We start from the raw sequence: 144,179 nt of genomic DNA on the forward strand, positions 1-144,179 counted from the left end.
GACCTGAGCTTTAGGGTTCCTCCCTTACTTTTATCCAGGACAGAAACCTGGTTGATAAACTGCATGCTAATAAAAAGCATCCCTATCTCTATCCACAAGGGAAAATCTGGGTAGTCCTCCTAAGTAGAAAGCAAGGCTAGTCCCACTCACTCAGCACAATACACACACGCACACACATATGCACACATGCACATGCCTGTTAACCATCCTGCCCTGTTGCCCTAGCCAGCTGGCCTTTGCAACCTGGGAAACAGCCCTGGTTCTTGGCCTATGAAGATTTTATGGTGCTGTGTTCACAAAATATAAAAGGTAAGGATTAGTTCTTCTCCTGAACCACTGCTCAATCACATGCCCGCTTGTGACACCAGCCAATTGTGCAAACAGAGAATTTTTTGGCCACTCCTAGGTTTTGCCTGGGTCTGGCTGCAGCCTCTGACACCTTTTTCTGGTTCATGATGACTCTGCAGATTGTGATGCGTGAGGCTGGAGCCTACCAAGCCTTACAATAGATCCAATTTTTGCTTAATACATATAACTCCCCTGCAACACTTCAGCTGTAAGCACTATGTCTCTTGTTTAAGTGGCAGTTGGTTGAGGGGGGGGGCGGGTGGTGGTTATTGTTTTCCCTGGGGAACACCCTCTGGTTTCCCATGTGGAACTATATGATGTGGAAAGTAAAATCCGAGGAACTGGCCTTAACTTCTAAGCAGGTGGTAGGACTTGGGAAAGTGAGCATATCTGGGGGCTTCAAATGAACTCCCCCAAACCTTTCCACCTCCATCAGTTTACTCAGCAGAGATATGGAAACTCATATTAGAGCAGGCATTGGGCACAGCAAGCCCATGTCCTGCTGAGCTCCTCATTCAGCTTTGTCTCCGAACCGTGGGATTGATCAGGTGTAGATTTTGTGGTGGAGAACACTGAACTGGGAGACAGAAGTCTGAGAATCCACTGGGTGACATTTGGGAATTCCTTGTGGAAAAGCAGGAGGTGGCTGTGGGGGAGGGGCTCTCTCATGCACCCTTCACCGTGGCTCCACACTCTATGAATCCAGGATTCTATGACATTCTCCACTGCAGCCTGGGCATATGCAGTGTTTCTGGAAACTCACTTATTCTCACACGAATATCATGGGTTTTTGCCTCATCTGCATATCATCTGTACTTCCACGAGCAGTTTTCTTTAAATGAAGCACTCTTTTTACTTTAACACGCTCACTCAAAAAAGAGACTTTATACCATTTCCATAAGTGCAAGACCTGTATAACCTGCCATAAATTAGAGGTATGCATGGAAAATGTGTGACTGCATTTTTTAAATTAAAACGATGGTAAAAATAAAAACATACATAAAGAAAAGCCAGTAAAAACACTTCTAGTTTACAAAAGTATATAACTGAAAGAAGTCACTCAATGGGAAAAGTGAATCACTGAAGACCAGTTAGTTACCTGAAAGCAGGTCCAGCCTTGATCGCCATCATAACCACCATGTAGGTGACAAGGCAAGGGTTACCTACCTTTGGCAAGGGTCATCGTCATCAAGGTCATTTCTTTCTGCTTCAGGGAACATCTTCCTGTTAACATTCGGTTCAATGGGCAGAAATTGTATTATGTTACACCTTCCCAGGACCACGATGCTGTGTTATACTTAGGGGGTCATACTCCCTGGGGTCAATCAGGTCCTAGGACTGACTGGTCAGAGCATCGGGGGAAATTTGGGCCTGGTCATGGGTCATAGAGGAAAGAGCTGTACTCCCACGGGCATAAGTAGTCACCCTCAACGGCTCAAACAACCGGAAATCGGGCCATGTACATTCATTAGGCAATCACCCTGTGAGTGCTGAGCAAGAATTATTAGTGAGAGTAGGGTAAACTATGGTAGAAAACAGGCCATAGTTTTCATAGGCCATAGAATTTCAACGGCTTATTTTTCACTTAGGTAAAGGACTAGAGCATTGTTCAGGTCCACAAGGTGGCTCCATATGGTCATTCAGAGATCGAAATTAGGGTATCGGCAAACTTTCTCTATAAAGGGCGAGATAGTAAGTACTTTGGGCTTTGCAGGCCATGGGCTATCTGTGGCAACTGCTGTGGTAGTAAGGCAGCCCATAAACAATACCTATGCAGATGGGCATGGCTGTGCTTCAATAAAACTTTATTTTTAAAAAGACAGTAGGCCAGATTTGGCCCTCAGGCTGTAGTTTACTCAGTCCTGATCTAGGCTATGGTGGCTTTGCCTTCCTTCACTCATGGTTTCTAAAGTTGCCATAGGTCAATTCCCTGTCACCTGGAAGAGGCAGGAGCAGAAGTGTGACCATGGAGCATTTGTATGGGCCAGGCCTGGCTGTGGCACTCTCCACTCCCACTCAGAGGACATTGGTGAGAACTTATTCACATGTTCAATCTAATTGCAACCAAGGCTAGAAAATGTAATCTGGCTGTGTACTAAGGAAGGTGGGACAGATTTTAACAGACTGCCAGCAATCTTTCTCACAGGTAATATCCATTAAACCATGGACTTGATAGTAAGGGTTTTTTTTCCCTAATACACAGCAAAATAAATAAACAGCCATTATATAAGTGGTTTCTAGTTTGTGCGCCAACTAAAATGATCTTGCATAACTCCAGGAATAAGTGCACCACACTCTGATAAACACTAAGTTTTTGCATTTCTTTGATTCAAATCACAAAAGCCTGATTATAAACCCAGATCCTATTCAATGGTGCTACTCTATTAAGCCTTCCTTTAGCCTGTTAAGAACAAAATGGGAAAAAAGATGATTGAGAAAGCAATGTAAATAAAAATTTAGATACAGAAAAGTGAAGATTGAATTATAATCTGGAAAGAACCCTGTAAACTCAAACTACAGATTACATTATAAGCATCCAGGTGAATAGAGTGGCCTCCATGGAGAGGCATGTTCTGTGTGTTTTCTTGCCCTGAGAACTATCAACATTCATATATGTTAGTGCCCAAAACTGTGATGACTCTTGATGATAGTGGGTATTGAGAGATGGGCAAAATTTGGAGAGGCAGAGAAGAAATTAGCATTGGAACAAGGCAGGTTCAGGGGCTTCTTGGGGAGGCCAGTTGGACTAGAAGGGTGAATGGAGGACGGAGAGCTTCAATGCCAAGCCAAGGAGAACAGACTTCATCGCTAGACAATGAAGAGACGCTGAAAGGCTTTAATTCTGAGAATTGCACAATGAAGGGCGTTTCTGAAAGTAGAGCCTGGCAGAAGCAGCCAAGCCAGTGTTTACTCTCAAGGGGAACCTCCTACACACTCTTCGGGAAGGTGGAAAATAAAATTGTCCTTTTCAAAGTTGCCTAAGTCCTAGCTTGTGAAAGCTTGGCTTTGGGGCTTACATAGGACTCAGCAAGCATAAATGACATAAGCTTCTCCAAAAAGCTGGACTGCACAAAGGTCTGCCCAAATCTCAGGATCTACTGGTGTTGGCCCTGTGTTCTCACTTTAGAAGGTCATGCAAGGGACAAAATCTCTAGAATCCTTCGTGAGCTGGGTCATAGCTGGGGTGGGGAAGTTCTAGCCCTTCTGAAACTTCCCACATAGCTGTCCTTCTATGGAGGACAGGAGCACATCAGGGTGGGTACAGTCCACAGTCCCCCTTCCATCCCACCAATCAGGCTCCAAGGGGTCTTCATATCCACAAAATACCATTTTCCCAGATCAATAGCACACACACCAAGACACGCAAATTCAAACCAGATACCCAGATGGCACTTATTGAATTTGCAAGGAGTTTTACCACTATTCTTTTGGTGGTAGTGCCTGGTGGCAACAATACAGAAAACCAGGAACTTTCACCACTGATGTGAGAGATCAATTAGTTCAAGCTTTCTTGGGGGCAATTTAGCAAAATCTATCCTAACATTTCAAAAAGGCATCCCTTTTGCCTCAGCTATTTTTTATTAACTGTGTTCCTTATTTTCTCCATTCTGACACTTTGACACGCAGGGCTTTGCTCCTAGAGGGACTGCGCCTTCCAGGGTTAGCCAATCGCTAGAGATATAAGCCACTTGGCTCTTAGTGTGCCTTTCATACATAAACTCACCGATCCAGAGCCCACATCCCCAACCACCTCCTTTGTGGGGCTCTCCCACTCTAGACTAATAGCCTCACACCCTAATCACCCCAGAGCTAGGTACCAGATGGAACAGCCCCGATGCTGCAGAGCCCCCTGAAATTGTTCAAACGAACCAATCCTAAACCTGCTCACCCTGCCTCACCTCTTCTTTCCCATGGAAACCACAGGAACACCTCTTGCCACACCCCCATCACCACCACCTTCTGATGGATTCCAGCGTTGTCTGTGTGGTGTCCTGCTCCCATGGCATGGAGTGCCCCATTGTCTTGTCTTGAGATCTGTGAGTAACAAGCTACTTATTCTTTCTTTCTTTCTTTTCTTTTCTTTTCTTTTCTTTCTTTCTTTCTTTCTTTTATTTTCTTTCTTTCTTTTTTTTTTTTTTTTTTTTTTTGAGACAGAGTCTCACTCTGTTGCACACCCTGCAGTGCAATGGCACAATCTCGGCTCACTGCAACCTCTGTCTCCCAGGTTCAAGTGATTCTCCTTCCTCAGCCTCCCGAGTAGCTGGGATTATAGGCACCCACCACCAGCTATTTGTTTTTTTTTTTTTTTGTATTTTCAGTAGAGACGGGGTTTCACCATGTTGGTCAGGCTGGTCTCGAACTCCTGACCTCAGGTAATCCATCCACCTTGGCCTCCCAAGGTGCTGGAATTACAGATGTGGGCCAGCACGCCCAGCCCAAATTGCTTTTTCAATGGCTGACATCTGATCGGTCAGCCTGCTGTACCTAAATAATGATAAAATCTTTATGTTAAAGCACTATTCTCTAGGAATAATTCTGAATGAGCCCAAAGATATATGTATCAGATGGTCACCTCAGTGAAGTTGACAATGGTACAAAATAGGAAATCATTCGAATGGCTAACAATAGCAGATAGTTAAATAATTTATTGAGTATTATATCATGGGATGCAATGTAGCTGTCAGACGGGTAGAAAAAATTGTTTTTAAATGCTCGTGTAAAGGAAAAACAGTTTACCACTTCCTGTGAAAGAAGAGGGATCCAAAATTTTTTATTTCCCCCCCAATTATCCTAAGAAAACAGTGAAATAAAGATTTTAAAGCTACAAACCCACATTGACAAACTGAAAGAAGAGATGACAGCATTTTGGGCACTGAAAGGCCAACAGAATGATGAGAACTAGTTTTAGAACAGAAAAAGGAGACGTTAACTCATGGAGAGAAAGACACCACCATGCACCTATGCAATCAGAATAGAGACAGAAAAGACTCTCTGGGTTTAGGGGTATTGGATACCTGTAAAAGTTGGGGCATAGGTATCCCCCACTTAAGCCCATGAGGAGTGCACCTCTCCCCTTCGAGCTCCACCCCAAGGCCAAAGTTTCCTGGAGGCTCTCTGCCTCTGCCACTCCTAGAACTGGGCTGACCCCAGGAACTCTGACCACCTAATTACAACAGAATATCGGAAGGTCCTTGCCAGATGTCAATATAAGGTGATTTCTGTGCAGAGATCTGAGTGTCAAAAGGAAGAAGTTTCCCAAAGCTCATGTAATGGTTGCAGTAACGATGACTCTTGACAAAGTCAATGCCTGGCCACAAAACAAGCTCTCATGATGGTGGACAAGTTTGTCCCTGCCTTCATATTACTAATTGACCATCGACAGTCCATTTTTCCCATTGAATAACTTATTTTCAGAAATGTGCTTCTATAACTCAGTTGTTGCATGCAGTGAAACTAATGGAGGAATTATATAGTAATGAATAAGAATCAAAGTGTACCAATCCTTCTAAAAATACCGAAGATATCAGCCAGAGTTCTGTTCTCTCACATGAAAAGTTCAGGAGGTAAATAGAGCTTGAAACACAATTACATAAATAAATGTAATAAATGAAATAAATAGATTAGATAGATAATAGATGATAGATAATTGATAGATAGGTAGGTAGGTACATAGGCAGATAGATTAGATAGATAGATAGATGATAGATAGATAGACAGACAGACAGACATTTTATGGCATTACCTTTCTATAAAGAGAGAAGTCTGTTTCCTAAAGGTCAAGGTAGAAAAGCTGTCCTCCAGGCACCCACGGTGTGCTCCAGCAACCTTGCCAACACCAGCCCTGCTGCCCGTGGACTGGTCCCCCTGCCATCACTGCTCAGGGTCACACTTCCGCCACGCTGTGGCTGGCCATCCCCCTTCCTACCCATCCTTTAATTTCAGACAAGCTCCACCCCATTCATGGAGCACAGCAAGCTCTTTGCAATGAATGTCCTTGTATTTTGAGACAATCAAGCGGCAAGGTAGGTTTTTTTCTCCCCAGCCCTTCACATCCTTGGGAATAATAAGGCACACTCTTGATACAAACTTTTAGCAGAGCATTTGGGGCAGGACTGAGTGGGATCTGTCCCTGCTAGAAGAAGGGAGGCTCATCTTGTAGATGCGTTGCCTGGGGCAGCTACCCAGGTGCAGGGCCTGAGCCTGCTTCCCACCCTCCCCTGCAGCTCTGCCCTGGGGGAATCTGGACTGAGTTGGTCCAAGGAGAGGAAATCCCTTTTGTCCCTCTGAGGTAGGCTCCTGGAGACTTAATGGGAAAGTCCAGGAAGTGGAAAAGGGAAAAACTGCTGGCTCCAACCTCTGTTCTGCTAGTGAGTTTAGTCTTTTAAGTCAGACTTTTCAGGGAGTGGATTCTACCTTTTCCTCTTTCCAAATGTTACAGATGGAATGGATAACACCATATTGTATTGGCTTGTATATAATTTAACTATTTTGCATGGTCTCATTGTCAGTCCAAGTTCTGCGATATCACACCACCAGCATCTCAGGAGCCTCAGGACAGGGGGAAGTATTCTTCCTTTGTGATAATGCTGCCCTCTACTGGACATCAGGAAATTCACAGGTGAAGACTGATGTAGTTTGTCCCTAAAGTTTTGCTTTGATTTAATTTAATGGATAGGGTTCAAGATTGTTTAAAAAAGGGGGGGGGAGGGGGAGGCAGTGGGTACTGGAAAAATAAATTGTTTATTTTACAATAAGAAAGTGATTAAATATTTTATTTTTTTACAATGGTGGAAAATTAGAAGTGATTGTGAAAATGATGTGTACCTGTCTTGCTGGTGAGTAGGATGTGATTTGGCGCTTTAGGAAAGTGAATTTGTAGAACTCAAAAATATTGACTTATAAAGGGCATGGCCATTGGCCCAGTCCATCTTATGCAAATCTGGATGCCATAAATAATATTTAAAAATGAAAGTATTGGGGTGGAGGTTGCAGTGAGCGGAGATCGCGCCACTACACTCCAGCCTGGTTGACAGAGTGAGACTCTGTCTCAAAACAAAAAAAAAAAAAAAAAAAGAAGAAGAAGAAGCCATTCCCAACGTTGCTCATCAAATTATGACCATAAATTTCTAGGATCAGACTAACGGCTAAAGAGACTGACTCATCAACACCAGGCAGAGAATAAAGCAGATTTTTTTTGTTTGTTTTAGAGAGCCTCTAGGAACTTGAGTAATGCATATGCCACACTCTTAAGACCCGGTGGGTCTTAATCAGGGATGTTCATTAAAATGCTGGAAAACTGTAAAGACTTCTAGGTCCCATCCAAGGAGATTTTGCCTCTGATTGACTGGATAGTGGCCTGGCCATTGGTATTTTGAAAAATCCCTCCAAGTGATTCTTTTGCATCCCAGATAGAAAACCCTAAATTAAAGGTGAAAAAACCAGACACCAAGAGGCATTTAAATAAATGTCAACTTTAACTCCACAAAGAATCTGGTTGCATGTGGACAGAAAGAGAAGGAAAGAGGGCCCTATATCTGGATAACTTAGAAATGTGCTCCCCCTAGCAAGATATCTACTAAAATTAAAACCATATTTGAGGATGCTGGCGCTGCGAGCAATATATAAATGATGCATGTAACGTCATTTAATATGATCGTATTTTTGAGAATGAGTTTGGTGTTTTCTAGCTGTTAGTTTTTCCAAATATCAATATAGAAATTAGTCTTCTGCAGCTGCAGAGGCAATTCAGTTTCCAGCTTGCTTTCATGGCCTAGAGCCATAAAGTGGCCCAGAGCATCTCTGATCCACCCCTCCCACAACCACCTAATCCAGAGACAGCCGAATGCTTTGGACCATCTGATGAGAGAGGTAGCTGCATGGCAGTAACAGTCCTGCTCTGAAGTGACAAGAGCCTTAAGGCCTAGTTTTGACTTACTGCTAACTTGCTGATACTGCATACTTGCTGAGTGATCTTGGGTGAATCTTTTCACCTCTCTGAGGTTCACTATGAAATGAGAGGTCAAGGATCCAAACTTAAACACCTTCAGAGGTTGAGTAATATCAGTGAGTAAAATAGACCAGGCACAGCACAAAGTGGAACGGTGTGGACTGTGGCACGTTGAGAACTTCTGCCTCTGTAAAGGGGGCAGCCACCACTCAGTTCCTGCAGATTACTCTATCTTTGCTGAGGATAGTTGCACAGGTAGTGCACTGCAGAAGGGTAACACTTTAGAGAAGGTGTCATTTGCATCATAGATGCAGATATTTATCCATGGCAGTTTCCTGGAAGATGTCTGTAGAAGGTTTTGAGGAAGGGGCACCTTGTAATTTGCATAAAAGGTGTTGTATGTGCCAGGTGCGGTGGCTCATGCTTGTAATCCCAGCACTTTGGGAGGCCGAGGCGGGCGGATCACGAGGTCAGGAGATCGAGACCACGGTGAAACCCCGTCTCTACTAAAAATACAAAAAATTAGCCAGGCGTGGTGGCGGGCGCCTGTAGTCCCAGCTACTTGGAGAGGCTGAGGCAGGAGAATGGCGTGAACCTGGGAGGCGGAGCTTGCAGTGAGCTGAGACTGCGCCACTGCACTCCAGCCTGGGTGATAGAGCGAGACTCCATCTCAAAAAAAAAAAAAAAAGGTGTTGTATGGACCGCCAGAAGTGCTGGTTATCACGTGGGAATGCAGCTCTGTAATGGTATCTTCTGGGTATTCTTCTTGTTGTTGTTTCCTGAGGAAGCTAGAAATATGGCATTTAATGTGAAATTTTCCTAATTTAAAATTTGCTGGCAACAAATTCCAAAACATGTTTAACGTTGTGTGGGCCAAACAAAATACTTCAGGGGGTCAGATTCAGGCTCTAAGTTGGAGATCTCTCACCCAGATGAGTCACTGGCATCTCAGAAACCCTCCTATTGTATGCATCTTATGTAATCTTGAAGCAATCATGAAGAAAAACTAATTACCCTGGTGAATTATACGGATATAATATGGATTATGTGGCTATATAAAATAAGAGTGAATCCTTTGAATGATGGTATTTAACATTCTCCCTACCCTGTGACTAACTTTGATTTGTCCTTTCTTAATGTAAATGCTACTTCTCCAGAGAGAGCCTCCTAAGGCTTTAATCTAACTTAGGTTCCCTCTGTTACACTTTCTTGAAAACACCTTATTCTCCTGAGTGACACCTATCGAAGTTACAGTGTGAGAGATCCACTGGCGTGAATGTTTGCTTAATGTCCGTTTGCTCACTCTTTGGTAGCAGCCATGTTTTGTTCACTGCTATATCCCTAGTGGGGATACGCCTGGAATATATCAGATGCTCAGTGTAGATTTATTTTTTATATTCTATTATTATTATCTTATCTTTTTTTTTTTTTCAAGAAGGATTCTTACTCTGTCACCCAGTCTGGAGTGCAATGGTGCAGCTTCTGCTCACTGCAACCTCCACCTCCCGGGTTCAAGTGATTCTCCCACCTCAGCCTCCCGAGTAGCTGGGACTACAGGCACACACCACTACGCCTGGCTAATTTTTGTATTTTTTTTAGTAGAGATGGGTTTTCACCATGTTGGCCAAGCTGGTCTTGAACTCCTGACCTTAAGTGATCCACCTGCCTCAGCCTCCCAAAGTGCTGGGATTACAGCCATGAGCCACCACACCCAGTCAGTGTAGATATATATTGAATGATAGATTCATCTCGACCCCATCAGGGAAGCTTCATTTCTTCTTGGCATTGCTGATCTGACCCTTGATGCCTAGAATTTGACTTCTAGGTTTTTTATTTTGGATGATGTCAGCTTTCCATGGCTGTGCATACCCCATCACCCACACATCTCTCTGAGCCAGAGAAGAGACCAAGCTCAAACTCGTGATGTCCAAGACATCCATACTTGGCTTGTGGCTGAAGCCCCTGTGGGTTGGGATTGGGGCACTTGCATTTTGGGTAACATACACAGACACCTTCTCTGACAGAAAGTGGGTGCTGGGGGCAGGGGGAGAATTATCAGCACAGAATTAAATTCTGCCCCCGTATACATATTTTACATTCTGATTTTATTTCATATGAGTTACAAAACCATTATTATGACAACTAATAGGCCAGCCCTCCTCCAAATTTATTGAAGAAATCTTGTTGCCTTCCAAGACAAATTGCACTTTTTGATGTTGAAAAGAATTCCGTAAGGATCATTCTTAAGTCTATAAAATATCAGCGAAAGCAGCTTGTTCTGCGAAGATCCCCATAGAAAGCAGCTGAGCTCAGAAAGAAGCTAATGATTGCGGGAGAAATTGTAGGAGGAAAAGGGAAAGCAAAATCACAGAACGATAACTTCTCAAGGAGCACAAGAGAAAAAGAAAGGCTGGAGGAGAGAGAGGAAAGTTAAGGAAGAAAGAGGACTCTGGAGCGTGTCGGAGGCAGACAGGATCAGGGGGATGGTGCTGGTCCAAAACTCCACCCGCGGTTCTTTGAGTCTCTGTCCAAAGCTCATGTTCAAGTCCAGCTGCAGGTACTGCTCGGTCAGATTATAGGCTGGCCACAGAAACAGGTCGTCCCCATTAGGATTCCTGGAAGGGAGAGCAGAAACAGGGGTGAGATTTTCCTCCTCACACCCCAGGCCTTGGCATGGGGGAGACCGGGAGGTTTACTTACCCGGTTCGAGCAAAGGTAGCCCAGTATTTCATCATCTTCCGGCTCAGTAACTTCTCCTCCTCCACGGCTCCTTCTGAAGGAGATAATCACAAAATGTTGCTGCTCTGGGTGAGGGTCGGGAAGCCCCGGGTGCCTTGTATTTGATGAATCCCTTTCACACCCCTCCTCCCACTGGAAATTTACAAGCCTACCGAGTCACTGTACCCATTTTATACATGCAGATACTGATGCTCAGAGCAACGGGGACCTGTCCAAGGAACTGTGGCTTCCGAATGGTGGAAGCTGAACACACATCTTCCCTGTCCACCCCCTGTTCCTGCAGCCAGTCCCATGAGGCTGCAGGTTCCCTGGGGACACAGACCAGCTTGCTCCCTCTCTCTGTCTCTTTCTGTTTTCTCCTCTGTCTCTCTTCCTTCTCTCCATCCTCTCTTCCTTCTCTCTCCCTATCTCTGTCTTCCATCTCTCTTCCCTCTTTTTCTTCTCCCTCTCCCCTCTGTCTTCCTTCCCTCTCTCTCTTCCTTCTCTCTCCCTCTCTCTCGCTTCTCTCTTTCTTCCCTCTCTCTGTTCCTTCTCTCCCTGTCTTCTCTCTCTCTTGCTTCTCTCTCTCTTTCCTCTCTCTTTTCCTACTCTCTCTCCCTCTGCCTCTCTCCTCCCACACACATTTTTACAATTAATTTTTGTATTTATTTATTTAAAAAATAGAAAATCCAAAATGCAGAAAGAGCATCTAATATCCAATGAAAATGTTTCCCTTTCATCTCTTCCCTGCAGACACCCAGTGACGAGCCTCAGAGGCACTTTCCCAAAGACAGGCTCTGCAGGTACCAGGGTGTAAGTGGACACCTTTCTACACATCTGGCAGGAGACTGGACACGTATTCTACATATTGCTGTTTTTATTAAAATTGATTTCATATATAGGACTTGTCACTTATCAGACTGCCATTTGTTGTTCTATGAGCATGTAATATATAAAAACATATTTATATGCAATTATATATAAATATATAAAGTATTGTCATATTTCCAATCTTTTCTGGTAAAAGCAATATTTTAGTGTGCATATATACTTTTGCACGTGGAAGTATAATTACACAAAAACTCTAGAAGTAGAATTGCCAGGCTAAAAACTACATGCATTTTAATCTATGTTATTTATTTTTATAAAGATGGGGTCTCACTGTCACCCAGGCTGGAGTGCAGTGGCACGATCATAGCTCACTGCATCTTCCAACTCCTGGGTTCAAGCAATTCTTCCTGCCTCAGCCTCCCAAAGTGATGGCATTATAGGCATGAGCCACCACACCTGGCTAAGACTACATGCATTTTTTTTTTATTTTATAAAAATAAAAACAATTTTTGAGACAGGAGTCTCACTCTGTTGCCCAGACTGGAGCTCAGGGCCATGATCACAGCTCACTGCAGCCTCGAACTCAGGCTCAAGTGATCCTCCCACCTTAGCCTCCTGAGTAGCTGGGACTACAGGTGTGTGCCACCATGCTTGGCTAATTTTGTTTATTATTATTATTATTATTATTATTATTATTTTGTAGAGAGGGGGTCTTACTGTGTTGCCCAAACTGGTCTGGAACTCCTGGACTCGAGCAATCTTCCCGCCTCAGACTCCCAAAGTGCAGGGATTACAGATGTGAGCCACCATGCCCAGCCTTACATGCATTTTAAATGTTGATAGACTTCTCTATTAATGTATAAAATTGTTTCTCGCACCTGCTTTAATACATTATTTTAAGTGTTTTGTTTTTTTCAACCTTGATTGATGAAAAATAATTCCTTGCTAAGGATGGTCTGCAGTTTTCTTGTTATGAGGGAGGTTGAGTGGATGTTCATATGTTTAGAAGCCACTTGTGTTTTCTTTTCCATGAACTGTTTGTATCTGTTACCCTGTTTTCAATTAGGTTATTCTTTTCTTATTAATTTTAGGAGCTCTTTAGACATCAAGGAATTTAACCTTTTGATACATATGTTGTTGACTTTTTGCAGTTTAGGGAGTCCATGTGCCGTTACATAGTATGGGCTCAGGAATGGTTGCTGAGAAATAACAGTGACATTTATTAGGTATTCACTCTTACTTTATGGGGCTTATTTTATTTAATCCTTGTGGCAACCTAGGAGGAAGTTCTTTATTATCTGTGTTGTGAGGATGAAAAACTGAAATAATGAATAAACCATAGTGCACAAATACACTCTATACGGAATGTTCTGTCCTCTTTGTCAAGAGGCCAGTGTGAGTAAGTTAAGAGCCTGCATTGTGTAATGTTTGTAACTAAATATTTTAGTGATAGCTCCTGTGTGTAATTTTCCCTGTAATTTTCTTCCATTGATAACCTCATCTGATTGGTTCATTTTAGGCACCAAATATGTCATAAATTTAAGAATAAATGAGCTAACATCACAAGTAACAGTTCACAAGTATTTACATAAGCTCGTCTGGGTGCAGAGCACTTTGAGCTGGAATTATGAAAAACATGGTCCTTGCCTCTTAAAGCTTTAGGTTGTGGCCTCATGGGATTTCTGGAAAGGGGAAGGAGGGTAAGACCAGTGGTCAAAGAAAAGGAAGAAAATGGTTCTAGTACATTTTTTTAAAACATTATTTAGATTGCTTGAGTGCCCTGAAGTGGCCACACCTGTAGGTTTCAGTACAAAGAGAAGCCCTAATCAAGCAACTGTCATGGCACTTTTTCATCTTGGCTTCCAAAAATGGAAGTGAGGGCATTTTCCAGAGAAAGGTTGTGTCCACCTGTAAACCACAGAGGTGATTAAATGCCAACCCCGAAGTCCTCCAGGCTCTTGCATAGTGGTGGGGTAAGCGGGGGCTTCATGTGAACTGCGGGGAGTGGCCAGTTCCTTACCGAACATAACAATGTCACCCTTCAGGAAGGCACCACCGAACACAAAGCGGACTTCATCACCGTGGTCGGCTTTGACAAAAGCTGGCTTCGTGTCTTCAAAGCACTGAGGCCGGTGCCGAAACTCATAAAAGTAGACAGGTGCACCAGCATCTGACAAAAGGTCAGGGAAGGTCAGGCATGCATGCAGCGTGGAGCAGGGGGCTGGCTCTGTGTCCCCACCTATCAAGTCTTGGATGTATAGACCCAGGGGTGGGATAGCTCAGAGACAAGAGGCTACGTAAGCCAGCCTCACTACCCCCTTCCTCATTTGAGGCTGGAATTTCCTGCTACAGCAGTGCTCATATCCCTAGTGATGAAGAGCTCATGTCTGAGAAGGCAGTAGTTCTACTTCTCAAGAAAAGTCCTCTATATTCAGCCAAGATCTACTTTGTTGGGACTTTCTCTCAAAGTTCAAGTCTTTTACCCATTATTGGAAAATACTTTCTTTTCATTACTGAACTGTAAGGGTTCTTCTATTCTGGATATGATTATCTTGTCAAATAATTGTACTATGAATATTTTCTTCCAGTCTGTGGTCTGCCTTCTCATTTTCTTAACAATATTTTTAAGGCAAAGTGGATATAAGTGAAATCTGCCACTTTAACCATTTTAAAGTGTGTAATTCAGCGGTTTTTAGTACATTTAGGATGTTGTGCAGCTATCACCACTATTTAGGTCCAGAACATTTTCATCACCCCAAACAGAAACCTCAGACCCATTTAGCAGCCACTCCCCCTTGGCCCCACTTCTCAGCCTCTGGAAAACTCAATTCTACTTTCTGTGTCTATGGCTTTGCCTAATCTGAACATTTCGTATAAATGGGATCATACAACATGTGGCCCTTTGTGCCTGACTTCTTTCACTTAGCAAAATGTTTACAAGGCTCATCTGTGTTGTAGCATCCATCCGTATTTCATTTCTTTTTATGGCAAAATGATAATCCATCATTAAGTATATACTGAATTTTGTTTATTGATTCATCAGTTTATGAACATTTGGGTTTTTACCATTTTGGCCTATAATGAACAAGGGTGCTATGAACATTCATATACAAGTTTTGTTTGAACATCAGTTTTCAATTATCTTGAGTATATCCCTAGGACTGGATTTGCTAGGTTATATGGAAACTCTATGTTTAACTTTTTGAGGAACAGCCACAACTGTTTTCCACAGTGGCTGCACAGTTTTATGTCTCCAACAGCAGTGTATGAAAGTTTTGGTTTCTCTATATCCTTCACACTTGTTCTTATTCCTTTTCTTTTTAAAAAAAATTATAGCCACCCTAGTATATGACACATGCAAAAGAATAAAGGTATATTCTTCCCTCATACTATATAGAAAAACTAACTCAAAATGGATCAAAGACCTAAATGTAAAACTAAAACTGTAAACCTCTTATAAGAAAATATAGTGGTAAATTTCCATACCCTTGAATTTGGCAGTGGATTCTTATATATGACACCAAAAGCACAATCAACAAAAAAGTGGATGAATTATATTTCATCAAAATTAAAAACTACAGTGCAACTTTTGTACATTATCAACAGAGTAAGAAGGCAACCCGGCAACCCACAGAATGGGAGAAAATATTTGCAAGTCATATATCTCATAAGGGATTAATTTCCACAATATATAAGGAACTCTTAAAACTCAGCAACAAAAAACAACTCAATTCAAAAATGGGCAAGGGTCTTAAATAGACATTTCTCCAAAAACATACATACAAATGTCCAATAAGCACATGAAAAGATGCTCAACATCTCTAATAATTAGGAAAATGGAAATGAAAACCATAATGAGATACTACTTCAAACCCATTAGAATAGTCATTATTTAAAAAACAACAACAGAAAATAACAAATGTTGGTCAAGATGTCGAGAAATTGCAACACTTGTGCACTGCTGGTAGGAATGTAAAATGGTGTAGACACAGTGGAGAACAACATGACAGTTCTTTGAAAAAATTAAACATAGAATTACATATGATCCAGCAATTCTGCCTCTGGCATATACCCCAAATAACTGAAAACAGGGACTTGAACAGCTATTTCTACAACTATGTTCGTTGCAGCATTATAGCCAATAGCCGATTGTAGCCAATAGCCAATTGTTCCTTGCACAATAGCCAGATGGTGGAAACAACACAAATGTCCATTAATGAATAAATGGATAAACAAAATGTGATATATACATACAATGGAACATTATTCCTTAATGTTCCATTAATGTTCCGCCTTAAAAAAGGAGGAAATTCTGATGTATAGTACAGCATATAGGAATCCTGAGATCTTATGCTACGTGAAATAAGCCAGACAAAAGGACAAATATTGAATGATTCAATTTACATTGAGTAACTAAAGTCACTAAAGTAACTAAAAAGTCAGTCATAGAGACAGAAAGTAGAATGGTGGTTATTGGGGTCTGGGGGAAGGAGGGATGGAGAGTTATTTTTAATAGGTACTGATTTTCAGTTTGGGATGATAAAAACGTTCTGAAGATGTATAGCAGTGATGGTTGTACAACAATATGAATGTACTTAATACCATTGAACTATACACTTAAAATGGTTAAAATGGTAAATTTTTTATTAAGCATATTTAACTACAATTTTCAAAATGTAAAAAAGAGTATGCCATTTCATTTATAAATATTTATGAATCTTCCAGATTTCCTTTTGTTACTGATTTCTAATTTCATTCCCTCTGCATGATTTCCATCCTTTTACATTTACTGGGATGTGTTTGGTGACCTAACATATGGTTTATTCTGGAGGATGTTGTATGTGCACTTGAGAAGAATGTGGAATCTAATGTTACGGAGTATTTGGCTGCATTTAAAATAGTTGATTTAAAGTCTATTACTTTAGGAGTTCCATTACTCCTTATAGCTATAATGTTTGTTCCATTACTACGTATGGCTAGGATGTTGGGGAAGACATTTCTAGAAAGAAAAAATCCTTGGGGACAGCGCCCAGAAAATTATAGGGAGATGAAAATTTTCTACATGGTCCTGAAGAAGGGGAAGAAACAGAAACAACTGATCAACATTCCCAAACTCTGAAAGGCAGGTGAATGACACAGGTCCCCATGGCATGTTTCCATCCAGACACACCTGGGAACGCCCTCTCCATGAGGGAACAGAGGCAGAGAAGGCAGCCGGTCAGTAGACAACGTGGATTTCCGTGGCCACCAGCATCACTGGGCTGTGGTCCTGGAGCGGGGTGCTCAGAGACTCACCTCTGTGATATCGAGCTGTGATCAGTGCAGGCACCACAAAGAGCACATCTCCAAGCAAGTCCAGAAGACTGTCTCGGATTTCAGTCAGGGAGTGCTTGTCATGGAAGTATTCATTAGCCACAAGTGCAAATACTGAGGCGGGATGTGCTGTAAAAAAATTGTAGTCCTAGGAGATCCAGGTCAACCACAATGGCCAACATGTTAAACACTCACCTGTGCAGGTATGATTCTGAATGCTTTACCCACATTGCTTCCTTTAACCCACACAGCAACCCTATGATGCAAGTATCAAAACTAGACCCGTTTCACAGATTAAGAAACTGAGGCTTAGAGAGGTGAAGTAGTTGGGTCCAACTGGAAGAACCATGATTCTTTCACAAGTCTATTTGCATCCAAATCCCATGCTCCTGACCACAGGCCTCTCTCTCGTGTCTCAGAATGAGTCACTCCTGGGCAGAACTGGCTGCATCATCTGTGGAGCTCAGTGCAAAGTAAAAACATAAACTCCTTGTTCAAAAAATCATTAAGAATTTCAAGATGGTAACAGCTGAGCATTAAACCAAATGTAGGACTCTTCTGAGCAACAAGGTCCTCTGTGACTACACAGGCAGAACATCCATGAAACCAGCCCTGCTCCTGGTACCAGTGCTGCCTCCAGCCCTTAGCTATTATCTTACCTAAGCTAGTTGGTCTCTTGGAGCCTCAGTTTCCTCCTCTGTAGGGATGTGGAGGATTATATGAGATGTGAAGAGAAAAGTATGCCGCTTGGCCCAGAGCAGTTCTTTGGTCCTGTTGGTTCCCCCGGGCCCCATTGCTGAGTGCCTTAATAAGACATTTGATGCTTCTCTGACCTGGCACCAGCCTGCCTCCCAGGCTTCTCCCTCTCAACTTTCCCTAGGCACTAATGGCAGAGAGTGCATGGTAAATTCCATGAAGATTCAGGGATCTGGTGCTCTAGGAAATGCTGGAAAGGTGTTGCAGCTCAAACCCCTACCACTAAGACAGCAGCCCTTGATGGGTTTCTTTGGAATTTGGAGGTGAGGAAGTGTACACCACATTGGGGAATACTGCTCAGACTCATTTATTGGGTCCTCAGGAGGCTGGTGGTTTTTAATCAGCCCAGAGCAATGGAGGCCTCTGCAGTATGTCCAGTCTATGGTGTAAGGGCCTGGCCTCTTTGGCCATATAACCAGCAGACTCCATGGTTCTGGAGGTGTCCAGGATGGGTATAGATGCTGTGTGGAGTCTCAGGTGAGTCCCCATAGGACAGTCAGCGTGCAAAATCCTAGGGTTCTGGGGTAAGGCTATGACTTCTGCATCAGAGAACTACTTACTGTTTAAAAAGCAGCCCCTAGCATGCTACCGTGCCTAGGAGAAACACATGCCCTTCCATTCCTCTTGCACTTTCCCGCACAACCTACTTCCCACTCTACTTGAAATGTCCTTCTGCTCAGTTGTTCCCCTCCCCTAAGGCTCAGATCAATGAGCATCTTCTCCATGAGGCCATCTCCAATCCACCTGAGAATTCTACTGTATAACTTATATCATCAATATCTCTCAAACCTTAGTCCCAATTCATCATCAGAGAGCTGCAACTCATCAAACATCCCTCCACCAAGCGGGCCTGAGGGATATCTGCCTGTAGTGTTTCTTTCTGTTTCCCTTCTTCTTTTTTTTTTTTTTTTTGAGACAGAGTCTCTCGCTCTGTTACCCAGGCTAGAGTGCAGTGGCGAGATCCCACAGCTTCAAATTCCCAGGCTCAACAATCCTGCTTGACCTCCCAAGTAGCCAGCACCACAAATGCACACCACCAGCCCTGGCTAATTTTTTTATTTTTTTGTAGAGACAAGGTCTCCCTGTGTTACCCAGGCTGTTCTTGAACTTCTAGGCTCAAGCAATCCTCCTGCCTTGGCCTCCCAAAGTGCTGGGATTGCAGATGTGAGCCACCATGCCCAGTTTCAGAGGGCTTCTTCCTTCTGTTCTCCGTCTTTAGGATGAAGTCTATGCTCATTACATAGCTTACAACAGCGGAAAGCATTCTCTCCTGCTGCAGCCAACCCTCAGCTGATCTCTTCACACCCCTCTGCTCCCAGTTGGTCCTCTTGGTTCTTCCCAGTTTCTCCACCCACCCCTTCCATCACCAGACAAGCTCCATTAATCCTCCAAACCCTTCCCCCCAAGAGAGCCACCTGTCCCCTTCTGTGGGCACCACAAGGCCTTGGACATTCCTGTGCTTTGTGTGTATTGTATTGAAGTGTCTTGTCATCTCTGTCCACCCCACATTGCACCCCAGTGCCCAGGGAAGTGCAGGGGCATGTGGACTCTCACTAAACATGTGTTCCATGGACAAGTGAACAAAATGAACATTGGCACTGAGTCCACACCGAATAAACGTTTATGGAAAAAGAGGAAGATGGAAAAAGGAGAAAAGAAAGGAAGGAAAACAATCCATCTCTATATCCTAGTGTCTAGAGTAAGACCAGATACTGCTAAGTTTGTGCAGTGAATGAATGAATTAGTGATGGAACAATAAATGAGTGAATGAATGAGTAAATGACCAGTCTTGCAGAACCCGGCCTGATGCCTGGCTCACGTGTAGTGAATACAGGTCCCCAGTCTCATGTTTGTTTCAGCATTCAGAGCTTTTCAGACTGTAGGTAGATAATGTAGCACCTATGCCACATGTTATGACACAGGCTCAGGGTGGGGGAAACACCCCAACACCCACATTAATGCATCCACAGAGAAACATCTGAATAGTGGAATAAATAAAATGAATAAATGTATGGGAACAAAAATGACTGATAGACACAAATCAGTCAAGGTCCGGTTCGGCTGCTGGGTGGGTTACAAAAAGCCTCTGGGTTTTTGGAGCTCTTCCAGGTTGGGGATTGTGGATTGGGTTTGTGTGCCTATTGATATAGTTTCTACCTGTGTCCCCCACCAAATCACATGTTGAACTGTAATCCCTAATGTTGGAAGCGGGGCCTGATGGGAGGTGATTGGATCGTAGGAGTGGTTTCTCATGAATGGTTAGCACCATCCCTTTGGTGCTGTTCTCATGATAGAGTTCTCATGAGATTTGGTTGTTTAAAAGTGTGTGGCACCTCCTCCCTCTCTCTCTTCCTCCTGCCCTGGCCCTGTAAGACATGCCTTCTTCCCCTTCACCTTCCACCATGATTGTAAGTTTCCTGAGGCCTCCTGAGAAGCTGAGCAGATGCCAGCATCATGCTTCCTGTACAGCCTGCAGCACTATGAGCCAATTAAGCCTCTTTTCTTTATAAATTACCCAGGCTCAGGTATTTCTTAATAGCAGTGCAAGAGTGGACTAATACACCTATGCTTAGTAAAGGTCTATTGAATGACTGAGTGAGTGAGGAGTGTCTGTGCCCTTGGCTTCTCCTGCTGAGTGTGACCCAGGGCTATCTGTTAAGTGCATGTGTCTCTGGAGTACTGCAGTCTCCCAAGCTACTCACCAGGATGTTTTGTATCAGATGGAGGGCAAGGGACTTGTTGGAGCCACTGAGGATCTCAGGAGCCTCCTTCTGTGGAGAGAAGCAGTGCCCTCTGTAAGCCATCTGGTCATCAGAAGGTAAACCCATCTCCCCAAGGGCCTGGGCAGCTGACATTCACAGGGGAAGCTGGATAAGGAGTCCTCAAGCCCAAGCAGCCATGTGTGGAAGTGGCCTCGGTGTGCTTGTCAGATAGTTAATTTCTTCTCACTTTTGATAAAAGGCAGCTGTTCCTTGTCATTCCACCCACAGCTTTGTGGGGCCCGAGTGGCCACCTTGTGGGAAGGCTCCCATTATGGGCTTAACTGTGGCCCCCTCAAAATTCACACATTGAAGCCTTAACCCCCTGCAATTCAGAATGCGAGTATTTGGAGATAGTACTTTTAAAGGGGTGATTATGTTAAAATGCAGCTGTTAGAGTGGGTCCTAATCCAATCTGGCTGATGTCCTTATGAGAAAAGAAAGTTTAGACACACAAAGCGGTATTAGCACCTTGATCTCGGACTTCCAGCCCCTAGAACTGTGAGAACATGAATGTCTGTGGTTTAAGCCTCCCAGTCTATGGTATTTTATTATGGCAGCCCTGACTGCCTAAGAGGCCCCAACTTGGCTTTGACACCAAGTTCAAAGAGAAGCCAGAAAATTTCCAAACTAGCGTTTGTTGTTCTCCTTCTAAAGACCTTTGTGAGTGGGGCCACAAAGAAGAGAAGCCACAGTGGGAGGTCAGGCAGTGGTGGTGAGGCTGGTGACTGAAAACACAGGCTTCCTGCACTGCCCTCACCAGCTGACAACTCGGCAAGGGACTCAACTCTTCCTGCCTCAGGCTCCTCATCTGTAAGATGGAGTTTGCAACAAGTACCTCCCATGAGGGTGGTGATAAGAACTTAGTGAGTTGATATTTGTAAAGCTCTTACAATGGTACTTGGTATATAGTAAGCGCTTCATGTGATTATTTGTTAAATTACCACTTCCTGGCAAAATTACAGCTTTAAAACGTGAGGAGGCAGAAACGCTATCCACTTGACAAAGGAATTTTCTTGGTATGTTTTCTGCTGAAAATCTTGGGGTAATGATTCACTAGGGCCAATACTTAAATTAATACTAGGGCCATACCTGTCTCCTGGAATCTCAGGGAATCCTCAGAGTCATTTAAATTACCCACAAGTATATTTTAACTACTAAAAACCTTCTCTATACATGAAGGAGCTGGGATTTGTTTCTTGGGGATTTCCTGTGGTCTCTAACAGCTAGCAATGGGTTTAACTGCAAATTCACATGGAATTTCAGCACCCACACAGGCTTTTGAGCTCTGCAAATTCTGTCACTTGAATAACTCCAATATCTAGCATTTACTGAGCACTGACTATATGCCAGGCTGTTTGATGTAGAACTGTGAAGCAGGTGCTAAGATTAGCCCTATTTCACAGATGAAGGAATGGAAGCTCAGAGAGGGTGGGCAACTCCCCTAATATCACACAGCAGGTAAGCAGAGAACTCGGTATTTAAAGGGAGAGCCTAGGCTGGGCACCAGCCCATGCCTGTATTCCCAGCACTTTGGGAGGCCAAAGCGGGTGGATCACCTGAGGTCAGGAGTTGGAAACCAGCCTGGCCAACATGGTGAAACCCCGTCTCTACTAAAAATACAAAAAAGAAATTAGCTTGGCATGGTGACGGGTGCCTGTAATCCCAGCTACTCAATAGGCTGAGCCAGGAGAATCACTTGAACCCAGGAGGTGGAGGTTGCAGTGAGCCAAGATCGCACCACTGCTCTCCAGCCTCGGCAACAGAGCGAGACTCCAACTCAAAAATTAAATTAAAAAGGCAGAGCCTAAATGCATAAAAATTATACACCCCTGTCTCCTTACTAGCTGGGAAATGTTAGAAATCCACTTTAGCTGCTCTGAGCCTCAGTTTCTTTAAAATAGGGAAAATCATGTCTGTTTTCACGTTGTTGCTTGGATGGCCTGTGCTTGTCACTGGAAGGCACTGGGGAACTGGTTACAGTAGTTACAGTGGTGATTGTCATCACTAGTACCTGCCTTCTTCTTTCTAACACACACCCAGAAACCACTGAAAGGCCTTACTTAAGCCATGAACTGTGATTCAGTGGCCTCATCTGCAACATGAGGACAAAAATCCCTAGTCCCACTTCAAAACATTGCCCTGGAGGTCAAATTAATAATGGCAGAACATGCTTTCACAACTCAATGAACTTGGGACTCTGGTTCTAGACAGCCAACAACTAGCTTTGTAATTTGACATACCTCTTTATTTCTTAACCCTATTTCCTCCAACTTAAAATAAGGAGGTCAATCTATATAAATGAGCTTCAACAGTATTAGGAATTTGAAGTCTCCACTCTTCTGAGGACAGATGAAAAGTTTATTTCCAAAGAAGAGAGTCTTCCTATGCCACAGAATCAAAAAATCATGGGTCTTTCCCAGCACCTGGGCCTCAGCTCAACAATCTCTCCCTAGAAGAGCCTTTCCTGACCACCTGTTATCCTCCCTAAAGATACCTTCTCTCCCCACTTGTGTTATTCATAGCGTCTATCACTCTCTGAAATCATCTTCTCAACTTTGTGTCTCATCTGTCTCTCCCCACCAGAGTGTAAGCTCCCAGAAAGCTTGTATGCTCAGTTTTTATAAGCCTCTAATAAATGGTCAGTACATACTTGTTGAATAAATAAAATGATTTAACAATTTTGCAACTTATACAACCTTAGTATTCTAGGATGTCAAAATGCCAGAACCAAGGCGGGACTTGAAAAATTTAAAGGACTGAAGTTTTTCAAACCTATCTGAATGTCAGCTCTTTAGTGGTAACTGCATTTTTTGGAAACGATCATTTATAATATTGTTTGAACAAAGACCAAATGGACCCATCCCCTCTTTCCTTTTTATATAGTTGTTTCTTCCACCCTAAATCTCATCACATGAGAAGCAAGGCAGACACTTGCTGTGACTGGCCTGGTCCTCACTTGCCCTCTTTCAGAGAGAGGAAAGGTGATCACTGTGTGCTTGGCTGGTGGGCTCCAGCACTTACAATACCTGATGTCTTCTGTGGAAATGCCCAGCTGTTAAAGCCAAGAGCTATGTCACGGTTTGAGGGAGTGGCAGTATGGACAGCCAGAATTCTTACCATAGGCAGCAGGAAGCCACACTCATGGTTATTGACTCCGATGATGGAAGGAATTGCTTTAAATGCTTTCTGAGACAATAGATCTAGAGGCTCATTAGGAAAGAAAGCACCATCAACCACTTGAGTGAAAGACTTTGTTTTCTGTAATAAGGAAGAAAAAAAAAATCATCAGCTATTTCTATTCATAAAATCTGCTGTCCCAAATCCTGGCCAAGCAAAGCCAACCTAGTCTAGCACTGGCTTAAATGCACTTAAAAAGTAAAAACAAACACTATGGGCCCAGCTCAATATATCAGTCCCTGGCAGCTCTGCCATGTACTTGAGCAAGGGGGCTAAACTTGTCTGTGCCTTATGTTCTCATCTGTTAAATGGGAATAATAATAATATCTACCAAGAAAAACAGTGGCCTGTGATATGGTTTGGCTGTGTCCCCACCCAAATCTCAAATTATAGCTCCCATAATTCCCACATGTTGTGGCAGGGACCTAGTGAGAGGTAGGGGGCAGATCTTTGCCATGTTATTTGCATGATAGTGAATAAATCTCATGAGATCTGATGGTTTTATAAAGGGGAGCTCCCCTGCACAAGCTTTTTTTTTGCCCACCGCCATGTAAGATGTGCCTTTGCTCTTCCTTCACCCTCTACCATGATTGTGAGGCCTCCCCAGCCATGTGGAACTCTGAGTTTATTAAACTTCTTTCCTTTATAAATTACCCAGCCTCAGGTATGTCTTTATTAGCAGCATGAGAAGCGACTAATACAGCCTAGCCCAGAGATTCTCAAAGTGTGGTTCCTATACCAGCAGCATCAGCATCATCTGGGAACTTGTTAGAAATGCACATTCTCAGTCCCACTTCAGCCTCCTCAATAAGAAACTCTGGGGTGGGGATGTAGCCCAGGAATCTTCTTGTAGCCGGTCCTCCAGGTGATCCTGATGCATGTTCAAGTTTGAGTTGCATGTTCAACTGGCCAAATGCAAAGGGAAAAATTGTGGGAGATGGAGTGGTCAGGACTGTAGGGGTTGTAGGATACTGTAGGTGTCTCCCTGAGACACAGTGCCTTGGACATGCCTGGATATTTTTTGGGTCTCAGAAAGCAACACTCAGCCCTAATCATGATTTCTTTAGGTTTCTGTTTTGAGATTTGGGTAGAAAAGAGCACATGAAAGAGTTCGACACAACATCAGGTCCAGGACTTATTATCCATTTCCCTGAGTCTAGCATGGCTCAGAGTGGACATTCAGTACACACCACATAACTAGCAAATGTTGAAATCTGAAAGATAATGATCTTGTCCGTTCAAAGACTGTCATCAAAGGCTCTCAAGATTGGAAGGGACATAAAAGATCACCCGGTCCAATTAACTGTCACTGACTGAAGGTTTGTCAGCGGTCAGCTAGATTTTCCTTGAATACCTGGAGAGGTGTGCATCTCACCACCTTCTAAAGGAGCCCAGTCCTTTTCCAGACAACTGAAAAGTTTTCAATTACACAAAACTAAAATGACTTTCTAATAGAAATTCCAGCCTTGATTTTGACTTCAGCTTCTGGAAGCATGCATAACAAGTGTGGTCCTTCTCTCCAGTGAGATGCTTTCAGGGACTTAGAGACAAGCCTTGTACTTTGCTGAATCTTCTCCAGGCTAAGTTGCACCCCTGCCTTAACAATTTTCTTAAATTACCTACAAGGGTTCTATAACCCTACTTATTTTTTTTACTGCTGTTACCAAGTACCCCAATCATCCTCTTTTCTAGGTTCCAAATTCAAATAAATAACAGAGGGGTAGGATTTGTTCATCTCTCCATTCGAAGGGCAAGCCTGCCCCCAAAACTGCCTCCTCTGTCCTCACCTGGCTGTGGGTCAGCAGCTCCTTGGAGGATTTTCTCCTCAGGCACCTCAGCAGGGCCTCAGAGTCTGACACATTGTCACCACAGAAATGTGCAACCACCTGCAGCTATTTTGTAGAGAAGGACCGAGTTAGAGCATGATATTGAAAGCATCTAGGAAAACAAAAGCTTGAAAATGCCCTCCAATCAGCCACAGGCTGGCCCTCCATATATGAGTCCATCCTGCTACCACTGCCTAGACCCATGCCCCTATAATGGAAGGTGCACATGTGGACAGTTTCCCACTGCATCACCCTCAGTCTCTTGCCTGGCTCTCCTTGTCATCTTTAGTAAACACCACAACTGGAGATGGGAGTTTGTCAGTCTGTGGCCGTGGAATGGAATCAAGATTCCTGGTCACAAAGAGATCAGTCCTGTGAGCTTGGATGCAGTGGTACTTTGCCCCTCTGGAATCTAGAAGCCCAACCTTGAGGTGCCGAGGAGCAGCTTTGGAAGCTCCTTCACTGTCAGTAGAGGCAGGACTCCAGATCAGATTCTCAGCTTGTCAGCCCTACCCAAGCCCCAGGCCCACTCACAGCCTGGAATGTCCTACCTGTCTTTTTCCCTGCCTCTATACAGACCCTTCTCATTCTTTAAGGCCCAGCTCCTTCCCTCACGATGTCCTTTCAGGGCATTTCAGCCCCCAGAAATCCCTTCCTCATCCAATCTCCTATAAGCTCAATGTTCCCCACCTTCCATGCCTGGCCCATTGCTGAACATCTGCTTTCCTTGTCACTGAACCTCCGTATTTGTAGAACTCACTCCCTGAAAGTGGTGGTTCTTAATCTTCTGTGAGTCATGGATACTCTGAGAATCCAATCAAAGTTACAGACCCTCTCCCTGGGAAAACGTGCAAGCGTGTGTAGTCTGGTACAATTGCGGGACCACTTCCCAAACCTAACCATGGATTCCAGGATTTAATGCTATCTATGGATAGGTGATAAAAAGATTATATTGCCCTCAAATTTAGGAAGTGCTTTCTCCACTGATAAATCCCAAAGTTCTAACAGAGCAGGGAAAATAGTGGGCACTCAGTGATGTGTGTCAAATGAATAAATGTATGCCCAAACTGAAAATAGCTTTATGGAGAATGTTACCAAAATCAATATTTCTGTGTATTGAGGGTATTTTTTTTTTTACAATTTTATGACTCTGTGTTTCTGCTCTTGGCATATACTGTTACTTTCTGTAAGATGTTTAAGAAAATTTACCACAAAAATGATTAATACTCAAGAGATGACTCCACAGCCCAGTGCTTAATTAATATGCATTGAATGAAACAGCTCATTCATTAACTCATTCATCCAGAACATTTATGGCTGCCTGATATATACCAGGTATTATGCTGGGGGCCTGAAGGACAGAGAGATCCTTGTCTCTAGGGCCTCACTATCTAGTAGATAATTAAGACAAGAGACAGATGACAAATATCGTGAGATAGGTGCCCCTTATAATCCCATGCCAGACAACATTAATCAGTCACAGCATTATTTCCCACTGAGCTGGAAACAGCCTCTGAATCTTTCTTAACAAAATGCCCTGGGTATTCATTCCCAGTAGAATAGCATAGGCACAGAAGAACTGTATAGGATACAGGGGACTAAGTTATCTATCACAAGCAAAGAATAAAGGGTAAGACTTAAGAACCATAATGCACATACACACACACTTGTGCACACCAGTGGTGTGGCATTGTGTAGTTAGACCCATTTCCTGTTGAAGCAGACCTTTTATGGAGGAAAAAGTTCACCTTTGGCCAGCATGAGGTTCCTTGGGCATGGTCACTAAGGAAAGCCAAACACATGGGGAGAAGGTGCCTGACCACATTCTCTGCTAACTGAGGAGAGGAAGCTGGCAAGGTGTTAACAGTATACGTACATCCTCACTCTTCTCATAATCATGAGCCTTCAGGTAAGGGATGATGGCCACCCCACTCTCCATGATGGCTTTGTGGAATAAGCCTTTGGCCATGGGAGACAGTATCTGGAGAGAGAACACAGAAGACCCAAGAAAGGTTACTCCCCACCGACACACATACCATTCATCCCTCTTCAAAGAAACCTTCCCAGGAAGCCTCCTTAAAAGCTCTAAGCTTAGAGGGGAAAAAAGCCCTGGTTTGTGGGTTAAAGGACTAGCTGTGAACGTTTGGGCAAGTTACTTAACCTCTCTGAGCGTCTGGTTCTTCATGGACTTTGATGTCAAATGTTCAGGCATGTGATTTCTAGCTCCTTCACTTCCTACCTAGGTAACCTCGGACAAGTTGCTTAATATTTCTTTATTTCTTTTGTTTGTTTGTTTCTTGAGATGGAGTCTCGCTCTGTGGCCAGGCTGGAGTGCAGTGGCGTGATCTCAGCTCACTGCAACCTCTGACTCCCAGGTTCAAATGATCCTCCTGCCTCAGCCTCCAGAGTAGCTGAGATTACAGGTGCGTGCCACCACGCCCAGCTAATTTTGGTATGTTTAGTAGAGACAGGGTTTCACCATGTTGGCCAGGATAGTCTCAATCTCCTGACCACTCACCTCGGCCTCACAAAGTGCTAGGATTACAGGTGGGAGCCACCGCACCCAGCCAAGTTGCTTAATATTTCTAAGTATCAGTTCATTCCCCTGTAAAACTGGAATAAAATTGAGCCCATATCACAAAACTGTTGTGAGGAGCAGGGGAAGTAATAAACATAGAACTTTTCAAAGAGAGTCTGGTCAAATTTTGCTCATGAAATAATCGTTGTTATAATATATGAAAAGTTAGGTTAATATAATCCACCTTAGAAGGTAATTTTGAAGATGTAAAAAGACCACATATATTGTCAAGTGCTATTCAGCAGAAGCTCTCTTAACTCACCACCATGTTACTGATTTCTGCAATTAACCTGCCAACTGATGCCAAGGAAATGCTGACCATTCTGAGCAAATGGACCATTTTCTAACACCTCTGTACATTTTTCTTCTCACCAGTTACTTGCCAAGAATCAAGTGTGTTTGCTTCCAAACCTGTTTTGTCAATTTCACTTGTTATTGTAATTACATAATCAATGAAATATCATGAGAACAAATGAACTGTATGTGTACAAAGAAAATCAAATTATGTCTGGAAAAAAAATTATTGATAAAGGATGGCTAAAAAATATTGCTGTCGGGCCAGGCATAGTGGCTCATGCCTGTAATCCCAGCATTTTGGGAAGCCAAAGCAAGAGGATCACTTGAGCCCAGAAGTTCAAGACCATCCTGGGCAATATAGCTAGACCCCATCTCAAAAAACAAAAATTAGCTGGGCGTGGTGGCGCATGCCTGTAGTCCTAACTCCTTGGGAGGCTGAGGCAGGATGATTGCTTGTGACCAGGAGTTTGGGCTGCAATGAACTATGATCGCCCCACTGCTTGCCATCCTGGGCAACAGAGTGAGACCTTGTCTCAAAAAAATATGTTGCTGTCACTGGGCACGGTGGCTCACGCCTGTAATCCCAGCACTTTGGGAAGCCAAGGCGGGTGGATCACCTGAAGTTGGGAGTTCAAGACCAGCCTGACCAACATGGAGAAAACCCATCTCTACTAAAAATACAAAATTAACTGGGCATGGTGGCACATGCCTGTAATCCCAGCTACTCAGGAGGCTGAGGCAGGAGAATCAGTTGAACCCGGGAGGTGGAGGTTGTGGTGAGCCGAGATTGCACCATTGCACTCCAGCCTGGGCAACAAGAGCAAAACTCCATCTCAAAACAAAACAAAAAACCATATATGTGTGTGAATGTGTATATATATATATGTGCTATACAGATATATAGATATAGATATAGATATATAGATATACATGTCTATATATATATTGCTGTCAAATTGTGTATGGACAAGAAAGAAGTAAAATATTTGCAGGAAAAGCATAAAAATCCCAAATGCGCTAAAGTCAGACTGCTTTGCAGGCATCTTTAAGTTTGTGCCACTGTAAAGAAACTGAAACTGCGATTTGAGGACAGCGAATTTTGCAGGTGGCTTATGCAAGATAATCCATGTTGGAACTCGAGTCAGCAGACCAACTCTGCAACCATAAGGCCCTGTATCCAACTGTTGGTGAGGAAATATAGATTTTATGGTTTAAATTAAAATAAAATATTTATATGCATCTTTTGGCATTTCATGCCTTAGCTGAGTTTCCTATTAAACAAGTAATTACCACTCTGGTAATTGAATACTAGGGTTTCTCCCCTACAAATATAAGGGATTTTTCCTCAAATTATTACTCACTATGTGACCTTAGGTGATTTATTTAAACTTTCCCAGTGATGGCTGTCTTGTCCATGAAATGAGACTGAGCCCCTAACTCATAATGTGTTGTCAGGCTTGAAAAAGACAATGTGTATTAAAGTGTTTGTTCAACATGAAGACACCAATCAAACGTTAGTGACTCATCGTCATTTTTGGAACCTCCCGCACTGAAATTCATTCAAATCACAAAGCAGAGAACTCACAAGACTAGAAACACTTATGGCTCCCGCAGACTCGCCAAAGATGGTCACAGAGCTGGGGTCTCCACCGAAGAACTCGATGTTCTTCTGGACCCAGGACAGAGCAGCCACCTGGTCCTTGAAGGCCCAGTTCCCTGGAGCATGCTGATCCCATGTGCTGAGGACAAGAGGCAGGGTGAGAATTCTCAGTCAGCCTAGTGTGTTTCCCACAGCCCTGGAAGTTCTCAGCAGAGGCTGTGGGCAGGTGTCAGTGGGGAGGGGACTGAGAGTTAGAGGCCTGGAGGAGCTGGGGAAACCGGGCTCAGTTCTCACACTTTGCTGAGATTTGGATTTCTTTGAGAATTTGATGAAAGCTATGCACCCAAGAAAAATGCACATACAATATTGTAGGTGCAATTTCAAGTATTCACAGGTTCCTCAGAATCCATGAATCGCAATCCATGAATCCTATGTTACCCAGGCTTGTCTGGAATCTATGAATCCATTCCTGAGAGTTGGTCTGTACTAGAAAGCAAGGGTTTCCTGAGCACAGAATTTTCCATGAAACTAAATTAACAGTAGTCATAATAACAATAACAGGCCAGGCACGGTGGCTCATGCCTGTAATCCCAGCACTTTGGGAGGCCGAGGTGGGCAGATCATGAGGTCAGGAGATTGAGACCATCCTGACTAATATGGTGAAACTCCGTCTCTACTAAAAAAACAAAATACAAAAAAATTAGCTGGACATGGTGGTGGGCGCCTGTAGTCCCAGTTATTCGGGAGGCTGAGGCAGGAGAATGGCATGACCCCAGGAGGCGGAGCTTGCAGTGAGCCGAGATCGTGCCACTGTACTCCAGCCTGGGCAGCATAGCGAGACTCTGTCTCAAAAAAAATAAAAAAAAAAAAATAAACAAACAAACAAAAAACAATAACAGCAGCTGCAGCATGTACCAGACACTGTTCTAAGGGCTTTAAGGTAATACTCCTACAACCCTCACACCTATGAGGTAGGTGGTGCTGGTTTTTCTCTCTTTGCTTCTTTGGGTCTTCTCCACCCTTCTCTGCCCTGCCCCTCAAAAGCTGACCTCTAGGAATGACATCACCCAGGCCTCAGCTGTGTGCCATGAGGGTGGGCTAGAGAGAGACTGCAATGTTTATCCCCCAACCCTGTGCTCCCTCTCTGCTGGGAAGTGTTTGGGCAGAGGCTGCTTTTCTCCACAGCAGCAGCTCATGCCAACCCCCTTCCACTAAACCTGTGAGCCTGCTGTCAGGAGACCAACAGATACATCAACTCTTTAATTCAGGTACAGAGAGATTAAACCCCCTTGCCCAAGAGCTAGAAAGCTGCAGTTTTGGGATCCCACGCCCCCATGCTGCTGCCCCTGCACAATTGCATGTTTCCCAGGATGGGATTAATGGAAGAACAAATGAAACAAGTGGAAATGCCATAGAACCAAAGAAATATCTAGACCGAAAGATGCATGCAGGACACTATATGTGCACGTCATCCTGGGGCACATTCTACTCCCTTCCATTTTCCAGTTCCCCAGACTGCTCCTTCCCCTGGGTCCCCTCCACTGTCTATGACCACTGAGCTGGCTCTGACTCCACCTTCTCTCTCCCAGGCCCCTGCTCAAGAGTGAAGCCCTGCCAATTTTACCTCCATTCTACTGTGGCTCCCACCCTGGTCCCCATTTCTCCATCTCTGTTTATCCTGAGAAGCATTATACCTTAGTGGTTACTATCTCATTCTTGAGCACAGGATTCACAGCCTGGCCACTTATTATCTGGGTGACCTTGGGCAAGTCACTTAACCTGCTTTGCCTCAATGGTTCTCATGTCTAAAATGGGGATAATGATAGTGCCCACTCCACCTGATTGTGAAGATTGACAGTGCCAGGCAGACAATAAACATGTCATATACACATGTTATATACATGTTAGCTATTGCTTTTGTGGTTGAATGACCCCATGGCCTTCATCAAGACAGTGCCTCCCAGTGGGGCTCCCTATCTGTAGCTGGGCACCCCTGGCTCAGCCTCCACTCTGCTCCAGAGTGAGGTTCCTGGTACACTGCTCTTAGAAAGGTACTCCTGTTCCCTCAGTCTGTATTGGACAAAGCCCAAACTCCATGTATGGCCTGGCAATCAAGGCCTTTCCCTATCAGGCCTGTCCTTGCCTTCCTGCATCCATCTCCTGCTGTAGCTTCATCTACCGATGATCAAAACCAGATACGACAAACAATTATTGAAAGCTCTTCTACCAAAGGAATCTTATGCAGAATCCTAATATATAGAGCAGCTAGAAGTTTAATTACTCTGGTCAGGGCACCCCGTCAGACTCTCCTGCCTGCAAAGCACTCCCAGAGCGACATTCCAGGGCTACAGGCCCAGTGCAGTTTGCAAAAGTATTGCTTCATCCCCATGTGTTGCTACCTCCCTCCCAACTTCCTAGCCTTTGCACAGGTAGCACCCTTTGCCAAGCACATGTTCTCTGAACCTGTTCTCCTCAAACCCAACCACATCCTTCTGGTGCAACTTCAATGCCACTACTCTCCTGAAGCCTCCCTGATCCCTTGCAACTCCTTCCTCTGTTTCCACAGCCCCATGGCCTCTCACTCTTGGAGAATTAACCATGTCCTTCTTGGTAATGTGGATATTTTTGCCCCTACATTATCTCCCCCATAGTCAGGAGCCTCTATAAGGCAGGATTCATATTTGAATCATTACTGCCTTTCCCATAGTATGTGACAGTGACCCACAAGCGTAATCCTGGCCCCACCTCTCACTTCTCCTCTTTGCTTACATTGGACCCTCATCAGGACTTCTCCTGTCATGTCTTAGGCAGGATAATAGAAGCGGTCAAGAGACCTAGCTCTGTTTTGTGACCCTGGGAAGTTGTTTGGCCTCTCTGGGCCTCCATTTTCCAGCCATGAAAAGAGAATAACAACAGAGAACCTTCCTTGGAAGATTATTTTGATGATGAGTTGAAATAATCCATGGCAAGTGCACAGCCCCATGGCTGGTTCAGTGAAAGCCCAGTACATGTTAGGCGTGATTGGAGGAGGAAAGCCACTGTGATTGAGTGATGATTCTCAGGTGAGCATTCGAGAAGCCTTGGGGTGAGGCTCAGGTAGACACTACTGACTGCTCACACAAACAGTGTCCTGGTCTTCCAGGGCACACAGTGGGGCTACATGGCCGCAGCTCACTTACAGCTGGATGTAGCCATGTGACTGAGTTCTGCCAATGGTGAGTGAACAGAAGTGACAAGTGCCACCTGCAGGCTGGGCCAGGAGACCCTCCATTGCATGATCCTCCATGCTGTCTCGGTCCACCTGCCAAATGCAGAAGATCGGGGCCCTAGAGAATCCACATCAGAGCTCAAGATGTAAGGAGCCAGATCCCTGGTTGACCATGGGGAAGAATGTCTGCCGATCAGGGATGCTCAATTAAACTTTACCCAAGTGAGAAAGAGATTTTTATTGTTTTAAGCCACCAAAATTTTGGGATTTATCTGCTACAGCTGCAAAAATTACCTAAGTAATTAGGGCCAGTTTTGTTCAATGTCCCGGAAGGCTCACTCCTTCTTAGATTGCTGGGCACTGTCTATGGTTACTGCACTGCTGCCCCTTGGGGACCTGGGATGTCCATCATTTGGAGAGACTCACGTGAAGAAGCCAAATATTCCCAGCCGGTACTGGATGACTACAACCAGCACGTCCTCATAGGCAGCCAGGGCGGACCCATCAAAGATGGAGGCTGAGCCAGTCTTGAAGGCACTCCCTGGGAACCACACCAAGACCTGAGGAGGGGAGAGGAGCATCCAGTCAGCCCACCAGGCACCACCTCCCCTCCTCATGCAGTTTGAGGCACACGTTCTTAAGGTAAAATATAAATGTCCCACTTGCTAAGCAGGGTGCCAGGTTTTGTCTTTTGAAGAGGGCCCAGGGTTAAGCATGTGGGCTCTGGCACCTGAGTGCCTCGGTTTGAGTCCCAGCTCTGCCACTCACTAGCTGTGTGACCTTGGGAAGATTATTTAGCCTAAGGCTCATTTTTCTCATCTGTAAAATGTAAAGAAGGAAAGTATCTCACTTATGAAGTTATCATGAGGTTTAAGCAAAATTCTGCATCTAAAGCTCATAGAACAATGAGTAATAGCACATTTCAAGTTTCAAGTGCTCAGAAATTGTTCACTAAATACCAGTGAGCCTGTGACCCACGGGAAGATGGAAACCTTTGTAAGCCATGTATAAGAGCAAAACCAGCCCAAGGTGTTTCAGAGAAAAGCTCTCTACCTTCAGAGAGAGGAGAGGAGGGGAGGGGAGGGGAGAAAATAGGAATGGAGGAGGTGAGAGGAGGAGAGGGGGAGAAAAAGAGGAGAAGGAGAAGAAGAAAGAGGAAGAGGAAGGGAGAAGGAGAAGGAGGAAGGAGGGAGAGAAGGAGGAGAAAGGATGAAAAATGAAGAAAGAAGGAAGAGAAAGAAGAAGGGTCAGGCACAGTGGCTCACGCCTGTAATCCCAACACTTTGGGAGGTTGACACAGGTGGATCGCCTGAGCTCAGGAGTTCAAGACCACCCTGGGCAATATGGTGAAACCCTGTCTCTACTAAACAAAAATTAGCCGGCCATGATGGCAGGCACCTGTAATCCCAGCTACTTGGGAGGCTGAGGCACAAGAATCCCTTGAGCCCGGGTGGCGAGGGTTGCAGTGAACCGAGTTTGTACAACTGCACTCCAGCCTGGGCAACAGAGCAAGACTCTGTTCCAAAAAAAAAAAAAGAGGGAAGAGTAGAATTTTTATTGATTAGAAAAATTAGGATCAGGGAACATAAAACATTATTCAAATAGCATTATCTCTATTTATATATTTAATAACAAATCCCTTCCATTCTCTTTCTTAAGGTCATATTAGAGATTACAGCCTTTGGGGCAGGTAAAGAGAAGAAAGCCACTGAGGAAAGGGGAGGTGGACAAACCTCTGGCTTTAGTGCCAGAATCTAGCACCTACTGTGTGTACAACATGGAGCAAGTCGTTTATGCCCTTCCTGTGCCTCATCTTCTCCATCTGTGGAATGGGTCGAAATCATCCTTACCCACCAGGTTAGCGTGGGAGTTAAATCAGATGATGTACTGTGCCTGGCACACAGCAAGCATTTAGAAGATGTTACTGTTACAATACAAGACAGCCAGTTTCCCCTGGCAGAGGCGTGGGGAAGAGAAGAGGATGCGAGGGTGTGGCTAAAAAATAGAGCATGCCTTTCCCCCACTCACTGACACAGGGATATTTTATATTCTTAAATGAAACACTTAACATGATTACCTGACTGTCTTCATTATCAACAGAAAAGTTGGAGGATAAAATTATTCTTTTTGAAAAAAGATACCTCAAATTTAAGAAAAAAGTCAGACTCCTTTTAAGCAGTGTCTTTTCTGAAAGCTTACAGGTCACTAAATACACAAAAGAGGGGAAAACCAAACAAAATAAAAATTAAAAGTTAAGGCACTGCCAATAAAGAATCAGAAAAACTGATCACGTGAATCTATCATTCAAATGATTTTAAAAAATTGTTGATGTGATTACATTTCCCTTTTACCCAACAGGGGGTAGTTCCAATTCCAGACATGTAGCTGCACTGCCTGGATCCCAGGCCAGAGTCCTGCTAGCTGGAGCCCGAAGCACACAGCAGGCAGCCTTACAGGGAGCTTGGAGCCTGCATCAGCGTGGGCAGGCGCGTAGATGTTCAGGTAGAGGCAGTCTTCTGACACTCCGAATTTGGGGTAATGCACCTTGAGCATATGTTGATCTAAGAGCAGCCACTCTGAGTTCTGGAGGCACCTTGGAGAAGGAGAGGAGAAAACCCTCAGAAAAAGTTATCAGCAAACTTGCCTGGGAAGGGCCAGTTCTTCTGACAGCAGGGAGGCCTGGCCGTCTCCTCTGCCTGAGCAGAAGAGGCAGCTACTGGTACAAAGTCCAATCATGCCCAAACTCCCATGGTTTCCAAAACAAACAAGCAAGCCAATTATAATTCTCATTGATCTGGTTCCCGGGTAGGAAAGCACATGGTGTAGAATAATTGCACCGTTACTCCCACCACTTTCCCATGCCTACACCACCCTCCTATGCCACCACCATAATATAGACACACATAACGACCCAAGCTGGCCCAACAACTCCCCAAACTGTAGAGGTCAGGACACAGTCAAATAACAAGGGCTTTGCCCCTGCGGCTCCCTATTCTGTCCCCAGATGAGCAAAGGAACATTTCCAGGCCTCTCTACCTGGAACCAACTGGGATAGAATTGCAGGGAGACTCCTGCACCCAGGCTTTGCTCAAGCCGGGCCCTTGCCTTGACTGCTCTCTCCCCATATCTGCGTGCTCACATTCTTCTCTTTGTTTCAGATTCACTCCAACTTGCCACCTCCTCCCAGAAGCCTTCTGAGATTTCTCCAGTTCTACCATACGTCTTCTTCGGAAACACTCACCTACTCTGTGTTCTTTTCCAGAACTTGCCCTAAGCTTGTGCGTGTGCATTATCATCATCCCCAGCTCAACTGTGAGCAGCTAAAAGCCTAAGACTCTGTTTTAGTCACCTCTGTACCTCAGAGCACCAGCACAGAGCATGATACACCGTAAGATTAAGCGAGGCTGTAAATGTGAATGCTTCTACCATACTGCGTATGCAATCAATTCTTAATAGAATAGTGTGCAATATCGCTGCACGTCTTCTCCTGCCAGGTGTTTATGCCTCCTTGCCCCTTTGTATGTTGTTGATCAGGCCTCAGCGCTTTCAGCAAAGCTGTCTCTGACCTCCCATCAAAGCTAGGCCAGGTGGGTCTTTGTTTCCCCTCAGCACCCTTCCCTGACACCCTAATGGTTGCCCTTGCCATCTTATATTTTAACTGTCAATTACTGTTTACATTCCTGCCACCATCACCCCTCTGCATGCATCCTGAGGACAGCTGCGACTCAACCCCTGTGGTGTCCCCAAGCCTAATGGAGAGCCAGTTATCAAGTTGGTTCTCAATGAATATTAGTTGGATGAATGAATGAATGCACAAACAAATGAGTTTCAGTTTGATGTCCTCAGTCCTTGGACCACATGGGGTCATCTTCTGTGGCTTAGGGAATATCCTGGCACCAGAATTTCTTCTGCCAGGAACCCATGTGACCCAACCTGAGAGCTTGACAGAATCTAAAGAGTTGGAAGATTCTAGGGGATTTTCAAGTCTCACTGCCCATCCAGTAAGTCTCACCTCACCCCTCCACAATTAACCTGGTAACTGGTTACCTACCCGAGCTTGGAAATCTGCAGTGACCAGGAGCTCCTTACCTCCCAGAGTCCCTGTGACACAGAGACACATCCACATGTTCATTCCACGGTATTTATGGAGTTCACCATGGGCCACGTATTGCATCAGGCACAGTTTTGACAGCTGGAGCTAACACCCTTCTAGTGTGGTTCTTCTCAATAAAACCCTCACCCAGTCTGACCGTAGAGGCCAGGCTTGGGTGAGTAGGTATCACCATAGAGGCCAGGCTTCTTGTCTAGGTATCACAAGAAGATACCTAGACAGTCCCTTCTGACCAAAGGACTCAGTACGCCCATTTTAGCACTTCTAAAAAACCTGACTGGTGATCAGAGTCTCTAAAGAGCATTCAGGTAATAGTTTCCTGGGCTCAGCTCGGGATATTCTGATTCAGAAAGTTCAGAAGGGAGCTTGGAGAATCTGCATATTTTTAAAGATGCTCCAGCGACCTGGCCATCAGCCAGTTTAGGAGTCAGGGGATTACCGAACCACTCGCCCGAGTCTCAAGCCCTCTCTCTCCCTCCTCCCCCATCCGTGCCAACCCCTCTTCTGTCCCACTGGGCTGCATGACCTGCATTCCTGCCACTCCCAGAGTCACAAACACCCATGGGCCCAAACCTGGTCTTACAAATTAGGGTAGGAGGTAGCTTCTCGCAAGTTATCCCAGGGCGATGCAGGCTGCGGGTTCGTAAATCGCAGGGATCCCAGTGGGGGAGCAGCAAAGGGGACTCCGAGGAACACGTTCACAGGCACAGGGCTTCCCAGCACGGTGACTTGCTTGCCCTGAATCCATCCCATCCTGGTGTTCCTCTGTGGCCCTTCAGCAGAAGGCCCTGCGGGAACACATGGGAGGAATCAGGAGCAGGCTGGGGACAGGCAGGGCAATGGCCCACCCAGTCTGGAGCTCCCCAGTGGGGACGTGCTTCCTTCACCCAGAGGCTGTGCAGCTGGTGGTATTCAGGTTCCCTCTCCATGAATCCAGGTCCAGGGCTTCTTCCAAGATTGCTGCAGAAGTCACCCCCATGAGACCATTGACTTAGTTTCTCCTAGGAGCCCAGTAGTACCTAGCCACAGAATTTCCCCCCATTCACTCAGGAACCCATCTCCCTTCTGCTGAGAGCTCTTTCTTTCTACAGGATTGGCACATACCGAACTCTGTAGATCCTGGGATGCCACAAACTCATCTTCCCAGGGGTTCCTACACTTCTGTCACTCCACACTCTCCAGCACCACTGCTGGCACATCTGTGCAGCACCTGCATGATTGCTGGCTTTTCTTTCTTTTTTTTTTCTTAAAATTTAATTCCGATAAACTCCTTTTAAAATTTTACCTAGAAGAATTCCAAGTAATAACATTTATGGAATTGTGGTTTTGGTGAGTTAGGTATATGCTTTTGAATACACATGAATATTCATGGGTGAAAATTTAAAATTTTCATGCAGATACTTCCTGAAATCAACCCATCTACTTCCAGGAGCATAAAGATGGCACTTTGGGAGACTGGGCATGGAGGGGTCTCAGTCACCACACAGAACGTGGAGTCTTGGGAAGGAAACTGCCCAGCTACTTACTTAGCAAGACCCGGGTGTCTTAGCACTATTTCTAATGTCATTTCATTACTGAAAGTCCTGTCGCTGCAGCCAGGAGTGCAGAAGCACAGGCTCTGCTCCTCACACTTCCCCAGGGCTCAGGATGGAGCCCCTCTAAACTCCTTGCAGGGTGTGAGCAACCCAAGGACAGAACCAGGGTATTCTGTGCGCTACCCACTCCCAGGAAGGAAGCTCTGGTCCTAGGTTCTTGGCAACAACAGAACATTGATGCCATCAAAGTACTACATAGCTCTCCATGGACCCTCAGAGACCTCTGAAGAATAACTTCATTTCTACCAGTGGAAAATCCTCACCCACCCCATCTTCTGAGAGCCCTCATCTCCGATTGGATATCTCACCCTTGGTGGAGGCTGCAAGGACCCAGATAGCCCAAATTAGGATCTGGCCTGGGTGCACCCAATTCCCGCTCATTTGGCTGCCTGCCTGCACTCTGTGAACATCGACGGCTGCTGCTGGCCTCAGAGAGCTTCGGTCGGGAGCCAGAAAGAGCTTCTTGTTAACAGGCAAATGCTGAATAGGCAGGCAGAGGCAGCAGAGTTACTGAAGAACAGCATCAGAACAATATTCTCAAACGAATTGACCAAGCAAGACTTTCCTGTTCTGATTTACATAAGAAGCTGATGATTAACTCTTGATCTGGGGAAAGATAATTTGATAGGCTTTGGACTTCCGGGATGGGGGAACAGAAAAGACATTCCAGACCAGGCAAGACATTTTAGGATTATGAGTTCCAGAGACCCAAGGATGAATGAGGTTTCCAGACCTGCCTGTGATGCCAAAGGACACAGTGCAGGCTGAGGAAGCTGAGAAGTTTCTGAGAAGAGGAAGAAGGTTGCTGCTGGGACAAGCAAGTGGCTCTGAAGACACAAACACTGCCAGCTCAGACTAGCAGCCCGGCTGGCCCTGCCAACAAGAGTCTTCGATGGCCATTTGGTCTACAGCCTCCTTGGCCACCTTGAGGCTTCTTAGATTATATTATTTCCCCTCTGGCTCTTCATAGTTGCCACCAAAAAGATTCTCCCTGGCCTTCAAATCTGTCCCTTCATCTGACCAGTAATATTATCAATTCTGTACACCACTGCTCACTCAACTGTTTTAAAGCACTTCACACAAACTATCTTGTTGCCAACACCACCACCTCCATTTTGGATGTCTTTCTTCTCCAGCTTATTCTTTAAAATCCAATTTAACTGCCACCTCTTCCAAGAACCTTCCCCTGATTCTCCTGAACTTTTTAGTGCTTTGCTTTTCCAACCTCTCTTATTTTCTAATAAATTGTAGCCATGACTGTCTTCCTCCTTGGAGTACACCTAGGACTTTTCCATGTGCATATTCATCATAGCTTCTTACATGTGCCCTGTGGCTTCCCAAAGCTCAGCCCTAGACCTTCTGTCTTCACAATTTGTACCATTCCCACTACCAAATTGACTATCAATTTACTAGATTTTTTTTTCTTTAAATTGACATTTTTTAAAAGCTGTTATTAAAATTGTATCCACCTAGTGCAATAAGGAAGAGCTTTTGGGAAGAGCAAGCCAATATATCTTGCATTTCTATACCACAAAATCATTCCCTTTACCTCTAGCAACCATTACAATGAAGGGGTGGTGTATGGTGGAGAAGATCCCCAAAATAGGACAAACAGGAAAATCCGGCCCTTCTGTACAGTGGATTTTGGAAAGGAGAAGGGAACAGAGGTAGGGAAAGCACGTGTGACACAAAGTGCCCTGACTCCCCCTTTTAGACATAGGTCCTAAAGGGGTACAGCGATGAGATAAAGTGATGGGGTGCAGTGATGGGCTGAAATGTGTGCTAAGGATGAAATCTGTGATAAGTAGTGAAGGGTTCTCCAGGAGGATACTGACAGAAGGGATCCACATCTCGACCAACCTGGGGCAGCCACAGCAGAGCAGAAGTGGTTGGGCCAAGAGAGATCTCAGGGGGTGCTCCTATTTCCCTTGGATCCCCAATTCCTTGAAATTGATCCAGACATCATCGTGTGGCTTTGAAGAAAACTTGGAGGTGACTACCAACCTGGCTGGGAGCTAGAGGAGGAGGAAGGCAGGGGGTTACAGAGGTGCTTCATGGACTCGAGAACAGCGTGAAACCACAGCCTGGCCTGTGCTGGATCACAGTGTTGAGCACTGGGCAGGGTGAGGTGGGGCACTGAGTCAGTCAGGGAGGATCAGTGGGCTTCAATCAAGTTGAGAGGACAGACCATGAGCTCACCACTTGAGAATTCATCCTCCTCCTAAGAGCCCCGGCAGTGGGACATCACTGTGGAGACCACAACAACGCAAGGACTTCTGCAAGTGGGTCCAAGCTCCCTCTGCCCTCCCACTCATGTGGTCTTATTAGCATCCCATAACTTACACAGCCAGACACCATCTTGGCAAAGGAGTACGGGTGGGGTGGGGAGCAAATCTGAGAGGCTATGGATTTATCTGAAGTGATTATGCTATCTAAAGAGACTGTTTAAATTACTGAATGGGATTTTACCAGATTGAGTTAGATGTAATTATCTATCATTAACCAGAGGGGTGAAGAATTCTCCTTGCTAAAAATGGAAATTAACAAGCATTATATGTATACATATATATATGTGTGTGCGTGTGTGTGTGTGTGTCTATATATATCTATATATCTATATATATAGATATATATATATGACATGCTATAATACCACCAAACCGAGTCTTTCTCTTCCACAAAATCAGAATGCAAAGAGAACTATAGAGGAAATGGTTTCCTAATGAAATGTCTTCTATTTGCTGTTCTCTCTAGGTACCACTTCTGTCGCAGGCATCCCCTAATGCACAGGACCTACTTTGTGAGGAACACTGATGATGTCAGGAATCAGTGCTACTAGCCTTCATTTATAGAATGCCTTACAGGTACCAGACCCTGGGCTAAATGCTTTCTTTGCATCTGTTACCTACTCATTTTGTAGATGAGGAAACTGAGATATTGCAAGGTGGGATTACTGGTCCAATATCACAAAGCTGAGAAGCAGCACAGCTGGGACTACAGCCCAGGTTTCCTGCCCTCGAGCTACAGACTTTGCAATTTGGGGAGGAGGGAGTAGGAAAGGAGCAGCAATAGAAAGATCTGGGAGGATGGGCCGGATTCTGCAGTTCTTGAGCCATGAAAAATTACTCAATCTTCTAGAAAGCTGAATAACCACTTGACATCACCTCCTTGGACCTTGATGTCCCCATCAGTAGCACAGGCCAGTGGCCTGGATGGCCCCTGGGAGACACAGACCTTTGACAGGCTCTCCCTGTTCTCCCAGATTGCTCTGCTGAAACCCTGAGGGAGAAAACCAAGATGAGGGCTAAGGGCTTGTTCTTTAAGCAGCTTGGCTTAAAACATAGGTTAATCTACCCCTGCTGATAGGTGGTAAAGATCAAAGCCCACGTTCGAATTCTCATAAAGGGAGGCTAAAGGAACCTTGAAGGTACAAGAGCAATGGCAGCCGCTTCAGGGTGGAAACCAGCCTGTAGGTGGACAAAACAAAGGAGTGGTGCTCTGGTGCTGGAGTCAGGTCACTGCACCCCCACACTGCATTCCACCACTACCCCCACCACTGCACCCCATCACTGCACCCCACCACTGTACCCCATTTCTACAGCCCATTGCTCACCTCATCACTGCATCCCACCACTGTGCCCCATCACTACACTCCATTGCAGCACCCCATCACTGCACCCCCACTACTGCACCCCACCACTGCATCCCACCGCTGCACCCCATCACTGCACCTCCACCATTATCCCATTGCTGTACCCTACCACTGCACCCCACCACTGCACTCCATCATTACACCCATCACTGTACCCCCACCACTACCTCCATCACTGCACCTCACCACTGCACCCCACTGCTGTACCTCACCACCACACCCCATTTCTACAGCCCATTGCTGCACCCCATCACTGCACCCCCATCACTGCACCCCACCACTACACCCCATTGCTGCACCCCACACTGCACCCCACCACTGCATCCCACCACTGCACCCATCACTGCACCTCCATTATCCCATCACTGTACCCTACCACTGCACCCTACCACTGTACCCCACCACTGCACCTCCACTGCTACCCCCATCACTGCACCCCACCACTGCACTCCAATGCTCCCAATTTCTATAGTCCATTGCTGCACTCCATCACTGCACCCCATCAATGCACCCTACCACTGTACCCCTAACATTGCACCCCACCACTGCACTCCATCACTACAATCCCACCATTGTACTAAATCACTGTACCCCCATTACTGTGCCCTACCATTGAACCCTCACCAATATACTTCATCACTGTACCCCACCACTGCAGGCCACTACCTCCCATCCCTGCAAGCCCACGACTGTGCCCTATCACTGCATCCCATCTCTATACCTCATCACTGCACCGCATCACTGTACCTCTACTGCTGCATCTCATCACTGCACCCCCATCACTATATCCAGTGTTTGTTTGTTATATTTTCCTCCCCTGGAATGTTTTGCCTTGAATTCTTTTCTTTTCTTTTCTTTCTTTTTTTTTTTTTTTTTTTTGAGACAGTGTCTCTCTGTCACCCAGGCTTGAGTGCAGTGGCATGACAAACTCCTGGGCTCACGTGATCCTCCCACCTCAGTCTCCCAAGTATCTAGGACTACAGGTGCACACCACCATACCTGGCTAATTTTTTAAAATTTTTTTGTAGAGATGGAGTCTCACTATGTTGCCCAGGCTGGTCTCCAACTCCTGGTCTCAAGTGATCCACCAGCTTCTGCCTCCCAAAGCTCTGGGATTACAGGGGTGTGGCTAAGCATGGGCCACCACACTCAGGTGACTTCTTTACCCAATGATTAAATCCTGCTTGTCTTAAAGATTCCATGAAAAACCACTTCCTGCATGCAGACCTCCTCATTCCCAAATGCTAGAATCATTCTCCTCTTCCTGCCCATGCACTTTTTGATGACTCTATTATTTACAATACCCTGCCCTTGTTCTATAGGTGGTGTACCCAGTGATAATGATGATGATGACTAAGACAAGGACCATGTGATCTCTCATGCAGGTCAAAAAACTTCAGCCCACCTCAGATTTAAGCCATGGCTGCAGTGGACAGCAGTGTGCAGACCCAGCCTCCCCTTGCACTGACAGCACACCACCTGAAGCATGGGTGGGCCCTGGCTTTCTATTTTCTGCCCCAGGGCAGAAATGTCCCTTCTGTCTTTGCTCAAGTGAAACCAGAATTACAGGACAGATGGAGTCCCCCAGGAGGAACCCTCAACAGAACGGTCATGAGAGCTGAGGGAACTCTGAGGTATTCTGTGTGCTGCATGAAAGTCCTGGGAAGTGGGGCTCCCATTGCTCACAACATCAATCTCAGGAATACCCCCTGGTCTCACCTTCCCTCCTCCCCCTGACCCTTGCTCCTGAGTAATCTACCTTCTTACCCAAATCCCTGCCTCAGGCTCTGCTTTCAGGCACACAAACCAAGTCAGTCGGTACGAGAGGAAGACCTAGAGAGCAGACCCTCAGTGAAATTCTGAAACTGGATCTCCCCCCTAGTCAGACAGCATCCTATTACTAAGACTGTCAGTGGTGGACTGGGATGTGGTTCAGAGGAGTGGGCTGCACTGAGGCATGCGTTAATGCTAGCACCTCTAGGTATAGAAGCAAGGGTAATTACAAGTATTGCGGTGTTGGCTGCCTTTTGTTAACTGCCTTGGAAACCTTGAAGAAAATGGCAGTCTCCATTAATCAGCTATCAACACAGAGTACACTGTGAAAATCAGAAGGTCTCCTAGCAGCTTTTAAAGATAGCTGGGTCTCCTGGAACCATAGTTAGACTATGCTGAAAATTAGACCCAGAGTTTACCCATAAGGGTAAGGTTGAGCCTATAGCCTTGAAAAATCTCCTAAGCTAAAGTTAGGACACAAACAGGGAATGATTGAGACCCTGAGACATGGAATGGGGACATCCGGATGGATGCATTTGAGAACTATGAATACCTGGCTTCTCCTAAACTCTCCAGTCTGGCAGAAGCAGGCCTCTCCTTACTAGGGGACACCAGACACTTGTACTCTGGTAACAATGCATAGACTTGACCTGTGATAGATACTTCCCAAGATAAAGCTTTTCCTCATCAAGATCACCCAATCCATTCATTGTTCCAGGCCAGTAACCAGGGCCAGGCTTAAGCATAGCTTAAACAGGAACACGAGTCCCTTCCCCAGGAGAAAAGGGATTTCCTACTGAATGAATCGCATGATGTGGCTATTATGTCCTGATAGGAACGGAGGAAAACATGCGTGGAAGTTGGTCTTGAGAGTGGTAAGCCTGAGGGGTGGAGCAGAAGGTAATACTGGGTAGGAGAGAATTTATTAGCACAAGTGCACATTCTCATGATGCAGGACTTACTGTCCTCAAGAATGCCTCGGACAGATGCTAATATGCTATGAGAGTGGACCCATGAAGCATGGATATGATAATAGCCTACAGAAAATGCGATGGAGATGTTAGAATTAGCCAATTAGAATGGCCAAGTATTGATGAAGAGATAAGAAGGTTCAGGTATGTGGAACTGTTAAAATAAATACATCTCCTAGAATGAGGAACCCACTACCTGATAATGTTTCCTGAGAGTGACAAGAGGATCCCTTCACTAAGGCAGTAAGGATTTGCTAGGCAGGAAGGAATTATTTGAGAAGCTCAGTGGTGATAATCCTTGTTAGCTACCATAGAAATGGGATCCCTAGTATCAGTGTGAATGAGTCTGGAATAGCAGAGGCCAGGTGGTGCTGCATAACCAGAGGTAAGGTGGAAATAATTACCTTAATGGGCAAAAAAACCAGAGTGGCAACCAGGACGTCTTGTCCCACAGAGATCTATGACAATGGCTAATAGGTCATGATATTCCTAGAAGTAAAGTGGACAGGCAGCCAACTTGAATGTTGTTTAACTTGTAAAATCAGAGAAAGTCAAGAGATGATGATTAGAAGTATAGTTGGCCATAACAATGAAAAATCACAATCCCTTACTAGATCTTTCCAGATCTGAACCACTTCTCAAACCTACTGAGCTCATTGTTTTAAGGAGTCTGGGTCCTTCAAGAGAGGACTATGCAATGTCACTATAAATATATAACTATAAACATATCCCCAGTCCTTCCTAAGAGAGATTTATAGCCAGGACTTATCTCCTAATGGAAAGTTCTGGATGCACGGTCACTTGGTGCCCATGGTCTAGCCTTTTTTTGATACCAGGACCCACTAATGCACAGAGGTGATTCTCAAAGGGGTTTAAGTCCCTACTGTAGTAGGCATGGCCTTACACCAGAATTGCAGGGACCAGATCATGATCCTCCCACTGGAGTTTGCCATGAGCTCCACCTGCACCTTCTCCTATCCTTGACATTTCCACCATCACAGGCCTGCAAAATCATATCACCCAGGCAACAGGACTGATTGATCCACAGCCTGGACTTCCCAATGCCATTTCTTCTTCAGACCCTACCCCACTCACACCTGGTGGTCTTTCATGTCGTCTGGAATTTGGGCTAGAGCCATATGTCTAGGTGTGGAATGTGCTGCCTACACATACCAAGGAGACTTTGCCTCCTTTTTAGCAAGAGTTGCAAGATGGTTAGATTTTTCTTCTACTTTAGTGGAGAAATCCTAGCATATTCTGCCCATGGGATTCCTAAAACCTTCACTGAAATGTCCCTTCCTTGAGTTTCCAAAGGGCTCATCTCCTACCCTCTGGAGCACAAAGCCCCCAGAGGGCTGGCCACCTCTTGCTCATCCTGTCCATTGAACATGAAGTTGTAAATGTAACACATGAGCGTGATGTTCTTGGGACATCCAGGCAGTGTAGATGTCTTTGGACTATATTGTGAGATGCAGCTATCCCTGTAGCTGAATATTTTTCATCTCATGTAGATGCAAATTTTTCTAGTTGGAATGGATAAGATTGAGTTCACCAAATCTATAGCTGCAGCATACGTTGTAGCAGAAACCTTATTCACCTGTTCAAGCAGGGATGCCACACCTAGCACAGCAGCTATGATCAGAGTTACTGCTTGGTTGAGTGTGTGGTAGTCTATAGTCCAGGGGCTATTCAACTTCTGCAGCAGCCAGACTGATGAATTGAATGGAATTGTGAAAGGCACCACCACCATTGCATCTTTTTTTTTTTTTTTTAGATGGAGTCTCGCTCTGTCACCAGGCTGAAGTACAGTGGCATGATGGCTCACTGCAACCTCCACCTCCTGGGTTCAAGTGATTCTCCTGCCTCAGCCTCCCGAGTAGCTGGGATTTCAGGCACACACCACCACACCCAGCTAATTTTTGTATTTTTTTTAATAGAGACGAGGTTTCACCATGTTGGCCAGGATGGTGTCGATGTCTTGACCTCATGATCCTCCCACCTCGGCCTCACAGAGTGCTGGGATTACAGGTGTGAGCCACTGTGCCCTGCCCACCGTTGCATCTCTTAGGTCTTTAACAGTGGTGCTAATCTCTGCTATATCCCTCTCTGAGGATACAATATTGTTTTTTCTTTACTAATTTAGCCATGAAGTGGGAGTCTATTGGCTTCTGGCAGTTTCAGAGGTTTCTATTTGCGCTTCCCCACTGTGATAGCTCTTACCTCACAGACCATGGATTCCTTATTCATTCTCCAGGGAATCCTGGGAATCCTTGGAGGATTACTCCAAATATATGACTCCCAACTGATGCACCTGGGCACTAGAGAAATGACCACTAGGTGGGGTCTATTGACACAGTGAGCCCACTGTAAGCCAGTCTTTAGCTAAAGTTCCATTCACCACCTGGCCCTCGTAGGTCCCCACTCTAACAGGGGGGTCATGGTGACACTTTAGGTCTCTACATAGCAATGTCACTTCAGACTCTGTGTCCACTAGTCCTGGAAATATTTGCTCAGTACACAGTCACCCAAATAAACAACCATACGTCCCTTCGGAAAAGAACTAGGAAAATTATCATGGTATATACTTGCTGCAATTGTGCAGAGTCCTTCTTTCTAAGGATCTGGCCACCTTTTCATTCAGTGGTTTCAAGATCTGACAATTGACACAGATCTGGGAACTGAGCAAAGATTTGTGGCATTTTACTGGGGCAGCCTCCCTTAGCCTTGTGCTACTCCTCCATGCTTGCTTTATCCTTTCTCATGAATGCGAAGCAGCACCTCTGTCGACAGTCTGTCTATGTTCCCCTATAGATACCACACTCCCTTAACCATCTCCACCACTCCTTACAGGTCAAGCCCCCTTGTCTGATCCTCTGTTCTTGGTGATCATTTAAGTAATTGCAGCCTCCTGCCTTCTGGCACTTAAGTGCCACTACCCAGCCTCAGAATGAGTGACTTTGAGACTCCCTCTTCTCCATCAATGTTAATGAATCCAGCTCTATGGCCTCCTCTCCTGCCATGTCCCCCGGCCCGCAGAAGAGGGCCACCCCACCACCACCACTAAACTTCTTCCTTTTTTTTTGAGACAGGGTGTCACTCTGTTGCCCTGACTGGAGTGCAATAGCATGATCACAGTTCACATCAGCCTCAACCTCCTGTGCTCAAATGATTCTCCTTCCTCAGCCTCCCAAGTAGCTTTGACTACAGGCATGTGCCACCATGCCTGGCTAATTTTTAAATTTTGTGTAGAGACAGTGCCTCCTTATGTTGCCCAGGTTGGTCTTGAACTCCTTGGCTTAAGTGATCCACCCACCTAGGCCTTCCAAAGTGCTGGGATTACAGGAGGGAGCCACTGTGCCCAGCCTTACCACTGAACTTCTTAGTGATACTCGTGCTCCTTTCACCAGCACATTTGTGGTGAAGTCTTCAGACTGTAGTCCAACTGTATCTGCCCTCCCACTACTGCTGATAAGGGCCTTTTCTTAATCTTTCCCCAAGGCTGCCTTGATCTCACACTTAGCCATTATCTGCTCATTAACAGCTCTCTGTCTCTCATCCTTCTCCAGTGTGCAGCTTAGCCATACCTGGCCTACTCTACTGCCTTTGTAGGCTTTGTTCTCCATGTATTTTTCAAATACTTACATCATTGCACCTCCTACAGCATTCCCTCTAATGTGGGACATTTTTTTCAGATCACCACCAGCAAAATCTAGCAGTTGAGCCATCACCTTGTGCCTTGTCAATCATCCAAGATGATATCCTCCACTCCTGCTAGGTGATCCAGTCCCAGACCCCCATCTTACCACCTGTCTTCTGAGACCACTTTCGTTGGTCTGAGAAGGATTAAACATGCAAAGGAGCTGACACCAAGACAGGATTAAACATGCAAAGATTTTATTAGGGGAGATGCCTGTGGATGGGAATTGGGGAGGGAGCTGGGAAAGTCCAGGACAGCTGCCAGACTGTGATAGAATCTGCAAAGGAGAGATAACGAGAAGGTTGGGTAAAAGCATCCTAGGCTACCATGAAGACTAAAGAAGGTCCAGAAAGTGTGTCGGGGAGCCTGGGAGCCTATGTCAATCACCAGAGGAGTCTTGAGTCTCCCAGAAATGGGTCTGCCCTTGTATCCCTGCTACACTCGTTCGTTAGCTAGGAGCAACCTGTGGGAAGCATGGCCTTGATGTAAATGTTGTGACAGACTTCAGCAGCAAGCAGCTGGTGCCCTGGTTCAATGACTGGAAGCCATAGTTGGAAGCCTGCAAGATTCATTCTTATGGCTACTACCTACTATGGGATATCAAGTGAATAGGCAACCAGAGCTGCCCATTATGAACTGAGTATTTTCAGATCCAGCAACAAGATGAGGCAAGCACATTTGGTACATTAGAAATTGTGACTGAGCAAGTCTGGCTAGCACAAGAAAGTTACATACACATGGCTGACCCCAAGTTGTCTCCCTCTGCTGCACCAGTGCTCCCCCTCAATCACATCCATCCACCACCTCATGACAGGTTCCCTACGGCTAGCTGGCAGAAGAGGCAAACAGGCCTGGTTTACACATGGACTGCCCTAAGAAGATGGGCTAAAATTCAACTGTTACACACCAGCCACTCTGAGGAGTGACCTCAAAAGACAGTGGTGAGAAAAGCATCCTCCTGGTGTCCAGTTTTAAGCAATATACTTGGTTGCCACTTTAAATAATCACAAAAGTGAGCTGAGATAAAGACATACATGACTTCTGAACAGTGGTGAATGGCTTGTCCAATTGCTCAGGGGCCTGGGAAGTGACAGATAGGATCCTAAATCAGTGACAAAGAGATGTGAGAAAGAATAATGAGGATTCATCTATGAGAGTGGGACAGTGTGTAGATCTTTGTGTTTCATGTTAATGCCCAATAAGGAACTCTACAAACAGAGGGACAAAACTCATCCAAGTCATGTCAACCAGCCACCCTCCTCAGCCGTGCAGTGCTTGCACAATGAACCCATGAACAGAATAGCTATGGTGGCTAAGCATGGGCTCTGATTCACCAAGGCTGATCTTGGCAATACTGCTCCTGAATGCCCACTGGCCAGCAGCAGAAACTAATATGAGCCCTCACCATAGCACTGTCCTAAGTGGGAATCAAACTCTCTTTGGTAACAAGTTGGTTATGTCAGACTCCTAACTCTGGGACATAGGGAAACGTGGTGACTCATCCTTACCAGAATTGACACCTACTCAGGATATGGATTTACGGGTTTGCCTTCCCTGCTCACAGTATCTTTGTCAACAATACCACCTGAGGGCTCTTGCCTAATCTGTATCATGGGATCTTATGTAATCCCGTGATTACATAGGATGTAATCACATCAACAAAAGGGAGCTATTTTGTAGTTAAGGATGAGTCTGTGAACAAATGGTCCCAGGACCCGCTGGTCCTACCATATGCTGCATCCACTGGAAACAGCATAATAGAACAATGGAAGGTCTATTAGGAGATCTGCTAAGGAATAAACTTGGTATCAACATGCTGCAGGGTTGGAATGTTGTACTACAGGATGCACTATATGCTCTATAATACTTGAAATGTGATGCTGTGCCTCAAAGTCTAGAACAGACCAGTCTGAGAATCAACAGGTGAAAGAAATATTGACCCCTGTCACCATCACTCTGCATCACTTGCAGAATTTGTGTTTCATGTTCCCCAGAGCCTAGGCTCTGTGGAATATCAGGTCGTTTTCTAGGGGTGGAGGGATGCTTCCACGGGTCAACAGTTGACTGGTTGACCCAGCAAAGAGTCCACTAAACTTGAAACTAGAATTGCTGCCTGATGACTTCAGACTCTTGTTACCAGTGGACCAGAGGCCAAAAAAAAAAAAAGTTACTACACTGATTATCATTAAAAACTAGGGCTGCTGCTATATATAAGGGTGCTTCTATGTTCAGTTAAAGAAAATTCAATGTGGCAAGCCAGGTCATCCAAGGTCTCAGATCCATCAGGGATAAGAATCTGGAGCATTTCACCAGGTAGACTTGGACTCAGGCCCTGTTGCAGCAATTGATACTGAACTTGTTCTTCTAACTCTACTGCCTAAGGTCTTTTATAGAGATTGAAGCTGCAACCAGCATGAAGACTATGTGACAGTGTAAACTTAATGTGGGTATGAACAGATCTAAGTGGAGCAAGGAGTGGACTGTAAAAGATACTGTCATGGGTGAAAGGTGGCTATCTGAGGCAGTGACTATCTGAGGCCGAATTTACCAGTTGTGGGTTTAAAAAGGCAGATTTATTAGAGAAAGTATGAAAATATGTTGCAAGGGAGCAATGGGCAGAATCAGCAAGAAAGGAGCTGACTCCAAGGAAACAAAGGCTTCCTGGATATTTCATAGGATGGTTCTTGAGCTGCAGAGTGCTGCATGCAGTACTGATTATGGCAAGGTTACAGGGCACTAAATTGCAATTTTTCTATCAGCCAAGGGTCTGGTGATAGCTGGACATAGGAATATTGTGAGTAATTTGCACAGAAAGGCTGTGTCCTGGACCATGAAGAAAGACAAACTTGTAGCTTATCTGCTTTTTCTTTTTGCTTTCTTTCGGTCCTGCCAGCCCAACTCCTTTTTTCTAATTAGGACTCCACAGGTATCTCTGGTGTTCCACATCTCGCCCTCTCTGCCCACCACTGATTTCAGCTGCAGTTGTTGTAGACTGTACCGTGGGAGTACAGATTCCCTTCATGTTGACAAATTTCACCTCAATCATGGGCCATGCAGCTTTCCATTTACTGTCCCCAGGCTCCTTCTGATGTTGGAAAGTCTACCTGGCCCATGCACAAGTTAGCACAGAGGGAGCAACCTTTAACCAATGGGGCAAGAACCAGTGAATAAAGGCTCCAGCTTCCTGTTATTCAAGTGAACAATTCTAGTAGATATTCTGTTAATTGTCCAATAGGTCTCTGGAACCAAGACCCAAACTGACAATAGCAAAAATCTCAAAAAAAGACCCTTACATTCACTTTTCATCCACTACCCTGTCTCATGTTCCCTTATTCCCTTATTCCTGGGATTGTCTGCTAAATAAACTACCTGAACCTTAGTCTTTGTCTCAGGCTCTGCTTTTCGGGGAACCCAGACTAAGATTTCCATTTTCATTTATTGGTTGTGTCAGTCACTGTGCTAAGCACTTTGCAAGCATGTCACATTGAATCTTCACAAAATGCTATGGAGTTGATACTATTGTCATTCTAATTATAGATGAGGAGGCTAAGACAGAGAAAGGTTAAGTGAAGGTCACAGAGCTGGTCTTCAAATCTAGATCTCTGTCTGAGTCTAGCTTTAACCATCATGCTATTCAGCCTCTCCCACCAAGGTATGAACTGCATGACGGCAGGGACATTTTGGATTCACTTTGCACCCTCAGTGACCAGCTCAGAACCTGAGAGCAGCACTTTAACAAATGTTACATTTAAAATTATGAATGTGCTTCTCTCTCTAATTTGATAGTTAGAGGGGAGCTTTACTCAAAAGTAGCCTAGAATGGCCTAAACCCAGGAAAATATTCAACTCTGAAACCTGCTAGGACTCAAAAGGGGCCAAACTGGATAAGGGCCTAAGACATAGAAAAAAAAAAAAAAAAAAAAGGTATTTTTTTCCTCTCTATTCTCATACACCATTCAACACAATGCTTCTGACACCAAATGTGTGTATTTCCCCATACATCAAGACATTCTCCAAGAAATGCCACCTGGGTATCTTCTAATGCAATTCAGTTCTGACACTATCTACCTGGAGACAGCAGCAAATCCCACAGGTTGGGGGCTCAGTCCCATAAGCCTGCTCCCCACTTCAGATGCCAGTTGCAAGTAGTAGGTTGTGACTCTTACCAGCTATAAATTGGGGTTCCCATGACCCCTCCTTAGATTCAATTAATTTGCTAGAATGGCTCACAGAACTCAAGTAAACACTTTACTCACTTATTGGAAAGGATATTATAAAGGATACAAGTGAACAGCCAGATGGAAGAGATGCAGAGAGCAAGGTATCTGGGAAGGGGCATGGAGGGTCAATGCCCTCTCTGGTAGGCCACCCGCCCCACCCCTGACCCTAAACCTCCACATGTTCAGCTATCCAGAAGCTCTCCCAACACAATCCTTTTTTTTTTTTATGGAGGCTTTATTTTGTAGGTATGATTGATTACATCATTGGCCATTGATAATTAACCCAACTTTCAATGTCTCTCCCTTACCCTCTAATCACATGGTTGGTTCCCTTGGTGACCAGCTCCCATCCTCTGGCTATCTGGGAGCCCCCAGCCGTCAGTCATCTCATTAGAATACAAAAGACACTCTGATTGCTCTAGGAATTTAAGAGGTTTTAGGAGCTTTATGTTAGGAAATGAAGGATGAAGATCACTTATATATTTCACAGTATCACAGTGGGCTAATCTTAAAATAGAAGCTTCTTAGAGACTCTCACTCAATTGGATTTCAGAACCAAGTCATAGTGACCTTCTAGCCAGGAAAGGATCAGAGTCACACTCACTAAAAGAAATTTTGAATGCCCTTGATAGTAGCATAAGCTGAGTGTGTAGGGGTCTTGCAAGCACCCAAGAAGCATGGACTCCATATTTCCCATCAGGCTGAGAAGGGAGAAAAGGTATGGGAAGGTAGAGAAAGGCAAAAGAAAGGCAGAAAGCTTAAGAAGCATTCCAAGACAACTTGAAAAAAAAATGAAAGAACCTGAAATTTTTGAGTGTAAGAAATACCCAGTTTAGAAAAAGAAAATCACATCACTTAATCTCAAATTTCAATGAATATTCAGACATGATTGAGGGAGCTTAATGTTCCAGATGTGGGCTTGAATTATTTTTTTTAATTTTACTGTTTTGTTTGTGAATTTGTGGAGGTAAATATAGAAGAGAATTCTGTGCAAGCATTTTAGGTTCAATCAATGAAAATCTTGCAGGAACTCTTCCAGAGAATAAAAAAGTAGGGAATACTTCCAAACTACTTTAATGAGACCTGCATAACCTTGATTCCAAAACCCACAAAGGACCTTATGAAAAAATAAAAATTAAATAGTGATATATCTTATAAACCTATGTGAAAAAAAAATCCTTTAAAATACTAGCAATTCAAATCTAGTGATATATAAAAACATGTATCACAACAAACTGAGGCTTATTCCTGGTGAGGACTAAGCTCTGTTTTTTTCTTATCTTGCCCAAATATCCAAGGGGTCTGGGGAGTCATGCCCTTGTGAACTCCAAAAATCTGAGACAAGTCTCAGTTAATTTAGAGAGTTTATTTTGCCAAGGTTGAGGATGGACACCTGTGACACAGCCTCAGGAGGTCTTTGTTAGATATGAGTTCTAAATTTCTCTTCAAAGAATCAGTATGTCAATATGTTCAATTCTTTGCCTTCTACTTTTAAACTTAACTTCCTCCTAAAGCAACATTTTTCAATCACCTTCTCCACCCTGACTCATTTCGATTACCTGCTCCACCCTGACTTATTCTGATTATCTGCTCCACCCTGACTCATTCCAATTACCTGCTCATTCTCCACCCTGACTCATTCCAATTTCCTGCTCTGCCATAACCATTTTTCCCACCAAACCACTCACCTCATCACTCTCTTTAAATTAGCCAATCAGAATTAGTTTAGCCTGTGTGGTCTAACCCTAGCCAACAGGGGAACGACACAGCAGCAGGGGCCACATGTCAGGAATAAGAACCCCTTCCCCTCCCTTGTCCAGGTGTGTGCTCACCATTGTTCCATCTGTGAGGGTGCACCCTTCTATAGAAGTAAATTGCCTTGCTGAGAAGAAAAAGAAAGAAAATCTTATATTCGAGTGCTGTTTCTTTTGCAGCACCAAAACTTTATTTATAACATCCTGGTGACATGTGCCCAAGGTAGTTAGAACACAGCTTGGTTTTATACATTTTAGGGAGACATGAGACATCAATTAACATATGTAAAATGAACATTGGTTCAGTCCAGAAAGGCAGAACAACTCGAAGCAAAAGCAGAACAACTCAAAGTGGGGAGGGGGCTTCCAGGTCACAGGTAGGTGACAGACAAGCAGTTGCATTCTTTTGAGTTTCTGATTAGCCTTTCCAAAGAAGGCAATCATATATGCATTTATCTCAGTGAGCAGAGGGATGACTTTGAATAGAATGGGAGGCAGGTTTGCCTAAACAGTTCTCAGCTTGAATTTCTCCTTAGCTTAGTGATTTTGGGGGCCCATGATATTTCCCTTTCACACCCTACAAACCATAAATTCTCATCAGATGGGTTTTATTTAACCCTCTATATCATGACTTCCTTTCTAATCTGACTCTAGCATAACATACGTGACAAAGAAGAAAATAAAATATTTTACCCCAAAACATGTTTCTTTGCCATATTTTGAAATGGCCCTGCAAAGCCATCCTTTGTGGGGGGAAATTTATATCTGTAAAGAATCTCTATTAACATAGCTAGATCTTTTACTTCCAGGAGCTCCCCATCCTGAAGAGATTAACTGAAAGTCTAGCACCTTTTAAAGGCCTGAATAGAAAACATTTGCCATCTGTTGTCTCTAAGGGCAGCCACTATGAGACTTCAAAAGAAACTTGGTTTCCACAATCTTTTATCTTAACCGAACATTTCCATTCTATTGATCCCAGGTCTTTAGACAAACTCAACCAATTGTCAACCAGAAAATGTTTAAATTTACCTATAGCCTGGAAGCCCCCACACACCCCCACACCACCATCCCTGCTTCAAATTGTCCCACCTTTCTGGACCAAACCAATCTATTTCTCAAATGTGTTTGATCAGTGTCTCATGCCTCCCTAAAATGCATAAAACCAAGCTGCACCCCAACCACCTTGGGCACATGTTCTCTTGACCTCCAGAGGGCTGTCTCACAGGCCGTGGTCACTCATATTTGGCTCAAAATAAATCTCTTTGAATATTTTACAGAGTTTGACTCTTTTTGTTAACACTGGTATGCAAGGTTTGTTTAATATTTGAAAATCAATCAGTGTGGTTTACCACATAAAAAATGCCTAGCTTAATACAAAAAACTTAAGCAATTATAATTTTGGCTTTTTTTAATTAATTTTTTTTCAAAATATAAGTGCTTGTAAGAGCACTAATGGAATTTTGCTTCCAGTTAGGACATAGAAGCTTTTAAAAGCTCACACTCTAACGACAACAACAACAACAAAAAATAGTGGGTAGACTTTTAAAAATTGTATATATATAAAGCTATCAAAGAACTATGGACACAGAGAAACCTAACTGAGCTAAATTCCACAGAGGGAACAAGTTATTCCTAAACAAGTAGAGATAAATATATATAAGTACAGTTATATCTTTGGGAGAAGTTGCCAAGTTAAGGTCAAAAATAGGTAAAAGGATTAGCCTATCAGAGGCAGAGGAGTTGTTCAGGGACAAGGAAAAATCACCTATACTTCTAAAGTCAAATGTGGTTTAGCCCGGCAGGTTGAAATCTGGAAAAATGCCAAATACAGCCTTCTGGTCCCTGCCTGCCACAGGAGTTTTTCTGAGTAAGTAGTGGCACTGAGAAGCTGATGGAAGTGCTGGAAAAACAGAAAGAAATTTCGTATATTCACAATGCTCATCTATCAAAGCCCCAGAGAAATGAGGGACTTGTTTCTACACCTTTGAGACATTTGAAATCAGAGGCCAATCATAACTAACCAAAGGCTCAACCCTTACTCAGCTTAATTTCTGCTTAAATTGATCAGATCAGACCTGTTTTCAATATCGGTATGAAATAGAAAAAAAATTGGAATCATAAAGAAACAAGAAAATGTGACCCATAATCAAAAGACAAGTAAGGTCAATAGAATCAGTTCCCATAAATGACAAAAATATTGGTATAACAGACAAGAACTTTAAGGTGATTACTATGAGCACATTTAAAAATTTAGAGGGGAAATTGGACAAAACAAATGGAAATATGAAGAATTTCAGTAGAGAAATGAAAACTCTGCAAGAAACCAAATAAAAATTCTAAAGCTAAAAAATACAACACATGAAATAAAAAATTATTTAAATGTGCTTAATAGCAAACTAGACAAAGTCAAAAATAATTATTAGTGAACTTGAAAACAAGGTAATATCAAACAGTCAAACAGAAGTGCAAAGTGGAAAGAAGAAAATCAGAAAAATAAAAGCATCAATGACCTAAAGTATAATATAAAATGATCTAACATATGTATAATTGAAATCCAAAGGAGCAGAGAAAGAGAAAAATGTTGCACAACTATTTGAGGAGGTATTGGCTGAAAAACTGATAAAAGACATCAAACTGCATATCTGAGAATCTGAACATATCTCAAGAAAGATGAATACAAATTTAAATACAAATTTAAAAATCACTCCTTAGTATATTATAATCAAATGCTAAAACTAAAGCTTAAAAAAGTTTTGCCAAAAGCCAAAGAATAAAAGACACATTGGAGTGTAGAAAAAAGGAATAAGAATGGTGGCTATTTTTGTTAGAAATAATAGAAACCAAAAGATGAAAAACTGATGGAAGAAAAATAAATGTTTTTCAAAATGTTAGAGAAAGAATATTTTTGGAAAATATTCTTCAAAAATGAAGACAAAAATATAAAGTATGCAGAGAAAAGAAAGCTGGGAGAATGTTTTACCAGCAGACCCACACTGTAAGAAATAATAGGCTGGGCATGGTGGCTCACACCTGTAATCCCAGAGCTTTGGGAGGCTGAGGCAGGCAGATCATGAGGTCAGGAGCTCAAGACCAGCCTGGCCAACACAGTGAAACTCCATCTCTACTAAAAGTACAAAAAATTAGCCAGGCGTGGTGGCAGGTGCCTATAGTCCCAGCTACTTGGGAGGCTGAGGCAGGAGAATCGCTTGAACCTGGGAAGCAGAGGTTGCAGATTCTGCTACTGCACTCCAGCCTGGGTGACAGTGCAAAACTCTGTCTCAAAAAAAAAAAAGAAAAAAAAAGAAAAGAAATAATAAATGATGTTTTTAGAGTATGTGGGTGACATCAAAGAAAATGATGGAGTAGGGAGATCCAAGGCCCCATTTCTCCACAAAAACAGTAAATATACTGGCAAAAATGTCAGAATAAACTTTATCTAAACACTGGAAAGTAATAAAATTTTTACAATAATCAAACAAACATTTACTGCAGAAAAAAGTTGCTGAACCTCAAAAGAAGAGTTATGTGGCATTTTTGGCACCCTCTTCCACTCTTTAGTTCCATGGCAGTTTTGAAGGTGGTAGCCTACAATGGAAGACAAATGCATTAGCTACTGCCACCTGGGATAAAGAATAGATCCCAGTGGAAAACAAGAGTCTTTTGTTGTGAATCCTTGGGGGAAACAATAAACATACCAAAAAGCTTGGGAGGAAAGATGGGAAGTGAGTTACTTTAAGGGATAAGGGCTTTGAAAGTTCTCACATATTCCTGGGAATCTAGAAGACCATGTGCTTGCCAAAAGTAGGGAGCACACTCAGAAAAAACCTGTAAGAGCCCTAAGCTCTCACATCTGGCTGACCTTCAGACTCTGCCCAAACAGAAAGTTAAGGCTAAGGCAGAGATGTAGATTGTCCAGCTCATTGTTGAAGGCTTGCCTTAAGACACACACTGAGTACATTTGCAAAGATTGGAAGAATTTGGTTGTTGTTTTTTCCCTAAGGAATTCAAAGAGATCTCTGTCAAATTACTACCTGACTACTAAGCTAACCAAAGACTTACATGTCCACAATAACAAACAACAAAGTTTCCAAAAGTGTGTTTATGAACTCCAACCTATGAGAGGAGCTGCATGGGCTGTGTCCAGCAAATCCGCAGGGGGCAGTACTGCCCAAAGCGTGGGAGCCCAGCCCTCACACCAGTGTGTTTTGGATGTGGCACATGGAGTCAAAGGAGATTATTCTGGATCTTTCAGATGTAACATCTGCCCTGCCAGACTTTTGACTTGTATGGAGCCTGTTACTACTTTATTTTCTCAGTCTTTTGCAGTGAAAATGTCTACCATTATATCTTGGAAGTGCCTGTTCTACCACTGTTATCTTGGAAGCAAATAACATGTTGCTTTTTTTGTTTGTTTGTTATTTTACAAGCTCATAGCTGGACTTTGGATTTAAAAATTTGTGCTAGAACAAGTTAAGACATTTAGGACTATTTGGATAGAATGATTCTATTTTACATGTGAGAAGAACATGAGTTTGGAGAATCCGGAAGTGGAATGCTATGGTTTGGATATAGTTTGTTTCCACTAAAACTCATGTTGAAATTTGATCCCCAATGTGGCAGCATTTGAAGGGGGGCCTGGTGGGAGATGTTTAGGTCATGGATCCCTTATAAACAAATTAATGCCCTCCTGAGAGGATGAGTGAGACCTCACTCTCATGGGAATGGATTAGTTCCTGAGAGAGAGAAGAACCTGATGTTCAAGAAGAGTTTAGCTTCCTCAGTTTCTATATTAGTCTGTTCTCATGCTGCTAATAAAGACATACCTGAGACCAGGCAATTTATAAAGGAAAGAGGTTTAATTGACTCACAGCTCCACATAGCTTGGGAGGTCTCACAATCATGGTAGAAGGTGAATGAGGAGCAAAGTCACGTCTTACATGGTGGCAGGCAAGAGAGAGAGCATGCGCAGGGGAACTCTCCTTTATATAACCATCAGCTCTCATGAGACTTGTTCCCTATCATGAGAACAGCCTGGGAAAGACCCACCCTCATGATTCAGTTACCTCCCACTCAGTCCCTCCTATGACATGTGGGTAGTATGGGAGCTACAATTCAAGATTTGGGTAGGGATACAGCCAAACCAAATCAGTTTCTCTCTCTTGCTTCCTCTCGCCATGTCATCTCTTTGTACATGCCTGCTCCTTTTCCACCTTCTCCATGAGTGGAAGCAGCCAGAGGTCCTCATCAGATTCAGCTGCTCAGTCTTGAACCTTCAAGCCACCAGAATCATGAGCCAAATAAACTTCTTTTCTTTGTAAATTGCGCAGTATTAAGAATTCTGTTACAGCAACACTAAATGGACTAAGACATCATCAGCGGGATGGGGACACTGAGTGTTAGGGTGGGGTAAGGCTGGGGCCAGAACCCAGGTTCCTGACTCTTGGCCTGTGTCTTTCTCCATATAGATGATAGAGGTTTCTCACTTTCCTCTGCCAGGGTGGAGGGCTTCACAATCTGACAGGCACTGTAGACTAAACGGTACATCCATTATCTCATTTAATCCTCATGACAACACCGGAAGGAGGGTTTAGCCTCATTTTAAATATCACAAAACTGCTTTAGAAAAGTTATTATCTTGTGTAAGGCCCTGAATACTGAATGGCAGAGTCAGCATTTGAAAGTAAAACTTTATAAGGAAGTCCATGCCTTTAACTCCTACTTTACCTACCTGAGGAGAGTAGTGCTTGTCCTAAGGAATGGATTCACAAATGTAGATTTTCTGTCATGTGGGAACCACAGGAGTATTTCTGCACCCCTAGACTAACCCTCATTCCCCCATCCCCCCATCCTCTACCTCAGGGCCTGCTCACTGCTGTGGAAAGAGCTCGCCTTCTGCTCCTCTCCAGCTTGTGTCTCCAGGGACGGCTAAGTATTCTACTTGCTACATCCAAGCCAAGAGCATCCAACCCCAGGGTACCACTCCCTGCTGTCCTGCCAGAGAACCATTCCCTGCTGTCCTATGCAGGAAACAAAGCACTTTGCCTAGGGTTAGTGGGAGAGCCAGCAGGAAGCCAGGGGCAGGGGGAGTGATCTATTCATTAGTCTCACCAAAATGCCAAGATGCTCCCAGGGGTAGAAGACAAGAGTTCTTAGAGAAGGGGAAAAAAGTGTTCTAGAGCCTTCTAAGTGGCCCAGGCTCCTGGAAAGGGACCAAGATGAAGGTTTGCCTTGCTTTTCTTGATGAATACTTGACCTTTCTTGTCAGTCAACACCCAACCCAAAGGGATCAGTCCTATGGAAGCCAGCCTTGGACTAGAGATGACCAGGCAAGAGCCTGGATGCAGAGACGCACCTCCAGAATACCCAAATTTTCTGGATGGAAGGACTCTGAGACAGCATCTCCTCCAAAGCTCTCAATGTACAATGGGGAAACTAAGATCCCACATGGGACAGATGATTTCATGTTTCCATTTTCCTTAAGAAATACTGACAGTTGACACATGTCTTTACCATCAGACTTTAACAGTTAATTTGCCATCCATAACACATTACTTGTAATAGTAAAAAACTGGAGCCAACTCAAATGTCCAGCATTGCTAGAATAAAGAAATGTAGTAGGAGGATAAATAAATTGTGGTATATACATATAGTGGAACACTATACAGCAATGAAAAACAATGAACTGCTACTTCATGCTATGAAATGAATGAATTTCCCAGATAAAGTCAAACTAAAAAAGCCAAGCGTGAAAGCATATATACTGAATAAGTCCCAGAATGTAAAGTTGAAAAACAGTCAAGCTAATCTATAGGGATAGAAGTCAGAATAGTGCTTGCCCTGGTGGTATGGACAATGACTATGAGGATCAGGAATGCTCTCAATTTTGATCTGTGTCATGTGGCTACAAGAGTAAAAATTGGTAAAAATTGATTTATGCACTAAGGATTTGTGTGCTTTCCTATATGCATGCTACACATTATACTTCAATTAAAAAGTGAAAGCAATCGTGGGTAATTCTCTAGTTCATACATGTAAAATCACATGTAGCTGCATCAGGAAACTCTGAAACGTGGCCATGAGGTGTCTAGGGTGGGTAGATCCGCAAGACAGGAGTTTGAGTGATTTTTATTTTTTCATAATTTTCTGCATTGTTTGAAACTTTGCTTACAAGAAGTTAGCACTATTTTTAAAATCAGGAAAAAAAGCTAGTTCTGCTTATTTTCAGGAAAAACATAATTGAAGTAAAATAAAAGCAAATAACCCCAGAAGAGATCTTTAAAAAGGAAGACTCCAAGTGAAGTATAATGGCACATCATAGACAATCAATAAATGTCTGTGGAATGAATGAACAACCCCATAAAGTCATTCCGACAGACCAGGAAACTGAGACTCAGGGAGAAATGCTTTAAAGTCTCATCTCCAATTACAGAAAAAAGGTTTCATCCTCATAAAGGGATGCATCCCTAGGAGGCATATGGGGCCCAGGGGCCACTGCCTCAGTCAATCCAGGTCTCCAGCACCATGGGAGAGGCTGAGGGCCTTCCTGGAAGATCATCTGACCAGGAAGACCAGGGCATGGTGGTCCCATCCCTGGGATCATCACAGGCATGGTCACCCTCATGACCACTTTCCCAGAGACCACTGTGTGTCTGGCACTGGGTTGGCAGCCAAACTTACTCTTCTCAACTACCTCATAATGGAAGTCTTGATGGTTATATTCTGTAGATTAGGAAGGAGAGGTTTTCTTAAGTTCCTACAGCTGGTGTGGCAGTACCTGGGGGAGGCTGAGATGGAAGTGCTAAGGTAAGCATTAAAAACCCCATACAACATAACTCAGAATGAATCCAAATACACCACAGGTTTGTTTACCACCAGCAAAGCATGCACCTGGCCTACGTATCTGGAGACCTTTCTGTTTAAGTGCCTGCCTTAGGTCCTGATGCTAGCATCTCAAAGGTCCTGAATGCCTGAGCCTACAGAGGAAGGGGGAGAGCAGCTCTGATTGATAGCACAGAATGGACAGGTCCCTTTCAGGATAGGTACAGGAGTCAAGAGCTTGCACTCTCATTGCCATTATAATGGAAGGTTTCCTGGATAAGGTTTCCAAAGGAGAATGGCTAGAAAAGCACCTTGCCCTGCTGCATATCCTTCTGAGCTGGGAGCCAGCAACACTGAGGAAGCTGCTGAAATTCCCTCAAGAGGCCCCATGAAAAATCCAACTTGGAAAGAGGATCCTGGGTTCACATGGGAGTGTTGAGCTGAGAAGCTTCAGGATTTTGGGTCTATCTGTTTTCAAACTGTCTCGTGCAACACTGGTTCATCAGAAGAGCCTCTGGTGCCACAGAGCATGGATCTAGGTAATATTCCTTCCATTGACCTTCAAAGGAGAATCTCACCTTCCATGTTTTACTAGGTTAAAGCAGTGGTTCCCAACCAAGGTGGACATTTGGCAATGTCTGAAGATATTCGGTAGTCACAGCTAGTGGAGAGGTACTGATATCTACTGGGTGGAGGCCAGGAATGCCACCAAACATCCTACAGGGCAGCCTCCCACTATTATCTGGCCCACAAGCTCAATAGTGCTAAGGCTGAGAAACCCTTGGCTAAACATATGATATTGTCTATATTTGAAAATCTTGACCTACAAAAACACCCAGTGATTTCCCATGACTCATATTGAGTTTCAATAGATTTCAACTAAACAGAGGGTTCTGAAGTATTTTTAAAATTTGCAAGCTATTAATCTAATCCAAACCCCTCCTTGCACAGATGGCAGCCATGTGGCCCGGAGAGGGTAAGGGGATTTCCCAAGGTCGCAGGGCAGCAAGTGCAGATCCAGACCTGAATGCACTTCATCCCTAGTGACCCTCTCTGTCAACACAGAAGCCTGACCTCCAGCGCAGGCTCATTTCTCCAACCACAGGAAATGGCTTCTTTCCCACCTACTGCTCTCATGCCCTGCCCCAGGAGAAGCTTCCCAGAGAGTTGTTTCCCATCACAAACTTGGGATGATATTCATTCAGACTCAAAAGAAAATCTGTTTGCTTAAAAAGAAAGAAAACGGGAACAAAAGAACCTTATCTTCAAACAGCCATGCAAAGTAAGGCCAGCTGTAGGGAACTAAGACCCACAACGTTGATCAAGACAGAAGAGGCATGTGAGGAGTACACTGGGAATGACAAGGCTTTCCTCTCAAGGAATAATAGCTTTGCCCCGGTGGATAAGGAGCCTTTCACTCTAAAAGAATGAGCCCAGGGAATCCCATAATAAAGCTTGTGCAGGGACCTCAAAGAAAGGAGGGGAACTTGTCTTCCAGGAAAAATGAAATTGCAATGCCACAGCCACTTTCAGGGGCTGAAGACCCACAGCCTGCAGCAAAGTTCTACTTGTCAGGGCTGAGAAGTCCCCTGGTGATTGTCCAGAGGGAAAAAAGCAAGTGTGCCAAGCAGATTTGGGGTGAGGAACAAGAGTCAAGCTTGCTCTCACTCTGCAGCCAAAAGCCAGGGAACGGTAGGCAGTTGGACCTGCCAACTTATACAGTATTCAACTCATTCACACTCCTTTTAGTATCAGGACACTTAAATCTCATCCACTCAGTACCTTGCCCAAGTTTTGTTCAAACACTTGTCTATAAAGCGCACGTGGGAAGTGCTTATCCCATCCCGCATCCTCATTGTGTGATAGGGAAACTGAAGCACAAAGATGAAGGGGTTTGCATGAGTCAGGGGGAGAGCTGCCCACCTCTCTCATACCTAGGCCAGGGCCCTGATATGGTTTGACTGTGTCCCCACCCAAATCTCATCTTGAATTGTAGCTTCCCATAATTCCCACGTGTCATGGGAGGGGCCTGAAGGAAGGTAATTGAATCATGTGAGTGGGTCTTTCCCATGCTGTTCTCATGATAATGACTAAGTCTCACAAGATCTGATGGTTTTATAAAGGGGGGTTCCCCTGCACACTCTCTTGCCTGCTGCCATGTAAGACATGACTTTGCCATTCATTCGCCTTCTACCATGATTGTGAGGCCTCCCCAGCCATGCAGAACTGTGAGTCAATTAAACCTCTTTCCTTTATAAATTACCCAGGCTTGGGTATGTCTTTATTAGCAGCGTGAAAACAGACTAACACAGGCCCTTTCCCAGAAAGGAAGGGAAATAAAGCCAGCAAACACATACCTTGGAGGCATCTTATTAAAAGATGTTTGTTTTGTTTTTAAAGCTTCACACTATAAAGTTAAAATAAAGCCCCTCAGCAAAAAAATACACAAAGCTGCCCAACCATACAGTTTGAGAAGCAAATTCCCCATCCTGGCAAGAAAGCCTTCCTCTTACAAAATGCATCCAATCCTTGGCTCGGGCCTCTCCAGATTTTCTATTTATCGAGGGACGCATTTATATTCCCTGGTGCACTGAGCACCAGCCATAATGGAGGACTGGAATCACCTGCCAAGGCCTGAATTCCCCCAGCTTCCCCCTGACGGTTTCCATGGCAAACACTTACACCTCTCATTTTATATGTAGGATTTAGGCCAACCCAAGGGCTCTTGCAAATGTTTTTTCTGACCCCACTGGTGTTGTTCCTCTTTTCCTCTTATATATCAATGGGTTTTATTTTAATTTTGAGGCTTACAATTACATTGCAGCTGTGCTGGGATTGTCTGTCTGTTAGCACGTGGTTTAGCAGCCAGCAGCCAAAATTCCTCATCCTTGTTCCTTTCAACAGGGAAGGATCGCAGCCTTGGTGTGGACTGTAATGAGGAACAGGAGAATTTACCCTCAAACCAAATCCTTCCTCTTTGATCTCAGCCTTTTTGACTGTGCATTTGGCTGCTGAATATTGCTTTGATCCTTCTGCCGAAAGTCACCAAAGATTTTCCACGTCCTTTGCTCTGTTTATAGAATGAAACAGAAACTTCATCCTCTGGCAGGCCAGGGCAGCGGCAGCAGGGGATGAGAAATGCGAACATTTACTCTAATGATGACTGCATTTGAGGAGGCTGTGATCCATGGAGCATGGAATGGGTAGCAGAAATTTTCTTATGTGACAACTTCTGTCCAGTTTGGTCAAGTCCCAAGGATGGCCATCCCCACTCTCCAGTGGGAAGAGATGGTGCATTGTCTTCACTGTTTACCACTTCCTAACCATCAGGACTGACATCCTAAGGACCTGCCTGTGGGAGGGATGTGGGAGAGGAGACCACTTTGGATTCTTCTCCATGTCCTGACCTACATCTTGTGAAATCATTGTTTATTTAAATTCTTCCCCAGAAGATACTCAGCATGGAGTAGTTATTCGAGGCATCATTTGCAGCTGTCAGAGTCCTGAACCCAGGGAATTTTGAAGGAAACTCAGAAGACACAAAAGTGCAGTCCCTGTCAGATATAATCTTATGCCTCTTGATTTATATATAGGAAGACATGGAGGGCATCATCCAGATTTCTGCCTCACAGCTGTTGCCTGAGATGCCACCATTGGTGACTCCTTCCTTACAACACACATGCCTGGAGGAGGATGTGGGGTAGCGAAGCTCAAGACCCTTAGATGAGGGGATGAGTTTGCCAGACTGGAGAATCCAGGTCAACATGGAAATAGCAGAGATCAGAAGAAAGATAGGAGAGAGAGAGGAAAGAAAGACAGACAGTATAAGGAAGAGGGGCAACAAAAACAAACGGCACACTTCATAATTCTGATGAGGGAATGGCCATTTCACCTCTACTAGGCATCAGTCTGAACTGAGATCCTTTTGGCCACAGAGTTCTAGACCAGGACTCGTTAGTCTAAAGGGATGCAGAGAAAAAAAAAAAAAGACACAGCTCCTACATCCAAAGATACTGCCTCTGAGTTGGGGAGAAACAGGGCACTCCTGCTGTGATGCTCACCAGTGCACCTGTGTGCAGGTGTCAACATGCTTTCTACACCAGACTATGAGATCCAAGGGGGCAGGAGCTATAACTGCCTCATAAAAGGACGTGCCTAGCACGGTGCATGAAACCAGAAAGAGGTTCAATCAATATTTGTTTTTAACAAACTAGTTAATGAAGAAAAAAAAGAAACAAAGGAATTGAGTACAGAAAATTGTCACTGTGCAGTGATTTGGAGCAAGATATATGAGTTCTGGTCTTGTTTCTGCCATTATGAGTATTTTTGAGTGAGGAGACCTAGGCAAGTCACACCAACCTCTCTGGTCTTCAGTTTTCTCACTTATAAAAAGGGGAGTATAATTATTCCAATCCACAAGGATATAATGGCAGTCCAACTGCTTAGTAAGCTCTCAGAGACTAATAAGGAAGAAATAAGAGAAATAGTAAAAATAAAGGACAGTGAGGGAGAAGCACTGCTGAGCAGGGTTATCAGGTGGGCTTCTCTGCAATTTTACTCTCTCAGCAGTTTGAGATCTTACTGGGGTCTCTCTAGCTCAGATCCTCTTTACAGACCTTTTACATCAGAAATTGCAAGACCTGGAAAATTAACTGGCTTAAAGCAGAGCATTCATAGAGCCATCAAAGAAATTGTCTAGTTGAGAGGGATTTAGATTGCAACTCTTCCCCTGTGGTACGAAGCCCTGTGTTGTAAGGGGGGGAAAGGGAAATATTTACAACTGGATGGGGAAAAAATTGCAAGAGGTTATTACGATCATTTTACTTGTAGGAACCTAAAAACATAGCTTCAAAATACATAAAGCAAAGACTAACAGAAAAATAAGGAGAAATAGAAAACTCTTTACTCACAGTGAGATGATTTTAACAACACAGCCCCTGCTAAATAGGGAAATCAGACTATACTTGGATGCTCCAGAGAAAGATTTTTCATGTCTGGGACTGAGGAAAATAAAAATAAAATGAGGTAAAGGAGATTCCTGGAATTTAATTTCTCTGTAGAGATGAAGAATTGGCATGATCACGAAAGAGATCCAGTTCAACTCACTGTGGATTCACTGGGATTTGGGGCCAAAGTCAAGGCTAGAAATGAAATATAATTGTGCTTGTGTTCGTTCTCTGTGAATCTCTTTCTTCCTGCCCCTGTCAGGGAGGAGTACCAGGATGGGGGCAGAACTGAACTTAAGTGTAGAAATAGCCAGGATTTGATGGCAGAGGGAAAGAGAATTTGTGACTTCATAGGAAGTCTGAGAAGGCCAAAGGAAGGCAGATCATAAGGCACCAACTATAGATTCACTCTGAGATTCTAATTCCTCCACTCCTGGACCCCTCAGGGTCAAATCTCTACTACTATTACCATCACCTGCCCAGTGATTACACAGGCACTGCATAAATATGTTATACTCGTTGTCTCTCTTAATCTTCACAATACCTATTTCAAATGGGAAGTTTTTAATACTAGTTCCATTATACAAAAAAGGAAACAAGCTCAGAAAAATTCAGTGATTTACCTATAGTAGCACAGCTAATAAGTGACAAAGTAAATAATAAGTGGAGGAAATAGACCCACCTGGCACAGCATAATAGCACCAGACACTCTCATCTTTCTAGTCACAGGTCAGGCCTCCCTTTACCACCAGCCAGGGGTCAGCACCCCGTGTTTCTAATCCATACCTCCCCCTACATCAGTCTAGAAGACTGCAAGCAACACAAAGTGTCAACTTCTCTTGTTCTCTCCTGGATGCCCAACTCCTGGTGCTATGTCTCACCCAAAGGGAGTACCAGGATATTTTTATTAAAATGAATTGAATAGATTGACAAAAATAATCCAAAATCCACCATACCGAAGCTCTATCCATGCAAATGGAGGCACATGGCTACTTCAGTCTCAAGTTTTATAAATTTTCTTTCCAAACAGGTTGCTAAATGTGCCAGTGGCCCAAGGCGAGAAGTTCTTCTCCCCAGATTTCTTACAGCAGCAAAGTCCTGCCCTTCCCATCCATGATGTTTTCCAGGCTCTGCCTCCAGGCTTTATCACACAGACAACTTCCTATGCAGACTAAGCATGGAAGGTTTCCACAGTGCGGGGAGTTTCATGGCTAGGGGTCCTCTACTTCCCAGTTGCTTTTCTCCTTTTATCCAGGTTATCCTGGCACTCCCCAGAATATCTTTAAATCTGGGTGTTTTTTTTTTTTTTTTTTTTTTTGAGACGGAGTCTCGCTCTGTCACCCAGGCTGGAGTTCAGTGGCACAATCTCGGCTCACTGCAACCTCCGCCTCCCAAGTTCAAGCAATTCTGCTGCCTCAGCCTCCTAAGTAGCTGAGATTACAGGCACATGCCACCATGCCTGGCTAACTTTTGTATTTTTAGTAGAAACGGGGTTTACCATGTTGGTCAGGCTCGAACTCTTGACCTCGTGATCCGCCCACCTCAGCCTCCCAAAGTGCTGGGATTACAGGCATGAGCCACCGTGCCTGGCCCTAAATCTGATTTTTAACGAGATTCTTCCTCCCATGCCCAGAGCAAGCCCCAATTTCTCCAGGAAAACTCTGTCCTGGCTCCTCTGAGCTCTGCGAAGCACATAGATAAAGTTGGGCCTTAGCATCAAGCTGCTGACGCAAAGTCCTCGTGATTACAAAACTATACCCTCAATGGAGAGCAAAGAATAGAATGATTAATTGAGAAGTGGGAGGAAAAGGATGCTTTTATTTTTTTAATCACCTAGGAAATCTTTGGACACTTTAGATAAGCCATGTCATTTAATCATCACAACAGTCTCAGGAAGTATTACTGTCCCCACATCACCTATAAGAACAATAAGACTCAGAGAAGTTAAGCTCCTTGTGCAAATCCACAGAGAGAGAAAGTGACAGACAGGGTTTGAATTCAGGTCTGTCCATCTCCAGGGACCTGCAGCCTCAAATTGGACAAGCAGTACATCCTACGGACTCTGTTACAGATGATCAACGCTGGTGTCCCTCCAAGGTGCACACATTCCCTGGTCACCAGAAAGACACTTAGGCTTAAACAAGACAACGTCTGACTGAGATCGTCCCTGTTTCCTGGTGAGAGCATTTGAGGAGACGGATGTTGATTGATGCGGTTTGTAATAATGCTCATTTTTCTGTAATTACTCCTTGAATTCCAGCCAAAGTGGGCCACACGGAGCTGCAGCTGTACGAGATGTCTGGATTCTCCCAGTCAGCAAACAGTTGGGAACAGGGTGGTCACAGAGGAGCCAAGCCGGGGCAGAAAGATGTCTCCATTCAGTGAATACTTATTGAATCCTTGCTCTGCACCAGACCTTGGAGGGAGGGAGAAAAAAGGCTTGAAGTTGACAATGTAGTTCCTTCATGTCAATTAAATGTTTATTTAAAAGAGTGCAAAAATAGAAAAAGGGTGGTTTCTTCCTCTGAGGGAAGCCACGAGCACGTGAATGAACACCAGCAGTATGATGTGCTGGGTACCAGAATTGGAGTGTGCTGGGGAGTCCAGAGAGAGGGGCTTCCCAGGGGAGCTGGAGAAGACTTTTCAGAAGAGACATTTTTAAGAGAGACCTTGCAGGCAGGTCTTATGCAGCTGCTCAGAAGGTAGGTAAGAAGCTGAGCGGTAGACAGGAGGACCACCTTGGCTAAAAGCTGCAAGTCCTGAGCCAGCATGGTGTGCTTGAGGCACGGAAAGAAGTTCTGGGTCAGATGAATCGACTGTCCCACCACGTGCTAGCTGAGAGACCTTAGGCAAGTTTGTTTCTCTGTGCCTCAGTTTCCTCTTTCATGAAATGGAGAGGAGTAGTCTCTGCCCATAGGGTTGTTGTAAAGATTAAAAAGTTATTACACATCTAATGCTCAAAACAGTTCCTGGCATAGATAGGTGCTCAATTAAGCTAGTTAATTTTATTTGGTGATGATGATGATGACGATGATAAGATACTAATGAGAAATAAGAACAGGACTTTAGGCCAAGGCCAAGTGATTGAGAGCTTCAAGTGCTATGGGAAGGAATGAGAAACTTCATCCCATGGGCAATAAGGGATTCTCTGTTTCTGAACGAAACTCCAGCAGACATAAGAGCACTGGACTTGATGCAACGGAGCCAACTCCGCACCATCAGCCATGTTTTGTCAGAAAGGGACAAAGGATCCAGTTCCTGCAGCATCAGCCATGCTTTGTCAGAAAGGGAAATGGACTTCCACGTTCATGAAGCCACTGTATATTGAGGATTATCTGCAGCTTAGGTTTCCCCCTAACTAATTTAATTGCCAAGTCCTACTCATATGAAAGGTTTTGGGTTTCTTCGGTGCCTCCAAGCTCCCAGACTCCATGTGATACTCACAGAGGTTACGTTGTGGTTGAGGAGACAAAGTTAATGCTAAGAAACAGAAGTGTCTCAAAAAAGCATGCAATCAAATGGTTCGTCGTGCTTCTGGGGCTCAGGGAGCATGTGACATAGGCCCTCAGGGAAGGGGCAGATAGGTGTGGACCAGCATAGTCAGAGAGGGCACTCTCATTATTCTCAGGTGAGCTCCCCACGGCAGATGACAAGGTCAACTCATTCATCCCAGGCTTCTTGAGGGAGGGTGCGGAGAGATGAGTTCGATCTGACAGGACAAGTCTCCTCACCACCAAGCCCCTGTCACTGTCATTTCTTGTGCCTGATGAGCGGGTCTGTGGAATTAACGAGGAAATCTCCAGGGCTCCTGGGAATTGAGATGCACGGCAGATCTGCTCCACAGGAAACTGCCCATCTTCCCTCTTTCTGTCCCACTCACTGGATCCCTCCATTCCTACTCATCCCTCTCAAAACTGTTAGAAAATGGATATGGATATGCCACTGTCCCCAGAAGCCCTCCTAGGCTACCAGAGTATGTATGGACTTACTATTCTCTTGTCTGGCCTCGGTATTGAAGAACCATCTCCTCCTTCCCCTGCCCTGCCTGATTCTTTATCAATTTGCTCCTCCCCTAGCCCCCATCCATACAGCCCTTAAATCAGCCTAGCTCTCCAACTTCATTTCTACTCCTTCACATCTTGGGGCCTCTGATTTCTTCACTCCCTTGAACACCGGAGCTTCCTCTTCCTTTTCCTCTTATCCTGCCCAGTCCCATCTGTCAGCAACCCACTGCAGGCTTCTTGTCCTATAGTGTCTTCTCAGGTTTTTTTTGTTATTTGTTTGTTTGTTTGTTTGTTTGTTTTTGAGACAGAGTTTCGCTCTTGTTGCCCAGGCTGGAGTGCAATGGTGCAATCTTGGCTCACCGCAAACTCCACCTCCCGGGTTCAAGGGATTCTCCTTCCTCAGCCTCCCAAGTAGCTGGGATTACAGGCATGCACCACCATGCCAGGCTAATTTTGTATTTTTAGTAGAGACAGGGTTTCTCCATGTTGGTCAAACTGGTCTCAAACTCCTGACCTCAGGTGATCTGCCCACCTTGGCCTCCCTAAGTGCTGGGATTACAAGCGTGAGCCACCGAGCCTGGCCCACATAGTTCTTCTCTAACTGTGATAGTCCACACTAATCTTTCCCTTCTTGCTACCTGTATGTTTCAGGTGACCTGCAATTCCCACAGTTTAGTTCATCTTATGTCTTGTATTGGCCATAAGTACTTTGACTTGTAGGCCTGATTCCCCAAATAGATTGGGTGCCCCGTGGAGGCCTCTCTACTTTTCCACCTGCAATACACATGGTCACTTAGTACCAGCTCCAGAGGGGCTCCCCTTCTCAGGGGCTGAGGGCTGAACCCTTCTTCCTCCTTTCTCTCCACTCCAGACAAAAATTCCCCAAAAAGAACAAAGGAAGTTGTTCATATTTTCTCTAAAAGAATAAAATGCAGAGAGAATCTACAACAGGGAACAAATGCTCCACACTTGTAGACGTGAGGAGTGGAGAGAAGTGATGGGATTTGTAACAAACCCACAAAAGGGCAGTTTTCATTTGCCTTTATTTGGGTCAAGGCTGTGCAGCCTCCTTACCTCTGAGAGACACTGCCCTCCACTTTCTCTCCAGAGCTGGGAGGACTGGGAACTTGGGAAGCCTGGGTGAATTTTCTCATTCCTTTCCACTTGTCCTCAATTCATTGTTGAGGAAATGGAGGGCTAGAGTCTTTCCTGCACCCTCTTTCCCAATGAAATTGGACAGAGAATGAGGATAAATTTAATCTGTTAACTTCAACCCACTCCTCACATTCATCAGCAAAACCAGACTATGCCTAGATGTTAAAACAAATCAAACCAAAAGCAAAGCAGGAATGACTGCAGTTAGACACCAAGGAGAACTGTGTTCTACATTGGGGTAGAACACAGAGAGGTGGCAGAGAGGAGCCATGGATATTTGAAGGAAAGGAAAAGGCTTTAATTACCATGGGTTGAGCACGTGTGTGTGCGTGCGCACATGCACACACACACACACACACACACACGTCTGGAGGCAGAGGAACCTGATCTCACCCTCTCTTGAGTTCTGAGCTACCATGAATAAGAAAAAGGGGCCAGTGGGTAAAGTGAATGGCCCACAGGTGAACAGCAGATCTGAGGTCTGTGGCCCCACCTAGCTCTATGTCCGCTGCACTGGCTGCCTGGGAAAGTTAGGAAATCTGAATTTTGGTTACCTCTGCTGGCCTTGGACAAGTTCATCCCCTTCTCTGGGCTCCATGCCTCCATCCTCAAAATGAGGGATCTGGACCAGATGGTCCCTAAGGAGCCTCCAGCCCTGCCTTCCAAGACAGTGTGAGTGCTTACTGTCTGCTGAGTCTGTTAGACACATTGCCTGCATGAGTGCCCAGCCTGAGTTGGTCATCCAGCCCCAGAGTTCACTCCAGGACATTCACCTCTGCTCCCTGAGTGCTGGGCAGGCCTCAGCCTCAGTGAGCCTGACATGCCATCTGGACACTGGCAATATCAGATGTGTGACAAGGGGCACCTGCCATTAGACTCCCTATCTCAGGACACAGAGAGCAATGGCGATGTGCCCTGTGGCCACACCCCCTCCTCCAGGTCACTCCCAGCTAAGAGGCATCCTGCAGCCCACTCCTCTAAATGCACCATGCAGCCACCTCCAACAGCCACTGGCCTGAGTCCACTCTGCCGTCAAAGAAGCCAAGGTACCTGCTTACCCCACACCTGACTGAAGGAGTTATTCCATGGCTCAGCAAGGATGCCCTTCACCCCAGGGCTCCCAGTCCTCTCCAGCAGATAAAGAACAGCTTCAGTCCACCTCTTCCAGGAAGCCTTCTCTGATTATGCTGGTCCACACTCATCTACCCCTTTCCTGAGGGCCTATGCCACTTGCTCCCTGAGCCCCAAAAACACCATTAACCATTTGATTGCACACTCTTTTGAGACACTGCTGCTTCTTAGCATTAACCTTGTCTCCTCAATCACAACATAAACTCCGTGAGTACCACATAGAGCCCAGGATCTTGGAGGGACCGAATAAAACCAAAACCTTCCACCATATGCATGCACTTGGCAATTAAATTAATTAGGGGGAAGCTAATCTGCAGAAAATCCTCAATGTACAGTGGTTCAAGAGCATGGAAGTCTATTTCTCTTTCTGGCAAAGCATGGCTGATGCTGCAGGAGCTGTGCCTACATCCTCTCGGTGCCCCATACCATTTCTGCACCCTCTAGCCCAGCTGCCCATGGCCAGCACTTGCATCTTTGCCCTTGGGCTGCCGACATTCACTCTGCTCACAGCACGTGGAAGACTGGAGGTACCTGGGTCTGATGGGTGTCCGGGTAAAACTGCCCCTGCTTTCTCACTCCCTGGCCTGCCCTAAAGGCTGTCTCATATATTTCCCAGAGCCTCCCTATGGGATTAAGCTCTTGTCATCCACACTGTGGCTGCTTTTCCTTCTCTTTGTCCCCTCCCCACTCATCTGCCAGTGCTCCTGCCTCCCAAGCAAACTAATTCACTCAGTCCTCTTTTTAGTGCATGAACTGTACTAAGACAAGAGTGGCCCCAGGTCCCTTCCATCTTGTTGCTCTGCCCCAGCCTCCACATGTCCTCCTGCTCTGCATGGTAAAACTGTGTCCCAGGTATATCTATGCTCCAGCTTACAGACAGGAAAAGAGAAGATACTCAGGGAAGCAATTTTCCCGTAAGTGAGTGAAGTAGAAGCTGCCCCCATCCCTTCCTTTCATATGCCTTTGGTGAGAATTTAGCTACAAGGGAGGCTGGAAACATGCCCAGCTTAAAGTCTATTAATAAGGACAAGGAGAAACGATCGTGGTGGACAACATACAGTCTCTGCTACAGAACTTGAATAATACTCACCCATTTATTGTGCTCCAAAATATGCCAAAACAAAGGTTCATGTCTTTCATGTGCTGCTTTATTTAATTCTCACATCACAACGGAAGTGTTACTACTATTGTTTGCAGATAAAGAGATGAAGGCACTGAGAATTTCAGTATCTTACCTGAAGTATCACATGAGCAAACCCAGATCTGGCTTATGGGTTTTCTAATCTGTGCTTATTCTGTTTTTTATTCCCATAAATGTATTTTATCTGGTGCAGTATCCCTACTTGGAAGGTGACAAAAAGGGGGGGCCAAAAAGGGAAGAGACTAACCCAACTCACATAGAGAGCAAAACGCAGAACTGGGCCAGAATCCAGGGTCCTGGCCACTGACCCGCCGCTTTGTCTATGCGGCCTCCTCTGAGCCAGCTACCTCAAAACAGTTCCTGCCCAGACCCAGACCAGTGCCTATGGGGCTGCCAGGGAGAGGGATGTGTATTCTTTGGTCTAGTTGAATTCAGAGCCCCCATCTTAGACCTCAGTTGCATCTGAAGTTTCTAAATAGAAAATCTACCAATCAAGGTGACAGTGATGGCCCAGTGTCCCTTGTTACCTGTGCAGCATCCAATGCTGTCAGCTCACAGGCCTTGAATCAACTCCCCACCCCTCCCAGAAGGAGAGAAACGTGTATTCTCGTGGGCCTGACTGTTGGCATGCAGGCATTAGACAGGGAAGCAGGATTGGGCCACCAGGGTCCCCAGATCCTCCATGAAGTCATCTTCTCGCTGTCGTCAGTGTCAGTTGCCTAGCAACTGCCTTTGGCAGATGGTGGCACTGAGTGCATGCCAGTCTCTCCCATGGCTAAAAATACATTCCGACGACAACAGGTCTATTTTAAAAGATACAATGCGCTCCCAACGTCTTTCCTTGTCTGTGAGGAACTGTGCTGTGCCGGGTCTCTCTGGGCTTCTGATTTTGTCTGCTAGGGTGGAAGGGAGCATTCGAGGAAAAAAACAAAGGCCAGGCACCAAGGGGGTGCTCAGAAAGTTGTCATGGAGGAGAAGGAGGAGGAGGAGGAGGAATAGGAAAAGGAGGTAGAGGAGGAAGAGAAAGAGGAGAAGGAGAATGAGATGGATGAGGACATGGAGGAGGAGGAGGAGGAGAAGGAGGAAGACAAGGAGGAGGAGGAAGAGGAGGAAGAGAAGGAGCAGGGGAAAGAGCAGGAGGAGGGAGAAGAAATCGTGACCTGGGGAGTAAATATGTAGTGTTCAGCAGCAAATCCTCTACTTTGGCCATATTCTTTACCTACTGGAGGGTGGGGTTAAGGAAGAAAAAGCATAGACTCACAGAAGCCTAGAACTGGAAGAGACACAATCCCATTTCACCATTGAGAAAACAGAGGCCCTGAGAGGTGAAGACAAAAAGGGCTCTTTGCCATTGTTCAGTGTGCAAGAACTGAACAGGTGTGGGCATGAGGTGTGGGCATGAGGCCACAGACCTTCAGCTCCTCTTGCCTACCTACAGGCAGTTTTATCACCCAGGACCTTGTAACTGCCCTGGGTTCACCTTGCCCACTGCCTAGACAGAGCCGATTTACCAAGACAGGGGAATTGCAATGGAGAAAGAGTAATTCCTGCAGAGCTGGTTGTGCAGGAGACCGGAATTTTATTATTACTCAAATCAGTTTCCCCGAGCATTCAGGGATCAGAGTTTTTAAAGATAATTTGGCAGGTAGAAGCTTGGGAAGTGGGGAGTCCTGATTGGTCAGGCTGGAGATGAAATCATAGGGGGTCGAAGTGAGTTTTTCTTGCTGTCTTCTGTTCCCGGGTGCAATGGCAGAACTGGTTGAGCCAGATTACCGGTCTGGGTGGTGTCAGTTGATCCATGGAGTGCAGGGTCTGCAAAATACCTCAAGCACTGATCTTAGGGTTTACAGTAGTGATGTTCTCCCCAGGAGCAATTCGGGGAGGTTCAGACTCTTGGAGCCAGAGGCTGCATGACCCCTAAACTGTAATTTGTAATCTGTAGCTGATTTGTTAGTCCTGCAAAGGCAGACTGGTCCCTAGGCAAGAAGAGGGTCTTTTCGGGAAAGGGCTATTATCTATTTTGTTTCAGAATCAAACCATGAACTGAATCCCTTCCCAAAGTTAGTTCAGCCTATGCCCAGGAATGAACAAGGACAGCTGAAAGGTTAGAAGCGAGATGGAGTCGGTTAGATCTGATTTCTTTCACTGTTATAATTTCCTCAGTTATAATTTCGCAAAGGCGGTTTCAACCTCGCCAACTCAGCCTTTCTGTTTAATCACCATCATCTGCAGCCTTCCCTGGTACAAAGAGAGTATCGAGTCCCTTCATGAATGCATTTAGTCATTCATTTATTTAACAAATATTTATTAAGCACCTACTGCCATATGGTGCCAGGCCGTGGAGATACAGCAGGAAACAAATCCACACTGTTCCCACGTCATGTTGCCTGCAGCTCACTAGGTGAGGCAGGCAGTGAGCTGGCGAGCACAGGGTGCCCTGTGCTGCAGAAATCAGAGTCAGATCCACATCCGGGCCTACTTACTAGCTCTGCAGCCACAGACTTACCACTTAATCAGGGCTGCAAGATAAAATACAGGAGGTCCAGTTAAATGTAAATTTCTAGTTAATGACAATATTTAAAAATGTAAGTATGTCTCCAGTATTGTATTATCTGAAGTTCAACTTTTACGGGGCCTCCTATATTTTTATTTGCAAAATCTGGCAACCCTACCCTTAATATCACTTTTGTTCAGTTTCCTCACCTATAAAATGGGGGAAATAGTATCTACTTACAGATAATCTGTTTGGATTAAATGAAAATATGTATATATCTGTGACTGGCAGGTAAATGTCACTTTCTCCCCTCTTCAAGAAGGACTTAACCGGGGGGCTGGCCTGGCAAATGATGTGTCTGACCCAGTAGTTCAAAAATCAGGATTTTGTGTTAGCCCGGCCGTCTCCCCAGGGTCTGGTAGTAGGTGATGGGTGGGGATAACTCTGCTGTTTCCTGAGGCTAAGCCAGGGGACGAAGGAAATCTACAAGTTGACACCTGACTTACAAAGAAACCAGGAACCAACCAGTTCTCTGGGAGTATGTGTCTGGCTGGGGATGCTTGCTAAGGATATGCCAGGGTTCTATCTAAGACCAGCTGCATCAGAATGTCTAGGGAAGGACATGCCCTTTAAACAAAATCCCTGATAACTTTCTGGACTCTAAAGTTTGAGAATTGCTGGTCTGGGGAGCAGGAAGGAATTGCTGTCCCTGGAGAGGCGCGATCCCAAAGGGCTGCTTTAGAATGTGGGATCCTGGCCTGGATCCTGGAACAGAGAAAGGACACTAGTGGGAAACTGGGTGAAATCGGAAAAACGTCAGCAGTTTAGTTAATGGTATTGTACCCTCGTTAATTTCTTAGTTTTGACCCTTGTGCCATGGTTACATAAGATGTTAACATTAAGGAAAGCTCGGTGACGGGCATATGGGAACTCTGTGATATTATCACTACTCTTGTGTAAATCTCAAATTAGTGCTAAATAAAAAGTTGTTTTTTTTTCTTTTAAGCTTCCTTTGGCTCAAAGCCTGCATTGGGCCTTTCCCCAGTCCCACTGTGCATCAGAGCCCAGTCTGTGTGTTGACATTACTCCAGGTTGGAATTAGTTAAGCAAGTGCAGGTAACCTCCCCCACCCCCAAACACACACCAGGTACCAGGAAAGCATTTGCTTCTCCTCATTGCCATTCACACTGGGGCTTAAATGTCAGCCCCAATGAATTACATTTTAATCTGTCTAAGTGATCAACCTGGCCAAGGCCCTAATTGGATGCCAGGCACACCCGCTGAAGGACATGCATAATTCATCAGCTGGGAGGCTGCAGAAGGGCTTTCATCCTGGGCCAGGCAAGGGAGAGGAAAAGAAGGAGGGAAAGGGGAGAAAAGAGCAGTGGAAGGGGGTGGAGAAGGGAGGAGGGAGAAAAGAAAGGGGGAGGGCAAGGGAGATAACTGGAAGGAGAAAGGAGAGATGTTTGGGGAGGGGAAAAGCTGAACAGTGGGAAACTTGGAAGGGAAGAGTTGGAGGAGAAATAGCAGGTGGGATTGGAGGGGAGGGCAGGAAGAGGCCTGGAATATCTGATCATTGTGCTAACAACAAGGTCTTTAAGCTCCACTAGAGGCCACCTCCTCCAGGAAGTCTTCATTCACTCCCCCAGGCGACCTTGGGCCCTCCTTCTCTCTCTCCCTTAGTGCCAGGATGTACCTCTGTTTCACTTTGACTACTCACAGGTCCTATAATGTTTATGAAATCATCTGTCCCTCTCCAGACCCTGGATTCTCTCGGGTTTGCATGATGTCTGACTTGATGATGGATCACCATGGCCTGGCAGAGTCCCTGTGCAGAGTGTTGAATGGCTGAAGGATAGATTTCTAGTTCAGACAATACAAAGAAACTATCTTAACATCACTGTCCAATGGGTTCTTCTTGTTCACCACACAGACAAAACCAGACAGTGGCATTGCAATAAAGAAACAGTTTAATAGACACAAGACCAGCCACACCATATGGCAGACAGAAGTATTACTCAAATCAATCTCCAAAAACTCAGAGGCTGGGGTTTTTCAATGGTTGTTTGGCAAGCCAGGGATTCTACTTCTGGGTCCGGGCCACAGGACCAGTTGGGTCAGGACAGGTCCAGGTACAGCCATTGATACTCAGAAATGCAAACACCTCTAAAGACATCTCAAATAGCCAATCTTAGGATCTAAGATAGCAATGTTATCTGCAGGAGTAATTGGGAAAGCTACATATCTTGTGACTTCTGGAATAATGACTGGTAATGGTTTATGTCTACACCTTAGCAGAATTCAGCCTTCTCACATCCTCTTAACCTGGTGGCCTTTCATTAGCTTTACAAAGGTAGTTGAGTTTTGGGGAAGGCCTATTACCATTCATACTATAAACTAAATATTTCCCAAAGTTAGCTTGGACTAAGCCCAGTAATGAGTGAAGAGAGCCAGCTTGCGAGGCTAGAAGCAAGATGGAGTCAGCCATGTCAGATTTATCTTATTATCATAATTTTGCAAAAGCGATTTCATTAACTAATTAACCCAAATAGGATTTAAACCACATGAGCCCCCGGCTCTGCCATCAAACTTGCTTCAGTTATGTCAGTCAAGTTCCCTAACACCACCCTCTACTCAGCCCTAACCTCTGTCTTCCTCTCCTGCCTCCCATCTCCAGAGACCAAGAACCATACAGGAAAGTAAACACAGCTTTAGTGGAAATGAAAGGGAAAGTCCCATATTTCTTTGGACACACCTCCTGCTGCCTAGTCAGGAACACAATCACTTCCCTGCTCCCTGCTTTCCACAGTCCTCTCCAACAGGGCTTCTCTTCCACTCCAGCTGCTGGTCCAGGTTGCCAATCAACTCCCTGTGGTCAAAGTCAGTGACCTCTTCTCAGAGGTATTCACCTTAATTGAACTCACAGCAGCATAGACTTCTCTCCTTGACACAATTTTCTCCTGACTCCTGACACCACACCCTTCTGCTCTTCCTCCTTCCACCTTAGCATCTTTATGCCCATTCACTCTGCTAAATTTCCCTTGTTTGGCCAAACCTTGAAGGCTGGCAATCCCCAAGGCTCACTCCTCAGAGCTCCACTCTCCTCTGATCACTGTTCTTACTTTAATCATCTTATCCAGTTCCATGGTTTTAAGTGCCATCAAATACTAATGGTTCCTACACACTTACTCCACCTTTGACCTCTCCCTTAAGCTCCAAGCACAAATATTCATTTGAATGTCTGTACTGATTACCTATTGCTGCATCACAAATTCCCTCCCAAATTTAGTGGTTTAAAACAATAAATGCTTTTTATGTCACATTTTCTGTAAGTGAGCAATCTAGTGCCACTTATCTGGGTGCTTCTAACTGAGGTTCTGTCATAAGATTATGGTCAAGCTGTTGGCTGGAGCTGCAGTCTCACCTGAAGGTGTAACCAAGGGAAACTTTGCTTCCAAACTCACCCATGTGGTTGTTGGCAGGGTTCTGTTCCTTGTAGGTCATTGGACCAGGGGTCTCAGTTCCTCACTGGCCATTGGCCAAATGCTTTCTACAGATCCTTGCCACGTAGGCATCTCAGGCAGCTAACAGAGGGGCAACTGGCTTGCTTCGGGGCAAGGGAATGAGAGAACAAGAAAGAGTACCCAAAACAGAAGCCATGGTTGTAAGCTAATCTCAGGTTCCATCACCTCTGCCAAATTTTACTTGCTAGAAGTGAGTCATTAAATCCAGCCCACACTCAAGGATAGCGAATTACAGAGGGCATGAACAGCAGGACACAGGGGTCACTGAGGCCATCTTAAACGTACATATAAAATGAAGTATGTCCATAACAGAATTGATTTTCCCCGTCCCAAACTTCTCCCTCAAGTTTTTCCTGTCTTAAGAAATAATGTAGCAGCATTGTCATAATTGTGCTGTCAACAGGATAAGATGAAACTGTAGCTCTCGGAGTCCACCTATTGCATGGTTCTGGGAGAGAATTGGCTAAAATAGGAACTTGCACAAGATTTGGAAAGTAGGAAGTGAAGCAGCAGTCAGCATTCTTGAAAGATCATCGTAGTCAGATATGCTGATGGGCAGGCATGGAGGTACCTGGAGCATCTCTGCTTGACCCCATGCTCTTCTATGTTGTGTCCAGCTTGTCTTTCTAATGGTAGGCCTTGCTGACCAACATCTACCCAACGCCCACCTCCAGAAGCGTGGCTGCAGGCCCAGAGAGGTACAAACTGCACACAGGCAGTAGTATCCCATCACCCTCTACATGAGCTCTTCTCATGGCCTCCACTTGGTGGCTGAATGTGCTGGGTTTCTTGAATATGTCCAACTACTGTTCCAACTATAATAAATCCCTCATTCCATAATAATCAGAATGGTGGCTCCCTCTTATCTCAATTGAAATACTCTTCCCCAGAGAGGCCTTTCCTGGATTTACCTCCCTGTCTATGTTCTATTCCTCCCATGCCATTAGATTCTGAAAGAAATAATCATCAGTAATCCTTACCAACTTCTTACCATTTCCCACATATGGCACTATATACTTTAACTATGCCATTGCAGATCTTTGTAACATCATTCTTGTAATAAAGAGTGTTACTATTCCTATTTTCAATGGTGAAATGAAGGTAAAAAGAGGTGAAGTTATTTGCCCAGGAGCTTACAGATAAGCAAGCAAATCGATAGTAAGAAGGGGATCTGAAACCACTTCTGCCTGACTTCTAACATATTCTCTCCATCATATTATAATGCTTCCCTATGTCTGAAGCTGGAGTTGGGAGTTTCTTAGTCTCTCAATCTCAAGGTCTTCATTTGTAAACCACAGGCACCTCAGAGAATGATCATGAGCATTCATGGTTCTTAGCAAACTTTTATCCCTTCCCACTTCCCCACCCCTACAAATCTCAAAATCCAGGGTAAATATCTCTACCAGGGTGGGTCTTCAGAGTGTAATCAAGGTCTGAGCAGAGGATCTATGGGCCTATCCCATCTTATGGGGCAAATTTCATCCTGGATCCTTGGAAGCACCCTACAGGACCCCCTACCCTACCCCACTCCATCTCTGTAATGGGCTGAGACCCAACTCTCAGCCACATAGAGTCAGTCACAGAAGGCTGAGGGCTGGGCACCAAGCCTTCTGCTGGGCAATGATTCCTGAACAGGCTGAGTCACCCCAGGGCACAGGCATCCCTTCCTTCATGGCCTTTACCAGCTTTTTGTGTCAGGCCCTCAAGGCCTACATGAAACTCTTCTGAGCTTTGTGCAAAATGTGAAGACATATAGTCAGAGAAACAGACTCAGAATTTGTCAGGTCAAAGGGCTATGGAGAAGCTAGAGTCACTTGGGTGTCACTATGATTAGTTTCATGTCCTTTGCCTGCTGGTTAAAGCCTGAGGTCTTCGCCTACCACCCAGGGCCCTCTGGAATCTGTCTGTAGCCAGGATTCCCTACCCAAATGATTTTATCTGCGCTTTCCTCAGAAAGTATGGACTCTTTCGCTCCTACGACTCTCAGCTCAGAACCCTGCACCCTCCTGGTGATCTCTCTTTGTCTCTTTACCTGCTTTCTACCCTTGTTCAAAGGTACATGTCAAAGCCACTAGCCACATACAGATGAAACAACTTTTGTGAATGATTTTCTTTTAAGATTTAGAAAAATCTAGAAAAATCACTACTTTTAAAAAATCAATTTATACATTCCAAAAATGTTTTCCCATCTGTTGTCTCATTTTATCTACCAAAAATTATTAGGTGAGTTGGACATAAACCAACCCAACGTAGAATTGTGGAAATAATCATAGCTGGCATATTTGAGCTCCTTCTCTTTGCCTGGCAGTGTGCCAGGCACTTTCCATGAGTTAAATACAGTGTATCCTTCCAGGAGTCCCAAAAGGCAGCTATAGTTATTATCCCCATTCTACAGAAAGGAAAATTGAGGTTCAGAAATATTTAAGAATGCCTGAGTCTTCCAGTTCCCAAATGGTAGCATAGAACCAAGCTAGTTTCACATACTTCCACCAACCTTTCCCCACCAACAGGATACAAAAAACAAATATAAGTGCCAAGATTATCATCAGAAATAACCCAGCACTCAAAGATGAGGATGAGATAGTTTTGGGGGCTGCAGAGATGTGAAAAAACTCCAAGAAGGCAGTAAAAGAATTGGACTCTCACATCCATGATGCCCCTCCCCTCATTCTGCCCAGCACCAGGTATGCAGAAAATTATTCTCCAACTCACCGTTTTTACACTGCAAAAGGTGAGATTGAGAAGAGCAACCAACTTCTGCACCATCTTGGGTTCTCTGACAAGAGACCTCTCCCTACCTTAACTCACAGAAAGCATCACAAGTGCCTGAAAGGAGAACCACCCCTGATGTGAGGCAGACAAAAAGGGGAGGCAGGACCTACAGCAGCATCACACTGCAGGAGGTTTGTCCCACAGGTCTTCTGGGAATGAATCCCTAGCCAGCCTTCCCGCACTGCTGAGGTATCCCCTTTGAGACCCCCCCATTCAGAAAGGGCAGTGCTTAGATCATTTATTAGAATGACGGTGAACCTGGGCTTAAGGTGCTACCTAGAGTTGAAAATGAGTCAATGACCTAGTGGTGAAGAACTTCTAAACAAGTATATCCAATAAAAAACAAAACAAGCCAGCCAGGGAAGACAGAAACAAATAATCCTTCAATGCAAAGACATAAACATACATCCATAAGAAGCAACTGCAAACAGGGAACCATGATCTCCTCAAATGGACAAAGCAAGGAACCAGTGACTGACCCTAATGAGATGGTGGTATGTTTTCTCTTTCACCAAGAATTCAAAATAGTAGTTTTAAGGAAACTCAGTGATCTCCAAGACAAAACAGAAAAGCAATTCAGAAATTTACCAGAGAAACTTAACAAAGAGACTGAAATAAGTTTAAAAATCAAACCAAAATCTTGGAACTGAGAAATACGTTTACTGAACTGAAAAATTCATTAGAAGCTCTTCTCAACAACAGAATGGATCAAGCAAAGGAAAGATCAGTGAGCTTGAAGATAGGCTTTTGAAAATATACACTCAGAGGAGAAAAAAAAGAATGAAAAGCAATGAAGATTATCTACAAGATGTAAAAAGTTACCTCAAAAGGCCAAATCTGAGAATTATTGGTGTTCAAAGAGAGTTCAACAAGAATGAGAGATAAAAAGCTTTACTCAAAGAGAAAAAACTTCCCCAAATATCTAGGAAGGCCAGAGAATTCCGAAAACATCTGACCCAAGTAAGACTAGTCCAAGGCATATAATAATCAAACTCTCAAAGGTCAAGGACAAAGAGAAGATCCTAAAAGCAACAAAAGAAAAGAAGCAAATATTATACAAACGAGCCTCAATTTGTCTAGCAACAGACTTCTCAATGGAAATCCTACAGGCCAGGAGGAAATGGAATTATACTTTCAAAGTGCTGAAAGAAAAAAAACTATCACTCAAAATTACTGCATTCAGCAAAGCTGTTCTTCAAATATGAAGGAGAGATAAAGTTTTTCCCAGACAACCAAAAGCTGACAGAATTCACTACCACCAGACCCATCAGACAAGAAGTGCTAAGAGAAGTTCGTCAATCTGAAAGAAAAAAAAAAATTAAAGTGCAAAAAAAAAAAATTGAAGGCATAAAACTTACTGGTAAAATTAAGTACACAAACCCAGGATACTCTAATACTGTAATTATGGTGTGCAATCCACTCATAACTCTAGTATGGAGGCCAAAAGACAAATATATCAAAACAATAATAGCTACAGCAAACTGTTAAGAAATGGGTAATATAAAAATATGTAAGTTGAGACAAATAAAAGTCAAAATGGGAGAGGGAGTGGAGTTAAAGTGTAGGTTTTTAAAATTATTTTTGTTCCTATTCTTTTCTTTGTGATCTAAGATAAGTTGTCATGTCCTTATAATAACTTGTTATATCTATAAGATATTTTTTGTAAGCCTCATGGTAACCACAATGTAAAAACTTATAATAGATTCACTAAAAATAAAAAGCAATGAATTAAAACATACTACCAGAGAAAATCACTTAACCACAAAGAAAGACAGGAAGAAAGGAAGAGAAGAGTTACAAAGCAACCAGAAAACAAGCAACAAAATGTCAATAGTAAGCCCTTACTTAATAATAACACTGAATGTTATCACTGAATGTAAGTGAACTCAATTCCCCAATTAAAAGACATAGTACCTGAATGAATAAAGAAACAAGACCTAACTATTTGCGGCCTATAAGAAACCCACCTCACCTATAAAGACACACGGACTGAAAGCGAAAGGGTGGAAAATGATATTCCATGCAAACAGAAACCAAAAACGAGCAGAAGTAGCTATACTTATATGAGAAAAAATAGACTACAAATCAAAGGCTGTGAAAATAGACACAAAAGGCCACTATGTAATGATAAAGGGGTCAATTCAGCAAAAGGATATAACAATTATAAATACTTATGTATCCAACACCAGAGCTCCCAAAGAAAGCAAACATTAATAGATCTAAAGGAAGAAGTAGACTGCAATACAATAATAGTAGGAAATTTTAACACCCTACTCTTGGTAATGAGACAGAGCATGCAGACAGAAAATCAACAAAGAAACACTGGAGTTAAACTACACACTACATAATAAGCATAACTGACATTTCACTCAACTGCTGCAGAATACACATTCTTTTCACCAGTATATAGAATATTCTCCAGAATAGACCATATATCAGGTGATAAAACAAGTCTCAATACATTTTAAAAAGTAGAAATGATATCAAGTATCTTTTTTGATGACATGGAGTAAAATTAGAAATGAATAACAAGAAGAATGTTGGAAACTTTACAAACATGTGGAAATCAAACAACATGCTCCTGAATGACCAATAGGTCAATGAGGAAGTTAAGAAGGAATTTAAAAATTTATTGAAAAAAATGAAAATGGAAATACAACATAACTATATATGAGATACAGCAAAAGCAGTAATAAGAGAGGAGTTTATAGCAGTAAACACTCATATTTAAAAAGTAGAAAGACGTTAAAGAAACAACCTAATGCATTTCAAGGAATTAGAAAAGCAGGAAAAAAACAAAATTAATAGAAGAAAGAAATAATAAAGATCAGAGCAGAAATAAATGAAATTCAGACTAAAATAATTACAGATTAACAAAATGAAAAGTTGTTTTTTTAAAAAGATAAAATAACAGATCTTTAGCTAGACTAAGAAAAAAAGAGAGACAACTCACATAAATAAAATCAGAAATGAAAAAGGAGACATAACAACTGAGACTACAGAAATACAAAAAGATTATAAGAAACTAGTATGAACAACTACACTCCAACAAATTGGAAAACTTAGAAGAAATGGATAAATGTCTGGACACATACAACCTATCAAGATTGAACTATGAAGAAATATAGAACCTCAATAAACCAATAATAAATAATGAGACCAAAGCCATAATAAAATGTCTCCCAACAAAGTAAAGCCCTGACAGCTTCACTGATGAATTCTATCAAACATTTAAAGAAGTAATAACAATTTTTCTCAAACTCTTCAAAAAAATTGAAGAGGACGGGACAATTCCAAACTCCTTCTATGAGGCCAGCATTACCCAGATATGAAAATCAAATAGGGACACAATGAAAAAAGAAAACTACAGGCCATATCACTGAAGAACTTAGATGCACAAATCCTCAACAAAATACTAGCACAAAATACATCACATTAACAGAAACAAGAATTAAAACCACTTGCTTATCTCAATAGATGTCAAAAAAGCATTTGATAAAATTCAACATCCCTTTATGATAAAAACCCTCATCAAACTGGGTATAGAAGGAACATGCTCAAAATAATACATGCCATATATGACAAGCTCACAGTTAATATCATACTGAATGGGAAACAATTAAAGGCCTTTTCTCTAAGATCTGGAATAAGACAAGTATGCCCACTTTCACCACTTTTATTCAGTATAGTACTGAAAGCCCTGGAGGGAGTAATTAGGCAAGAGAAAGAAATAAAGCGCATTCCAATTGGAAAGAAAGAAGTCAAATTATCCTTATTCACAGATGACATGGTCTTATACTTAGGAAAACCTAAAGAATACACAAAAAACCTGTTAGAATTGATAAATTCAATAAAGTTGCAGGATACAAAATCAACATACAAAAATCAGTAGCAATTAAATGTGGGCGGCAAGCCACCCAGGCGCCGAGGCAAGAGACCAAGGACACGAGCTGTTCCAGTATAATAAAATATAAAACAAGAATAGTTATACCAGATATAGATCTTAGATATGATTATATATGAAGACCACTAATCATTAGTTTGTAGCAATTACTCTTTATTCCAATATTATAATAATCCTCACTCTATAATCATGACCTAGGAAAAACCAGGCCATACAGAGATAGGAGCTGAGGGGACATAGTGAGGTGTGACCAGAAGACAAGAGTGCGAGACTTCTGTTATTTCCAGACAGGGCCACCAGAAGGGCTCCTTGGTCTAGTGGTGATGCCAGCGTCCGGGAAGATGCCCGTTGCCAGGCGGACCGTGGTCTAGCAGTAGCGAAAAGTGTCAAGGAACAACACCCACTACTTAGCAGACCGGGAAAGGGAGTTTCCTTTTCCCCGGGGGAGTTTAGAGAAGACTCTGCTCCTCCACCTCTTGTGGAGGGCCTGACATCAGTCAGCCTTGCCCGCAGTTATCCGGAGGCCTAACCATCTCCCTGTGATGCTGTGCTTTCATGCTCCTAGTCCGCCTTCATGTTCCATCCTGTACACCTGGCTCTGCCTTCTAGATAGCAGTAGAAAATTAGCGAAAGTACTAAAAGTCTCTAATATGCAGAAATAATGGCGTACGCTGTCTTTCTCTTTGTCTCCTCTCTCTCTCTGCCTCAGCTGCCAGGCAGGGAAGGGCCCCCTGTCCAGTGGACACATGACCCACGTGACATTACCTATCATTGGAGATGACTCACACTCTTTACCCTGCCTCTTTTGCTTTGTATCCAATAAATAACAGCACAGCCAGACATTCGGGGCCACTACCAGTCTCCGCGCATTGGTGGTAGTGGTCCCCTGGGCCCAGCTGTCTTTTCTTTTATCTCTTTGTCTTGTGTCTTTATTTCTACACTCTCTCATCGACGCACACAGGGAGAAGCCCACTGACCCTGTGGGGCTGGACCCTACAATTAAATATGCAATAGCAAACAACACGAAAAAGAAATCAAGAAAGCAATCCCATTTACATTAGCTACAAAGAATATAAAACACCTAGTAATCAATTTAACCAAATAAGTGAAAAGTCTATACAAAAAACTATAAAACACTAATGAAAGAAACTGAAGTGGACACACACACAAAAAGAAATATACTCCATGGTCATGGATTTAAAAAATTAATATTGTTAAAATGACCGTACTACCCAAAGCAATTTATAGATTCAATGCAATCCCTATCAAAATACCAATGATATTCTTTACAGAAATAGAAAAAAAATTCTAAAATTTATATAGAATCACAAAAGACCCTTAATAGCCAAAGCAATCCTGAGCAAAAAGAACAAAGATGGAGACATCATACTACCTGACTTCAAAATTTATTTCAAAGTGATTGTAACTAAATCAGTGTGCTACTGGCATAAGAATAGACACATAGACCAATGGAGCAGAGTAGAGAACACAGATATAAATTAAACACATTTAAAGGTCAATAAGTGATGCTGGGAAAACTGGATATCTACATGCAGAAGAATGAAACTAGACCCCTATCTCTTACCATGCACAAAAATCTAATAAAAATGGATTAAAGACTTAAATCTAAGACCTGAAACTTTGAAACTACTAGAAGAAAACACTGGAGAAATGCCACAGGACATTAGTCTGGGCAAAGATTTTTTGTGTAAGACCTCAAAAGCACAGGCAACCAAAGCAAAGATAGACAAATAGGATTACATTAAGTTAAAAAGCCTCTGCACAGCAAAAGAAATGATCAACAAAGGGAAGAGACAACCCACAGAATGAGAAAATATTTGTAAACTCTCAACCGACAACAGATTAATAATCAGAATATATAAGGAACTCAAACAACTCAACAGCAAATAAACAATCCAAATAAAAAATGGGCAAATGATCTGAGTAGACATTTCCAAAAGAAGGCATACAAATGGCCAACAAGTATATGAAAAACAATGTTCAACATCACTAATCATCAGAGAAATGCAAATCAAAACAACAATGAGATACCATCTCACCCCAGTTAAAGTGGCTTTTATCAAAAAGACAGGAAAAAGCGGATGCTGGCAAGAATGCAGAAAACGGAGAACCCTCGTACACTGTTGATGGAAATGTAAATTAGCACAGCCATTATGGAGAACAGTTTGGAGTTTCCTCAAAAAACTAAAAATAGAAGCACCATATGATTCAGCAATTCAACTGCTGGGTATATATCCAAAACAAAGCAAATCAATATGTCAAAAAAAATCTCTACATTCCCATATTTATTGCAGCACTACTCACAATAGTCAAAATAGGGAATCAACCTAACTGCTCATCAGTGGATAAATGGAAAAAGAAAATGTGATATATACACACAGTGAAATATTTTTCAGCCATAAGAATGAAATCTTGTCATTCGCAGCAACATGGACAGAACTGGAAGTCATGATGTCAAGTGAAACAATCCAAGCACAGAAAGACAAATATCACATGTTAAATGGGACTTAATCAAACTAAAAAGCTCCTGCATGGCAGAGGAAATAATCAACAGAGTAAATAGACAACCTACAGAATAGGAGAAAATATTTCCAAACTATACACCTGACAAGGGACTAATATCTAGAATCTACAAGGAACTTAAACAAATAACTCATATGTGGGAGATAAAAAAGGCAGGTAAGGGTAGAGAGGAGCGGAAGAATGAAGAGAAGTTGATTAATGAGTACAAATATATGGTTTCATGGAAGAAATAAGACGTAGTGTTAGCTAGATCTGTAGAGTGACTATAGTTTATAACATTCTATCATACATTTTTAAATAGCAAGAAGAGATGAATTAAAATGGTTCTAGAATGAAGAAAAAGTATTTAAGGTTATGGGCATGCCAAGTACAATGATTTGATCCTCACACATTATATGAATATATTAAATTATCACAAGCACCCCAAAACTATGTATATCTATTATGTATAAATTTTTAAAAATTGAAAAAAGACAATAAATCTGTTCATTGTCCTTCAACTAATAACTATGAAGGGACTTCAACAAAAGTTGTGGAAAATGGAATTAAAAGATAAAAATTAAGAATATAAACTTTATTTATCAACATAAGCTGCATCAAGTTCAAGATACTTTTGTAAGCAACAATGTCAGCCATTTAGTCCATCACTAAAGAACTGAGGGTTCTTGCAATTTAACCAGGTCAATGAAGTCATTTTTATATTATTAACTGAAGAAAAATGAGTGCCCTTTACAAATTCTTTAAGATTAGGAAATAAAAATAGGTCAGAAGAGGCCAAATCAGAACTTTAAGGCGAATGCCTAATGGTTTCTCACCAAAACTCTGGCAAAATTACCATTGTTTAATGGCAGAAATGAACAGGAACATTGTCATGCTGGAGAAGGACTCTCTAGTGAAGCTTTTCTGAGCGTTTTTGCTAAAGCTGTAGCTTTCTCTAAATATTATCACAATAAGTAGATGTTATTATTCTTTGGCTTTCAAGAACGTCAACATGCAAACTTCTGTGAGCAGCCCAAAAAACTATTGCTAAGACCTTTGCTCTTGCCCAGTCTGCTTTTGCTTTGACTGAACCACATCCACCTCTTAGTAGCCATTGCTTTGATTGTGCGTTGTCTTTAGAATTGTACTGGTAAAGTCATGTTTCCTCTTCTGTTACAATTCTTCAAAGAAATGCTTCAGGATCTTGATCTCACTTATTTAAAATTTCCACTGATGCTGGGAAAACTAGATAGCCACATGTAGAAGAATGAAGCTGAATCCCTGTCGCTCACCATATACAAAAATTAACTCAAGATGAATTAAATACTTAAATAGAAAAAAAATAAAGACTTAAATATAAGACCTGAAACCAGAAAAATTTGAGAAGAAAACCTAGGAAAAACTCTTCTGGACATTGACCTAGGCAAAGAATTTATGACTAAGACTCCAAAAGCAAATGCAATAGAATCAAAAATAATAAATGGAGCTTAATTAAATGAAAAGACTTCTGCACAGCAGAAGAAATAATCAACAGAGTAAATAGACAACCTACAGAATTGGAGAAAATATTCACAAACTATACATCTGACGAAGGACTAAGATCTAAAATCTACAAGGAACTCAACAAATCAGCAAGGAAAAAAACAAGTAATCCCATTAAAAAGTGGGCAAACTACGTGAATAGACATTTCTCAAAAGAGGATATACAAATGGCCAGCAATAGTATGAAAACAAATTCTTAACACCACTAATCATCAGGAAAATGCAAACTAAAACCACAGTGAGATACCACCTTGCCCCAGTCAAAATGGCCATTTTTTACAAGTCAAAAATCAATAGATGTTGGTGTGGATGCAGTACAAAGGGGATGCTTATACACTGTTGGTGGGAATGTAAATTAGTACAACCTTTATGGAAAACAGTATGGAGCTTTCCCAAAGAACTAGAAGTAGACCTACCATTTGATCCAGCAATCCCACTACTGGATATTTACCCAAAGGAAAAGGAAAAGAGGTTACCATATTTTAAAAAGTTACCTGCATTCATATGTTTACCACAGCACAATTCACAATTGCAAAGATATGGAATCAACCTAAGTTCCCATCAACTGACAAATGGATAAAAAAAAGTGGTATACATACACCATGGAATACTACTCAGCCATAAAAAAGAATCATCTTTGAGGCCAGGTGCGGTGGCTCATGCCTGTAATCCCAGCACTTTGAGAGGCCGAGGCGGACGGATCACGAAGTCAGGAGATCGAGACCATCCTGGTTAGCATAGTGAAACCCTGTCTCTACTAAAAATACAAAAAATTAGACGGGCCTGGTGGCAGGCGCCTATAGTCCCAGCTACTGGGGAGGCTGAGGCAGGAGAATGGCGTGAACCCGGGAGGTGGAGCTTGCAGTGAGCCAAGATTGCGCCACTGCACTCCAGCCTGGGCGACAGAGTGAGACTCCATCTCAAAAAAAAAAAAAAAAAAAAAAAAAAAACCATCTTTTCCAGCAATTTGGCTGGAACTGAAGGCCATTATCCTTCAGTGAAGTAACTCAGGAATGGAAAACCAAATACTGCATGTTCTCACTTATAAGTGGGAGCTAAGCTATGGCTTTGCAAAGGCATACAGAGTGGTATAATGGACACTGGAGACTCAGAAGGTAGAAGGGTGAGAGGGGGATAAGGGACAAAAAAATCCCATATTTTGTACAATGTACACAACTCAGGTGACAGGTATGCTAAAAACCCAGACTTCATCACTATACAGTTCATTTATGTAACCAAAACCCACTTGTACCCCTAAAGCTATTGGAATTTGTTTAAAAGATACTCAACCTTCATCTTAATAAGAAGTAAACGTCATTTTTTAAGAAATAAAATAAAATTTCCACTGAGACTCTGCTCTTGTCTATAGCTGCTCTTGTCTATAGCAACAGTTTTGACACCCATCATATGTAAAGTTTGCTCAACTTTTTCAGTCAGAATTTGGTAAGCTAAACCAATTGAGATGTCTGTGGTGTTGGCTGTTGATTCTGCTGTTAATTGTTAGTCCTCTTCAATGCCTTTCCCCCATCCCCTGCTGTCCCACATGCTCCTGACCTGACCTTGTCTTCACAATCCTACTTGTGTCCCCAGGACTCAGAGGTCCCAGGTGGCTCTGACCTCACATCATGGGAAGGCCTTCTAGCATGCGTCCAAGGCCCTAGATGGATGTCGTTTGCTTCCCAGCCACAGCCTGCAGGACCATAGAAGCAGGTTAAGTTCAGGGGTGGAGCACAATCTGCAACATTAAAGACACAGGCAGGTCCACAGACCCAGGAGGTCTAGGAGCACGTGGCCGGTGGGCTCTAAGACTCCACAAGCTGGAACCAGGGCTCACCTGGAGGTGAGCAGGTCACGTGGACAATAGAAGGGAACAGATTAGGGTCTACTGAGGGAGCACATCAGAGTAGCCCCAAGGCGTGGCCGAGTTAGACCATGAGATGCTTCCCACTCTCCTGGGAAAATGGCTTCCCAACAGCCTCGACAAGGGAGGTGGGCGCTTGGCTCGCAAGCCTGGCTGGCAGTCACATAGTGCAGATGGGCTGCTGAGAGCATCCCCCTCATATCCCCTCCTCAGAATCCCCAGAAGAGGGGGCGAGCAGCATGCCTGCCCGTACATCCCCTCCTGTCGTATTCAGACAATCTGGCTGCATCTCTCATGTGCACCCCACCCCCATGACTCCCCACATCCACACTGGCCCCTCTGTGCCTCCACATCCACAGACCCAAGTCATTACTTCAAAATCAGAGTGCTTCAAAATTAGGGCCAGGCCCAACATTTATGGAGACACCCTAAATACTCAGCAATCAAGATAAATACTATTTTCATGCAATATTTTTAAATGAGTGCAAAATATGTCCATGGTGAACAAACTAGCAAAAATTTACATGAAGACAGCATCCGACAGGGCGTAGATTGTATTGAAGAAAGTGAGGTCGAATCATGAAAGTGCAGGATTAAATGCTGTCTTTATTGAAAATGTTGATATTTTGCTCACAATGGAATGTTTTTTGCATTACTTTGAAATTTTTAAAAATATTTTTAAATATTGCAGAAATCTATCTTAAGTACTGATTTTTGGCCCCCACTTCAGTTCTGAGGCTGAAGTGAGAACCTTGCTCTCCTCAGCTTAATCTCAGTTCTGTAAAATCCAATTGTGGTCCCCTCACCACCTTCCTTGGCCCCAGCGGTGGCTCCCCAATATTGTCAGGGCAAATTCTATGTCCTCTAGGTCCTCATGGTTGGTTGGGTCCCTGCCCACCTCTTTGTCCCAGTCACTAATGGTCAGATGGAACACACCCAGGTAGCCATAAAGATTGTTAGAATATTGAAAATACTTCCTTATCCCAAGCATACCTACACCAAATGTCCCCTGACATCCTCCCTCCTCCCCCAGCACCCTGTCAGAACCCCCCACAGTTCAGCAACCAAAGGACCAATGTCTGACCAACTGGATCCCCTAGGCTCTGCACATGCAATTATTTTAAATAGTCCCCTGTCCAGCGTCATCCTTTGCCAGTCTCCTCTCCCTGCTCCAGCCACACCAGCCTTTGCCCTGTCTCTCTGAATATGCTGTTCCCTCTGCCCGGTACTTGATACCTTCCCCTCCCTGCCCAGTTATCTCTGACTCATCCTTCAGATCTCCCCCAAGTGTCACTACTACAAGGAGTTATCATAAGAGAGGGTCTATTATAAAAGCCAGTTTGGTTCTGGTTTTTGCACCCCTTAGCCATGTGATGCCTTGTGCCACCTTGGGACTCTGCAGAGAGTCCCCACCAGCTAGAAGGCCCTTGCCAGATGCAGCCCCTTGATTTTGGACTTCCCAGTCTCCAGAACTGTCCCAGGCTTTTCTGACTCCCTTTTGCTATGTGTTACTTCTGTGGTTCTAATCATGGTTGTAATTTTACATTGTTTGTGTGATTTTTTAAAAATCAGTTTTCCAGTGTTAAACTATAGGCTTCATGAAAACAGAGAGATTGGGCCTGTCTGTTTTATCTCCAATGCCTATCAAAGTACCGACACATAGACACATAGTATATCTGCTCCCTTGAGAAGGGGAATGGAGGAGATGCATAAGAGCCATTTATAGGATATGTCTTAAGTCATAGACAAAAAAACAAACAAAAAAAAATACATCCCACTCCAAGATCATGGTGCCTGAAATCCCACCACCAGTATGATTCTGTAAGGTTGGACATTTTTGGTGAATTACCAAATTAAGCCCAAAGCCCCATTTTCCATATGGAGAAATCAAGGCCCAGGTAGATAAAATGAGTTTTCCAAGGCCATACAGTAATTAGTGACAGAACCAGGGTTCTTGACTCCTAGTTCAGTGCTTTTTCCACTCCATCCTCTGCTATTCTTTCTTCATCCCAGGAATTACTTCCAATGTCCAAACTTCTCTACTGTAAATATTCTTCCTTCTCATTCCCTTCATGTAGTCTATTTTCTTCACCACATGTATTAGACAGAATGGAGATGGGAGCCATGGAGAAGAGAAATCTATGCAGCCAATGAAGAACAGAGGCAAGATCCTTTAACCAAAGGTCCTCCACCTCACCATGATGCCCAAAAGGAATTAGCCTAAGTCTTTTCTGCCACAAAACACTTGGACTCAGTCAATGACAGCCTACTGCTGCAAGGTCAAGTGCAATCTTCTTAGCCTGACATGCCAGACCTTAGATGATCTGGCCCTTGCTCTGTCTCCACCCTATCTCTTGCCATTGCAACTCATATCCCACACTGCAGTCATTCTGTACTGGCCTTAACCCTATTCTCACCCCTCTGATCCTTTATGCATGCCACTTCTACTTTCTAAAAGGCCCTTCTCTTATCTATCAGGCCAACTAACAGCCCTCAGTCCTTTGCGGCCTGCCTCAGGAATCCCCTTTTCCAGGAAGCTCTTCCAACCTTCCCCCAAATTAGGTTAGATTGGGTTGCAAACCCACTGCACCCTGACTCCTGGCTTCTCACTACTAAACCATGAGATTTCTGAGGACAGGGACCTTGCCTTGGACACTGCTGTGTCTCTGATGCTGAATCATGGGATGCTTATGAAGAATCTACCACATGTTAAATGCACATCAGACATGGGCTGCCATGGAGTCAATGTTTGGTCCCTCTGAAACTCATGTTGAAACCCAATCACCAATGTCACATTAGGAAGAGGTGGGACTTTTAAGAGGTGATTGGGTCATGAGGGCTATGCCTTCATAAATGGATTAATTCACTCAAGGATTAATGGATAAATGGATTGATGGGTTATCACAGGAGTGGGTTGGTTATCACAAGAGTGTGTCTATTATAAAAGCCAGTTTTATACTCTCTCATGCAATTGCTATCCACGTGATGCCCTGTGCCACCTCAGGACTCTGCAGAGAGTCTCCAACAGCAAGAAGGCCCTCAGCAGAAGCAACCCCTTGATTTTGAACTTCCCAACCTCCAAAACCGAAAGAAATAAATTTGTTTTCTTTATAAATTGCCCAGTCTCAGGTATTCAGTTGTAGCAACAGAAAATAGACTAAGACACTGGTGGTACAATGATGGATACAGGTCTCTGTTCTTGTGGCGTTTACTTTCAGTGGATGAGACAGAGTAAATAAGTTAGTTGCTTAGTTCATTTGTTCATTCATTAAATGATAGATTGTTATTAATGTTTAAAATAAATAGTGTGTGATGACAGAAAATAATGGGGAGGGGAGGGTGGGCAACTCTGAATAGAGTCATCAGGGAGGCCTCTCTGAGCAGGGTGAGATCTAACCTGAGACCTGAAAGATAGGAAGGAGCCAGCCATGAGACCAACCAGGCAGAGGAAATGCACAGGCAAAGACCCTGCAAAAAGGAAGAGCTTGTTGAGTCTGAGGCAGAGTAAGCAGCTCAGTGAGCTAGGGGCTGATGAGATGAGGTTCAAGAGAGAGGCAGGAGCCAGATTACAGAGCAACTCAGTGATAAGTGCAACAGGAAGCCATTGAAGAACTCTGATCTGGCTGCTGTGTAAAGAATAAATTTGAGGGATACAAAGGTAGGAGTAGGGACATTGATTAGGGACTATTCCACAAAATTTGGCAATGATGATGGAAGCTCAGACTGGGGTAGCAGGAGGGAGAAGAAAAACTCTATGAGAATAAATCTGATATCTCAGTAGTTAAGTTAACACCCAATACATACAGAGTTTATTTTTTGCCCACATGAGAGTCCAGTGTGAGTTGGGAAGTCCTTCATCTTGCAGCTCTACCACGTGGAATACATGGCCTTCAATGCCCATCAGGGAAAGAGAGAGATGAAGGAGGCACGTCATGGGTTCTTAACTGTTTTGACCAGGAAGTGCCATGTGTCACTTCTCTTCATAGCTCATTGGCCAGAGCCAGTCACATGACTCCATTCTAACTGCAAAGGAGAATGGGAAATGGAGGGGAGGACATGGGATATCTCATAAGCACTTTCCGATAGAAATGGACTTACTCAAGATACATTTTGGAGGTAGAAGTGACCTGACTTGTTGATAGATCAGATGTGGGGATTTGGGATGGGAGTGATAAAGAAATGGGAAGAGTAAGGGATAATTCCCAGATTTCTCTCATTAGCAATTGGGTGTAGATTTAACATATCCCAAACTAAACAATTGCCCTTCCCTTCCCACGAATCTGCTCTCTTCCTCCATCTTAGTTGGTGAAAATTCCATGTTTCTGGTTTCTCAGTTCAAAAGCCTTAGAGTCTTACCTGAATTGTATACTTTAAGTGGGTGAATTATATCTCACTAAAGCTGTTACTATATGTATATACATATATATGACACATATGTATATACATATATACACATATCTAGAATCTGTTCATTTCTTTTACCTCCACTGCTACTACCCTGGCTCCAGCCACCACCATCTCTCACCTGGACCACTGAAACACAGCAGCCAGAGTGATTCTGTTATCATGTAAAACAGATTAGGTCATCATCTGCAAAATACACAGCAAAGACTAAAACCACATTCTTTGCAATGGTCTACAAAGGCCTACATACTGTGACCTCTCTTTTTTAACCCTTGACCTCACCTCCTACTTCTATCATCTCCTTTTATTCATTCTCATCCACCCACACCAGCCTTCTTGCTGTTCCTCCAAGGGTTCTTGTCTCGGGGCCCTTGCACTTGTTGTTCCTGCTCTCTGATTTGCTCACTCATACATCTCCTTCTCAATACTTTGCTCAAATTTTACCTTTATAGTGAGGTCTCCTTGACTGTCCTATTTAAAATTGCAACCCAACCCCAACCTCAACGTGTTTAATCCCCTTTACTCTATCAACACTTTTATAGTATTTATCACCTTCTAATGTATTGTATAATTAGTTATTTGTTATAGCTAGTATTGTTCTGCCTTTCCTCACTAAAATGTAAATTTCAAGAGAATGTATATGACTGTTTTGTTCACTGATGCATTGCAAGCATTCAGTAAACATTCAGTTAGTATTTGTTGATTAAATAAATAAATAAATACGTGAAATGTGTCATCACGTGGAATGGAGAAGTCTCTGGCCCATAGTAGGTGCTCAGTAAATATCTGTTAATTTAATATCAGTACAATATTGATCCACGGACCGGACTTAGAAATGTTTCCCACTGCATGAGGATAGGGATTAAATGAGATTATGCATGAAGTGCTTGACCCATAGTAGATTCTCAGTAAGTGTTAACTTACTATGACTTTGCCTCAAAAGTTATGTTCTTCATTCTATTAGTCAGGATTATCCAGAGAAATAGAACCAATAGAAACCAAGAGATTGTGTGTGTCTGTGTGCATGCATGTGTGTCAAGAGAGGAAGAGAGAGAGATTATAAGATACTGCCTTGTGTGACTATGGAAGCTGTGAAGTCCCAAGGTCTGCAGTCAGCAATCTGGAGGCCCCAGAGAGCCCATGTGTAGCTCCAGTCTAAGTGCAGGGCCTGAGAAACGGGAGAGTTACTGGTGTAAGTTTCAGTTTGAAAGCTGGCAGCCTGGAGACCCAAGAAGAATTCATGTTTTTGTTTTGGGTTTTTTTGTTTGTTTGTTTGTTTGTTTGTTTTGAGACAGAGTCTCACTCTGTCACTCAGGCTACAGTACAGTGGTATGATCTCGGCTCACTGCAAACTCCACCTCCTGAGTTCAAGCCATTCTTTTGCCTCAGGCACCTGAGTAGCTGGGATTACAGGTGTGCACCACCATGCCTGGCTAATTTTTGTATTTTTAGTAGAGATGGAGTTTCACAGTGCCAGGCTGGCTTGAACTCCCGACCTTAGGTGATCCACCCGCCTTGGCCTCCCAAGGTGCTGGGATTACAGGCATGAGTCACTGTGCCTGGTCTAATGTTTCAATTTGAGTCCAAAAGGTGGAATAGAAAAAGATATCCCAGCTCAAAACAGGCAGGAGGAGTTTCTTCTTTTCTGTGGGAGAGTCAGCCTTTCTATTCTATTTCAGCTTTCAACTGATTAGATGAGGGCCACCCACATGAGGAAGGGCAATCTGCTTTACTCAGGCTATTGATTCAAACATTAATCTCATCTAAAAACAGCCTTACTGACACAGCCAGAATAATATTTGGCCAAATATCTGGGCACCCCATGGCCCAGTCAAGTTGACATGTAAAATTAATCATCACATCCATCTTAGAATATGATTTCTTCTCCTTCCATATATCCAAAGTCCAACCATCCTTCAAGGCCCAGTAAAGAACCACCTCTTCCTACAAGCCTTCCACCACACTCCTTTTCACTCTGAGTTCTATACCGTTTTTAAACTTTATTTATAGTCAACCTCAGATTCTCTCTGGGTAGATGTCTGTGTGTAACTTTTTGCCAGTGCATTCTTCCATGAACTCTCCTGGTGATGTTTCATTCACTAATGCTTTTTTTTTTTTTTTTTTGCATATTCTTTCTTCCATACACACTCCACCTAGTCCTCCTGGCAATGTATACAATATGACAGACAGGCATGCCTTCCAACTGTCTCATCACAAAGTTATAAGAAATAGAAGTTAATAAACAGGGAGCAACATATAAAAACATTGAGTCAGAGATGACACACAAAAGCTGAAATTTCCATTGCTGCCAATATTCCAATCTGTAGATGGGTCTTTAACAGTCACCAAAGTAGGGAGCCCATGAGCCTGTGTTCTCAGGCCTTCCTTCCTCCTGACTTCAGTTCGGCATTCTCTGATGTGGTGCTTCAACTCTCACTCCTCCTTGGATCCTCTGTCACCTCCAGTCTTTTCAGCACTCCAGTAGCCATGCTGTTATTTCTGGACCATCCTCAGCAGCATGCCTAACTTTCCATGATACTTGAAAATCTACTTTCCATGCCTCAAAGAATTAATGGAAGAGAAAGAATTCATGGAGAGACCTGGGTTTTGCCTTGCACAATGCCATCTTTGCAGCTCTGCAATCCCACATCTTCTCCTCCCGTGTGTGTTCATATGGAGCACTTACTGGAAAATCCATTTGAGAATCCTCTAAGATCTCTGCCCAGTCAGATAATTCTCCTCCCACGCCCTTCTGGCCATGATGCTCTTTATATCAAAGCATCTACAAGCTGCAAAGTGGGATCATCCTCTGGTGTATATTTTCTATTGGACCCAAGCATACACTAGGTTTCTCCAGCTGGCCACTAAGTCTGAGGGCCAGTTCTTAGTCCTATCTTCTTTTGTGCCTCCCTGACTTTTAGTAGTAGGCGCTTCTCTAATCCCTGCTAATCACTCAGTGATACCAATACAGATTAGAGGATTAGCTAATTCAGTGGAGGGATGCTTTTTGAGAGTAGACATTAGGCTGCTAGTAGCTTCCAGCAGCCAAAATAGTTTTTATTTTAGGTGACAGGGGTCACATGAAGCTGAGGAGAACTTTAATAAGGAGAACATTTTTTGAGTATCTATTAAAGTATTGAACTGTAGCATTTACCGAGTGTTTACCATGTGTAAGGCATCATCTCATATGCTTCATATATATCCATACACCTTAAACAATTTATCCTGAAAACAACTCTAGTGAGGGAGCATTATAATTATACTCCCTTGACAGATGAGGAAACTGAGGCACACAGATGTTAAATACAACAGCAAATGGGCTACAAGAGACCAGGCAGATACGTGATACTATCACAAAGAGCAGAGTAAGACAAATACCCCAAGAAAAGAAAGCAGAGAGGGTAGTTCTCTCACTTGGGATTTCCATATGTGCTTTGCCTACCTGGAGAACTTAACATGTCCTTCAAGACCCACCTCAAGATCTGTGCATTTTAGTAAAGGCTTCTCTAACCCCTTCCCCCAGCAGAGCTGTCTCCACCCTTTGTTGGCCCCTCCTGCTGAGACATAGCATTGGCCCAGCCCCAATCACCTTGCATGATGACTGCTTCCATATCTGCCTCCCTCGCTGGGCCATGAGCTCTCCTGGAGGGCAGGGACAGATTGTGCTTCAAGGCCTTCTCAGCACCAACCCTTGCTGATGATACAGCAGTGAGGCAGGCTTACCTAAAGGCCTCTATCCTGAAGTGACGTGTGACTTCCACTCACATTCCATTGCCTGCAGCAAGTGGTATGCTTCTGGTTGCGTTCCACACCTCAGACTTTGCCTGGTGAAATTCAGCTATGCCAAAAAAAAACAAAAAAAACATAGGGATGGGGACTGCCAGTTGGCTGAGTGACAAACAGGTGGCGGATGGCCAAGCCAAGTGGGCATATCATACTCACACCTGGGACACCTGCAAAGAGGCACTTCTGGAAATGTAGGAAAGTTGTAAGTCAGTCTGGATGGTGTGGGCTATGGTGGAAGCCTTTGGGACACAGAAGGAGCCCACGATCCTTCTTCATAATTCTTCTTTTTATGTTAATTATCAGCCTGACCTTGGACAGGGCCCTTTCCCGCAAGGGTCCTCTTTCTCTCCACTGGCAAAATATTGGGCTACAAGCTTACTGTCTTGTGGATGTAAGATTCCATGCTCTTGACAACCACGCCAGGCACCTGCCTCATCTATGTGCCAAAAATGTTATCTACCCCCTAGTTTGGGATCCTGAGAAATTTTAGCAAAATTTGCCAAATACTATAGAGAAATAGATACTTTTCCTTTCCCATTTTTAAAAATCGCCTTTTTTTCTACCCACAACAATTTTTTCCTCCTCAAATATTGAGTTCCACGAGTGAATAAGCTACGTCATCTCTAAGTTTCCAGAAATGTAGATTCCATGGAGCGAGGGAAAGAAGGGATGAACCATCTTTTCCCTTTCGTCACAGGAAACTGCAGCACATTTCCAAAGTAAGATGGGCTTCTAATTATTAAAAATAAACTCTGGCCCACAGCCTGATTTGCACATTAATGTAGCCAGCAGATGCAGACTTCCAAACATGCTCTCTAGCTCCATACTGAGACCCAGCTTCTCTGCCCATTTTTCATGCTGAGATTCTCTAAGGACAACCATTTCTGTTTGGAGAACCATGAAATCTGCTAATTGCTCTCTCAAGGAAGGGGATACTGCCCTAGGGCTTAAGGGGGCAATGGGTCCCTAGAATCTGACTGAGGAACTTAAGGAAGATGAAAGGAAACTTAAGATATGTAGATATGTTGGGAGGCCGAGGTGGGTGGATCACAAGGTCAGGAGATCAAGAGCATCCTGGCTAACACGGTGAAACCCCGTCTCTACTAAAAATACAAAAAATTAGCTGGGCGTGGTGGCGGGTGCCTATAGTCCCAGCTACTTGGGAGGCTGAGGTAGGAGAATGGTGTGAACCCGGGACGCAGAGCTTGCAGTGAGCCAAGACCACGCCACTGCACTCCAGCCTGGGGGGACAGAGTGAGACTCTGTCTCAAAAAAAATATATAGATAGATAGATAGATAGATAGATAGATAGATAGATAGATAGATAGATGATAGATAGATAGATATAGATATGTATTAAGACTCTTTTAATATTAAGTGGCAGAAACGCCAACTGATACTGGCTAATGCAGAGGAAGTGGGGTGGGGGGTTGTTGCTAATTTGTTTTGTTTTGTTTTGTTCATGTCCCTGAAAAGTCTAGAATGTGGGAGATGATTACTAGCTTCAGGAATGGCTGGATCTATACACTTAAGCAAGCTCATTAGGAGTTTGTCTTTCTCTCCTCTAGCTCACTTTCCTCAATGTGCCCTTTTACTCTCAGGCAAACTCTTCTCAAGCTGTGACAAGATTTCATCCCCATAGGTAAATAACCCCAGTGAAGAGAAATTCTGTTTCCTACTAGTTCCCACAAAAGTATCAGAAATGACCCTTGTACAATTTGAATCACATGCTCAGTCCTCAACCAATCATTGCAGCTTTGGGATAGAGTACATCAACTGATCAGATCAGAGCACATGGAAGTAGGGTTGAGGTCCACCCCACTCACATCTCATGAACTAAGAGTACAAAGGGGTAGTTCCCCAAAGAAAAATGAACTTTAAAACCCGGACTAAATATGTGCACCATTCTGAGGACTCTGTATAGTAAATACTAACAGGTAGATAGGGAAGTAAGACCAGAACTCAAAGTACTATTGAATGTTATGAATTATTTTTTCCCCTCTGTTATTCTAGGACCAGAACATGACATGGCCCCCTGACACCCTGATGTGGTCATTAACATGAATAGAGAGCTCTAGGAAACACTCTATAGTTCTGGGTCAAGAAGTAGGAAAGGGAACTCCTACTCTCAGATAGGAATGAACTGAAAAACTCCATCAACAAATAAGACCTTACTGATATTTATGGAATACCCTCATCCAACAAAAGCAACATTCAATTTTTTTCAAGTGCCTATTAAATATTCACCAAGATAGAGCATGATCCTGGATCATAAAACAAGCTTTAACCAATTTAAAATAATGGAAATTATACAAAGTATGTTCTCAAACTGTAATGGAATTAAACTGGAAATCAATAAGAGAAAAACAAGAGGAAAATATCTAAATGCTAACATATTAAACAACACACTTCTAAATAATTCATAGGTCAAAAAAGAAGTCCCAAGAAATACGAGAAAATATTTGAACTGAATGAAAATAAAAATACAGCCTATCAAAATTTGTGAAGTGCCTCTAAAATAGGGCTTAGATGAAAATTTATAGTATTGATTTAAAAAGAAGAAAAACAAAACTGAAAAAAAGAAAAATAAAGATCTCAAATCAGCCATCTAGGCTTCCACCACAAGAAACTAGAAAAAGAAGAGTAAAACAAAACTAAAGTAACCAGGAGAAAAAAGGCAGTAAAAGTAATGTAGAATCAATGAAACTGAACCCGAAAGGCTATGGAGAAAGTTAATCAAGTCAAAGGTGTTTTTTCAATAATTGGAAAAATCAAAATGTGTCTAGCAAGACTGACAGAGAAAGAAGAGACAAGATACAAATGATTAATATCAGGAATGAAAGAGAAGATATCACTACAGGTCCTGTGGCCACTAAAAATAATAAGGAAATACTACAAACATAATACATATAAATTCAAAAACTTAGATAAAATTGAACAATTCTTGGAAAACCACAAAAAACAAAACTCATCCAAGATGAAATGAATAACCTAAATAGTCCTATACTTATTTTAAAAAATTGAATCTATCTTTTAAAACCTTTCAAAAAAGTCATTTCCAGGCCTGATACCTTTACTAGAAATTCTACAAAATATTTAAAGAAGAAAAAAAATAATTCTACACAATTTCTTTCAGAAAATAGAAGTGAAGGAAACATATACCCACTCATTTCACAAAGCCAGTATACCAAAAACATACAAAAGCAGTGACAAATAGAAAACTGCAGACTAATATCCTTCATAAATATAGAAGCAAAATTTCTCAGCAAAATAACAGCAACCAAATTAAAAAAACACATATACAACCAAGTGGAATTTATAGCAGGAATATAAGGCTGATTCAATATTTAAAAATCAATCAGTGTAATCTACTATATTAAAATTTTAAAAGGCAAAATACATCATCATATGTAATCCAGAAAATGCGTTTGACAAAATGCAACAATTCATGATAAAAAATAAAACCTCTCCATAAACTTGAAATAGAAGAAAACATCCTCAATCTGATAAAGAACAAATGTAAAAGGCCTACGGTTCACATTCTACTTAATGGCAAATTATGAATGTTTTTGTTATCAGATTGGGAGAAAGGCATGGATGAATTCTCACTGCTCCTTTTTAATATTGTACAGGAAGTCCTAGCTATTTGCAATAAGCAGACAAAAGAATCAAAAGCATACAGACTAGAAAAGAAGAAATAAAACCTTCTATTTGTAGATGACATAGCTTTCTATACAGAAAATCCCAAGGAATCTATAAAAGCTTCTAAAACCAATACCTGAGTTTAGCAAGATTGCAAGGCAACATACAAAATCAATCATATTGCTATATATTAGCAATGTATAATTGGAAAACAAAATTTTAAAACAATGTCATTCACAATACCCTTCCAAAAAATGAAATACATATATAAGATCTGTATGCTGAAAACTATAAAAAATGCTTATGAAAGAGGTTAAAGAAGACCTCAATAAATGGAGAGATACACCATGTTCATGGATTGCAAAACTCAGCATAGTTACAATGTCAGTTCTTCCCAAAATGATCTACATGTTTAACACAACTCCAATAAAAATCCCAGGAGGATTTTTTTTTAAATATTGACGAGTGGACTTTCAAATTTATATGAACATGGAAAAGAACTAGAATAGCCAAAACAATTTTGAAAAAAGAATTACAAAGTTGGAGCACTTACACTACCTGATCGTATGATTTCCTATAAAGCTTCAGTAGTCCAGATAGTGTGGTGCCAGCAAAAGGACAGGCACATAGATAGCATGAGAGAGTTTCCTAGGGTGATCAAATCGTTCTATATTCTGATTGTGGCAGTGGCTGCACAAACCTATACCTGAGTTAAAAGTCATAGAACAGTACATCCTTCCAAAAGTCAATGGTACTATCTTATACTTTTAAAATAAAATTTCTTTTTAGACCCTTTAATTGAAAAACAAACTTCCATATACACCATGGAATACTATGCAGCCATAAAAAATGATGAGTTCATGTCCTTTGTAGGGACATGGATGAAACTGGAAATCATCATTCTTAGTAAACTGTCACAAGGACAAAAAACCAAACACCGCATGTTCTCACTCATAGGTGGGAATTGAACAATGAGAACACATGGACACAGGAAAGGGAACATCACACTCCGGGGACTGTTGTGGGGTGGGGGGACGGGGGAGGGATAGCATTGGGAGATACACCTAATGCTAAATGACGAGTTAATGGGTACAGCACACCAACATGGCACATGGAAACATATGTAACAAACCTGCACATTGTGCACATGTACCCTAAAACTTAAAGTACAATAATAAAAAAAAAAAAAGAAAAACAAATTTCCAAGGTGTTAAGTCAGTTCACTGGAGAAAAGAAAATGTTTTTAACAAAAGCGCTGAAACAATCCATATGGAAATAAATGAACTTCAACTCTATCTTCACTCCATACACAAACATAAATTAAGACAGATCATAGACCTAAGCATAAAAGTGAAAACCATAAAGCTTCTAGAATAAAACACAAAAGAATACTTTTGCATTCTTAGATTAGACAAAGATTTCTTGGGACATTAAAATCATGAAGCATAATGAAAACGATAGGTAACTTGAACTTAAATTTTAAAATCCCTATTTATGAAAAGACATCATTAAGAAAATGAATAGTAAAAAAACAAATAGGGGAGAGGTTTTTGCCACATTTATATCTGACAAATGACTTGTGTATAACACATAAAGAATTCCTACAAATCAACAATAAAATGGCAAGCTACCTTTTTTAAACTGGGCAAATAACTTAAAAGATACTTCACAGGGGAAGATACACATATAGCTAATAAGAAATGGTATTTAACATCAATGCAAATTTTAACTACAGTGAGACACCGTTTTATGCTCACCAGAATGGCTATTCTAACAATACAAAATGTGGAACCTATGAACCATCTGGAACTCTGGTGTGTCACTATTGGGAATGTAAAATGGTACAACCATTTGGATATCTGTTCAGCAGCTTCTACTAAAGTTACTCATGTATCTATTGTATGCTTCAACATTCCACTCCTATTTCAACAGAAATGGGTTCATATGTGCACTTAAAATGTGGAAGAGGATGCTCATTGCAGTCTTAATCATAATATCCAAAATTGGAAATAACTCAAATGTTTTCAATAGTAAAATAGATAAACAAATAGTGGTATGTCCATACAATAAAATACTATTCCGCAGCAGTAAAGGAAAAAACAACCTGGATGAATCTCAAAAACATTACAGTGGGCAAAGGAAGCCAGGCACATAATAGTACATACTGGGCGATTTTGTCCATGTCAAGTTCTAAAACACACAAAACTAAGCTAAGGTGATAGGAATCAGAACAGTGGTTGCCTGCGGGATTGGAAGGTTGGCTACAAATGAGCCCAAGAGAACTTACTGGAGGGATGTAAATACTTTGTAGCTTGTTTTGGATAATGATTTCACAGCTGATTACAATTTTCCAAACTAATGAAATTGAACATTTTAGAGTTGCACATTTCTATTGTATATAAATTTTACCTCAATTTAGTTAAAAAAAAGAAACCATTTATAAATGTAGCACTTTACTTTCTACAAACCATTTTCACACTCATTCCCCTATTCCCTCCATATAATCTTCTCATCAACCCTAGGCAGTAGGAAGATCAGGATTATTGTATGAATGAGTAGACTGCGAGAGATCAGAATGAGGGAGCAACTCCCAAGGTCACGCACAGAGCAAGCTCTTGCCAGATCAGGGACTAAAGCCCAGGTGTTAGGACTCCACAGCCAGTGCTCCTTACGCAATGCCTTGTTTTTAAACGTGTTCTCCCTTTCTCGCATGCATTACCGAGATCCCCAGGGGCACAGTAAATGTCAGCTTCCTCAGTTCTCACCACATTAATCTCTTTTGCATACCCAAATTCTGCCTACGATTTCATTGAAAAGTTTGTGAATTACTGATGTTACAGATGCTAAAACAAACATACATATCCAGGGGCTTCTCTTTCCTTTGCATAGCTTTGTGGTATAATTTGGGAGACATTAGAGTCCAATTTTCACTCTGGGCCAAAAACAGTTATATCTGTTTGAAACAGTGCAGGCTCCAGGCACCAGCTATTACACCAGAGTACACAGAACAGAAAGACAGGCTGGAGAGGAAGGGCTTTAACCACAGTGTGATGCCAGCCTAGTCACTCTCCCTCTCTGAGACTCAGTTTCCCCATCTTTCATACAAGGGGCCTGGACCAGATAAGCTTTAACTGAGTATCCAGTAAGAGGATCTAGAGCTGGAGGGGCAGTATTCGTCTTCTTCTGAAACCTCCCATATGTGTATTATCAGCCCAGGTATCCCACCTGAGGATTCTCTTTCCAGGGAAAAATGGCAAGTCATTGAGCTGAAGGGGACTCACCTCCATGCAGAGAAGTGACCAAGACCTCCAGGATAAATCGTCTTCCATTTCCTGTCCAAGGAAACTTCAAGGGATCTGACAACCTCTCTGTATTACTTACGGGCTAAGAAATTGTATTGTGAAGACTTGGGTTCCAGTCCTGGTTCCATCAATAGCTGACAGTACGACTCTGAACAAGACCCCTCTCCTCCAGGGACTTGTCGCCTTACCCATAAAATGGAGTTAATGGCCCCTGATGACCTCCTGGATTGTTGAGAAGATCTAATGAAGTAAAAGGTAAGAACGTGCCTTGAACAGAATAAACTCTCTACCACCATTGGGGGCTCTCATTTTTTGGGAGAGGGAAGCCAGGGATATCTTCTAGTCCCTGCGGTGCAGACCAACCTTTTTTCCCCATCCCTGTGCAGTGCCACTCAGACCACTAGATGGCGGTAGCTGTCACTTGCCAATTCTGGAAAAAAGGGTGTGGGAGAGCCAGGGGGGCCGCCTGCTTTAGGAAAACTAGGCCAAAGCCAGCCCGTTACATCACTTCTGATCCAAGCAGCCAGTTCAGTCTGGATTTTTCCTTATTGCAGGCGACAATGCAAAAAACTTCCAGGCTCTTGCGCATTTCAATGCTAATTGTTCGGCCTGAAAACAGTCTTTAACTCCCAGGGATTGGTCCTGCAGGCTCTGCCCCATCTTCCCTGGGTACAGCTTCTCTACTTAGGGCCTCCTACTGCCCTCTCCAGATACCCCATGCTAATACCCCACCCTCAGCCACACTTGAAGTGAATTTCTCGTCCTGCCTTTAAATCTCCATCTCATTCATCAGGCACTTATTGATATCTACTTGTGTGCAAAGGCCTGCACCAGGGCCTATGCTGGGGTAAGTGGGACCCAGACCCTATCCTCAAGGGAAAGAAGGGGGGCTACAAACTACATGAGTTCAAATCCGCCTCTGCTTCTCACTTGCTATATGCATGATTTGAACCAGTCACTCAAGTTTTCTCTTCTTCAACTTTCTTCATTTTAAAATGGGGTTAATAATAGGTTTGTTTTATTTGTTAAATGAGCTCATACTGGCCAGTTCTTTGACTTGGAATGGGGTCTAGCACTTCATAAGCAATAATCATTTATTGAGCACCTATTAGGGGTAGGTACATTATCTGATTTAATGCCCATATTAATGGCTTGGCAAAGTTAAGCAATTTGCACAAGGTTGTTTTGAACCTGGTCTGTCTGACTCCAGGAAATCTGCCTTCACCTGTTCTTACAGAAAGTGAACAGCTAAACAAAGGTACCAAGGGACAAGGAGACCTGCAGACTACACTGCCAGTCCCAGCAGCACAGCTACAAATCGGGCAACCTAAACCTGCCATTCGGGTCTCAGCGATCCTGTTCTGGATTTAGCTCTAGCACTAACTGGGGACTAACACTAACCTCTAGCAATAACCCCTCCTTGGGACTCAATTTATTCACCTATAAACAAGGCAGCTTGATAGATCAGTATCTTCCACACATGTCTAGTTGTCAAAATCACCTGGGGTCTTTCTTGAAAGTATGGAATTTTGGACTCCACGTCAGGTCTGCTAAAATAGAATCTCCAGGGGAAGGGTCTGCAGATCTATTTTTAACAAGTGATTCAGAAAACTCTTAGGACCAGGAAAGTTAGGAAAGCATCCTAGGCCCGGATGATCTTAGCAATTCTCCCAGCTCCTACTATCACTCAGTCGGGCTCTTGATCTGCCTCCCTACAGACCCCTCATGAACACTACAGTCCCTCTACCTGTGCCCCAGGATTTGACCCTTCTGAGCAATTCCCCACCCTGCATGGATTTGATAGCTCCTTCCTTCCTGTAAGGCACTTAGGTTCCTAAGGGAGCTAAAGCTATTTAAATAATGAATGGAATTTACAGTAGCCTTCAGAATTCACTTAAGCAATAGAAACATGATTGCAGTAAAGTCTCCTTAAAAATCTTTTCATCGGGTTAGAAAGAAGATAAAGTAACTTCTCTCTTGACTTTCCTAATATGCAAACCAGGATGTTTTGACAAGACTCAATTCTAAATTTCTGCAATGTCCATTTGGAAGGTATAATGTTCACTGTCAGAATAACCGTGTCCTGCTGCCCCAGTCTGATATACCCAGAAGCCGTAGGTCAAACCACATTTCAGGCCAAGGGCAGGGTTACCAGCTCCTGTGTCCTGGTGGGGAGCCTTGTGAAAAAAAAAATGGGAAAGAAGCTGCAAGGCACAAAGCCAGCCCCAGCTCCATTCTATCAGCTTGTACTATAAATCCTGCCGATCTTTGTTCTTCCTGTTTGCAGAGTCATCAAATGGCACAACTAAGCAATATTGGCTGCCCATTTTTCCTTCTTTCTGTTGCAGTCTCTCAGTTCCTACAAGCAGTTGACCTCACTAACCTCAAACAGACCTGAAATTCTCACTGTTAGGCCATGCCCTTGGGCTTAGGGAGTGTTTTCTGGAAGAGTATGTACCTTGGGTTGAGTTTTGGAAGATTGGTGTCTCAGTCAGCTATTGCCATAAGAATGCCACATAACAAAGCACCCCAGTACTTGGTGCTTACAGCATTCAGTTATTGTCACTCATACATATGTGGGTTAACTGGGGCAGCTCTGCTGATCTCACCTAGGCTCAGCTGAGTTTGGCTCTGGCCTTCAGTTTGATCCATGTACTCCAGGTATCCCTCAGTTCTTCTTAGACCACCAGGTTAGCCAAGACATGTTTCTCTTATTGTGATGGAAGAAGCCCAAGAGGACAATCTCACAACTCAAGTCTACTTCAAGCTGCTGCTGACTTCACATCTGCTCACATCCCATTGACCACAGCAAAGGGCAATGACATACAATCTGCCCAATGTGAGGCCAAAGCAAGTCACAGAACACAGGAGGGGCATGGGAAGGTTAAAATGTAAAGAGAGCCAAGTACTTGGGGCCACTCCCTGCAGATGGGATGATACCTGGGAGGGATCCCAGGGAAGTTAGAGCTGGGCTTCATTTAGAATTCACTTAAGCAATAGAAAAACGGTCGCAATAATGTCACACCAGGTTGTTTGCATCAAACAAATCACAATTTCAGCAAAAGATCAGATGGAGAAGAGACACTGAGTGACCATCTTGTCCCACCCCCTCAGCTTCCTGATAGCCTGATAGGAAAAGGGGCTTATGGAAGGTCATTAGGCAAGTAAGAAGCAGAACAAAGAATATTATCTGTCCTTAGGCAATTTTCCTATCTGAGATGCTCCTAAACAGTCCAGGGAATTAAAATTTCATTTATTGACAAACATTTATTTAGCACTCACTCTGCGCTAAGCACTGTTCTAGATGTTAGGAATAAAGAAGTGAACAAAACACTTCTCATAAAGCTTCCATTCTGCTTGGGGGAGGAATAGACTAAATAAACAAGGAAATCCATCGCATGGTGATAAGTGTTATGAGAAAAAATAAACATGGCGAGGGAGATGGTTAGTGCCAAAGTTGGGGTTGTAGGGAGAGGAGGTTAGTGTCATTGATTGGGTAGTGAAGGAAGGTCTCAGATAAGAGGACATTTGAAATGGAAGTTGAAGGAAGTGATGGGAGGAGCCATGAAGATATCTGGGCATTTTCAGCAGGGAGAACTTCAAGTAGGTCTGGAACAAGCTTGGCATGGACTGGAGTGAGCAAGGGGGATGTAGTGGTAGGAAAGGTCAGCAGGACAGCAGGGGAGGGCCAGGTCATAAAGAGCCTTGGGGGCCATGGAAGGGCTAGGAGTTTTGATTAAAATGAAATGGAAAATATTGGAGAGCGCTGAGCCAAGGAGACACATGAATGGACTTTGGTTTTAAAAGATCCTTTTGACTGCTGTGTTGAGAATAGATTGTAGGGGCTAAGAGTTTGGAACCTGACAGCCTGATTAGGTGGTATAAACCAAAAAAAAAAAAGAAAAAGAAAAAGTGATGTTGATCAATTTAGACGTTGATTTTGCCCAGGTTGAGGACGTGCCTGGGATAAAGAGACACAAGCCACAATAGGATCTGTGGCTCATACTTTTTCCCAGTATGATTTTAAGGGCTTCAATATTTAACAGGGAAAAGACGGGCAGGCCGGGAAAGGAGGGAAAAAAAAGAGGGAGGATATGGTCACATTTTTCTGAGGCTTTGATTAGCACTCACTGAATCCACATGTTGCCTGTGAAAAGGAGGGGGCAGAGGAGCAGTCAATTATGCATTCGTCTCGCGCTCGGTTAATCTGCACTTTACATAAGATAAAGTAAACACGGTACAGGAAGAAGTAGAATATAAATTCATCTCGGGGTAGGCGGTGGAAGGGGGGTACAATTTCTAGTCTCCTCTTGTCCTGTACCATAAAGATAAGCTGTTAATTTACATTGTCAGGGTGAGGGAAGCCCCCTGGGGAGATATGTGGCCTTCTATCTTGTAGCTATCCATTTGGAAACAAAAGGAAAGGCAAGTTTTTTGCATGACTTGGTTTCCAAGCTTAACTTTTCCCTTGACATGCTGAGTTGAGGGTCCCAAGATTTTATTTTCCTTTCACAGTGGCAATTGCTGTAATCCAAGCTAGGGATGGTGATGGTGGCTGGGACCCAGGGGTTGGCATTCCAGGTGGTGAGAAAGGGTCAAATTTAGGATCAAATTGGATGGTAAAGCTGAGCAGATTCCTTGATGAATTAGATTAATGTGGTGTTAAAGTTGGAGGTCAGAAATGACTCCAAGATTTTTGTCTTGACTGACTGAATAGATGTAGTTGCCATTTTCTGAATTGGGGACAGTTGCAGAAGGAGTGGATTTGGGTGGGCAAATCAAAATACATGTGTAAGGGGCCGGTGACTCCCCATACTTTCTGGCTGGCCATATGCAGCTCCTTTCTCCAATCCCAGGGCAGGTTTAAGGGTTTCTGTAGCCAAATATAGCCACAATAGTGCTTTGCTCTGATACATGTAGTAATCTTCAGTAAATGCTCGATCATAGGTTGGGAGCCACAGGAAGCAGACCCTGAGATGAAGTTTAGCAGGCATGAGGTTTATTAGGGTGTTGATCTTGGGGTCACCTGCCAGCATAATGAAGGGGAGGAGGCAGACTGGGAAGAGGGAGACAGTGAGCTGCAATGCAGTGCCAGAGAAGCATGGGGAGTTTTGAAGATGAGGTGATCCTTCAGAACTGCCTGAGTTGGGGCAGAAGGCTGAGAAAGTGGGCTGCTGGCCACCAGGGGCAAAACCATTATTTTATCTGAGGCAATCCCCAAAGGGGAGATAGCTGCGAACTGTACCACTGCCAGCAGTTGGGGAAATATGTCCTTCATTCCTAGAAGCAGATCTAGGTGGCACATCACAATGCCCACCACATCCCCTCATGCCACACACAAAGAAGCAGGCTGATTTCTTTATGTCCATGTATTCTCCTGCACTAATAATTCATGGCTGGTCAGCAAATGGCAAACCAATCTGAGTTCACAAGCTTTCCAACCAGAGGTGAGGCAGGATGAGAACATCTTGACAATGAAAATAAACACAAAGAGAATTCCCGGTGGAAGTATGCCACCAATGGAACCATGGACTGTGAGTGCAGCTGTTGGCCAGACTCAAGGGGCAGACCCAGCCCTGTTAAATTCTAGTCAAACAACTCACCCGCATCTTTGGAATTGTAGTTTAAGACATCAATCCTCAATACATACAAAGTTGAGGAGGTTGGATAAAAATAGTGAACCAGGCACAATCTCTACATTCCCCTTCTTATCCTAAACTCCTGGAAAAAAAGAAATAATAATAATAGTAAACATTGATGATAATAATATAAATAAAATATAATATAACCAATACAGCATAGAAGTAAGAATATAACATATAATAATAAAAATCCATAACAGTGTAGGAAAAAAAGAAGGGGTACCCCCAGTGGATGAAAAAGTTAGGAATGCCTGAAAGGGGAGAGGCAGATGGAGAAGACTGAAGAAAGAAACCACATACCAATAGCACAAAGGAGAGACCTGCTACAAGAAATGGAGGAGCACCAACGTCCAAGGCAGCAGGAGCACCCAAGGATGATTGACAGAATGATTGGTTGGGGTTCTGAGGAAAATCAACCTCATGAAAGAAAAGTCCTAAATTTAACCATCTGAAGACTAAATTGGACATGATGAACTAAATTTAACAAACTGAAGAACTAAATCCCCATGGAAAGAATTAATAGAATTAATAAGAAAATACTTTATAAAAGTCTAGTTAGTATTCTCATGCAAGGGAATGTAGCACACATACAAAATTATCAGATAAAGATCTTGGAAATTACAAACTTGAGTACTGAAATTTTAAAAATCAATATATGAGCTGAATATCAGAATAGATAAAAACTAACAGAAAATGACTGAACTGGAAGATTTAACCAAGGACTTTTCCCAGATGGAAGTTAGAAAAAAGGAAAGAGAAATGGAGAATGAATCCAACAGCATGAAAATCCATTTAATAGGAATTCCAGAAATTGGAAATAAGAGGAATGAAGGAGAAGAAATAATTAAGAGGCAAAGAAAAAAAAAGATGGAAGTCTTTAGATTGAAAAAAAAGATAGAAGTCTTTAGATTGAATGGATCTATCAACTGCTGAGTAAGTTAAATAAAAAGACCCACACTTGGCTGGGCACGGGTGGCTCACGCCTGTAATCCCAGCACTTTGGGAGGCCGAGGCAGGTGGATCACGAGGACAGGAGATCAAGACCATCCTGGCTAACACGGTGAAACTCCATCTCTACTAAAAATCCAAAAAATTAGCCAGGTGTGGTGGCGGGCACCTGTAGTCCCAGCTACTAGGGAGGCTGAGGCAGGAGAATGGCGTGAACCCGGGTAGCGGAGCTTGCAGTGAGCCAGGATTGTGCCACTGCACTCCAGCCTGGGAGACAGTGAGACTTCGTCTCAAAAAAAAAAAAAAAAAAAAGACCCACACTTAAGCTTTTTTTGGAAATATTTACAAGGAAGAAAAGAAAATTCTTCCAACAAACAAAACAGATTAATCAACTTTGGCTGCCATAGCAAAATACCACAGACTGGGGAGTTTAAACAATGGAAATTTATGTCCTCACAGTTCTGGAGGCTGGGGAAGGAAGAGAGTAATAGGAGAAAGTAAGCAGTAAAGAAATAAAAGTTTTTAATATTTTTTGCTGGGAGGATTTAGGAAGTGATTGACTCTAAATATCGGTATGTCTCTTAAACTGCATCAATGCATCAATCTATGCATTAGCAATAAAAAATAGGATGAATAATTTCAAACTATTGTAGAAGAAAAAATGAAATGAAAAGTCATTTAAATGGAAAATCTTAGATTTAGAAACTAACATCCAGATACATGCTGCTTGTAAGATACACCTAAAGCAAAATGAGACAGAGAGGTTAAAAATAAAATAATGGAAATAGCTATGTTGTGCGAATTCTAAGAAAAAGAAAGCCAAGTTGTAATAATATCAAACAAAATAGAACTCAAGGCAAAGAACAATGAAATAAAGTAGGGGGATGGAGTATCCATGTTGATAAAATATAACATCAATAGAGAAGATATCTCAGCCATGAACTTTTATGTACCCAATAACTTAGCTTCAATACAGAAAGCAAAAACTGAAGGATATACGTGGAGAAAGTGTTAATCTACAATCGTGGTAAGAGACCTTGTTATTCACCTTCAGAAATCACCCAATCAAGTAGCTGTGGATCAGGGACAGTTAGAGAGAGTCTGAAGAACATACATATTAAAATTTTACAGTGTGATCTAATGGACATAGATGTTAAGAAAAGGAGACTTCACTATTTTCAGCCACACATAGAACATTCAAAAAAAATTACTCATGTAGTAGGCCACAAAGGAAACCTCAACAAACTTCATTAGAAAGAAGTCAGACAGGTTACCTTCTGGGACAAAATGTAATACAATTAGAAATTAATAACCACCAAATAATTCTATGCACCTGAGCATGGTAAATACTTTAAAAATAACTCTTAGGTTAGCAAAGAAAAAAATATCACTATTTAGAAATGAAAAACAAGGAGAGGCAATAGATCAAAAACCTGAGATATATACCTAATTCATGAAAATTTATAGTCTCAAATAAAGTTCTTAGAAATGAGGAAAAAAGTGAAAGCAAGGTCAATAAGCTCTTTAATTCAAGAAGTTAGAAACAGAAAAATAAAATAATCTCAGTGAAATTAGAGGAAGATATTAATAAAGACAAAATGCAAAAATTAATTAACTAGAACACAAAAAAATCAATAGTATAGATCAATAAAACTAAAAGCTGTTTCTTTGAAAATATCAATAAATTATAAAAGCCTGTGGCAAGACTGAGTGTGAGAATAGAGTAAGTAATGGTCACAAAAATAAACAACATTAAGATATAATAGAGATATAATATACAAAGCACATTTTAAATTAAAGAGAATTTAGACCAAAACATTTTAAAATCTAAACGAATGAATAATTTCCTGGGAAACAATAAATCACAATAAATAATAAATCACAAAAATTGATTCAAGAAGAAAATCATGGAAGACCAATAATCATATAAAAATTGAAATAGTAATTTAAGATCTACCCCCACTAAAGTGCACCAAAGTAAGAAAGTTCTAGCAAACATTCAAAAAATCCATAATCCCATGTGATATACTATGCAGGGCATGGAAGAAGATAAAAACTACTCTAATTCATTCCATGTGGCTACCATAACCAAATACAAAAGTGGGCAAGGAAAACATGGATGAAATGAACAAGCCAATATTATTTATGAGTAAAGATACAAAAATTCTATCTAAAGTATTAGAAAGTCAAAACTAGTAAGGTATTAGGAGCAAAAAATGTAAGGATAGTCCAACATTAGAAAGCAATTGATGTTCCTCACTAGAGTAAAATCATCTCAATAGATACTGTCAACTGATGCTAAAATTTAATATAATTTAACAACAATTTCTGATTAAAACTAACAAATTCAACTTGTAATGTTTTTATACCATAGACCCACAGTGTACATCATAGTTATGGTAAAATATCAGAAACAATCCTTTTAAAATCAGAAACCAGGTAAAGACGTCTATAATCACTATTACTTTTCAATATTGCCCTGAAAGCTTACATAAAGACAAGAGAAGAAAATAAGAAATGTAACTCGGAAGAGAAAGAGACAAAACTGTTAGTATATGCAGTCAGTATAACCATCTATCAGAAAAATCCACAAGAACCAAATGTGAGTTAAACAAGTTGACTAGATATAAAATCAATACACAAAATTAATAATTTTAATGTACCACAGCAATGACTATATAGAATATATATTTTTATAACCCTATTCACAAAAGGAAAAAAAAAACCTGAAAAAATACCTCAGACAAATTTCATAAGAAATGTCAGCAGAAGTGGTATAAAGAGTTAGGATGTGAAGAGAAGCCTGGTTGTGATGTTACTAGGTGGAGTAGAGCTTAAATAGCTGGTTTTGTTTGTTTTGCTTTTTTAGTTTTTCTTATTATTTTGCTTCAAATGGTATTTTATTTTAAAATTTTTAATTATTATGAGTACATAGTAGATGTATATATTTATGGGGTCCATGTAATGTTTTGATGCAGGCACACAATGTGTAATAATCACATCGGGGTAATTGGGGTGTCCATCACCTCAAGCATCTATCAGTTATTTGAGTTAGAAACATTCCAATTCCACTCTTTTAGTTATTTCTAAATACACAATAAATTATTGTAGACTATAGTCAGCCTGTTGTGCTATCAAATACTAGCACAAATTCATTCTATCTAACTATATTTTTGCACCCATTAATCATCCCCAGTTTTTCCCCTGCTCCCCACTGCCCAAGCCAGCCTCTGGTAACCATCATTCTACTCTCTATCTCCGTGAGTTCAATTGCTTTAATTTTTAGCTCCCACATGTGAGTGAGAACATTCAAAATGTGTCTTTCAATACCTGCTTTTTAGGTTCTATTTCCCTTCCAATAGAACCAAGCTCAGAGAGCAAAGGCCAAAATCAAACGCCTGCCTGTTGATCCAAATGTGCCAGGCTTTGCAGGTTCAGTATTTCATCAGCAATTAAGAAAATGTCTTTTCCAGAAGCAGAATGCATTACATGCATTGGAAGTAAAGGGAAGGGAGCAGAGAGAAAATTTGAGGAACATGGAAAACAAAGCCTGGAGACACGCTAAAGCTTCTCATAGTCGGTCCTGACCGAGGTGAAGCTCAGGAGTGGGAGAGGAGAGGTCTCTCCCCCTACACATGCCCCAAAAAACCAGGGTGGCCAAACAGATGGTGAAGAACATTTTTAAACCACTTTTAACACAGTAACTTTTTTTTGCCTGCTTGCTCTTTATTCCTTTAGTCAAAAGTCTTACCAGCTGTCACCATCTCAAGGAAAATGTCAGAGGCTTGTGGCTGCCTGTGCCTCTCCTCAGCTTGGTGCGGGAGAGAGGTGTGGAACCTCAGCCAGCTACAGTCCTGGCTGCAGAACTGCTGAAGTGGCCAAGGATAGGGGGAAGGCCTCTCACAAAAATGAACCCACCATGGAGGCTCGCAGCCAATCTCTTCCTCATACAATCCCTTCCAGGGACTAAGCATGTATACTTTCCAAAGTACTTTCTCTAGGTTCTTGTCTCCTCCGGACACCCCTGAGATAAATATTATTCCCATTGCATGGAGAGAACAATGGCAAAGCCCGGCTTCTAGCTTTGCAATCTACCACCTGTGGATTCTCGGAACAGTTCCTTTTCTTCTCTGGACCTTAGTTTCTCCACATGCACAAGGAAATTGTCCAAATGTCCTCCAAAGTTGCTTCCAACTCTAAAGCTCTGATGCATTGTCTAATACCAGTTAGACATCCCTGATCCTCCTCTCTGAATGACAGTTCTGGCTGCTGCTTCCCTGACCCCTTCCTTCTGCCCCAGGGAGAGCTCAGTATACACCAAAGAAATCAGAACATGCAAACCGCAAGAGGCTACCAAAGTCACTTCCTTAACTTTTTTTTTCCCTTCTTTTTCAAACACCAATAAGTAACTTCTTTAAATGGAAGCCAAGTAGGGCTGTTGGTTTCCTGTTGAGTCAAAAAAAAATTTTTTTTTTTGATGAGTAATTTGCTGAAACTAATCCCCCCATCTTTTAAAAGTCACACATTTAAACTGATTTAAAGAGACCTTTAAAGATGCATTTAAATTTTCTTTCCTCCTTGTTTAACTATATAATTGTTTTCACTCACAGTAATATTCTCTTGGAGGCGTATGCTTGACTTATTTAATAAATCTTTCTCCACATTTGAAATCATCCATTAGCAATAAGGAGCTTGACACTCCATTACCCACAATAAATTTCACTGCCATTAAATCGCCACATGCCGCATGGAGGAAAGGAGATACCAGGATGGTCTCTCTAAGACAGGGCAGAGTCAGAGCTCAGCATGGAGCCTGCTCTGAGCCTGCCTCTCAGGTCCTTAGCCCAGCCCTGGGTTCTCCTGGTAGTCAAGGTATCCATCTATCCAGCCTACCGTGGGGGCTGACCCAGAGAGACAAAGTTGGGTGGGTAAATTTGCATCTAATCTAAGGCTCATCTTTCTCATTCCAGTGGGTTTGGGGGTGGGGTCCAGGCAGTGGCACCCTGTGGCTAATACTCACCTTTAGGCCATGGCATGGAGCAGGGCAAACCAGAACAGCCATCAGAGTCGCCCTTGGTCCTAACACAAAACCTCAGCATCCCAGCTGGCCTTGACACAGAGCCCCAGTCCTCTTGCACATCATGTACATGGTACAGCTGATAAAGAAAAGTCAAATGAGTTCACCACTTTCCTCTACTGTTGCCAGCTGGCTGCATTCTCAGGGGACACTGAAGCTCAGCTTGCAAGCTGATGACGTCTCTGCTTACCACCAACGGGCAGCTCCAGCGTGGAGAGAAAGAAAGAAATCATTGACTGGGAGGACCTCAGAATCAGAGCTGAAAGAGACCTCAGAGGCCGTTGATTCCAGTTCTGAAGCTTTGGTATGTCAGCATCACCTTGGGAGCTTGTTAAACGTACCCATGTCCAGCCCCACCACACACCAAGGAAATTCTAACTCAGAAGATCTGGGTGGGCCTGGATGTCTGAAGCCTCAAGAGCAGCAAATGCTAACGCATCTGGATTTTTAAAAACCAGTGATTTGGCTTCCAGTTTCTCAACACTGGCTATAAAATGTAATGAGCTGGGGCCAGGCGTGGTGGCTCATGCCTGTAATCCCAGCACTTTGGGAGGCCAAGGGGGTCAGATCACTTGAGGTCAGGAGTTCGAGACCAGCCTGGCCAATATGGTGAAACCTTGTCTCTACTAAAAATACAAAAATCAGCCGGGCATTGCGGCGCACACTTGTAGTCCCAACTACTCAGGAGGCTGAGGCAGGAGAATCGCTTGAACCCAGGAGGCAGAGGTTGCAGTGAACCGAGATTGCACAACTGCACTCCAGCCTGGGCAACAGAGTCTTGCTCTGTCTCAAACAAACAAACAAACAAACAAACAAAAAACCCAAAACCAATGTAATGAGCTGGGGAAGGTTTAAAAATACCAATTCTGGGGCCTCATGCCACCCTGACTAATCAGGATTTCTGGCTATAAGCCCCAGGCATTAGAATTATTTAAAAGCTCCCCAAGAGATAACAATAGGCCATGAGGATTGAAAATGACTATCTGGGCAGTTTTTTTCCCTTACAGAAAGGAACTAAGGCCCAGAGAGGGGTTGGAACTTGCCCCAAGTCACACAGCAAGTGAGAAGGATTGCTGCATAGAACCCAGGTCTCCAGCAGTCTGATGTGAGCTCCTTGTGTGCACCAAGGTATACGTGGGGAAGGAACAAGTTGGGCTCAGGTTGGTTACTGGCGCCCAAGGAAGAGTGCCATGCCCTGGAAATAACTGTTACCCTTCAGGGAATCAAGCACGTAGGTTGGGTCAATGTTGCTGGTCTGGGACCACACTTCTAGCAGCAAGGGTCCAGATCCCTTTTATTTACCTCCTCCTCCCTTCGGAATCTCAGTGTCCAACCGTCAAGCAACAATTTCCAGTTTTCCAGTCTCTGCACAAAGTGAGGTCATGGAAATGAACGTACTTTGTCATCTGGACCTTAGGGAGGGATGCTAAGTGTTGTGAACGAATGGCATGTTGGGTAGATCCTGCCCAGGTTGTAAGTGTTCTGAAGGCAGTTCTGAGCCCCCTTCTCTTGTCTCTCTTGGATTGGGCTGAACAGTCAAAATGTGAAGCATGCCCAAGGCCCTGCATGGCCTTGGGCAGGTCACTTCCTTGCAAGAATCCTATCTGTAAAACTGGGATAACTAAGACTCACCTCCTAGGGTGTCATTTGGATTAAATGAGACATTGGAAGGAAAGGGCCCAGTACAGGAGGGATGTGTAAAACATAGCTGACTGTCTCAATTTCTTTACAGAGATGCCACAAACAAGGCAAAGACACTGAACTCAGGCTGCCTGGGTCCAATCTGGCTGTTTCACTTCTTAGACCTGGGGCAAGTGGTTAACTTTTCTGGCCTTGATTTTCTTTTCTGTATGATAACAGCACATGCCACAAAGGGTTGCTGGGAAGTTTAAATTAGAAAGTGCATTTAATGTGCTTAGCACAGTGCCAGGCACACAACACCGTAAGCACACCATAAACATCAGCTATTATTTTGGCTACTGTTGTTGTTACTATTGGTGCTCCAGATCCCTGGCTTCCTTTGCAGTCAGCAAGGTAAATGTTGGGAGTCCTATTCCTGGTAATGGTGGGGACTTGCATGGGACTTTTCACCTTAGGAAACAGACATATCATCATTGCAGTGAGGATTGCAAAGTATGGCCATAAGCCAGAGGGAGTTGGCTGGATTTTCAGCACCCCTAGCCTGGGACTCCAGTCCTCAGGGCAACTAGGCAATGGTGCCCTTTACATGGCAGGAGGGTATCCCCTGTTGGTGCCTTATGGAGTCTTGTTTATGCCTCTATCAGGGTACTCATAACATCCAAGTTCAATCATTGTCTTGCCCTCCAACCAAGACCCCAGAATCCAGGGCCAGGCCTTTTTCATCTGTGTGTCCCTTTTGAAGCCTGGGAAGCAGTAGGTTCTCTTGAATGTTCACTGGATAAATGAATGAGTGAGCTAATGAATTCATATTGGAAATTTTTATTGAATTTAATAATCCTAAAAATCTTATTACCCTTTTTGGAGTTGAGCAGTGTGGTGGAGCCTCACCAACAAAGAGCAGGATCTACTACTTATCTCAAGTCAGCCAGCCCCATCCAGAAAGGGAACAGCTTGGGAAGAAATAGGAGCCCACAGGATAGAGGTTTTCTGCCGGCAAAATTCTCTAATTCCATGTCTGGACCAGGGAAATTTCTCTGATGCTCTTGGAAGTACAGTATGGAAACTGTGGAGGGGGTTCCTGGAAGGAAAGTCAGGAGGAAGCCTAGACTCTGTCCTAGACTGATGTCCTGAATCCAGAGCCTCCAGACCTAGAACACTGGTCTTATGAATCAGAATGAATGCTACCATTTGCCTTTGCTTCACCATCACACAAAAGCTTGAATTTCCACTGAAACTGCAATTTAATACTTTAACATAGGGACTCCTCTATCCTAGCAGTGGTGCTGAGTTCCAACCCATTTGTTTCCACAAAATGGGCAACATACGCTCCTTAGAACCATTTCAGATGGTCCCAGCACCGCACAGATGGGGAAAGCAACCAAAAGGAGCTTTGCATTGCCAGGAGTATTGATGGTTGGAATGCAATCGCTTTTGCAGTGATTCAGGAGCACACTATGTTGCAAATGAACAGGAACTTGTAACTCTTGCATGATTAGGTCACTTAACTTAGTAAAAGATAGTGTTGTCCACCTCCTTGTCTTCTCCTTTAGAAGAACAGAAGGTCACAGGACTTAAAATAGACCCATAAAAGCCAAAGGTAAGTAGATAATCAAAAGAAATGTGGTAAAGTTGGTTTTCTATTGCACTGTGCACTGAGCATGAGGCAAGAGCAAAATTAATGGGCTCAAGCAAAGTTTAAATGGAGGTAGGCATCTCTCCAACATTAAGGGCTATGGGGATTTGTGAAGGTGAGAGATGTCCTTGAAATTAGTTCCACCTCTGCCCAGGCTCCTTGGAGCAGGGACCATGTCACTGTCAGATTCATGTTACCATCACCTGATACAGTCTTGCTCCCCTGGCCCATAATAGGTGTTCGACATGTGTAGATGAGTCTCCAGGATGGTGTAGAAATTACTCATAATTGAAAGAAGACAATGTTGAAAAAGAGAGAGAAGCTTTGCTAGAGGTCAACGAACTACAGCCTGTGGGCCAAATCAGCCTCAAACCATTTTTCTGCAGCTCACGAGCTAAGAATGGTTTTGACATTTTTAAATAGTTGGAAAAAACAAAAAAAAGAATATTTTGTGACAGGCAAAAATCATCAGTGTCCACAAGGTTTTATCAGAACACAGCATATTATTGATAGCTGCTTTTGTGTGTTACAATGTGAGAGTTGAGTAGTTGATAATAGAGACTATATGGCCCACAAGGCCCCAAAAAATTTACCACAGGGTCTAATCCTTTATGGGCTTAATCCTCCTGTTCTAAACCTTTAAAACTGGTGAAGAGTTGGGGGAGAGTGAGATACACACACACCCAGAGAGAGAGAGAGAGAGTAACTTGGTAGCAGAGAAAACTGCTTAACAACCAGAATGAGTTAGTCATCTTGGGCTGCAACAACAAATTGCCATAGACTTGGTGGCTTAAACAACAGACATTTATATTCTCATGATTCTGGAGGCTGTGAAGTCCAAGATCAAGGCACCAGCAAATTCAGCATGTGGTAAGGGCTTACTTCTTGGCTTACAGATGGCCATCTTGCCCAGATCTTCCTCAGATGTCAAACAGGAGAGAGAGAGAGCACAAACACAAACCCACTCTGGTGCCTCTTTGTGTAAGGACACCAACCCCATCATGAGGGCTCTACCCTGATGATCTCATCTAAACCTAATTACCTTTCAAAGCCTCCATCTCCAAATACCATCACATTGGAGATTATGGTTTTAACATATGGATTTGGTGGGGGTGGGGGGATACATTCAGTCCACAGCACAGAGTTATTAAAAAATAATATATGTAGCCCTGAAAAGAAGTGTTTTTTCTCACTGGAAGTGTCTGCAGATAGACACGCACTTCTCAGAGATGCTTTTAGAAGTTTCAAGAATTAGGACAGGGAGCAGGCAGACAATCTTTAAACCCCTTCCAGCCCTGAGGTGTCCAGAGCTTATGACTCAGACATAATTGAGGCCAGAAGGTGCCAAGGTGACTCTCTGGTCTAGGGGTCCCTTATGCCTTTGGGTTTTCACATCACATTCTCCCTGCTCTGCCTGTCCTATGGGAAGCTTTTCTAATTACAATAAGCTGGAGGATCCACTGAAGATCATTCATCTATCCATCAGGTAGGCATAGCCAGAGATACTGGACTATAAATTCTGAACGTATTTGTTAAACCTAAGCAATAGCAGTTGCTGACAAGGGGAAAGTTATTTCTTTATTCACCAAGTCTCAAAGCTTTTGATGTGAGTCAGTCTTCAAACATAAAGATGACTTTGCAGTTGCAGATGGTTTTCTGTGGCTTTTTCTCTATGGGACCACTATTTCTCATTTGAAGCCAGAAGAGACTGATGTTCTTGAAGTTCTGGCCTTCCATCTCAAAGGGCTCAACAAGCCATCTTAACTTAAAAATTTTCCTTTTGGTATCAACACCAGCCGGATTTGGAGTTAGGCATTGTAGTGGGGATAGGCATGGAAGCTGTTCTTTTGTTGTTTGTTTTTGGTTTGTGACAGCATCTCACTGTTGCCCAGGCTGGAGTGCAGTGGCATGATCTTGGCTCACTGAAACCTCTGTCTCCTAGGTTCAAGTGATTCTCCTGCCTCAGGCTCCCAAGTAGCTGGGATTCTGGGCCTGTGCCACTACACTCAGCTAAATTTTTTGTATTTTTAGTAGAGATGGGGTTTCACCACGCTAGCCAGGCTGGTCTCAAACTCCTGACCTCAAATGATCCACCTGCCTTGGCATTCCAAAATCCTGGAATTATAGGCATGATCCACCACACCTGGTGAGGCTGTTCTTTAATCCTGTTCTACCTAATGAACAGTCATTGATGTGGGCAAATGAGGGAAAGCCACAGAAGAGAGCAAAGAGCAGGCTGAGCAGCTCCCCAGATAGCTCAGAGTAACCCTGGGGAATCAAAGTGGCTGGAGAAGAGGCTGATGTGGTTTAAAATTTTTTCTGTCATTTCAGATGGTGTAAGAGTCAGGCTTTACTGTAATAATGCTGTGTAACAAATAACCCCAAAATCCTAATGGTTCACAATACTAAGCATTCATTTCATACTCATAGGTCAACTGTAGTTTGGCTGTTCTCAGCTACGTTTAGCAGAGCTCCACAAACTAGACTAGACCCATGCTTTGGGATATTTCAGATCTCTTCTCTGTATCTTCCCCCAGGATGGGACATGTTCTCATAACGCAGAGCAGAAGCTACAAGGGAGCTGGAAGAAACTCACTTAAGATCTCAGCTTGGAATTTGCACTATGTCACTTCTGCCCACATCCCATTGGCCAAAGCAAACCATATGACCAAGCCCAAAATCAATGGTGCAGGGAGGTATACTAGAGCTATGGATAATCCATGGCTAGGACATAGAGGAAAGAAAGAATTATGGAGAAATAATACATCTAACACAGGGGGTGACCTAATGTCCCTTTACTTCACAAACTTTGCTGAAATGCTGCAAGAAAATCAAGATCCTTTTCCAGACTCATTTAATAGAGCTCAGGGATTATAAAGAAATTTTGGTTTGAGATGGAAAGCATGAGGGTACAGACCATTATTCTGAATACCACTGGTCTCATGGATCCCAGGAGATAACAGAAGTTTATGGGAATTGGGGCTGAATCCTCTAGAACTTAAAGAAAAAACACCAAGCCCACATGAATGCAGTTTCTCTTATCTCCATATCCTTTGAAGACTCTATTTAACCAGTTAGTCTGCTTGCAGTTCACCAAGATTGTATCTTGTAAGTGTTTTCACCATCAGTTAACATGTGATAGATTATTTCTGAATACCCAGGATAATAACAAAATAAACAAAAAAGTACAGTCCTTTTTATGTGCTTGCTTCTTAACAGTTTACAAAATGTTTTTACCTACATGATCTCCTTTAACACTAACAACCATCCTTCCAAATAAATGAAGGGAACACAACAAAAGGAAGATAACTCCATTTTAAGAAGGTTTTAAAAAGGTAAGTGATGTGCCCAAGTTCACAGGCAGGTATTAAAGGTCTGGGACTGGAGATGAGATTTCCTAACCCCTGGCCCTCTCTCCCTGCTCCTCTCCAGCCACACCCACCTCTGTGATTTTCCTTGGGCACCGCAAACGTGCTTCCCTTTCAAGGTATTTGCACCTTAAGCTCCCTCTGTCTAGAATGCCGTTCCTCCAAATAGACCAGGGGTTGACTTTCTCACTGTGTTCTGTTCTCTGCTCGATGGTGCCAACTTCAGAGGTGTCTGAGGACCCTGCCTACAATTACGCGTCTCATTACCCTCTATGGTTTCGCTGTCGTTTGCTTTTCTGCATAAGGTTCATCACTCTGTGATGATACATTCTACACAGAGATGTCTGCTTGTGTATTATCTGTCTCTCTTCTGAAATGGGAGCTTCACAAGAGCAGGAAGCTTGTCTGTTCACTGCAGTATCTAGCAGTACCCTGAAATAGGAATGGTACGTGGCAAATGCTCAGTAAATATTTTTTGAATGAATCAATCAATGAATGGAATAAATGAGTAAATTAGCTTTAGTACTTTCTCTCTCCAGACATAACCCTCTCTGACGCCTCACCTATGGTAGGTGCCAAACTTTGCCAGAACTCTCTATGAGCTTCACTCAACCTTTAAGAAGAACTGAGTCCCAAGACACTATCAACGATGTTCCAACCCCACTTAGGCCCTTCCAGTGGCTGTTTTGGCAACACTGTATGATCAGCAGCCTGGATCAGAGGTTTGAGGAGCCAAACCAGAGTTCAGGAGGACCAGCATCTTGCGTCCCTGGAGCAGAGGTCTTGAGACAAAGTCCTGGCAACTGGCATCTGCACCAGAAGCATGTGATAGGCTGGATTGATGCTCTAGGATCTCTTCATAAGCATGGCTTCCTTAAGCCAGTTTGCTACTTGGCTTCAGTCCCCAAAAGGCTCCTGCTAAGAGACCCCACTAACCCTGAGGATTTCCTTGAGCACAGGAAGTACATAATCTTGCTTTGTCCCAGGCCCATCCTGTTGAAAGCAAATGAAGACCCATCTTGACCACCCCATGCAGTGGGAAGAAGACCCTCTCCCCTACCAGTGTCAGCCTTGGTCCACTAAGGGTTATTATGCCACTACTCAACAGAAACCCAACCCCCACCACAGGATTTTAAAGTAGAAAAGAAACACTTGTTAAATAGTCTCTATCACTATCCAAACATCAAGATACATAACTCACATTACAAGCACAGTACATCTCACATATATGCAACCACCAGCCATGTGACCTTGGCCGGACATCAAAAGCTTTCACTTCGCAAGAGCTTCAGTATCCTTCAATATCCACAAAATGGGAATCTGTCTCAACATGTTGCTAGAAAGATGCCGAGAGATGATGTTTGATTCTCTGATGTATCTCTAGTGATTTATTTAACGGGTTAGTTTAGCTCTTCCCATTTCAGTTTCCTCTGTCATAAAAATGGGAAAGCTAAATAAATACTGAAGTTCCTGCCAGCTCTAAATGTCTATAAAATGTCATCAGATTGTTCAATGAATTTGGTAAGCTTGCCAAAGATTTTATTTCTGATACAATAAAATACATAGTACATTGTAAACATTTTAATTAGTAGAACCGATTGTATAATTTACATGATGTACATTGCATTATGTCAAATACATGTGTGATAATACACCTCAAAATTGTGACGATGTGTGACCCACATAATAAAAACAACTATTCCTTCCAGTTCACATGCCTAATGCCTAATTTGATTTGGAGATAAAAAAAGCATGGAAATTACCAATTGTCTCATGGTTACAGTGTTTTAAAATACCAGTTGCCTTGTAAAATGGATCTGGGGACAATTTACAGCAACCCAGGCTCATCGGAGGGCAGGAAGATGCCATTTCAACAGTCTTATCCTTTCCTGATGCCTGCATCGGTCTAGATATGAGAGCAGGACGTGTCCAGCCTCCAAGGGAGTGGCGTAGGATTTAGTACAACAATCTTCACTGACTTAGACCAAGAACAGCCTTGGATTGCATGGGTGGCAGATCGCAGGGCCAACAGAGGAAGAGCTTTCCAGCATCAAATCCCCACCAAAATGTGAGCTCCACAAGGGGAGGGACTGAGTCTATTTGCTTACCACGTAATGCTTGGCACACAACAGGTAGTCAACACTTATTTTTGGAAGGGAAGGAGCAATAAGGTATTACAAAGATCCCATAGGAGCCCAAGCCATAGGCAAGATGACCTCTTGGTGGGGATATTGCCAAGAGAAGCCTGGCATTCCTGGGGACGGGGGATCTAGGTCTTTATGAATCCTGAGATTCCACCAAGACCTGCAAAGATGAACACCAAATGCGGAGCTGAGGAGAGACAAGACCATCTCTCTTTCTCATTTAGGTCCAAAGAGTGATGATGGATATGATATTGGCTGAGTTGTACTCAGCTGGGTGATTTCTTTTCTGGAACAGGGACTTTCGGAAGCAAATTTACATCTGAAGCTGGGCTGCTGGTGAAATGAATAATAGAGTTCAGCCCAGGCTGGGTAAAGCATGGGCTAAACTATAAGCATGGTCTCAAGAAGAATCAAAGCTTGGCCTCTATATTAGCTCCCTAAGGCTGCCATAACAAAGCACCACACCCTGGGTGGCTTAAAACAACAGAACTGTATTCCCTCACAGTTCTGGAAGCCAGAAGTCTGAAATCAAAGTGACATCTGGGCCTTGTTCCCTCTGAAAGGTCTAGGTAAGAATCTTCCTTGCCTCTTTCGAGCTTCTGGTGGTTTTCATGGCATCCCTTGGCTTGCAGCTGCGTCACTCTGATCTCTGCCTCTGTCTTCATAAGGCCTTCTGCCTGTGTGTCTGTGTTACTCTGTCCAAATTTCCCTCTCTTATACGGACAGCAGCCTTGGATTAGGATCTACTTTAACCCAGTATGACCTCATCTTAACTAAACTAATTACATGTGCAAAGATCCTATTTTCAAATAAAGCCATATGCTAAGGATTCAGTGAACATGAAGTTTTGGGAGACAATATTCAACTCAGCACAGCCTCCGAGGATTATAATGGGACACTCTCCCTGTGGGAGCTTGGCTGGATCTCAGAGCTTAGGCACTCCAACAGCAATGTTTGCCCTTCTGGGGCTCTCAAACCCCTTCTGCCATTAATGTGCTGGCCTCAGGGGAGGGTGGCACTGTGCCTCCTTTACACACACACACACACACACACACACACACACACACACACACACAGAGAGAGAGAGTTAGATAGTAGACAATCTGATGGTTCTTTTAAGTTCAGAGGGAAAGCCCTGCCATCTCCACAGGGCAGAGACCCTACAAGATTCTCACCTCCTACAGTGACCACAAGGGTGTGGATATGGCTGAAGTCATATGAATCCAAGACAAGGAGACCACTGAAGCCAGCATCCCTGCTCCTGACCTCCCTGGATGCTCTAGCAGTCTCTGCAAAACAGTCCTGGCCCCACCTCCTCCCCACAGGGCTGTGGCTTGGTTCTTGTCTCCACAGACAAACCAGTAAAACTCAGAAGGGATGCACGAGGGGTGTGTGTGTGTGTGTGTGTGTGTGTGTGTGTGTGTGTGTGTGTACATGTGTGCATGTGCTCAGTGCTCTCCTGGAACTGCTTAGCCCTGAGATGGCAAGGGGTTAAGGGAAGAGAGTGAGTAGAATCAGAACACAAGAGGACCTCTCTCTCCTTCCGGTAACCAGTGGAATGCTGCTCTGCCAGTTCCATGTGATTAACCTGAACTGCCTCTTCACTGAGGGATGAGCAGACCTTAAAAAGCCAGCTAATGTGGCGCGTGCCTGTAGTCCCAGCTACTCAGGAGGCTGAGGCAGGAGAATCTCTTGAACCTGGGAGGCGGAGGTTGCAGTTAGCTGAGATCGCGCCACTGCACTCCAGCCTGGCGACACAGCAAGACTCCATCTCAAAATAAATAAATAAGCCAGCTAATGTAAGATAATTGTTCCAACAAAATATAGCCTATGAAAGAGATTGGAAAAGAAAGTGGGGTTAATGGTTAATAATTATGCTGCTGAAAATCTAGGCAGCAGCTCCCAACCCCAAACATTTAGCACTGAGTAAAACTCCCAAGTGCCCACTGCTGCCTGATCCCCATGCATCTCCCAGCAAGCCTGGAGGATGAACCTTCGGGAATCACCCTCCCCACTTTATAGATGGGGATATGGATCCTTGGAGATCATAACATGGCTAGCAAGAAGTGGCTCCTTCAAGGACATCCAAAGAGCCCGTTTCATTTACAGAAAAGGAAAATGAGGTACAGAGAAGGTAATGCATTGGAACAAGGTCACACAGCTGCTAAGATGCCGAGTCAGAATTGAACCCAAGTTTGCCTGGCTCGAAATCCAGGGCTCTTTCCACAATGCCCCGTGATGATGTGGTTTTGTGGCTTGCTCAGTTTCCCATGGCTAGTGGGTAACATCACGGGGTCTTAACTGAAATGATGGTCTTTCCCCTTCTTGTCCAGCCTCCTTTCCCACTTCATACTTCTAAGACTCAAAGAGAGGATCACCTGATCACCAGCTCAGCCTTCCCCTTCTTGTTTCACTCTCACTGATGGCCACTCCAGGACCCTCCCCAAGGAGACCTGGCAGGTCCATATGGGAAGAATGGGAGACCCCATGACTAAGCACTTATTGGAAGAACAAGTCCTTGCCTTTACTACACCACCAGGCTGTGTTCTCAAACTGGGCCAGACATTTGTTATTTTGCATCAGCTCTAAATGCTGAATAGCAGAGAAAAAGTGGGACACTTTGGAACTGGCTTTCCTCAGTGCCAACAAAGTGCCATTATTTTAACTTCATTTGTGCGGTACAAACGAGAAGGAGATAAATGTCGTGTTCCAGCCAGAGTCTATTAGTGGGTATCAACTGTAACACGGAAAGATTGTACAATCTGGCCATGTTAGAGAAGCGGAAGGAAAACTGCACCCAAGATCTTAGCTCTTACATTCCTTCTACCTGGGATTTCTGAAAAGTGAAGCAAGATAAAAATGCAGACAGTGAATTACATACCTACAGCCAGTTGCCTATACTTTTTCCTCAAATTAAATACTAATTCTAGCTGGGTGACCTTGGATATGTCCCAGGTAACCTCTTGAGGTTACTTACTCAAGGTTACCCAGTTAGAATTAGTATTTAATTTGAAGAAAAAGTATAGACAACTGGCTGGAGGTATGTAATTCACTGTGAGCATTTAATTTTCAATTTTCTCATCTGCAAATTTAAGACAATATCTGACCTGCCCACTACACCATTTTTGTATGAGAATTAAAGAAGCAAATGCAAGGAAAATTGCAACTGTTCCATAAATGTTATTAATTATGTACTACACATAATATACACACAAAATAATTATGCAGCTAAGCAATTTAGAAGCATATTATAAGTGTATAATTCAAAATATAATATATTGATGTTTTACATTCCTGATGTTACTTGCTTGTATAATAATCCTGTGAGATCCAATAGAAGAGAGGAAGGAATGTTTAAACCTCTATTCTTTTTGCTTCGTTTTAAAACATTTTCGTTCAAATATAGAGCATGTCATATAGAGAAGTACTTGATGAATTTTTCCAAAGTGAATACATTCCTATCACCAGCAGCCAGAGTCATAATTAGGATATTATCAGCTCCTCAGAAGCTCCACACTCAACTGTTAAATTAAACTAAATTTGGCCTGAGGATATCTCCATACTTGAGTCTTTATATAATGAACTGCAACCTATCTTAGCAGGTAAGCTCACTGAAAGCCTAACTTAGGAGTATGCTATTGTAACAAACAGCTGAGTCTCAGCCAATCACAGCAGCCAAGCTTCAGTCAATCACAGGTGCCCCACTGATCAGGCCACATTCAAATAAGGCAAATGCTGAGCTGTAACCAATGGAACTGCCTCTGTACCTCACTTTCCTATTCTGTCCATAAATGCTGTCTGACCCCATTGCAGGCTGGAATTCTCTGAATCTGTTCTGGTTTTGAGGGCTGTCTGATCATTATTTTGTGTGCAAATTGTTCTTTGCTCAACTAAACTCTGTTAAGTTTTAACCCACTCCCTTCAGGCTGGACTGTTTCCCCACCAGAGGAAGTCCCCAAAGGCTTCACTCCCAGGACAATAATTTACTAATCTCCATCCCCCCAACCAAAAAATAATAATAATAATAATAATAATAATAATTCTTCATTAGGGATTTCAAACCAAGTCTGACAGATCTCCATGTACAAACCTGTTTAATTGACACTTTTAGTTTGTCTAAAGTTTTTCTTTTAACAGATTGATGTCAAAGTGGTGCCCAGAGTAGAACTCCAATGACCCCCCAGGAGCCCTGAGTGAAGGCACAGTTACCCACCTGGGCCCATTGTGCCCTTTGACTTCTCACAGCAACTAAGATCATGAGTAAGTTCTCTCCCAGATTCCGAGCTCCACGAACTTGTATTTTGAGCTCTCCAAGTTTGAGTGTTTTTGATCTAGACTGGGTTAGGAAGTCACAAAAGAAACACGACTGGGTTCTTAAGGAGGCCTCAAGTATCTGACTAGGTCAGACAGAAACCATACTGGGTTCAGTAGGTAAGGTTCCCAGAAGACAGGGAATCATGAGTTCATCTGTATCCAAGGAATCTAGAATGCCTCCATCTGGAACTCCAGCCAATTTCACGTATAAAAACTACAGGCCTGGAACCCGTGCTTTTCTAGAGAAATGGGTGAACCTTACCAAAGGTATTATAGAGTTACAGTGGTGGCAATAGGAAGTTTTAACCTAGGTAAAATTGTTCACTTGTGAGATGCATTAGAAAAGAAGGAATCAAAAATGCCGCAAAAGCAAAGAGATGTATTTTTTATTGGTACACAGAGACTTCCAAAAAACTAAATGAATCAAACATTGCATCTCTAAAAGACTCTTTACAAAAGGCAAACAGGTGCCCATCTTCACAGCTACAACAATTACAGGGACCACACACACACACACACACAAGGCAAAGGTACATATATATATATTATTTTTTTTGAGACAGAGTCTCACTCTGTCACCCAGGCTGGAGTGCAGTGGTGCAATCTCAGCTCACTGCAACCTCCACCTCCCAGGTTCAAGCAATTTTCCCACTTCAGCCTCCTGAGTAGCTGGAATTACAGGCACCTGCCACCACACCTGGCTAGTTTTTGTATTTTTAGTAGAGACAGGCTTTTGCCATGTTGGCCAGGCTGGTCTCGAACTCCTGACCTCAAGTGATCTGCCCACCTCGGCCTCCCAATGTACTGGGATTACAGGCGTGAGCCACTGCACTAGGCCCTTTTTTGTATATGTTTTAAATCAAAACCAAGGGGTCCCAAACTGGAGAGTTCTGTGTCCCCAGATGTCTGCCTTTATTATAAACAGCCAGCCCCCTGGAAAATATATTGTCCATTTTTACACCAGCCATCTGATGGACCCACTCCCTTTGGGGTGCACTGTTTCCCCACCAGAGGAAGCCCCCAAAGTCTTTGCTCCCACAATAATCTACTAATCTCCCAGAAAAAAAATAATATTTTTTCATTAGGGATTTCAAATGAAGTCTGAAAGGTCTCCATGTCCAAACCTGTCTAATTGACACTTTGACCATTGTTTGGAAAATATTTGTAAGAATTAGTCCACTTCGTTTTTCTGTTTGATCCCACTTCTCCCATGGGAACCTTTCAGTCAGCTAATGCCCCTCTTCTAACCCACTGCTGACAAAGTGTTCTAACAACTGTTCCCTTTTTTTTCTTGTCATGATCTTTGGTATGCCTCAGAACTCTTTCCTGGAAAAAAAAAAATAAACAATCAACTGGTCTATCATTCAGTCTTAAAAACAGATAGAAAAGAATGGAAGCAGTCTCTGACTACAAGGCAAGATTAGAAGTATCCATGCTGAGTCCAGGCATGCAAAATGCTTGGCCTAGTCTTCAGTGGGAACCACTTACTTAGTATTCTAGTTAAAAGACACAGGCTGAGCTGGGAAACCGCCGATTTAGTCAAATTAGTCTACAAAATATGCCTTTCTGGCATAAGGACTATTTTCAGCTGGTTATTTTGAGACCCTTTTGTAAGAAAGTTTTACATCTATACAGAAAATTGTCATTTGAAAGAGTGTCTCCCTCCCTGCACTGGGAAGAGAGGGAGGACTAAGTCACTAGAAACCCTTACAATGGAGAAGGCATTGGCTTAGATTTACATAAGAAGACTTATCTTTGTTTAAGATGCTTTTTCTGGCCATCTTGTCTTAACTGGGCCTTAACCTATGCACTTCTTTCTTGGTTTAGGCAAACAACAATATTTAGGCCTGAAACCTAAATGCTATGCTTTTGAGATTTAAAATTCCTACCTTGTTTTACCTAAAAGCCATCCATTAGGAAATACAAATTTAGGATAGAAAAACTTTAGATGGTTATTACAAACAAGGTGAGTAAAATGGACAGATGTGGAGTTAAAAGAAAGGTTTTAATACAACACTATTGAAGGTTGGATTGACCAAAGGGAGTCCCTGCTGGTCCCCTAACATAAGGCCCCAAATCAGCCTGATCCATTTATCCAAGTTTGGAGAAAGTTAAAAAGCCAAAAAGTAGAGATAATAATGAACGACGTTGCTAACAATGGCTTACAGAAGTAACCAGGCAGGTCAGTTTAGAAAAGGGCACAGGTTCTTTGCCTCAATCTCCTCACTGGAATGGGTAAAATGGTCAGGAGATTGTCAATCAAGAAAAATGTTCCGACAAGTCTCAATCGTTTTAGGAGCTTTATTTGCCAAAGTTAAGGACATGCACCCAGGAGACATGTCAATGCCTTTCTCCGAAGACGACTTTGAGGGCTCCAAATTTAAAGGGGAAAGGGTGAGATACTAAGATGTACACAATTTTCATGTAATAGGCAGGTGGGAAAAATAATCGTTCATGCCTTTGTCTGGCTCAATTAATCTGCATTTTTTTTTTTACATAAGACGACATAGACAAAGGGGGCAGAGGAAAAATGCAGGGAATCTGCATTTTTACATAAGCTAACATAGACAGAATGGGGCAAGGAAACAATCAGATATGCATTTGTGCCAGGTGGGCGGTGGGGAGGGGGTGACTGCACCTGTAAAGATAAGCTATCCGTTTACTTGCCATGGTGAATTTTAACAGAAACACCTTAGGGTAAAGATCTTGGAGCTTGCTAGGAAATTCTTTATGGGGAAGGCATGTAGCTTTTCATTTTGTAGCCACCTTATTTAGGAACCAAAAGGAGGAGGCAGGTTTGCATGACCCAGTTCCCAGCTTAACTTTTCCCTTTGGCTTAATAAGTTTGGGGTCACAAGATTTATTTTGCTTTCACAAGTTAAAGAAGAGAGATATCCTCCCAATAAGTGACTTTTGGGAAGGATGAAAGGAGTCTTGGAGGAAGAGATGATGGTTTGTGGCAAGGTCTGTCTGGATGGGATGAAGTCTCCTCTCCTCTGGTAAAAGTTAACCTTCCCTGGTTGCTGAGACTCCCTGTGGGGAGGACTGATAACAATTAAGTTCCTCTAGGAGAATCTGTCCTTAGGCAGATAAAACGAATTCAGAAAGCCTCACCCTTCTTACCTATTGGTGATCAATACAGCAAAGCAACTTATTTTGGGGTGGTCTGAGCCCATTTTATGTGGCTATAACAGAATATCTGAGACTGGGTAGTTTATAAAGAAAAGAGGTTTACTTACCTCACAGTTCTGCAGGATGGAAGTACAAGAAGCATGGCACCAGCATTCATTCAGCTTCTGATGAAGGCCATGTGCGTGGTCAAAACATGGCAGAAAAAGTCAAAGGGAAAGCTGACGCGTGTGAAAAGGTAAAACCCAAGGGGTGTCCTTGCTTTATAACAACCTGCTCTCAAGAAACTAGTCTGTTCCTATGACAGCAAGAACTCACTGACCCCTACAGGAAGGCATTAATCTATTCATGAGGGATCTGGCCCCATGACCCAAACACCTTCCACCAGGCCCCATCTCCCAACACTGCCACATTGGGGATCCAATTTCAATATAATTTTGCCAGGGATAAACCATAGCATTCCACCCCTGGTCCCCCAAAACTTATGTCATTCTCACATACCAGATAGAATCGCTTCACTCCAATAGTCCTAAAAGTCTTAATTCATTTCAGCGTCAACTCGAAAGTCCAAAGTCTCATCTGAGACTCAAGGCAAGTTCCACCTTGAACCTATACAATCAAAAACAAGTTATTTACTTCCAACATACAATGGTGGAATGACATTGGGTACACATTTCCATTGCAAAAGGGAGAAATTGGCCAAAAGAAGAAAGGAGTAACAGGCCCCATGCAATTTTGAAATCTAGCAGGGCAGACATTAAATCTTGAAGCTCCAGAATAATCTCTTTTCACTCCACATCTCCTTCAACTCCATCCTGGGTACATTGGTGCAAGAGGTGAGCTCCCAAGGCCTAAGACAGCTGACCCTCATGGCTTTGCTGAGTGCAGACCACTACCTACTCACTCTCACAGGTTGGAGTCAAATGCCTGCAGCTTCTCCAGGCCGAAGTTGCGTGTTGCCAGTGGCTCTATAATTCTGGAGTCCCAGTGGTGGCCCCGCCCCTGCAGTACCACTAGGCATTGCCCAGGTTGGGGCTTTCTGGGATAGCTGTGTCCCTACAGCAGGTTTCTGCCTGGTCTTCCAGGCTTTCCAATACATCCTCCAAAATCCAAGTGGAAGCAGCTAAGCCTCCACAGCTCTTGCATTCTGGGCACTTGCAGACTTAACAATACATAGAAGCCCTCAGGCTTATCCCTTGCATCCTCCAGAGCAGTGACACAAGCTGCATATGGGGCTGCTTGAGCCACAGCTGGAATAACTGCTGAACACTGTGCTGGAATTTCAGGAGCAGAATCCTGAGGCAGTGCAGGACAGCAGTGCCCCAAACCTGTGCCCCCAAATCATTCTGTCCTCTCAGGCCTCTGGGATTGTGATGGAAGAGACAGCCCAAAAGACTTCTGAAATGCCATTAGGATGTCTTTTCCATTGTCTTGACAATTAGGAACTGGCTTCCTTCTATCACTACTAATCTCTTTAGCAACCAGTTACTCAGCCACACCCTTAGATTCCACTCCTGAAAATATTCTTTCATTCTCTACCACATGGCCAGGCAATAAGTTTTCCAAATTTTTATACTCTGCTTCCTATTTAATTATAAGCTCCTCCATTAGGTCATTCTTCTGCCACCATAACTGAACATAAGCTGATAAAAGTAATCACATCTCTTCTTGAGCACTTTGCTGCTTAGAAATTTCTTCCACCAAATATGCTATTCCGTTGCTCTTAAGTTTGGCCTTCCACAAAACCCTAGGACATGAACACAATGAAGTCAAGTTCTTTGCCATAGTGTAACAAGAATGGCTTTTTCTCCAGTTCCCAATGCCTTGTTACTCATTTTCATCTGTAGCCTTATCAAAATGGCCTTTACTATCTATATTCCTATCAGCATTTTGGTCACAACCAGTTAACCAATCTCTAAAGAATTCCAAACTTTCCCTCCTCTTTTTGTCTTCTTCTGTGCCCTCACCAGAATTGTCCTTAATGCTCTATTCACTGCAATACAGTGTGTTTCTATCTTGCTCCTCCAAACACTTCCAACCTGTGCCCATTACCCAGCTCCAAAGCTGCTTCTACATTTTCAGGTGTCTGTACAATAACACTCCACTCCTTGCTATCAATTTGCTATCTTAGTCCAGTTCTTATTGGTATAACAAAATATCTGAGACTGGATAATTAATAAAGAAAAAAGGATTTATTTAGCTCATAGTTCTGTAAGATGGAAGTACAAAAAGCATGGTTCCAGCATCTGCTTGGCTTCTGGTGAGGGCCATGTGCTGGGTCAAAATATGGCAGAAGGAGTCAAAGAGGAGGTGGACACATGCAAAGAGGCAAAACCCAAGGGGCGTCCTCACTTTATAGCAACCTGCTCTCATGGAAACCAATCCATTTCTGCATTAGTGAAAACTCACTTCTGAGGAAGGGCATTAATCTATGCGTGAGAGATTTGCTCCCATGGCCCAAACACTCCCGTGTCTCCACCTCCCATCACTGCTACATTGGGGATCAATGTTTTTTAAGAGACAGGGTCTCACTTTTTTGCCCAGGCTGTTCTTGAACTCCAAGCTTCAAGCAATCCTCCTGTCTTGGTCTCCCAAAGTGCTGGGATTACAGGCATGAACCCCTATACCCCTCCTGGGGATAAAATTTTAACATGAGCTTTGATGGGGATAAACCACATTCAAGCCAGTGTAGATGGCATTTCCTGAACTCCTTCAATGGCTATCTTTGCCTAATGGGAAATTCAAACATAACTGTTATAAGTGAATAAACCAAGTGAATGTAGATGAGATAAAAGTTTATAAATAAATTTGTCATAGTTTCAAAAATCCTTCTCAGTAATTTGAAATTTTAAAGTTATGTTATGTTACATTAAATAGCCGATATTTATGAAATATCTGAGTCATTTCTGAGTTAAAATACTGAAACATTAATTTCTAAACATAAGTTTAAAGTACATATACTTCAGCTTCTTGTTTTTATGTGATATAGAGAAGCTAAATATATTTCGATCTGTTAGTGAACATAAGAAAATTGCTCTCTGAGGAAGCACATGTTTCTAGAAACTATGAACTATATATTCATAAAATGTCAGTACATGACAGTTAAAAATTGCTTGTTGGGTTTTCATTAGAATTAAGGCTACAAAGAGCTAACATTCTAATCAATATATGGTCATTAAAAATGGAAATAACAAGGGAAACAACACCATCATGTAACGAAAGTAAAATATGCCTTTGGTGAGGAAAATAGACAAGTATGAGGAAGTTTTGTTTTATTAAGAAAAAAATGATAGACTGGATAAAGAAAATGTGGCACATATATACCACAGAATACTATGCAGCCATAAAAACTGATGAGTTCATGTCCATTGAAGGGACATGGATGAAGCTGGAAACCATCATTCTCAGCAAGCTGACACAAGAATAGAAAACCAAACACTGCATGTTCTCACTCATAAGTGGGAGTTGAACAATGAGAACACATGGTCACAGGGAAGGGAATATCACACACCGGGGGGTGGGGGCCTAGGGGAAGGATAGCATTAGGAGAAATACCTAATGTAGATGGCGGGTTGATGGGTGCAGCAAACCACCATGGCACATGTATACCTATGTAACAAACCTGCAAGTTCTGCACATGTACCCCAGAACTTAAAGTATAATAATAAAATAAATAAATAAATAAATAGTTGGAAAATTTTAAAAAAGAAAAAAGAGAGTAGTTTTGTTCTAAAGTAGAATGACTGGTTGTTCCAAAATGACAAGAGGAGAAGTGTAGGACAAAAACTGAATGGACAAGAAAATTGTAGAAAGTTTGTGAAAGATGAATCTTGTGAAAGAAATTTTATGTGTAATCAATCTAGCTAATATGAGAAAGAAATTATTTGTAAGCTTCTCTAAAAATTGAGCAATAATATACTGAGGCAAAACTAGAATTTAGTTCTTTCTGTTAAAACAACAAGGTTTTCTTAGAGTATTGGCCTCTGTTTTTAATAGGAGATTATGAACGGTTTTTCTTTACTTTTTAGGGTAACTGGCCTAGAAAATAAAGATTCTATGTTTTAACAAGATAATTTTCTGTGCTCCATGTTGTCTTTATTAGGGTTTTGATCACTTAAGAAAACTGAGTTCTTACTATGAAAAGAGCTAACGTTATTCTACAACTTTATAACTTCCTGTATTCGCCTTCAAGTCTTTTCATTATCACGTTAAATGAATGACTGTTGTTTACAATAACCTGTGATTCCATTTTGATTAAGTGTTTTAACACACTTTGGATTTTTACATACTTCCCAAAAATCAAATTCTAAAATAAGTCTTTTTGACCTTTTGAACTGTGGGGTTTTCCAAATGGGCCCTTGGAACTGATCAAAATTGTTCTCTCTTATAAGAGAGATATTAAGCTAATTAGGCTTATTTGATATGGTAAATTACATGGGAAGCATTGTCAAATAAGAAATGATGTTTTATCTCCTTTGAGCATACTTGTATGAATGTATTATTAATACGTATTTTATAAATTATATAAAATTCATAGAAGTCTAATAGTCCTGGCATATTGCTATCAGTCAAAATTCTAGTTATCTTAAATCATTATATGCAACAGAAATAACTGTATCTTTGTTAATTGTGTCATCATTGTAATGAACTCTCCTTGGATCTTTAACCATGGCCACTGTAAGTCTTATTATTCACAGTTAATTGTTTACTCTGGTACTTTCCCGAGCAACTATAAGCCTAAAGTGTTTCATCTTTAAGAATATGTATGGGAAGGACTCTGACAAGTTCAGGTTTCTGATAACTTTAAGGTCATCCTATTGGCCTGGGTAAGGATTCCCAGAACTCTAAATGAAGAAACTAATTGGTTCATGAAACTGCTAACACAGCATCAAGCGGAACAAGAAGTAGTTAAATAAAAGGGAAATTGATTTGGCAGATTTTCAGGCTAAGTTAGCCAGTACTGACGTTGTTAAGATAGTCCATTTAAATGAACTCCTTATGATTGATCCTCAAATTACCTATGATAACCTATTTAATAAATAGTGCTATGCAACTGAGATGGAGAAACAAAATTGGATTTAAGAGTCTGTAAATCTAGAGTTAAACTCATGAAGAGTTTAGACAGCTATCTGGTTGGCTACCTGGTTCTTTGTGAGCCCTTAAAGCTTCCGTTATTAAAAGTTCTGCACTCCATAACTCATCATGGACTAGACAAAACGAGACAAATTTAGAAAAATATTGGTATGGTGATTTTTCTAAAGTTGCTAAACTGGTTTATAACCAATGTTTGGTTTATCAAATCCTAATCTTGAGAAGATAATCAAAGGTTCAAATGGTACATTTCTGCTACCTGATGAGTCATTTGTACATTTACAGCGGTATTTTATTCAGTTGCCACCTTCAATGGGGTATGAATATGTTTTTGTAATAGTCTATGTTTTCTGGTTGAACAGAAGCTCTCCATGCAGGAAGACCAATACTACAACCGTAAGCAAAAGGTTATTCAAATATGTGTTTCCTTTATGGGACATTTCCAGAGAAATCTACAGCAATAGAGAGACCCATTTTACTGGGAAAGCTATAAAGCAATTAAATCAGTTGTTGTTAACATAATGGCACTATCATTGTCCCTGTCATCTTCAGTCTTCTGGGAAGGTTGAAAGAACAAATGGGAACTTAAAAACTGAAATTGGCAAAGTTAACTAAATTGATTAGATTGCCTTGGCTAAAGTTATTACCATTGGCCTTAATGGCAACCAGATCCAGCCCCAGTGGAAAAACATAAGTTGATCCCTTATGAAATAGTCACCAAAAGGCCTATGTTTCTAATAAAACCTCATGTATCTCCTGCTCTCCTCAACTGACATGATTGCATGCTGCAAGGCTTTAATGCATTATGCCAAAGTATATTTTCAACAGGTAAAGAAAGCTTTTCATTGGATATTTTGGAATCATCAGAGAATGACTGCCCTTGAACTCTGTTGGAAGGGACCATGCCAATTTTTCTCTGCAGCCAAACTTCAGGGTCTCAATCTTAGATCCACATCTTTCAACTCAAAAGGGTCCCTCCAGACCCTGGGAACTACATACTTTTTAAAAACATTACAGTAAAGGTGACCAGAGAAGGTTTTTCCCAAGAGGCAGACAGCATCTTTGATATGGACAGCTTTCCCAAGATCATGGATCAAGACTTCTCTGTCATAAAACTCTTATCTTTTTCCTTTTCCCCCTGTTTCCTGATGTCCAAATCTCTTCTTTCTTTCTTTTTTTTTTTTTACAAAAAAAAAATCCATGGAACATAATTTGTAGATAGATTTATGGTGTTTGTTAAGGCTTATGTTCTAGCAAAAAAAAAAAAAACAGAGTGACAGTTGGGTTTATGAAGATAAGCCAGTTATCACTGAGGAAAGATTCCAGTGGGATTCCTGGGAACTCACTCTCGGTGGTAGTGGGTTACCAGTAATAAGAAATTTGAAGCTAATCCATACATTGAAAAAACAACCTTGGACTTTGTGGCCAACCAGACCTCTTAAGGGTTCAAATGGGTAGAAGTCACTCTCCAAAAGGTGGATAATGACATCTAGGTTCAACAAAATTACTTAATGAGACATCATGATTTCTATCTCTTTTTTCCTCAAGCTGGGGGCTTGTGTATGGTACTGAACAAAATTGAATGTTGTACCTACCTCTCACCTGATTTTGCTACTACAGAAAGCTGAACTATACAGGTGGCTGATACTACTGTTTCTTTAGACACTGCTACCAAATGCATTAAGGGAATTTGTCAAGGGAAAGGAACACATGATGTATTTATAGGAGCAACTAACAGTTGGTTGGCAGACATCCTAAGTGAGGATGGCAAACTTGACTTTTCCAAGGTTTTCAAATCTTGATGTTCTTCTAGTAAGTCTCCAGTTTACTATGATTTGTATTAAAGGCTAGGAACAAAAGTGGATACCTCATTAAATCAGACCATTCTACAGAGAAATACGGCCCTGAATTGCCATCATACAATTTGACTATAGCCAAGTGAACTCGAATAATATTGAACTAACTATATTGGCCTGAACTTTGACTTGTGTGATTTAGATCAGTTCAGTTTGTAAGGACTCCTGTTAAGGTATACACTTCGGTCCTTTGGTATTTTCCTCCTGATAGTCATTATAATAGTCCCCCTGGTGTTCTCTATTCTGTAAAGT

At 42.9% G+C, this 144,179-nt stretch overlaps 1 protein-coding gene across 1 annotated transcript; it reads right to left on the bottom strand.

Moving 5' to 3' along the window:
* Positions 1 to 10,451: 10,451 nt before the first annotated feature.
* CES5A (carboxylesterase 5A) lies at positions 10,452 to 120,822 on the bottom strand. Its single transcript, XM_032157372.2, is given in 15 exon segments — positions 10,452 to 10,911; positions 10,997 to 11,069; positions 13,866 to 14,015; positions 17,141 to 17,263; positions 17,266 to 17,287; positions 20,617 to 20,685; positions 23,794 to 23,934; positions 25,641 to 25,745; positions 27,556 to 27,660; positions 30,140 to 30,293; positions 33,789 to 33,922; positions 35,817 to 35,955; positions 38,057 to 38,261; positions 114,688 to 114,805; positions 120,695 to 120,822. Coding segments are annotated over 15 exon segments (1,812 nt in total). The 5' UTR covers positions 120,737 to 120,822; the 3' UTR covers positions 10,452 to 10,679.
* Between the last annotated feature and the right edge of the window lie 23,357 nt (positions 120,823 to 144,179).

This window comes from Hylobates moloch, unplaced genomic scaffold (assembly GCF_009828535.3).
Source record: "Hylobates moloch isolate HMO894 unplaced genomic scaffold, HMol_V3 SCAFFOLD_6, whole genome shotgun sequence".
Classification (NCBI taxonomy): domain Eukaryota; kingdom Metazoa; phylum Chordata; class Mammalia; order Primates; family Hylobatidae; genus Hylobates; species Hylobates moloch.